General features: G+C 45.1%; 5 protein-coding genes, 4 long non-coding RNA genes and 3 pseudogenes across 11 annotated transcripts; 9 read left to right on the top strand and 3 right to left on the bottom strand.

The window, feature by feature from the left end:
• Window positions 1–5,248, bottom strand: part of LOC113842154 (ATPase family AAA domain-containing protein 2-like) — a 10,367-nt pseudogene extending 5,119 nt beyond the window's left edge.
• Window positions 5,249–13,816: 8,568 nt separating this feature from the next.
• LOC140001009 (cysteine protease ATG4A-like) lies at window positions 13,817–17,581 on the top strand. The gene is made up of 5 exons (XM_072032161.1): window positions 13,817–13,968; window positions 14,762–14,863; window positions 15,419–15,491; window positions 16,829–16,934; window positions 17,447–17,581. The coding sequence occupies exons 1-4, from the start codon at window positions 13,908–13,910 to the stop codon at window positions 16,914–16,916; spliced, it is 324 nt and encodes a 107-aa protein (XP_071888262.1). The 5' UTR covers window positions 13,817–13,907; the 3' UTR covers window positions 16,917–16,934; window positions 17,447–17,581.
• Window positions 17,582–18,707: 1,126 nt separating this feature from the next.
• Window positions 18,708–22,082, top strand: LOC140001010 (cysteine protease ATG4A-like). The gene is made up of 4 exons (XM_072032162.1): window positions 18,708–18,849; window positions 19,919–19,975; window positions 21,073–21,184; window positions 21,455–22,082. Exons 1-4 carry the CDS (start codon window positions 18,814–18,816, stop codon window positions 21,517–21,519), a joined length of 270 nt encoding a protein of 89 aa, XP_071888263.1. The 5' UTR covers window positions 18,708–18,813; the 3' UTR covers window positions 21,520–22,082.
• A 6,487-nt stretch (window positions 22,083–28,569) lies between these two features.
• Window positions 28,570–30,323, bottom strand: LOC140001017 (uncharacterized). Its single transcript, XR_011806193.1, has 3 exons — window positions 30,094–30,323; window positions 29,367–29,642; window positions 28,570–29,094 (listed from the first exon to the last, which is right to left on the bottom strand). It is a non-coding gene; the product is annotated as an uncharacterized lncRNA (long non-coding RNA).
• Window positions 30,324–34,177: 3,854 nt separating this feature from the next.
• On the top strand, window positions 34,178–42,831 carry LOC140000987 (cysteine protease ATG4A-like; annotated as a pseudogene).
• Window positions 42,832–44,937: 2,106 nt separating this feature from the next.
• LOC140001018 (uncharacterized) lies at window positions 44,938–47,721 on the bottom strand. The gene is made up of 4 exons (XR_011806194.1): window positions 47,374–47,721; window positions 46,647–46,922; window positions 46,254–46,374; window positions 44,938–45,246 (listed from the first exon to the last, which is right to left on the bottom strand). It is a non-coding gene; the product is annotated as an uncharacterized lncRNA (long non-coding RNA).
• Window positions 47,722–51,900: 4,179 nt separating this feature from the next.
• Window positions 51,901–55,651, top strand: LOC140001012 (uncharacterized). Its single transcript, XR_011806177.1, has 5 exons — window positions 51,901–52,042; window positions 52,836–52,937; window positions 53,493–53,565; window positions 54,899–55,004; window positions 55,517–55,651. It is a non-coding gene; the product is annotated as an uncharacterized lncRNA (long non-coding RNA).
• A 1,130-nt stretch (window positions 55,652–56,781) lies between these two features.
• LOC140001013 (uncharacterized) lies at window positions 56,782–59,290 on the top strand. Its single transcript, XR_011806178.1, has 3 exons — window positions 56,782–56,923; window positions 57,973–58,029; window positions 59,179–59,290. It is a non-coding gene; the product is annotated as an uncharacterized lncRNA (long non-coding RNA).
• Window positions 59,291–68,734: 9,444 nt separating this feature from the next.
• LOC140000986 (cysteine protease ATG4A-like) lies at window positions 68,735–77,444 on the top strand (annotated as a pseudogene).
• A 2,676-nt stretch (window positions 77,445–80,120) lies between these two features.
• Window positions 80,121–89,250, top strand: LOC140000991 (RNA-binding region-containing protein 3-like). 2 transcript variants are annotated; one of them, XM_072032110.1, is made up of 9 exons: window positions 80,121–80,280; window positions 81,198–81,323; window positions 82,116–82,252; window positions 83,111–83,272; window positions 83,449–83,543; window positions 83,624–83,682; window positions 84,194–84,326; window positions 85,390–85,462; window positions 89,025–89,250. In XM_072032110.1, the coding sequence occupies exons 2-8, from the start codon at window positions 81,199–81,201 to the stop codon at window positions 85,447–85,449; spliced, it is 771 nt and encodes a 256-aa protein (XP_071888211.1). In that variant the 5' UTR covers window positions 80,121–80,280; window position 81,198; the 3' UTR covers window positions 85,450–85,462; window positions 89,025–89,250. The 2 variants fall into 2 exon arrangements, with proteins under 2 accessions (XP_071888211.1, XP_071888212.1); XM_072032111.1 differs by having other exon boundaries at window positions 88,128–89,250.
• Window positions 89,251–90,799: 1,549 nt separating this feature from the next.
• LOC101798644 (pancreatic alpha-amylase) lies at window positions 90,800–98,830 on the top strand. Of its 2 annotated transcripts, none has more exons than XM_072032109.1 (11): window positions 90,800–91,139; window positions 92,588–92,724; window positions 93,556–93,702; window positions 94,000–94,197; window positions 95,579–95,809; window positions 96,704–96,837; window positions 96,925–97,047; window positions 97,162–97,261; window positions 97,421–97,542; window positions 97,651–97,776; window positions 98,513–98,830. In XM_072032109.1, the coding sequence occupies exons 3-11, from the start codon at window positions 93,676–93,678 to the stop codon at window positions 98,700–98,702; spliced, it is 1,251 nt and encodes a 416-aa protein (XP_071888210.1). In that variant the 5' UTR covers window positions 90,800–91,139; window positions 92,588–92,724; window positions 93,556–93,675; the 3' UTR covers window positions 98,703–98,830. The 2 variants fall into 2 exon arrangements, with proteins under 2 accessions (XP_071888210.1, XP_027318374.2); XM_027462573.3 differs by having other exon boundaries at window positions 92,509–92,724.
• A 23,472-nt stretch (window positions 98,831–122,302) lies between these two features.
• Window positions 122,303–125,073, top strand: LOC119714857 (uncharacterized). Its single transcript, XM_038171942.2, has 5 exons — window positions 122,303–123,308; window positions 123,637–123,774; window positions 124,085–124,227; window positions 124,512–124,634; window positions 124,942–125,073. Exons 1-5 carry the CDS (start codon window positions 123,159–123,161, stop codon window positions 125,057–125,059), a joined length of 672 nt encoding a protein of 223 aa, XP_038027870.2. The 5' UTR covers window positions 122,303–123,158; the 3' UTR covers window positions 125,060–125,073.
• The last annotated feature ends 15,358 nt before the right edge of the window (window positions 125,074–140,431 follow it).

The following is a 140,431-nucleotide window of genomic DNA, read 5'->3' as shown; positions in this document are numbered from 1 at the left end:
TTCCCCACTACAATCAGGCTGTACCTTTGCTGGCTTAAATCAAAGATGCTAGAGACTTCGCCTTGCTCTAGAGGACAGAAAATCTTCTGGACAGCACAGCAATAGAAACTGAGAAAAATCACTGATCCAGCTGTGACAACATGATCTAACTTTCCAACAGTGGGCTTGCATGACTTCCATACTAAAATACCACAAGATTAACACAACTTGGTGGCTTAACAAATAAAGACACCATTCAGATTTTTCTCAAGGTGTTTTAACAAGCCATTTCTCAGTTTTCTTTCTGCTACATAATTCACCATTGGTTTAAGAATCCTGGAAAACAGAAGGGCAAAAGGTGGCAACACAAACCCATAAAGTTGGGGTATTTTTAGCTAAAAGGACAGACAGGACATTTATGTGGTCTTGAGTCTTTCAAAGAATGCCATGGATTAAGTCAACGTGTTCTGGTAGTCTACGGATCACTTTGGCTTAGGAAGAGAAGCCTGGGCTTTTCAATTTGGTCATTCAGAGCAACTTCATTACCACTTTAGTCCCTTCACCCTTTCTCCTTGTGAATACCAAGCACCCCTTCAACACACAAACTTGATGTTACCCCTTCGTCTACCACCCCTCGCACTTTTAACAGCTGGAACTGTTTACAAAGACTCAGCAGTCCTGAGAATCTAAACATAACACGGATCTATCTTTCTTTACCTGCTGAAACAGAGGCGTTTTTTTTCTCTGGTCCGTCAGGCATTCCCTCTTTTAATTCATCTCCAGAAACCAAGGATGCATCGTCATCACTGTCGAACGTATCATCTTGTAAAATAGGATTTAAATGGTCTGAAAGACAAAAGAGGTTTGTTAACTTTCCTGAATAGCCTTTGTCTCGTTCTCTTACATGAATACAGCTTCTAAATCAGTGCCAAAACCCTTTCTTCATTTGAGAGCACACACTGAAAGCTATTTCCTAGAGTTCATCCCACCACAGATCTAAGGAGATGGCACAAGGCCCTACAAAGCTGTACTAAGTCCCACTGATGTGTACGTATAAGGTACGCTACTCTTGGTGATTTTTTTCTCCCCCTTAGAATAAAGGAGATTACAAACAATTTCCGCAGTTGCTAAATAGCTAAAAACAAACAAACAAACAAACAAACAAAAAAAAAAAACAAGACCATTTCTTTCTGGAGGAGGTTCCCACAATGAAAGCACGGGGATTAAGGATGTGATGGCCACAGAATTCCATTCATCTAGTAAATATCAGTGCTAATTGATCTCACGTGCACATGTATAGTACGATCTACAAACATTTAAATTAGGAGACTGGTTAAAAACGATGATAGCTAAAACAATATTTAGCTTAGACCAGTTATACTTGTATCCTGGTCCCGACATTCTTCAGAAAGGAATTAGAAACATTGACCTAGAAATGCTTCCCCTCCAAATATCTGAGTTTTGATTTTTTAAAGAAAAATAGGTGCCTTATACTTCAAACCTCAAGTCAACCTCTACAAATGCTAATTATCTTAGCTGCCGTCAGAAGCAGGATGCTTCAGTAGAGAACGCATCGTCCTTTACTGTGTATTGAATCATTCAGGGCTTCCATTTGGCATTTCAGTTTCGAATCCAGAATAAAACCTATGCGTTATCTTCCAGACATGCCCAAAAGAAAGACATGCACATGCAAATAATAAAATTCTACCATCATTATGTCTGAAAGGTTTAAGTTGATTGCACAAACCACAAGTTTTTGCTTTAGCAGAATTATAAAGAAGTGGATGCTGTGGTTATACCTTGCTGTCGGTCCTCCTTTAGTGCGAGCTGTGCATGCAGGAAGATCTTCTGCACAACTTGTAAAATATTCGCTACTGATCTTTTAAAAAGTGGCTTGAAAATGGGTGATAGTGCTTGTCCGGGTGAAGCCACGATCCTGTTTGATGCCGGAACAACCTTCTTCAGAGCCATGAAAAAGTCCTTTGCTTTTATTCCCTACTTGCATAAATCTGAGGATAGCATCGACGTAGAGAGCACAGTGCAGCTTCAGTACATAAAGATTTGATATCTGCACCACAGTATCCTAACAAACAAAAATCAAACGTTACATCAGTCAAGGCCCAGGTTTACAACATGCAACATTTAAACAATTTGTAATGCCAAAACCAAACAGGTTAACAGGGAATTCAAAGTGCTACCGCTCTGCAGGGAAGTTTCATGTTGCGCACTGTCTGATATCCTGCGCTTATGCAGCTGAAGCAGACTCCTCATCAAAAACTATACTCTTGAGGAAGATGCCCCAGAACCATTTAACGTTTTCAGACAACAAAAAGAACGACAACAAAGAGTAAATAGATGAAAGCATCTAACTCTGATTGCTATGAAGGCGTGCCAGCTGCCTCGTTGACTAGTTGTGCAGCAAGGCACAAGAGCTTGGGTACTGCCTGGTACAAGCTAAGGTTCTTTACAACTTGCTCACAAGCAAGAATCCATTTTGGTTTCAGTCTTACCAATGCATTTCTCAGCTAGTTCATCAAGCAACATGTCCGGTGGCTTACGGGTCCAGTCATGAGTATGAATCTTGAAAATTTCTTTTCTAGCCTGGAAGCAAAATCATTGCGTTTTAGCTTGTCCCAAGTTTTCCTTAAAAATACCAACAAGAAACAAACAAACCAAAAAGCAAACAAACAAACAAACAAACAAACAAACAGTCCTCCTTGAAAACCCCTCATCTATTAATACGCTTTTCTTACTTGCTCAACTTTCAAGTATTTTACAGTTATTTAATATACACTCTGCATTTTCAACCAGGAAATTGAATATTTCTTATTTGTTATACTGAACTTTTTCTAGGAACCTACAATGAAAGAAAAGGCATTTATAGCTTCAATAACAAGTTTCCAAAATACGAGACCTAATGACCCAGAGGAAAATACTGTAATGAAAAATTTATCCAGAAACATTTCTTTGTTGTCCAAAAAACTTCTCTAAAACTTAGCAAGCTTTCATTGTGACAGTCTCATTACTTCATCACATTTGCTTTTCAGTCAGTAAATGCACAGAAAGCACTTCTGGCACAATGCTTCAAATTGCTACAATTACTATAAAGAAGAAAATAATTATGACTCAAACGACTACCACTGATCCGGGGCACAATCAAATGCAAACACGTCCCCTATTCATTCATAAGTGAAGGATTGAGACCAAAAACACAACTTCATGATGAAAACGCCCAAGTGGACTAAATAATTAAGCAAACAGGTACAACTTTGCAGTGTCTCCACATATCACTCTTTTGTTCAAGTTGTCAATTATTTTTTTTTCCTATAAAGTTGGACTTTGCCATGGTAGAACTAACGTTGAATTTAAGTTCTCACCTCTTTATTTGGCAAGTTGAAGAGGAACTCTCTGCCAAAGCGTCCTGGTCTTCGTAAAGCAGGATCTATAGAATCCAGTCTGTTGGTAGCTCCGATTACCACGATCTCCCCTCTGTTATCTGTGCCATCCATAAGCGTCAGAAGAGTTGAAACAATGGAACTAATAGAAAAATATAGTTTTTATTTACTGGTTCAGTAAATGTTATTACATTCCACGTGACTTTCTTGATGCCGGAACAACCTTCTTCCTAGTAGTCATTCAAAAGTAAGAAAAAAATAGTCTACCAAGTCGGGGTTTTTTTTGGTTTGATAATAAATCTGCAGACTGGTAAGTCATCAAGCACTTCAAGACTGTTTGATATAATCTCTACAGGAGGAACAGCCAGTGTTGGAAATGAAAAAAAGCAGCCCGTTTCTTCAGAGTCTTAAGCCTATGCTACTAGGAAAAAAAAAAAAAAAACAAACAAAACAAAACAAGAGGAGAGGAGAACAACAGCGGGAAATTTACCTATTCTCCAGGTGTTCAATTGCAAAGCCTCCTCTGGAGGATCAACAGCTGTGAATTCAGCGTGCTTAGGAGAAATCAGATCTACGTCTGAACCACAACTATTTCAGCAGTATCACTACCATGTTACTCTGAAGAAGCAGTCAGCACCCTTTCTATGTTAGGAAATAGCTGAACAGAGTCTGTTATTCACATGAAGTAGTCAGGCAGGTTTCTTTAGGAAGGCTGGGTTTCACTAGAACATTACTAGCCTGTAAGCCTCATGGCATCACCTTCCATCTTGACTGCTAAACCTCCTTGTCCCCTACTATCTTCTTTGCCAAGGTACAGCTGTCCACATTTACTTTTCCTACTTGGCTGGACTGAATTTAAGAAGGGATCTTGCATCTAAGAAAGGGAACAAAAGTTGCTGCCCAGCAGCCTCTGGCTCAGGGAGGAGTGGGAAAGCTCTGTGCAGCCCCCAAGGGCCGTGCAGCAGGAGGCAGGAGGTGCTCCAGGCTCACAGCAGCAGTTCCCTTGCGGCCTGTGCAGGGAGAGGCCCCTGGTGGAGCAGGCTGTCCCCCTGCAGCCCATGGGTCCCCCGTGGAGCAGATCTCCACGCTGCAGCCCCCCTGTGGCTGGAGGAGCCCCCGGTGGAGCAGGTGGCTGTGGCCTGGAGGAGACCGCGGCCTGTGGAGAGCCCCCGCAGGAGCAGGCCCCGGGCTGGACTGGAACAGGCTGTGCTGAGCCTGCTTTGCCCGTGACGCTCCTTGTGGAGTGATCTCCCTGTCCTTCTGGCAGCCCTTGAGCCCTTTCCAGCCTCTTTTCTCCCCTTGGCGTTGGAGGAGGGGCAGGGAGAGAGTGCTTGTGCTGGAGTTCAGCTGCCCAGCTGAGGAAAACCACCATGGTTTGCTCTCTCTTGCCGCTGCTGCAACACGCTGGTAGCAGCCAGCAGCGTCTGTTCTTTGAGCCTCAGCAAGCCCACAGCATCTTCCTTGAAGGGATCCCTTTCCTTCACGCCTGCCAGGCGCCGCCTCCAGAGGCTGAGGGCTTGTGCCCCGTTTGCAAGCGCTTTCTCAGTGCCCCCTTCCCCAGAGAAGGATCCCAGCTGCTTGGCTTCCCTGCCCTCTGCTGCCAGGCTCCCGCAGCTGCTATCCCAGCAGCGCAGCAGCCAGCTGACAATGTGCCCGCCTGGAGGACAGCTGCAATCTTGTCCCATGGCTCGCAGCTCGCCCAGGGATGGGGATCACCTGCTTGCTGCTGCTTTTCTCTCTGCTCTCCTTTCCAACAGCCTCCTGTTCCCTGGGATGGCCCTACCTTGGGGTAGGCTGCCTTGCCTTCCTCTTGCTCCTTCCCCTTCTTGGGAGGACTTTCTGCCCTTCCGAAACGAGATGACTTCTGCATGCATTCCTTCCCCTTGTGTGTATTGGCGCCTGAGACAGCACCGGGGTAGTCCCCGGAGCCAGCTCTTAGGGCCTGTGCCAGGCTTGGAGGGGCTGCAGGGAACATGCCAGGGGCTCGAGGGGCTGCAGGGCGAGTGACAAGGCTTTGAGGGGCCTCAGGTCCCAGCGCAGTGGTTGAAGTCGATGCAGGGAACATCAGAGTTGTTGGAGGGGCTGCAGGTAAAATGCCAGGGGTTGAGGGGGCTGCAGGGTGCTGAGTCACAGCTTTGCATCAGGTCAAGACGCATTTTCCTAGAACCATCCATTTCCTCCTGAAGGGGCTGAATAGCATGGAACGGTCTTCAAAATGCACAGAGCAGACAACAGCAAACGTAGGGATGCTGCTACCAAGTAGGTAACTATTTTGTTGCTGTTGTTAACATTGTTTCACAACAACAGATGCAAACATGATAAGATTAAATAATAATCATTATAATTTTATAGTAATAAAACAATGCCATACTGTACAACACAGTCAATAAAGTGGATTGAATGCAATAAAAATAAAACCCATTTATCCCATCCCAATGAGTTCCTATCCCCATCATTACTTCCCATCCCACTGATCATTTCCTATCCCAACAACGTCCCAGTTCTGATCCCAAGGCTGAATTCCCAACTCCCACCCACCCATCCAGCCAGCCATGCACCCATTTTCTGCATTTTCAGGTCACAAGACTCTGATGAAGGCCACCTCAGCCTTTTCCCCGAAAAAAAAGCTGCTCTTTATTGTGAAAAACTTCACTTTTGCACAACACTGCAGACCCAGCCAAGATGGTCCTGCAAGACAAGGTGAAACAAACATACAAAACCCATATGGATGTAAATTGGTTCATCTAAACAAATTCCTACCACGAAATCCTGATCCTCAATCTCAGCACCGATGAAAAAAGAGGATACAGTTCCCTCCTCCAAGGTCCCTCTCTGCCCCTGCTCCCCGTGGGCTCCTCTCCATGGCTGCAGCTGCGGCCCGGGGCCTGCTCCTGCGGGGGCTCTCCACAGGCCGCAGCCTCCTCCAGGCCACAGCCACCTGCTCCACCGGGGGCTCCTCCACCCACAGGGGGGCAGCAGCGTGGAGATCTGCTCCATGGGGGACCCATGGGTGCAGGGGGACAGCCTGCTCCACCAGGGGCCTCTCCCTGCACAGCCCGCAGGGGAACTGCTGCTGTGAGCCTGGAGCACCTCCTGCCTCCTGCTGCACTCACCTTGGGGGCTGCAGGGCTGCTTCTCACTCCTTGCTCTTCCAGCTTCTGTTGTGCAGCAGTATTTCCCCCTGCTTACATCTGCTCTCCCAGAGGTGCAAACAACATCGCTTATTGGCTCAGCTCTGGCAAGCGCCGGGGCCCTTTTGGAGCTATCTGGAGCTGGCTGTTGTCTGGATTGTTCTCACAGACGCCATCCCTGCAGGCCCCTGCTACCAAACCCTTGCCACGTAAATCCGATCGAAGTGTATGCAGCAATTACAAAGCCGCTGTGCTTTGGGCTGTCACGATCCTTCTGCAAGTGCAGGGGAGGTGCAGGGTTGCTTTGCATTTCCAAAAGGAGGAAGAAAGCCTCCAACCCCACTGGACCTCAGCCACTTGCAGGATCCAAGCAACGCTCCCCACTTTCAGTTATCTCCCTCCCATGCACACAGTGGGAGCAAGGTTGAACAAGCACATTTTTGAAAATGTTTATCTTAATGAAGAATAAAAGAAGTCTACAACACCCAATCCCTCTGTGCACCCAAGGCAAAAATCGTGGACTATTCTGCCTCAACACTATTTTCAGACCCAATTTGTCAAGTCATCTAGCAGAGGATTTCTCTCTTGTTCACTCACTAGCTTAGTAGAGCACCAGTTTACATAGGTGCTGGAGCAGATTCCTCAACCATCTGAAGGGACTTGACCCCAGAAAAGTTCAAAACTGCAGATGACTCATGATTTTGTGGTGAAGCATCTATTAAATGAGAGCTGTTCCGCTTAGGGCACAGTGAGACAGTGTGAGAAGAACCCTGTATCTCACTGATTGAGGCTTTATAACTCTACAGAATTGTCAGTCAACAATAAATGGAAAGTGCAGGAGATATGTTCTTTCTTCCTCCTTTCCCTGCCATACATTAGCAGAGAGATTGTGGTGGGATATAGGTTCAGAGCCTCACAGAAGAAGGATTTGAACCCAGGCTCTCCACAGTCTGCACCACTGCCTTCCTGACGGCTTTTGACTATTTTAATTAATTTTATTATTTTATTTTATTTTATTTTATTTTATTTTATTTTATTTTATTTTATTTTATTTTATTTTATTTTATTTTATTTTATTTTATTTTATTTTATTTTATTTACTTTATTAGTATTATTCTTCTTATTTTTCTGGATGGTGTCTAAGTCTTGGGGGGGAAGAACCAACTGTGGGAGGAGGGAATGCTACTACTGTCTGTGACAGTGGTGATTTCTGGACAGTGTTAGCAACAGAGCTTCTGCAGAGAAGAGAAAATGACAGGCAGTGTCTCTTGGTATTCCATGTACTGAGTACTGAGTGCAGTTTTGGGCTCCACAGTGTAAGAAAAAGTATAAGAACAAACCAGTGCACTGTGATAAAGAGACTTTAATAGGGTACAAAAGGAATAAAAACAAACAAAATAAGAAATGAGAATATTGATAATTTATAATGTATCATAGAATCATAGAATCATAGAAGCATAGAATATCCTGAGTTGGAAGGGACCCTTAAGGATCATCAAGTCCAACTCTTGACACCGCACAGGTCTACCCAAAAGTTCAGACCATGTGACTAAGTGCACAGTCCAATCTCTTCTTAAATTCAGACAGGCTCGGTGCAGTGACCACTTCCCTGGGGAGCCCGTTCCAGTGTGCAACCACCCTCTCTGTGAAGAACCCCCTCCTTATGTCAAGCCTAAATTTCCCCTGCCTCAGCTTAACCCCGTTGCCGTGGGTCCTGTCGCTGGTGTTAATGGAGAAAAGGTCTCCTGCCTCTCGACACCCCCTTACGAGTATAAAATATGTAAATATTGTTTAATTAATAATATTAAATACTTATCATTTTATAATAATGAAACAATGCCATACTGTACAACACAGTCAATAAAGTGGATTTAATTAAATAAATTAAATTTTAATTAAAACCCAGGAAATTAAATAAAATTTTAAAATGTAAATTTAATACAAATAAAACCCATTTTTCCCATCCCAATGAGTTCCTATCCCCATCATCACTTCCCATCCCACTGATCATTTCCTATCCCAATAACCTCCCAGTTCTGATCCCAAGGCTGAATTCCCAACTCCCACCCACCCATCCATCCAGCCATGCACCCAATTTTCTGCCGTCCGTGCTGGCCATGCCCACATCCATGCCCGGTCTGGGCATGGGCAGTGGGAGCGGGCTGCATGAAATAACTGAACATGAAATCATGAAATAACATGAAATAATAAATAAGGTAACTTAATTGTTGCTGTTGTTAACATTGCTTCATGACAACAGATGCAAACATGGATCTTGAGTTGAGGGCAAAGGTGACCTTGGATCTGAAGCACACAGGCGTTCGCTAATGTCCCCCCATCTGGAGTGAATCCACAACGACTTGGAAGGAAAACTAAAGTCCAAACCAATGCACTGGGATAAAGAGAGTTTAATAGGGTAGAAAAGGAATAAAAACAAACAAAATTAGAAATGAGAATATTGATAATTTATAATGTATAAAATATGTAAATATTGTTTAATTAATAATATTAAATACTTATCATTTTCTAATAATGAAACAATGCCATACTGTACAACACAGTCAATAAAGTGGATTTAATGAAATAAATAATACAACCAGTACATTAAATAAAATTTGAAAATTTAAATTTAATAAAAATAAAACTCAGAAATTTAAATAAAATTTAAAAATGTAAATTTAATACAAATAAAACCCATTTTTCCCGTGCCAATGAGTTCCTATCCCCATCATCACTTCCCATCCCACTGATCATTTCCTATCCCAATAACCTCCCAGTTCTGATCCCAAGGCTGAATTCCCAACTCCCACCCACCCATCCATCCAGCCATGCACCCATTTTCTGAATTTTCTGCAGAAAATTTTCTGCAGGCAGAGGCCTTGCTGAGTGAGCACCTAAGGAGAGGAATGTAATCCAGAAGGCAGCAAAGAAGAGCAATGCCCCGAAAGAAGAGCTAAGTCTTGTCTCTCAGCCCTTTGGTGTCCCAAGCAGCAGTTGCCATGGGCAAGCTTTCCCAGCCCAGCTGCTGCCAGCATCCCCCCAGCTTGCCATTGCCACCTTCCTGGGTGAGGCGCGCGCGCATTTGCCATTGGCATTTGCCGTTGCCCATCCCTGAGAGTGGCAAGCAGTGCGTAGGTCCAGCACGAGAGAGGGGAGAGGGCAAGCGAGAGGGGCAAGGGCTGAGGAGCGTGGCTGAAGCTGGAGCAGGTGCCTGCAGAGGTCTCTGTGTCTGCCTGCGTGCTGAGCGGGCCTGGGTGCTGCGGGGGCCGTCGAGGAGAAGCCCGAGGTCGGTCACGGGTAGCCGTAAGAGTAGGCTCTGGCGTGGTCCTTCTGCCGCTGCTCGAAGAATTGCCCGGGGCCGATCCTCATGTGGTGGGCCGCCCGCTGCCGCTCCTCCTGGGCCAGCTTCTTGAGGCGCTCCCGCTCGGGACGCTGCTGCGGCGTGATGGGCACCGACGACTCCTGCTCCTCCAGCGGTGTGGGCGCTGCGTCGCCGCCCGCCCAGGGCCCCACGCAGGGCACGTAGTCCCCGCGGGGCTGCGCCGGACGCTGCAGCGTGCGCGGCTGCGTGGGCAGAGCCGTGGGCAGTCCCCTCCAGAGCGGGGGGCTCTGGAGGGGACTGCGAGGGGGACTGGGCAGGGCTCTCCTGAGGGCTGGGAGAAGTTGAGGCCTCTTGAGGGGAGCCAAGGGAGGCTGGGGCAGGGTTCTCTTGAGGGCAGGGATGAATTCCTGCTGGGGGGGCCTTTTGGGGAGAGGCTTGGGCATGGGTCTCCTGCGGGCAGGGTCGGGGGGGCTCTGGAGGGGACTCAGGCGAGGCTTGGGCAGGGCTCTCCTGAGGGCAGTGAGGAAGTCAGGGTCGGGGGGGCTCTGGACGGGAGCCTGGGGAGGCTGGGGCAGGGGTCTCTTGTGGGCAGGGAGGCAGTCAGGGTTGGGGCGCCTCTTGAGGGGAGCCAAGGGAGGCTGGGGCAGGGTTCTCCTGCGGGCAGGGATGAATTCCTGCTGGGGGGGCCTTTTGGGCAGGGCTCTCCTGAGCTGGGGCCGGGCTGCAGGCTTGAGGGGGGAGCTGAGTGGCGGCACAGCAGCTGCAGGGGGCTGCAGTGCCCGCCCAGCCTGCACCTTGTCGGGGTGCAGCCCAGGGCTTGAGGGGACCTCACCCAGCGCTCTGGTGGCTGCCAGTCCCTGTGTGCTGGGCTCCTCGATGTCCTCGCAGAGGTCGGGCAGCTGCGAGAGGAAGCGCTTGAGGACAGGACTGCTGGGGACAGCGGCGAAGGCGTCCTGGGGCTCCACGGCATCCAGGCAGCTGAGCAGCTCCTCCAAGCCGGAGCTGTCCAGGTCGGCCGGGAGCTGGTCCTGCAGGTGCTGCAGCTGCTGGCTGTCCCCTGCCAGCTGGGGAAAGGCCTCGGCGAAGGCATCGGGGCCCAGCTCCAGCAGCTCCAGGGGCTCCTCAGGCACCTCTGCAAGTGTCGCCGCTGAGGAAAAAGCAAGCCAATGCAATCCCCCAAGCATCCCCCGCTGCCAGCTTTGCCATGGCTCCTGGGTGTGGGGCGCCCAGCGGCCGGCTGTGCCAGCCCCAAACTCACCGTCGGGCGTCGCCGTCTGGGTGCTGGTGGTCGCTGGAGCCTGGGCAGGCTCGGGGGGAGTGGGGCCGGGCAGCGGGGGCCCCTGGTCCTCGCTGAGCCCCACGGCATGCAAGCAGGGCTCCGGCAGCTGCCCCCGGCTGCTGCTGAGGGTGCGGGGCGCGGGGAGCGCCTGCCCCCGCAGCGGAGGCCCCGGCATGAGGAGTGGTGGGGGGCCGGGGTAGGCAGGGGCCTGCAGCAGGCAGGTGCCTGCGGGGTGCAGGAGCTCCCCATGGAGCACGGCCCTGGGCCTCAAGCAGAGGGGAGCACCATCCTGGGGCACCAGCGTCCCCGTCCACATCAGCAGGGGCTGGGAGACACTGGGGGCACCCACAGGAGCGCTGTGGGGGAGCTGCCCCACAGCAGGGAGCTGCCCCACGGCGGCGGCGGGGAGCTGCCCAAGCTGCAGGTGGTGCCCCTGGGCTGGGAGGTGCCCCCCAGGTGGCAGCTGCACCCTGGCGGGGAGCTGCAGCAGCTGCCCCTGGACCCCCGGCACCACGTGCCAGACGGTGGCCTGGGGCAGTGCGGAGGGGAGGGTGGGTACCTGGGGGGGCTGCAAGGGCAGCGCCATCGCTCCGGGGAGGGAGGGAAGCAGCCAGGCAGCCACCGTTGGCGGCACGGCTGGGACGACGAAGGGGGAGTTTTGCGTCTGCGCAACCCGCAGAAGCCGTCTGGGGAAACCCTCTGTGGGAAAAAGGGCGCTGGGCTGAGCTCTGGGGCGCTGGGCTCGCCAGCAGGGCCGCAGCCCCGGGAGGAGCGGGAGCCGGCTGCTGGACCTGCCATGGTGGCTGGAGAGTGGGGCGGTTGCTTGGGGAACGCGGGCAACGGGGGTTCTGTCCCAACGGCTGACCAGCCCCTCGCCGACATCTTGGGGAGGACTGCAGGCTTTGGAGCCAAGCAGGCTGCCCAGCGCAAGACTTGGCCATCCCCAGCAGGCTTTCCCTCCCACGCAGCACTTGCCATGCCCAGGACGCTTCCACACCACCACTTGCCCGGCCCAAGGCTTGCCCAGCCCAGGACCAGCTTCTCGGCCTCAGCGGCAGTGCCCATCCTTGCCATTTCACCGCATGGCACATTCCCAGCAACCCAGATGAAATCTGCCCCATCAACACGAAGCGTTTCTTCAGCCAAAGAGACCTCGTCCCAAAGAATTCCCCTCTCTTGGAGGACTTCTCCAAGCACTTCCTTCCCCAGGGAATGGTACCCACCCCATTCAAGACTTCCCATCCCAAGGCTTTTGCTTCCCAGGGATTTCCTTCCTAGGGAACATTGCCCATTTCCTAGCCCAATGGCTTCCCACCCCAAGGAAGTCTTCCCATGCTGTAGCCCCGAAATGCCCCCAGAGGGCACCTGGCAGCTACTGGGAAGGAAATGAGCTCTGTCATGGTGAGCTAGCCGCTCAAGGCCCTGCTCTTTGGCCCAGGTGTCTGTGAGGCGGTGTTGGCAAGGAGTCCTGTTGTGAACATAAGAACATAACGTAACAGAAGAACATAAAATCACATCAGAGAGAAAAAAATATAGAATAACAGAACGCGACATAAGAACATCAAACAAAGACAACTCTCATGATGTGGTCTGATAGGATGGAGGAGAAAGCAGAAACCCAGCAATGCTGTCTTTCCTACTCCTCAAAACCAATTCCGTTGACAACTGGGAATGCTTCCAGCTGGAAAAAAATGCCAGAATGAAGTGGAGGACTCCTTGCCATCACTGTGTTTCTGGAGCACACCTCTACCTTTCTGTCCAACAGGGGGTTCTTCTTGGGAGATAATTGCCCAACATGAAAAAACACAACCAAAGCCAGAGGACCCATCTCCGCAACAAGACGATAAATAGAAAAGACATCTCTAGATGCAGACCCCAGAGCTCCAATTCACTATGTCCCACTAGTGGAAGTTATATTCTAGGCTTTGTTTTTAAGGCCACTGGCTGCCTCCTCCCTTATGCTGCCCATTCTCCCTGTTGTCCTGTCTTCTTTCTCCTGCATTGCTTCCTTTCCTTGGTGGACCTTGCTGAGCTCTTTGATGTTTTGTTGTATATATATGTATGAAGACATAAAACTGTTAGAGAGTGTCGAAAGAAGGGCAACAAACAAGAGGGTCTCTTTTAAGAGGGGGATTGAGGTTTGTGGCAAGGTTTTGGTAGCAATTTAGGGGCTGCACTGTGCTGGACACAGCAACAGACGCACCATAAGCCAAAGTCAGACAATAAGCCAAGGTGTGTTCACGTGTGGTTTACTGTGGTTTACGTGTGGTTTACGTATAGAAGAAAGTTTTTGCCTAGTGGTGAGTATACTGCAGATTTGCTGCATTGTTCTAAATTAAATAGCAAGATAAGTGATGGCCTCATAGGCTGGGAAAATATTTCTAGAGTATTAGCGCATTTTGAGCATCATTTTAACTGTTTATGCAAACATGAAGATTATTAAAATCAGTGTTTATTTATGTCTGTATGTAAACAGGTGATCATGTTGTATAGCATGCAGTAAATGGTTTGTGAATGCTGCTTGAAGAATGAAAAGAGTAAGTCAGCTCCACAAGGAATAAATGAATTTTGTTTATTTGTGCAATGCAGAGATTAGAATTAGACCAACAGCATGGAACCAAAGTCTTGCTGTGTGCCTTTTATCTGTAGGACAGTTCATGGAGGCTTCAGCAGCCCTATCTGTTTTCTAGCAGTCTGAAATGTCCTCTGTGGTGCTGCACCCAGTTGAAAGCCTGCACTGATTGTGATGAACTTTCCTAACAGGAGGCACGGGTCCTTCGTCGGACGCTGGCTGGGGATGTATGCTGCGATGCGGGCAGATGATGCTGGCCCAAGCACTGATCTGCAGACACTTAGGGAGAGGTGAGTGCTGGTCCTGAGGGAACTTCGGTATTGTCTGCAGACGCTTCTTCGTAAGTACTCCATTAAAAGCACAAACCCTGAATTTATTAGTGAGACTTTCTTTGATGCCCTGGTAACAGTTCCTAATGAATCAATTCATATTCAGCTGGGTGAAATCATCCCAGCCTGAAGCAGAGAAATAGGCATAGAAGGAGAACAAATGGGGAATCCTGTCGCCATTATTTTATAAACCTTTTAGTGTAACACCCAAGTTGAGGCCAAGGGAAAACCTGCCACCGTGGGACAGTGCTCTTACCCTTCTCTTCACTACTCACTTGTCAGCAGCACGAGGTCCAAACCCCCCTGGTGCAAGCTCTTAAGTGTGCATGTCACATCCCAGGATGCTGCCAGTGGAGTGTTTGGACTTTCTGTATGGATCTTATGTTGTTATTTAATGGGTGCTTAGAAATCCAACAAGGTCTAAACACAGCCTGTACTTTTAAATAATCTTGGAAGCTCAGAGATACTGGAATGGCTATCAACACGCAGCATGATCCGTCAGAATATGTTTGCAGTTGATGTTTTTGTTTTGTTTTATTTTCCCTGTTTTTACAATCTAGCCTATGATGATAAAGGGCAGCTTGATGATAAATAACAAGCTTGGAATTCTAGGAGCTCTACACAAAATGTAAATATTCGAGATGAATTGAAATGTCTTTTAACATCTCATTATAAAGCTTTCTGCTGTCTAGACATTTGATCAGTGTAATGAAAACGTCACCATTTTTTATTCTATATCAATTTTTCCTTTCAGACTGGCAATGGGAAAAACACAAAAAACAACCAGAAGAATATCACGGAATCCTACGATGCTTTCTCGACAGGAAGGCTTGCTGTTATTCAATCCACCAGATGGGTAAGAACAAACATAAACTTTCAGGTTTTTTCCACTGAAATTTCTACTGTGTTGAATCACTAATTTGCAGTATGTTAATTCATAATTTTAAAAAGTGGATGTGAAGACAATGTGTATGCTTATATAAAAATAAAAAGGTATGCAGATGGGCGCAAAGACTAGTAGTACAGAAACATTCCCTGAGACCTAAATAAAGCCATGTACTAGAATGTAGCTCTTGATAAACTCTGTAAGCCTTGGGTACCAGAGTCAGTAATGTTAGAATAGACAGTCTTGTAGCTTATTGCTGTAATTTGTAATAAAGGGCACTAACATTTGCTAACTTGTAATTCTCGTTATAGTTTAGAAGCCTTTTGTTTATTAAAGAAACTGGCACTCCCTAAGTTTTGAAAAGAGCATAGATTGAGAAAATAATTGTTATTGCTAAATACAGATTGCAGTTACTCTAGAATGTTTGACAGTCACGGTATTTACTGTATATTGTTCCCACATTCTTTATGGTCTCATTTTTCTTTGATTTTGTGTACGTGTGTCTTTTTTTCACTGTGAAAACAGCACAGGTGGGTGTTGGAGAGGGGAAGTCAATTGGAGAATGGTTTGGACCAAATACAGTTGCTCAAGTACTAAAGTAAGTGAGATCATACCAGTCTCATTCAGAACGTACTCCCCTGGGGCAGCCAAGAGAAGGCCCAGGCAGAGTTTTGAAGGCTGCATCTCCCCCTGTCCCACAGTCAGGAATGTACTTGCCATCTATTTACAAGTGCAGCATGGAATGTCATGCCACAGCTCGGTGTGCAGGTACTGAGTTGGGAATGGGTGACCTCTAAATTTTAATAAAGGAAGAGCCTGAGGAGAAGAAACTGCAGGAAAGTCTCCTGCTATGCCGTCTGCATGCCCTCACCAGTCACACCACAGATGTATATTCCTTTCTGCACAGTGGCACAGCTCTGGCAGGTCGAGAGTGCCACCGTGTAGGTCGGAGTGGTGGTGTGAAACATCAGAGAGAAGCCATCTCGGCTGAGGAGGGAACTGAGCTGCAATTCCTCCCTTTCTGAGCAGCAGTTCTGCCAGCAAGGCTACTGGATAAAGATGGGCAGCTCCTCATAGTCTGGGAGCCACACTGAAAGGAACTGAGGCTGCTCAGTTCTCCAGGGGTACGTGGAGGTGTCTTACCTCAGGCAGGGGCTAGGCTACAGGTCCTGCGAGCTCAGCAGCAAGTCTTTGACACCCTGGAACAGGCACATGATCTGAAGAGGGAGGGGAGCTGAAGCATGCCCTGGACTCCAGATCTTTCATGGCCAAGTTTTTCATGGTGAAACGCTCACCCCCATTTCTTTCTGGCTTATTTGAAACAGCTAATTCTGCCAGTGCAGCTTAAGAGTGTAGCTCCCTTCCGCAAAGGTTTGGATTTTGCAGAAGTGGACATAAAACTGTGTGCTGCTGTCTCCCACTGAAGTTTTGGTGCCCCAAACCCTTAGCTGATTTAGCTTTTAATGCCCCATTTCTGCTGTGCACGCAGGCTCAGGCAGAAGTAATTCCACTGAATTCAGTGGAATTTCTTAAGCAAAAAGTAATCTGCAAAACTGGCATAGGAATTTTTTTCTTTTCCAGATGAGAAAAGACACAACTGGGCAAGAACCCATTGCAGAGACTGTCGAGTGCAATAAAAAGTAATAAACTTGATGTAGTTGGACTGTTACTGTCACTGCACTTAGCAGTAAGACAAAACAGTTTGCACATGGTGCAGCGCATATGTTTTTCCTGGTACCACTCAGTACCTATTTTTCTAAAGATATTAAACATTTAATGTTTAAAGTTTTCTTTTTCTTACATGGAGACTTTAAAAAATGCAGAAAGGATGTTTTTTCTTAAGAAAAAAAAATAAATAAATCAAATGGTTCTGAGTGTAAAGCTACCCTTTTGATCCAACTAGTTTATATTAATTAGTACCTTAATGTTTTCTAGGAAGCTTGCTTTATTTGATGAATGGAATTCATTAGCAGTTTATGTATCTATGGGCAATACGGTGGTCATTGAAGACATCAGGAAGTGACACCTCATCAGTTTTCTGGTAACAGTTTCTGATTTGACTCCATTTGCCAGCATGTATCTAAACATGAACAAATACTTGGGGGGCCATGGGTTTGTCTTGCAAGGGTAAGAAGAGGGAAGAAGGACATACAAACTCAGTTGTGTTTTTTTGATCCCTGATGCCAACTTCGTGCTCACATCACTGGATGTGAAGAGCTCCTTGAAGAATTTCTACTGTCATCATTGCTGCCATTTCATTTCTCTGGCGTTTTATAGGCAAAGCTTGACACTATTAATAACATTAATAGGACATGTCACTGCAGTCTTAAATTGTCATCCCCCAATCATTGATCTAACGTCTCACTTGGACGTGCCAGCACATACTGTCTGCTAGAATTACTTCTACTAAATAGCTGTAATTGCCATGCCCGGCTCGTTTTGTCTTGGGTGCCCTATAAAGATCCCTGGCAAACTAGCTTAATTCACTACTGAGAGGAAGATCTGCTTTGTGTTCCTCTGTGCGTTGACTAATTTCTAGTTTTATTCCCGCAGAAAAAATGTGCTGGTGCCCTCCTCAGAGCAGCAGCGCGTCCCACAGCAGTGCACATTTGCACAGAAGTGCTCTTGGCCGAAGCAAGAAGGCAGGAGGACTCTGCACAGGCTGGAAAGCCCTCTTGCTTATTATACCTCTACGACTAGGGATAAATCACATAAATCCCGTATATATTGATGCATTTAAAGTAAGGTTTTCTTTCAGTTCATTGCTCGTTACTGTCAAATAAGTTTGGGTATGTGTGATGTCAGTAAAGAAATGAATTACAATTTCCTTTATTCCTTTTGAACTCCTAGGAATGCTTTAAGATGCCACAGTCTTTGGGAGCATTAGGAGGGAAACCAAATAATGCCTATTATTTCATAGGATTTTTAGGTAAGGAAAAAAGAAACTTATTCCAAATGTGCAGATGATCAAAAGAGAACATTTTTTGAAGGGGAAATAGTAAGGGGTCTAAGCGTGAACCTCTAGAAGTAAAGAAAGATGAGAATAGAATAAAATAAATGAAGAAGCATATCTAAAAGAGTTTAGAAACAGTATGAGATGATCCTTAATAGGAGCAGAAAGTTAACAGCAAAGCTAGGTGTAAAAATAAGTGATGACATCAACAAGAGCAGCATACTAAGAATAGCTGATAGCATTTGACAAGTGTATTGGTCAAATGTCACTTTTATTTTCTTGTATTTCAAAACTGTTTCTGATAGCAGTATCTTTTTCACCTTTTGCATACCTTCTGTTATTAAGTATTGCTCTAATTAATTTAAAATGCATTCCTTCAGATTTCACCCCACTTTGGGCCAAAATTTTGCAACCCTATTTTGTCCTTTTGTAAAACCTAACCTGTTTTAGTTAGGCTTTTTTGTTCCAATTTCTGAATGAATGCCTAATGGGATTACAGATTGCATCTGTGAACATCCTGTACCTTTTAATCTGCCAAATGTTAGTGTTTACAACACTTGAGATTTAAAAAAAAAAAAAAAAAAGTACTGGATCTCACATGGAAAAATAAAAGTATGTGACAAAGATAGAACATAACCAACCAAAAAATTACAGTAATAGGTCACAATAGGAAGTTATACTAAATACCCTGTGGGAAACGTTGTGTCTAAACCTTCCGATTCTCTTAAAGAATCCCTAGCTGGAAAGTCTAGATTATACTGACTGCGATGGCAATCTAATTTCTATTTTACAGTTCTGGACCAAGTGCTTATTAATGTCACTTGCTTATTTTTAACATACGGCTTTTACCCATCCAGGCAATGAGCTGATCTATCTGGACCCTCACACCACTCAAAGCTTTGTAGATTCAGAAGAAAATGGCACGGTTGACGATGAGAGTTTCCACTGCCAGGAAGCCCCACATAGAATGAAGATCATGAATTTGGACCCTTCAGTAGCTTTAGTAAGTGTCAGGAAATCTGGAATGCATGTACTTTATCTCAAAGTAATGTCTCTCTACATTGGTAAGGGCAGCAATGCATCTCCTTGAACAGAACCAAGATCACAAAGCTGTCTTCTGTGATCAACACATAGTAGTTTGTACATAACTACATGGAGAATCTTAGGGCAAGTGGGGAGCTGTCTGTACTGTAGGGAGCTCGCTTTGTTTTCTTTACTGAGCAGCTTTTACTTCTTTCAAGAGGCATTATAATGGTCAGAGCAAGGAACTGAAACAGGTTTACGTGTTTTATTCTATCACTACTTTAGGTTTGGTCACAAACATAAAGTTACTTAAAGACAAGTTACTTAAACTTACTTTATATCATAAGTTGAAAATGTTTAAGTGGAATTATTGTATTTCACCCCAAATTACAAATACAAATGTATTATTTGTAATTCACCCAAAATGTCATGGGGGTAGTGTGGTATTTGAAAAAGTTGGATCTGATCCCATGCCAGTATCCTGTGATTGGGTGATTGGCAGTTGTCACCAGTGGGATGTGTTTCTAAAGCTTTAAACAATCTGTAAAGATACCGGTATCTGTCATTCATTCACATACCTGTTTTTTAATACTGCTGCTTTTTAGAAAGTTTTTTTGTTTTGTTTTGTTTTGTTTTAATACTTAACTACGTAACTGTGCAAAATGTGGCATGATGCAACGAGACAGACAAAATCATAAGGAAGAGCAAATATTTTCAGTATAGATACCAGAATGGAAATGTTCCTTAGGTGGTCCATCATCTACAAGTTTTCAGCTTCTGCTGATACCTGGACTGTAGGAACTGGGTGGCGCTCCATGGAGGAGCACACAGGAGCTGCTGCTACTTTTTGCTTGACTATTTCGTTAGGGGTTTGCAGGGCCTTGTTCTCCCCGTGGGTTCTCTCCCTAGAGCTGCCACATATTTGGAGTCTTATATCTACTGATCGTACAGGGCATTACTGTATCAGAGGTCAAACCGCCTTACCTGCTGGTACCACATACCTACCATCTGCAAAGGTAAAACTCTGTGTGTTTGTTTTTTCCCCTAAGGGCTTCTTTTGCAAAGAAGAATGTGATTTTGATAACCGGTGTAGTCTTGTACAAAAGGTAAGAGTGGGAACTTAGCATCTTGATTTGTTCTTTATAAAGTCTGGTTTTTATTGTCTGTTTTTTGTAAAATTTTCCTTTGCATTTTCCTTTGTATCAATACTACTGAATTGCTAATTGGAAATTGTTCAGCACTTTACCAGCCACAAACCCTGCCAGTTGGAAAATGGGTGTAAACATCCACACTTGAAGGTGTTACTGGGTGACACTTGCTTTTAACTTCTAATTCTCACTAAATGACTAAGGTTTAACTGCCATATTGTAGTGATGTATCAATGATTTGCTTCCTGATCCTTTTTTATTGTTTGACATAATAGATTGCGTGTTCTAATTATGACTGTTAGTCCCTGCTATCTTAAAGATCTGATTCTGTAAGTGCTGCAGGTCTCTAGCTCCTGCTGATCTAGGGAGAACAGAAGGTGCTGGCTGCCACAGGAAACAGACTTGAGGATGTTTCTGCATGCAGCTGTTAAGCTAAGCACCAGACGTCTGAATGTAAAGTACCATCAACCTCTAAGGGCATTTATTTAAAAAAAAAAAATCATCTAAGGAAAACAGTTTGTAAATAACTGAAATACAAGACAGAAGGTAACTTCTCTTTGAAGAGGAATAGCGTTTGGCTTCAGGAACACCTTTTTTCCTGACCAAAACCTGTCCTTCAAAATCTGATGCGTTTTTTTTTTTTTTTCCCCTTTGGAGGAGCTGATAGATCTGTCTTTTGTGCTATTGATCAACAGAAAACTTGAGGAGAGTTCTATGCAAGCAACTTTCTTTTAAAAAGCAGAAAATATTGTACATTCCTAGTGTGCTTGCTACCTGTAAACAAAATTACAGGTTTGCAGATATCAAAGCTGATATCAAAAGATGATAAGACTGATAATTTGTAGTACAGTTCAAGAGATCTGTCTTCCAGATGTGTTTTAACTAGGGATGTATTACAGAGACCATGGTGCTTGGATTTCACAGTATGTCTGTATAAAGACTTTTTTTTCCTGATGGACATGCGTAATTAAAAAACACTTTCAATTAAGCAGACACGTTTTGTGTTTGAAGCGTCTCCCGAGCCAGCTTTTAAAATGAAAGCATTCTGTCCTCAGGAGATTCTAAAGCAGCAGAGTCTACGGATGTTTGAGCTGGTCCAGAAGCACCCGCCACACTGGCCTCCTTTCATACCTCCAACAAAACCAGAAGTGACAACCACAGGAGCAGGTAAGGCACCGATTAAAAGCCTAATTGTGCAATGTTATGTTCCTCGTTAGCAAATAAAAGAATAATCACAGGTAGAATAACTATCCTTTGTGAGTGTCAAGCAATATATAGCAGGCATGTATCCAAACAAGCCATACAATTGCTAGCACAGATTTTTTTTTTCACTCTTACAAAGTACTTTTCTGGAATGCGTCTTTCAAAGTTTTTTTTTTAAGTGAACAAAATCAGGCATGTCTTTAGAAGCATTTTTTTCTTTATCTTTTTTTACAGAACTCATTGAATCTACTGACAAGCTATTTGAATTGGAAGAAGAATTTGAAATCCTGAGTGTGTGAAGGAAACTGTGGTGACTCTTCTGAGTGTTGAATATGTTGGTAATATTATTGCATTGACTTAAACAGCCATGTTAGCCCCGAAGTGCCTGAAATTATGGATAACAGAGCACAGAAATCTAGTAGCATCCAAAACTCCAAGGGCAGTTTAACACACAAGCTTCCCCGGATGGAAAGGCAGTAAGAGATCTTGTGATAAGATGCTTAAAGGGAATCTCTTTTTAACGTACCTTACCTGGAGACAAACGGGCCTTTGAGATTAAGGCAAAAATACATGTATCACTGGGCACCATGTTTGGAGAAAGGGATAACCCAAATGGATATTTCTTGCTCTCATATAATAATGCAATAGTTTAGTTCTTCAAGCAAAACAGTCTTCAGTTCAGGAGGATGTTTACTTCTGTTCCCTCCTGTGGGCTGCGTCATAGGAAAAATACATTGTCTTGTTTAAAAGATCGACTGGATCAGGAGAAAATTGTTTCCTTGTTAAATATTTTAACATGTATTTGAGCAACCAGACTTTATTACAAAAATGTTTCTGTAAAAGGAGCTATGTCTAATGTATACATTTTGCAATAGCCTTCCTGTTTCTGGGAGACCTCAAGAGGAACAGGAGCCTCAAATAGTTGATACAGATCACAACCACTGTTATAGTTATGGTATATTTCACCTTGACCTTAAAATTCAAATGATTAAAACTTAGGTTATTTCTTTCCGAGTTAAAACGAGTCAAAGGTGGTTTAACTGTACCTTATTTATTTTAGAATAGATTTACACAAGTTTCTCTGTTACAGCACTTTATCTGTGCATCTAATAAATTTCTTAAGCTTTTCTTAGGTTGTATGCTGCTATGTTTGGTTAATTTGTGTGAACTAAATATAAACCAGGTTATCTTAAAACTTAATATAGAAGCGTACACAGATTACTGAATTGTTGCTTTTTGACTTCTTGCTTTTTGAAATCTGTTTTGGTAGAAGTGCCTTAACCCTACAGGTTTATCAGAACAGCCTGGGCAGTTTTATTTCTAAGGCAGAGAATCTCTCTCTAGCAGCCATAAGAAAAACAGTTCAGAATAAAGAAAGGCAAACATTTTTAATCCATGCTGAAGTTCCTTTTCACTACCAGACAGTCCCCCTTGTGGTCATGTTGTCATGCTAGTGTAATGAACATGAACTGCAGACGTTCATCTTCACCAATAAATGACAACATAGAGAAATACTGAATATCTCTCACTCTTATTTATAGATTTTCTTTTCTTTTTCAGTAGTTCAGCCCTAGTCAACTCGGAGGTGGGCAGCAGCAGCTTCTATGGAGCACCTATGCTGGAAAAAAAAAAAAAAAAAGTTGAGCCTTGAGGGAAAAGGAAGGTGGGAGAGCCAGATGGGGCAAGAGGAAGGGAGGTGGTTTGACCAGGACACCTTGAGGGTCTGGGAAGAGAAGAAATGGATGGGTGCTTAAGAAATGAGCAGCATCACAGCCTACATACGGAAGAATTGTGACGAGCAGTTTAGAAATGTGAGCGATTGGTGGTCTTGTGTTGATCGGCAGCTGTGCTCCATGGTTATAGCTGTAATTTCAGCAGGTTACTGTGTAAGCCGCATGTTGCCACTTCCTTGATCAAGGCACTGCTGTTCAGTTGCAGGGAAGAGGGGCAAGACTCAGGGAAGAAATGGAACGGAGAAAACTGTACACTGTGGATATGCACACGTAGCCATAAAATCAGTGCTGGACAGAAAGAGAGAAAGAGAGACAGACAGACAGACAGACAGAACGAAAGGAGGGAAGGAAGGAAGGAAGGAAGGAAGGAAGGAAGGAAGGAAGGAAGGAAGGAAGGAAGGAAGGAAGGAAGGGAGGGAGGGAGGGAGGGAGGGAGGGAGGGAGGGAGGGAGGGAGGAAGGTAAAGGGAGAAAGAAGGAATACCCCACACTCATAAAAGTGAGAAAGATCCAGGTGTAAAAGAACGTAAAAGAAAGACAACTGTCATGTTGTGGTCTGATAGTTTCTGGGAGAAAGCAGAAACCCAGCAATTCTGTCTTTCCTACTCCTCCAAACCAATTCCGTTGACAACTCTGAATGCTTCCAGCTAGAATAAAAAGGAAGCATGAAGTGGAGGGCTCCTTGCCATCACTGTATTTCTGGAGCAGATTTCTGGATAGTCCCCGCAGCCAGCTGTAGGGCCTGTGCCAGGCTTGGAGTGGCTGCAGGGAACATGCCAGGGGCTCGAGGTGCTGCAGGGAACATGCCAGGGGCTGGAGGGGCTGCAGGGCGAGTGACAAGGCTTTGAGGGGCCTCAGGTCCCAGCGCAGTGGTTGAAGTCTATGCAGGGAACATCAGAGTTGTTGGAGGGGCTGCAGGTAAAATGCCAGGGGTTGCGGGGGCTGCAGGGTGCTGAGTCACAGCTTTGCATCAGGTCAAGACGCATTTTCCTAGAACCATCCATTTCCTCCTGAAGGGGCTGAATAGCATGGAACAGTCTTCAAAATGCACAGAGCAGACCCCAGCAAAGGTAGGGATGCTGCTAGCAAGTAGGGAACTTTTTTGTTGATGTTGTTAACATTGTTTCACGACAATAGATGCAAACATGTATCTTGAGTTGAGGGCAAAGGTGACCTTGGATCTGAAGCACACAGGCGTTCACTAATGTCCCCCCATCCGGAGTGAATCCACAACGACTCGGAAGGAAAACTAAAGTCCAAAGCAGTGCACTGGGATAAAGAGAGTTTAATAGGGTAGAAAAGGAATAAAAACAATATAATAAATATTAATATTTATAATTTATAATATAATAACGTATAAAAATTGTTTAATTAATAAGAGTAAATAATAATCATCATAATTTTATAGTAAGAAAACAACGCCATACTGTACAACACAGTCAATAAAGTGGATTTAATGCAATAAAAATAAAACCCATTTATCCCATCCCAATGAGTTCCTATCCCCATCATCACTTCCCATCCCACTGATCATTTCCTATCCCAACAACGTCCCAGTTCTGATCCCAAGGCTGAATTCCCAACTCCCACCCACCCATCCAGCCAGCCATGCACCCATTTTCTGCATTTTCAGGTCACAAGACTCTGATGAAGGCCACCTCAGCCTTTTCCCCGAAAAAAAAGCTGCTCTTTATTGTGAAAAACTTCACTTTTGCACAACACTGCAGACCCAGCCAAGATGGTCCTGCAAGACAAGGTGAAACAAACATACAAAACCCATATGGAGGTAAATTGGTTCATCTAAACAAATTCCTACCACGAAATCCTGATCCTCAATCTCAGCACCGATGAAAAAAGAGGATACAGTTCCCTCCTCCAAGGTCCCTCTCTGCCCCTGCTCCCCGTGGGCTCCTCTCCATGGCTGCAGCTGCGGCCCGGGGCCTGCTCCTGCGGGGGCTCTTTTTTGCACCTAAGTGCTGTTAACCATCCCAGGCATTTGTTGTTCACATGGTGAATAAGTGCTGTTTTGGATTTACAGAGATAATCTGTAGATTTGGTTCCAAAGGGGTTCAAATTCAGGCAAGGCAGTGAGAGCTTTGTGGGCTGCAGGAGAACCAAAATGCAGGAACTGTCAGGGCTCATCCTCACCCGTGACCAACTCTCATTTGGTCTTCTTTGGAGAGAAAGGCAAGCCAGCCAGATGGCTTCCACTACTTCTATGGGAGTGACATTGGGATTGATCTTTAAAATGAAATGAAGCAGAAGGCTGTGGGTTCTCCAACCTTCAAGATATGCAGCACTTGGCTGGGAAGGTTTCTTCCGTTCCTATGGATTTGAAGAATTAGGGCTGAAAGAAGCAGCAGGACCCTAGGGCCATATTCTGTCATCTCTATGGAAACTCCTGACGGGAATTACCTCCCTACTGGTGTCAAACTGCAGGCAGGCAAACGGGTGTGGTCTCCTCTCTGTGCAACTCCCCAATCCATGGTGTCTCTTTGCATGTGTGAAATTGCATGTGTATAGGGGGTGTGGTGGCAGAAGAGTGAAAGCCTCTTCTGATGGCTCCTAAAGCTGTGAGTCTGACCCTTCTGTGACTGTGCTGAAAGCGATCCTGGGGATAGAAGGGAGAGTGATCCAGCTGCACATCATGAGACGGGGAAGAGACAGAGGCTCTGGCGTGCACTGCTGACTGGTTTGCCTCGGTGGGGTTGGAGTGAGGAAGCTGTACCCTCCTCTGTTAGCACAAAGGAGAGGAGTTATTCCACGCTATTTTTCCTCCTCTGTGTATGAATGGACAGACTGCACAGTTGGTTAAGGCCGTAGCTACTGAAGACAAGAACTCGATTGTCTGCTGCTCTTCAGGCAGAAGGCAGAAGGAATCAAGAGACAGGACTGGCTCTGTCTGCATACTGCAGTAGACGCACTTTTTTGCATCTTCTGTGCGTGAAAAAGTATGTTTTAATTGATAAGAATCCCAAGGGCCTAGAAATACTGCAGTTTTAGGATAAATCTGGTATAAACTGAGTGTCCTGAGGATTTTGAGTACTCCATTTCCGTGGCCAGACCAACAGAAACTCCAGGGCAATAGGAAACACAACTTTCTCTCTCTTATCCTAAATTTCTCCACTTGTTATCTCCTGACCAGCAATTTACAGGAAAGTTACAGGAAAGTGAGGGAAAATATTTGAACTATTTATACACCAGTGCAGGTGGTGCCATGTTAACTTCACTCTTTTGCAAGATCTTGTTTGCTAACAGCAAGTTATGGCCCCTAGGGATGTTTTACCTTGAGGGAGGGAATGGGGGCACACCAAAACAAGTAGAACAAGCAAAATACTGTGGGGTGGAGCTGACAAAACAACAAACAAACAAACAAACAACAAAAAAACAACTACCACCACAGACCACCCACTAGTGCCGTGCTTTTCATACTGAAGTGAGGAAAGAGCAGAGCATCCTTGCAGGAACTTCATGCCTCAAAACCCTCCTTTGTCACTCTTCCTGCACTTGTGTAACAGTTGCTTGCAGGTCTGTTTCCTTTCTTATTTCAGGACTGGAAGATGGCTTCATGGACAAAACAGACTTGGCTTGGGGAAGAGTAATTGAATTTATTGCCAACTGATCACAAAGTAGGACAGTGAGAATTTAAAAACTTTAAAACCAACCAACCAACCAACCAACCAACCAACCAACCAACCAAACAGAAAACCACCTCGCCACACTACCTCCATCCCAGGCTAAACCTCAGTCTTGATTCTTCTATCTATTTCCCACGGAGCAGTGGGGGGTGGTTGGAGGATGTTGGGGACTGGAGGTTGCAGGCTCTGCTGCTCCTTCATCGTATTTGGCAATTTTATTGATGGTAGCGCTCCCCACCCCTCCCATCCCCTCTTTTCCCTTCCCTCCACTCCCCTGCCCTCCCCTATGCTCCCTGTTCTTTCTGACCAACAGTATGATAGATTCGGGTGGGTGGTCAGCACGTGGGGCTACGGAGAGGACATGTACACAAAGATTTGCCTCCAGATCCAAAATGTCATGTATTTGGCAATTTTATTTATGGTAGCACTCCCCTCCCCTCCCCTCCCCTCCCCTCCCCTCCCCTCCCCTCCCCTCCCCTCCCCTCCCCTCCCCTCCCCTCCCCTCCCCTCCCCTCCCCTCCCCTCTTTTGCCTCCTCTCCCCACTTTTGCCTCCCCTCCCCTCCCCCCCATCCCCTCCCCTCCTCTCCCGTCTCCTCCCCTCCCCTACACCCCCTCCCCTATTCTCCCTGTCCCTATACTCTGCTACACTCCCCTCCCCTATACTACCCTACACACTCCTACACTCCCCTCCCCTATCCTACCCTAAACTCCCGTTCGCTACACTACCCTACATTACCCTATGCCCCCTCCCCTACACTCTCCTACACTCCCCTCCCGTATCCTACCCTACACTCCCCTAAACTCCGATCCCCTACACTACCCTATACTCTCCTATGCTCCCCTCCCCTCTAACACGCTACACTACGCTATGCTACCCTACCCTACCCTACCCTACCCTACCCTACCCTACCCTACCCTACCCTACCCTACCCTACCCTACCCTACCCTACCCTATCCTATCCTATCCTATCCTATCCTACCCTCCCCCTGCCCTCCCCTCCCCTCCCTTCCTTTTATTCCCTCCCCTTCCCTCCCCTCTTGTCTTCTTCTCTCCTCTCTTCTTTCTTTCGGGTAACTTCAAATCGCTTCAGTCGTTCTCATAGCTCCTGTCCCTGGCTGATTCACGGGAACCCATCAGCAGCAACCAGAAGCGCTCCAGCTGCTGTGTCACTGGTCGAGCAACAGTCTCCAACTGGGAATCGCTGACTTCGTTGTGTGGCTCAGACAGGTGCCTTGCAGTTCCACCGTGGCCTGGACGTTTCCTCTTGCTGTGTCCCCACCTACAGCGCACTTCTGCTTAGAAGCAGCAGCAGGCTTTGCAAGGTGTCCCACTCCTTCCATTTTCAGTGGTTTAGCTTGGCTAGCCGGGTGGTGTCTGTCAATAGAAGACAACAACGAGATTTGGGTTAGAAACAGCTAACTGAGTAGTTCCTTTGCACAAGGGCAAGGAATATCTACCCCTTCCTACTGGAGGCTGCAGTGTCAGAGATAATGACGGGTCCTTCCGAGAGCTTTGAAATATCCCTTGGGGATGCTGAGTCCAGAGGACCAGAGCAAACCTGTCTAAAGTACACCGTGGAATCATTCGGAATGACTTCCTAGCAGAAGCATGTGTCTGATACGCCTTCAGCTGCTTGCAGTGTTCTTCTTCACCTCATACCTAAATTCAGATGAGAGATCTCAATGAAGATGGAAAGGTTGAGAAATAGAGAAATCACTGATGTGCTTTGAGAACTTCTAAGGACTGAGTACTGCATCAATCCCATGTTGTAACATTAAGGATTGGTTAGAAAAGCAAACGTTCAAAACAAGGAAAGGGGAAGAACAAGTAAGCTTTCTTAAAGTATCTATTCTATTTAAGGTATCTTTAAAGAAGTAAATAAGTACTGAAATATATATGCAGATAGAGAGAGAGAGAGAGAGAGAGAGAGAGATACAGAAACCTAAGAGTCTGCTGTGCAGGTTAGCTTCTTGCTCTCTTTTCTAAAAGTCACAGTGAATGCAGCATCTGTGTGCGTTACAAGCATTACCCTCAGTCCAGCACAGGTACACACGAGAGGTCAGCCTGCAGGTTGCGGAGGCAAAGCAACTGCTCTGGCTGGATGTGAAGAGCCAAGACAGAAGTTGCTGTCAGGGAAAAGATACACAGAGGGGATGAAAAAGACAGAGTGTGCTTCCGACCTTCACAACTTCTAAGCAAGCGGAGATGAGGTTGTGGAAGAAGCAAATAAGCTGTTGATCTAGAAGCAGCCTGAAGATTGTCCTTAAGCAGGGCCTTGCATTCTTCATTTTTACAGCATTGCTTGCCTTCAAGTGCACGACGATGATTTTATGAACTTTCTACCACTACAGAAATGCACCGGATTCTTTCACAAAACTTACGGGTGGTACTTGGCAATATTGGTCAGCATTCTCTATTTCCTTCTTCATCTCAATTCTCTTTTGGCCTGTGAAACTTTCCAGATCAGAGGAGAAGATCCACGGTAATACGGAGCTTTGGATACTGCAAAGGAAACGAAGAATCCTACTGACAACTCTTTTCAACCTCGCCTGCAAGCATCACAGAAAAGAACACCGAAAGAACACCGCTTTATCATGGGAAGCATAAATTGGAGCATAGGTGTCCTATAGCTGAAGCGAGGTGAAGCAGGTTCCACACAAGGTGAAGGAGCACACCCATAAGCATTTCCATAAAGCCGTGTTTTCAAACAAAGGGTTAAGATTTAGATTTTCTTACAAGTGAAGAATGAAGAAATAAAAGAAAAAGAAAATTACCAGGACATCCAGTTTTCCTCTAGCTTGCTTTGCTTCTTTCCGAATCTGAGTCTGGAGTGACAGTCAGGGAGCAGCGTTGTGCAGAAATGCCAAAGCCTCCCCAGCTGGTTGTACCTTCATCAGCAAGGGCTTTGATACTGCTGCCTCCTCAGCAACATCAGCCATTTCCGAGGAAAGCTGGTGTCCATCAGGTCAAATAGGAATGGGAAATCCCCCTTGCCACAACTTCACACTCACACCAGAGTTGGCAGGACAGGCCGATGGACAGAGAAGCGTCTGCAAGAGTGTTAGAAAACAGACTTTAGATTTCCGTCAACCCAGGAAGAATTACTTGCTCATCCCTTCAAAGTGAACTCTGAGTAGAAGGAGGGGATCCCAAGCTGCATTCCTGACATCTATGCTGCAAAGTCATCCAATGGGACATGTTACTGGACCAGCCTGTTACGAACAGAAACAGGACTTTGAGGTTATGCTGTTGGATTAGAATTAAGCTCAAAGAGTTAGTCCTTTGACGTGTTTTTGTTTGCAAGTGTTTTCACTGCTTCCCAGACAATGTCTCCAGCAAGCTAGCTGCTTGCTTCATTTGTTCTGTTCTGTTCTGTTCTGTTCTTTTTGATTCTGTTTTGTTTTGTTTTCTCAGCCAGGATTCTTAGAGAAATGAGATTAAAGTGATCATATTGTATGTCCACCCATCCCTCCCTCCCCTTCGCTTGTCCAGAGCTTTTACCTCGTCCAGCAGCTTGAATGAACTCGGTCCTAGGCGCAGTTGTGTCCAAGCCATTCTGTTCCTAGACGTGTTGTGAGAACAGACAGCTAAGTAGTGGGGAGAGGACGTGCTGCTGTCTGCAGTGTGACCTCAGCGCTTACCAAACAGTAGGGAATACACAGAGAAGGGCCTTAGGAGAACTTCAAGCCCCAGATATGTTTTATGTGGAAACCATATTTCCCAAGATAACACTGGACACAACTGCATAATCAAAAGGGATTCATTTCTTGGTTCATTCAACTCCTAGGTTTTAGTTTTAAAACATGTCTGTCTTGGCTTAAAGCACTCTTCCAATCTCTATTTCCAGTTCCTAGGATTTCCTGAAATAGGGAATCCCATTTTTTTCTTTGTACACTCTCCCAGCCTCTTTGTTTTCCTCTCCCCAAGAAACTTAGCACTGCTCTCTTCATACTTGACAACTAGATATGGAGCTGTATCAGCCAGAAGGAAGTTTCCTTCACACTTTCTGCGTCTTACGGTATCTGGGCTCTTACCTTTACACTTACTCACCCTTCCTACATTAGCACAAAGAAAGCTGTTTGGGAGATCTGATGTCTTGTTTTCCAGAAACTGCCCTGAATCACCTTTACGAGAGCTGTCCCACGCTGCGAGCACAAGTCTTGCAGTCTGGCCAGATATTTGCCTTCTAAGTCAATAACCAAATCTGTTACAAAGGTAAGAACATGTAATTAATGGAAAGGAAATCCTTTTATCCTTTTATTTTGATCCAAATTCACTTTTTTTTTTTTTTTTTTTTTTTTTCTAGACCAAGAATGAATCGTGGAGAACCACCAAAACTCAGGTGAGAAATGAAATGACAAATGTTAAGGTCAGGCAGCTTGCCCACTGCCATTGCTACCCTGAAAGCAGATGGAGTGCATCTTCATACGCCACAGCCTGAGACACTAGTCGACAGGCCAGCCCGTGTGAGGAAGTCCATTGCTGCCTGAATTTTAACATGACAGGGGGACTCTTAAGCCTCTTGTTTATGCTTTAGTACTTGCGGTCTATGGGAGGACCACAGCACACTCTTCTCTGTCTCCCCTTATTTGTTGATCGTCTGTAGGAAGAAGAGAACGTGCAGAGGCCCTCACCCGTACATTGGGTCTGTTCTCACTCTGTGCAGCTCCATCATTGAGCAAAGTACCAACCTTGAGGCTTCTGTAAGGACTTGACACAAACTACAGAATACTACAATGAAGCATTCACAACAAAACCACATTTTTTTCCGCAGCCAAGCATCAAAACACTTACAGAAGGGCATGGTCCCTCTCTGTGCACCTCAAGGGGAGATCCACAAATCCTCACGTGGTTTCATCGCATCCAGCACCCTTCTCTGTGCCTCCCAGCTAAACGTGCACAGAGGCAGCTGTTGCCAAAGTGCTGTGGTGACACAATTCAGTTCTGTTTCTGAAGTCATCACCGCAGGCGCCTCCCAGTGACGGCACAACACTCTCTGTTGCTAATGCGTCTGTCTCAGAAACAGCTAGGGAAGTACCACTATGCCCAAACTGACTTGAATTAGAGTAGTTCCCAAATTGTTCTCTGCTCCCCTACATCTGTGGAAGGTGTGTGATCAATCTTTTCCTTGAGAAAGGACTACAGAGCAAAAGAGCTTGATTCTGAGACGTTGCCCGTCCTTGTAGAGCAGTTCACCTTTGATTTCCATGTCAGAAAAAAGAAGGTGAAATCAACAATTCCCTTCCTCTGAGCTGGGAATAGGAAAGAAGCCCAATTCTCCAGGAAGCCTTCAAAAGGAAACTCTGCATTTCTTTGTTAAACACCTTGTTTAATTTCTTGAAAGAAATCTTTCCCAGGACTTTGCAACTGCGGTGGTTCAAAGCGGGTGGGCAGCCGAGTTCCACCACGGCCGCTCTCTCACTCCCCCTCCTCAAAGGGAAAGGGGGAGAAAATACGATGCAAAGGGCTCCAGGGCTGAGATAAGGACAGGGCGATGGCTCAACAAGTATCGTGACGGGCAAAGCAGACTCAGCAGAGTGACCCTCAGGGTCCCTCCCTGCCCCTGCTCCCCGTGGGGTCCCTCCCATGGGATGCCGTCCTTCCCCAGCTGATCCCACACGGGCTGCCCACAGGCAGCAGCTCCTCAAGCACTGCTCCCACACGGCTCCGTCCCACGGGCTCCATCCATCCATCCATCCATCCCCCAGGAGCAAACTGCTCCAGCACGGGTCCCCCACGGCTGGGCGGCAGCTCCCCCCAGCCCCCCTGCTCCTGCGGGGGCTCCTCTCCATGGCTGCAGCTGCGGCCCGGGGCCTGCTCCTGCGGGGGCTCTCCACAGGCCGCAGCCTCCTCCAGGCCACAGCCACCTGCTCCACCGGGGGCTCCTCCACCCACAGGGGGGCAGCAGCGTGGAGATCTGCTCCATGTGGGACCCATGGGTGCAGGGGGACAGCCTGCTCCACCAGGGGCCTCTCCCTGCACAGCCCGCAGGGGAACTGCTGCTGTGAGCCTGGAGCACCTCCTGCCTCCTGCTGCACTCACCTTGGGGGCTGCAGGGCTGCTTCTCACTCCTTGCTCTTCCAGCTTCTGTTGTGCAGCAGTATTTCCCCCTGCTTACATCTGCTCTCCCAGAGGTGCAAACAACATCGCTTATTGGCTCAGCTCTGGCAAGCGCCGGGGCCCTTTTGGAGCTATCTGGAGCTGGCTGTTGTCTGGATTGTTCTCACAGACGCCATCCCTGCAGGCCCCTGCTACCAAACCCTTGCCACGTAAATCCGATCGAAGTGTATGCAGCAATTACAAAGCCGCTGTGCTTTGGGCTGTCATGATCCTTCTGCAAGTGCAGGGGAGGTGCAGGGTTGCTTTGCATTTCCAAAAGGAGGAAGAAAGCCTCCAACCCCACTGGACCTCAGCCACTTGCAGGATCCAAGCAACGCTCCCCACCTTCAGTTATCTCCCTCCCATGCACACAGTGGGAGCAAGGTTGAACAAGCACATTTTTGAAAATGTTTATCTTAATGAAGAATAAAAGAAGTCTACAACACCCAATCCCTCTGTGCACCCAAGGCAAAAATCGTGGACTATTCTGCCTCAACACTATTTTCAGACCCAATTTGTCAAGTCATCTAGCAGAGGATTTCTCTCTTGTTCACTCACTAGCTTAGTAGAGCACCAGTTTACATAGGTGCTGGAGCAGATTCCTCAACCATCTGAAGGGACTTGATCCCAGAAAAGTTCAAAACTGCAGATGACTCATGATTTTGTGGTGAAGCATCTATTAAATGAGAGCTGTTCCGCTTAGGGCACAGTGAGACAGTGTGAGAAGAACCCTGTATCTCACTGATTGAGGCTTTATAACTCTACAGAATTGTCAGTCAACAATAAATGGAAAGTGCAGGAGATATGTTCTTTCTTCCTCCTTTCCCTGCCATACATTAGCAGAGAGATTGTGGTGGGATATAGGTTCAGAGCCTCACAGAAGAAGGATTTGAACCCAGGCTCTCCACAGTCTGCACCACTGCCTTCCTGATGGCTTTTGACTATTTTATTTTATTTTATTTTATTTTATTTTATTTTATTTTATTTTATTTTATTTTATTTTATTTTATTTTATTTTATTTTATTTTATTTTATTTTATTTTATTTTATTTTATTTTATTTTATTAGTATTATTATTCTTCTTTTTCTGGGTGGTGTCTAAGTCTTGGGGGGAAGAACAAACTGTGGGAGGAGGGAATGCTACTACTGTCTGTGACAGTGGTGATTTCTGGACAGTGTTAGCAACAGAGCTTCTGCAGAGAAGAGAAAATGCCAGGCAGTCTCTGTTGGTATTCCATGTACTGAGTACTGAGTGCAGTTTTGGGCTCCACAGTATAAGAAAAAGACATAAACCTGTTAGAGAGTGTCGAAAGAAGGGCAACAAACAAGAGGGTCTCTTTTAACAGGGGGATTGAGGTTTGTGGCAAGGTTTTGGTAGCAATTTAGGGGCTGCACTGTGCTGGACACAGCAACAGACGCACCATAAGCCAAAGTCAGACAATAAGCCAAGGTGTGTTTACGTGTGGTTTACTGTGGTTTAACGTGGTTTACGTATAGAAGAAAGTTTTCGCCTAGTGGTGAGTATACTGCAGATTTGCTGCATTGTTCTAAATTAAATAGCAAGATAAGTGATGGCATCGTAGGCTGGGAAAATATTTCTAGAGTATCAGCGCATTTTGAGCATCATTTTAACTGTTTATGCAAACATGAAGATTATTAAAATCAGTGTTTATTTATGTCTGTATGTAAACAGGTGATCATGTTGTATAGCATGCAGTAAATGGTTTGTGAATGCTGCTTGAAGAATGAAAAGAGTAAGTCAGCTCCACAAGGAATAAATGAATTTTGTTTATTTGTGCAATGCAGAGATTAGAATTAGACCAACAGCATGGAACCAAAGTCTTGCTGTGTGCCTTTTATCTGTAGGACAGTTCATGGAGGCTTCAGCAGCCCTATCTGTTTTCTAGCACTCTGAAATGTCCTCTGTGGTGCTGCACCCAGTTGAAAGCCTGCACTGATTGTGATGAACTTTCCTAACAGGAGGCACGGGTCCTTCGTCGGACGCTGGCTGGGGATGTATGCTGCGATGCGGGCAGATGATGCTGGCCCAAGCACTGATCTGCAGACACTTAGGGAGAGGTGAGTGCTGGTCCTGAGGGAACTTCGGTATTGTCTGCAGACGCTTCTTCGTAAGTACTCCATTAAAAGCACAAACCCTGAATTTATTAGTGAGACTTTCTTTGATGCCCTGGTAACAGTTCCTAATGAATCAATTCATATTCAGCTGGGTGAAATCATCCCAGCCTGAAGCAGAGAAATAGGCATAGAAGGAGAACAAATGGGGAATCCTGTCGCCATTATTTTATAAACCTTTTAGTGTAACACCCAAGTTGAGGCCAAGGGAAAACCTGCCACCGTGGGACAGTGCTCTTACCCTTCTCTTCACTACTCACTTGTCAGCAGCACGAGGTCCAAACCCCCCTGGTGCAAGCTCTTAAGCATGCATGTCACATCCCAGGATGCTGCCAGTGGAGTGTTTGGACTTTCTGTATGGATCTTATGTTGTTATTTAATGGGTGCTTAGAAATCCAACAAGGTCTAAACACAGCCTGTACTTTTAAATAATCTTGGAAGCTCAGAGATACTGGAATGGCTATCAACACGCAGCATGATCCGTCAGAATATGTTTGCAGTTGATGTTTTTGTTTTGTTTTATTTTCCCTGTTTTTACAATCTAGCCTATGATGATAAAGGGCAGCTTGATGATAAATAACAAGCTTGGAATTCTAGGAGCTCTACACAAAATGTAAATATTCGAGATGAATTGAAATGTCTTTTAACATCTCATTATAAAGCTTTCTGCTGTCTAGACATTTGATCAGTGTAATGAAAACGTCACCATTTTTTATTCTATATCAATTTTTCCTTTCAGATTGGCAATGGGAAAAACACAAAAAACAACCAGAAGAATATCACAGAATCCTACGATGCTTTCTCGACAGGAAGGCTTGCTGTTATTCAATCCAGCAGATGGGTAAGAACAAACATAAACTTTCAGGTTTTTTCCACTGAAATTTCTACTGTGTTGAATCACTAATTTGCAGTATGTTAATTCATAATTTTAAAAAGTGGATGTGAAGACAAGGTGTATGCTTATACAAAAATAAAAAGGTATGCAGATGGGCGCAAAGACTAGTAGTACAGAAACATTCCCTGAGACCTAAATAAAGCCATGTACTAGAATGTAGCTCTTGATAAACTCTGTAAGCCTTGGGTACCAGAGTCAGTAATGTTAGAATAGACAGTCTTGTAGCTTATTGCTGTAATTTGTAATAAAGGGCACTAACATTTGTTAACTTGTAATTCTCATTGTAGTTTAGAAGCCTTTTGTTTATTAAAGAAACTGGCACTCCCTAAGTTTTGAAAAGAGCATAGATTGAGAAAATAATTGTTATTGCTAAATACAGATTGCAGTTACTCTAGAATGTTTGACAGTCACAGTATTTACTGTATATTGTTCCCACATTCTTTATGGTCTCATTTTTCTTTGATTTTGTGTACGTGTGTCTTTTTTTCACTATGAAAACAGCACAGGTGGGTGTTGGAGAGGGGAAGTCAATTGGAGAATGGTTTGGACCAAATACAGTTGCTCAAGTACTAAAGTAAGTGAGATCATACCAGTCTCATTCAGAACGTACTCCCCTGGGGCAGCCAAGAGAAGGCCCAGGCAGAGTTTTGAAGGCTGCATCTCCCCCTGTCCCACAGTCAGGAATGTACTTGCCATCTATTTACAAGTGCAGCATGGAATGTCATGCCACAGCTCGGTGTGCAGGTACTGAGTTGGGAATGGGTGACCTCTAAATTTTAATAAAGGAAGAGCCTGAGGAGAAGAAACTGCAGGAAAGTCTCCTGCTACGCCGTCTGCATGCCCTCACCAGTCACACCACAGATGTATATTCCTTTCTGCACAGTGGCACAGCTCTGGCAGGTCGAGAGTGCCACCGTGTAGGTCGGAGTGGTGGTGTGAAACATCAGAGAGAAGCCATCTCGGCTGAGGAGGGAACTGAGCTGCAATTCCTCCCTTTCTGAGCAGCAGTTCTGCCAGCAAGGCTACTGGATAAAGATGGGCAGCTCCTCATAGTCTGGGAGCCACACTGAAAGGAACTGAGGCTGCTCAGTTCTCCAGGGGTACGTGGAGGTGTCTTACCTCAGGCAGGGGCTAGGCTACAGGTCCTGCGAGCTCAGCAGCAAGTCTTTGACACCCTGGAACAGGCACATGATCTGAAGAGGGAGGGGAGCTGAAGCATGCCCTGGACTCCAGATCTTTCATGGCCAAGTTTTTCATGGTGAAACGCTCACCCCCATTTCTTTCTGGCTTATTTGAAACAGCTAATTCTGCCAGTGCAGCTTAAGAGTGTAGCTCCCTTCCGCAAAGGTTTGGATTTTGCAGAAGTGGACATAAAACTGTGTGCTGCTGTCTCCCACTGAAGTTTTGGTGCCCCAAACCCTTAGCTGATTTAGCTTTTAACGCCCCATTTCTGCTGTGCACGCAGGCTCAGGCAGAAGTAATTCCACTGAATTCAGTGGAATTTCTTAAGCAAAAAGTAATCTGCAAAACCGGCATAGGAATTTTTTTCTTTTCCAGATGAGAAAAGACACAATTGGGCAAGAACCCAGTGCAGAGACTGTCGAGTGCAATAAAAAGTAATAAACTTGATGTAGTTGAACTGTTACTGTCACTGCACTTAGCAGTAAGACAAAACAGTTTGCACATGGTGCAGCGCATATGTTTTTCCTGGTACCACTCAGAAGATATTAAACATTTAATGTTTAAAGTTTTCTTTTTCTTACATGGAGACTTTAAAAAATGCAGAAAGGATGTTTTTTCTTAAGAAAAAAAAAAATAAATAAATGGTTCTGAGTGTAAAGCTACCCTTTTGATCCAACTAGTTTATATTAATTAGTACCTTAATGTTTTCTAGGAAGCTTGCTTTATTTGATGAATGGAATTCATTAGCAGTTTATGTATCTATGGGCAATACGGTGGTCATTGACGACATCAGGAAGTGACACCTCATCAGTTTTCTGGTAACAGTTTCTGATTTGACTCCATTTGCCAGCATGTATCTAAACATGAACAAATACTTGGGGGGCCATGGGTTTGTCTTGCAAGGGTAAGAAGAGGGAAGAAGGACATACAAACTCAGTTGTGTTTTTTTGATCCCTGATGCCAACTTCGTGCTCACATCACTGGATGTGAAGAGCTCCTTGAAGAATTTCTACTGTCATCATTGCTGCCATTTCATTTCTCTGGCGTTTTATAGGCAAAGCTTGACACTATTAATAACATTAATAGGACATGTCACTGCAGTCTTAAATTGTCATCCCCCAATCATTGATCTAACGTCTCACTTGGACGTGCCAGCACATACTGTCTGCTAGAATTACTTCTACTAAATAGCTGTAATTGCCATGCCCGGCTCGTTTTGTCTTGGGTGCCCTATAAAGATCCCTGGCAAACTAGCTTAATTCACTACTGAGAGGAAGATCTGCTTTGTGTTCCTCTGTGCGTTGACTGATTTCTAGTTTTATTCCCGCAGAAAAAATGTGCTGGTCCCCTCCTCAGAGCAGCAGCGCGTCCCACAGCAGTGCACATTTGCACAGAAGTGCTCTTGGCCGAAGCAAGAAGGCAGGAGGACTCTGCACAGGCTGGAAAGCCCTCTTGCTTATTATACCTCTACGACTAGGGATAAATCACATAAATCCCGTATATATTGATGCATTTAAAGTAAGGTTTTCTTTCAATTCATTGCTCGTTACTGTCAAATAAGTTTGGGTATGTGTGATGTCAGTAAAGAAATGAATGACAATTTCCTTTATTCCTTTTGAACTCCTAGGAATGCTTTAAGATGCCACAGTCTTTGGGAGCATTAGGAGGGAAACCAAATAATGCCTTTTATTTCATAGGATTTTTAGGTAAGGAAAAAAGAAACTTATTCCAAATGTGCAGATGATCAAAAGAGAACATTTTTTGAAGGGGAAATAGTAAGGGGTCTAAGCGTGAACCTCTAGAAGTAAAGAAAGATGAGAATAGAATAAAATAAATGAAGAAGCATATCTAAAAGAGTTTAGAAACAGTATGAGATGATCCTTAACAGGAGCAGAAAGTTAACAGCAAAGCTAGGTGTAAAAATAAGTGATGACATCAACAAGAGCAACATACTGAGAATAGCTGATAGCATTTGACAAGTGTATTGGTCAAATGTCACTTTTATTTTCTTGTATTTCAAAACTGTTTCTGATAGCAGTATCTTTTTCACCTTTTGCATACCTTCTGTTATTAAGTATTGCTCTAATTAATTTAAAATGCATTCCTTCAGATTTCACCCCACTTTGGGCCAAAATTTTGCAACCCTATTTTGTCCTTTTGTAAAACCTAACCTGTTTTAGTTAGGCTTTTTTGTTCCAATTTCTGAATGAATGCCTAATGGGATTACAGATTGCATCTGTGAACATCCTGTACCTTTTAATCTGTCAAATGTTAGTGTTTACAACACTTGAGATTTAAAAAAAAAAAAAAAAAGTACTGGATCTCACATGGAAAAATAAAAGTATGTGACAAAGATAGAACATAACCAACCAAAAAATTACAGTAATAGGTGACAATAGGAAGTTATACTAAATACCCTGTGGGAAACGCTGTGTCTAAACCTTCCGATTCTCTTAAAGAATCCCTAGCTGGAAAGTCTAGATTATACTGACTGCGATGGCAATCTAATTTCTATTTTACAGTTCTGGACCAAGTGCTTATTAATGTCACTTGCTTATTTTTAACATACGGCTTTTACCCATCCAGGCAATGAGCTGATCTATCTGGACCCTCACACCACTCAAAGCTTTGTAGATTCAGAAGAAAATGGCACGGTTGACGATGAGAGTTTCCACTGCCAGGAAGCCCCACATAGAATGAAGATCATGAATTTGGACCCTTCAGTAGCTTTAGTAAGTGTCAGGAAATCTTGAATGCATGTACTTTATCTCAAAGTAATGTCTCTCTACATTGGTAAGGGCAGCAATGCATCTCCTTGAACAGAACCAAGATCACAAAGCTGTCTTCTGTGATCAACACATAGTAGTTTGTACATAACTACATGGAGAATCTTAGGGCAAGTGGGGAGCTGTCTGTACTGTAGGAGCTCGCTTTGTTTTCTTTACTGAGCAGCTTTTACTTCTTTCAAGAGGCATTATAATGGTCAGAGCAAGGAACTGAAACAGGTTTACGTGTTTTATTCTATCACTACTTTATGTTTGGTCACCTCTAGACAAGTTACTTAAACTTACTTTATATCATAAGTTGAAAATGTTTAAGTGGAATTATTGTATTTCACCCCAAATTACAAATACAAATGTATTATTTGTAATTCACCCAAAATGTCATGGGGGTACTGTGGTATTTGAAAAAATTGGATCTGATCCCATGCCAGTATCCTGTGATTGGGTGATTGGCAGTTGTCACCAGTGGGATGTGTTTCTAAAGCTTTAAACAATCTGTAAAGATACCGGTATCTGTCATTCATTCATATACCTGTTTTTTAATAGTGCTGCTTTTTAGAAAGTTTTTTTGTTTTGTTTTAATACTTAACTACGTAACTGTGCAAAATGTGGCATGATGCAACGAGACAGACAAAATCATAATGAAGAGCAAATATTTTCAGTATAGATACCAGAATGGAAATGTTCCTTAGGTGGTCCATCATCTACAAGTTTTCAGCTTCTGCTGATACCTGGACTGTAGGAACTGGGTGGCGCTCCATGGAGGAGCACACAGGAGCTGCTGCTATTTTTTGCTTGACTATTTCGTTAGGGGTTTGCAGGGCCTTGTTCTCCCCGTGGGTTCTCTCCCTAGAGCTGCCACATATTTGGAGTCTTATATCTACTGATCGTACAGGGCATTACTGTATCAGAGGTCAAACCGCCTTACCTGCTGGTACCACATACCTACCATCTGCAAAGGTAAAACTCTGTGTGTTTGTTTTTTCCCCTAAGGGCTTCTTTTGCAAAGAAGAATGTGATTTTGATAACCGGTGTAGTCTTGTACAAAAGGTAAGAGTGGGAACTTAGCATCTCGATTTGTTCTTTATAAAGTCTGGTTTTTATTGTCTGTTTTTTGTAAAATTTTCCTTTGCATTTTCCTTTGTATACAAATTGTATGAGCCATGGAGAAGAATGCATTAAAGCATCAGGGTAAGGCAATACTACTGAATTGCTAATTGGAAATTGTTCAGCACTTTACCAGCCACAAACCCTGCCAGTTGGAAAATGGGTGTAAACATCCACACTTGAAGGTGTTACTGGGTGACACTTGCTTTTAACTTCTAATTCTCACTAAATGACTAAGGTTTAACTGCCATATTGTAGTGATGTATCAATGATTTGCTTCCTGATCCTTTTTTATTGTTTGACATAATAGATTGCGTGTTCTAATTATGACTGTTAGTCCCTGCTATCTTAAAGATCTGATTCTGTAAGCGCTGCAGGCCTCTAGCTCCTGGTGATCTAGGGAGAACAGAAGGTGCTGGCTGCCACAGGAAACAGACTTGAGGATGTTTCTGCATGCAGCTGTTAGGCTAAGCACCAGACGTCTGAATGTAAAGTACCATCAACCTCTAAGGGCATTTATTTAAAAAAAAAAAATCATCTAAGGAAAACAGTTTGTAAATAACTGAAATACAGGACAGAAGGTAACTTCTCTTTGAAGAGGAATAGCGTTTGGCTTCAGGAACACCTTTTTTCCTGACCAAAACCTGTCCTTCAAAATCTGATGCGTTTTTTTTTTTTTTTCCCCTTTGGAGGAGCTGATAGATCTGTCTTTTGTGCTATTGATCAACAGAAAACTTGAGGAGAGTTCTATGCAAGCAACTTTCTTTTAAAAAGCAGAAAATATTGTACATTCCTAGTGTGCTTGCTACCTGTAAACAAAATTACAGGTTTGCAGATATCAAAGCTGATATCAAAAGATGATAAGACTGATAATTTGTAGTACAGTTCAAGAGATCTGTCTTCCAGATGTGTTTTAACTAGGGATGTATTACAGAGACCATGGTGCTTGGATTTCACAGTATGTCTGTATAAAGACCTTTTTTTCCTGATGGACATGCGTAATTAAAAAACACTTTCAATTAAGCAGACACGTTTTGTGTTTGAAGCGTCTCCCGAGCCAGCTTTTAAAATGAAAGCATTCTGTCCTCAGGAGATTCTAAAGCAGCAGAGTCTACGGATGTTTGAGCTGGTCCAGAAGCACCCGCCACACTGGCCTCCTTTCATACCTCCAACAAAACCAGAAGTGACAACCACAGGAGCAGGTAAGGCACCGATTAAAAGCCTAATTGTGCAATGTTATGTTCCTCGTTAGCAAATAAAAGAATAATCACAGGTAGAATAACTATCCTTTGTGAGTGTCAAGCAATATATAGCAGGCATGTATCCAAACAAGCCATACAATTGCTAGCACAGATTTTTTTTTTCACTCTTACAAAGTACTTTTCTGGAATGCGTCTTTCAAAGTTTTTTTTTTTAAGTGAACAAAATCAGGCATGTCTTTAGAAGCATTTTTTTCTTTATCTTTTTTTACAGAACTCATTGAATCTACTGACAAGCTATTTGAATTGGAAGAAGAATTTGAAATCCTGAGTGTGTGAAGGAAACTGTGGTGACTCTTCTGAGTGTTGAATATATTGGTAATATTATTGCATTGACTTAAACAGCCATGTTAGCCCCGAAGTGCCTGAAATTATGGATAACAGAGCACAGAAATCTAGTAGCATCCAAAACTCCAAGGGCAGTTTAACACACAAGCTTCCCCGGGTGGAAAGGCAGTAAGAGATCTTGTGATAAGATGCTTAAAGGGAATCTCTTTTTAACGTACCTTAGCTGGAGACAAACGGGCCTTTGAGATTAAGGCAAAAATACATGTATCACTGGGCACCATGTTTGGAGAAAGGGATAACCCAAATGGATATTTCTTGCTCTCATATAATAATGCAATAGTTTAGTTCTTCAAGCAAAACAGTCTTCAGTTCAGGAGGATGTTTACTTCTGTTCCCTCCTGTGGGCTGCGTCATAGGAAAAATACATTGTCTTGTTTAAAAGATTGACTGGATCAGGAGAAAATTGTTTCCTTGTTAAATATTTTAACATGTATTTGAGCAACCAGACTTTATTACAAAAATGTTTCTGTAAAAGGAACTATGTCTAATGGACACATTTTGCAATAGCCTTCCTGTTTCTGGGAGACCTCAAGAGGAACAGGAGCCTCAAATAGTTGATACAGATCACAACCACTGTTATAGTTATGGTATATTTCACCTTGACCTTAAAATTCAAATGATTAAAACTTAGGTTATTTCTTTCCGAGTTAAAACGAGTCAAAGGTGGTTTAACTGTACCTTATTTATTTTAGAATAGATTTACACAAGTTTCTCTGTTACAGCACTTTATCTGTGCATCTAATAAATTTCTTAAGCTTTTCTTAGGTTGTATGCTGCTATGTTTGGTTAATTTGTGTGAACTAAATATAAACCAGGTGATCTTAAAACTTAATATAGAAGCGTACACAGATTACTGAATTGTTGCTTTTTGACTTCTTGCCTTTTGAAATCTGTTTTGGTAGAAGTGCCTTAACCCTACAGGTTTATCAGAACAGCCTGGGCAGTTTTATTTCTAAGGCAGAGAATCTCTCTCTAGCAGCCATAAGAAAAACAGTTCAGAATAAAGAAAGGCAAAGATTTTTAATCCATGCTGAAGTTCCTTTTCACTATCAGACAGTCCCCCTTGTGGTCATGTTGTCATGCTAGTGTAATGAACATGAATTGCAGACTTTCATCTTCACCAATAAATGACAACATAGAGAAATACTGAATATTGTCTCCTCTCACTTGCACCTCTTGATCAGGGCCACTGTTTTTTCAAACAAAAGAGTTAACGAGATCCTATTGCATCTTGTTTAATGTTTATTAACTACAGTTTGGAAACCACAAACGTAGAAAAAAAATATCATTTCCTTATTTTATTAAAACATATATAAAACATATAAAAAACATATATAATATATATATAACACATATTGTGTTGTAAAGCACACAATTCCCTACCAATGACAACAAAAACATCATCTAATTGAGCATGCAGTTTTCATTAACCTGTTTGTTTTTTTTTTTGTTTGTTTGTTTTTTTACAAATACCCAACAACACATACACATGTGTTTTGTTGTGTTTTTTTCCATCATTTCTCACTGAAGCAATACCCATCCCGTATCAGATCTGTGTCATTACTCTAATTTTTGTTCCTAATGTACTTGAAAAACTTCTTAACTCTATTGATTGCAACAGTGGACTTTTTTCCCTCCGATCTTAACTCCATTTATCAATTACTTATTCTCTTAAAATCCTGCTTTTAAGAGATGGTTAGGTATTCACCATCTCTCACACTTATTTATAGATTTTCTTTTCTTTTTCAGTAGTTCAGCAAAAGTCAGCTCGGAGGTGTCATGTATTTGGCAATTTTATTTATGGTAGCACTCCCCTCCCCTCCCCTCCCCTCCCCTCCCCTCCCCTCCCCTCCCCTCCCCTCCCCTCCCCTCCCCTCCCCTCCCCTCCCCTCCCCTACCCTCTTTTGATCCTCTCCCCAATTTTGCCTCCCCTCCACTCCCCCCCATCCCCTCCCCTCCCCTCCCGTCTCCTCCCCTCCCCTACACCCCCTCCCCTATGCTCCCTGTCCCTATACTCTGCTACACTCCCCTCCCCTATACTACCCTACACACTCCTACACTCCCCTCCCCTATCCTACCCTAAACTCCCGTTCGCTACACTACCCTACATTACCCTATGCCCCCCTCCCCTACACTCTCCTACACTCCCCTCCCGTATCCTACTCTACACTCCCCTAAACTCCGATCCCCTACACTACCCTATACTCTCCTATGCTCCCCTCCCCTCTAAAACGCTACACTACCCTACCCTACCCTACCCTACCCTACCCTACCCTACCCTACCCTACCCTACCCTACCCTACCCTACCCTACCCTACCCTACCCTACCCTACCCTACCCTACCCTACCCTACCCCACCCTATCCTATCCTATCCTATCCTATCCTATCCTATCCTATCCTATCCTATCCTATCCTATCCTATCCTATCCTATCCTATCCTATCCTACCCTCGCCCTGCCCTCCCCTCCCCTCCCCTCCCTTCCTTTTATTCCCTCCCCTTCCCTCCCCTCTTGTCTTCTTCTCTCCTCTCTTCTTTCTTTCGGGTAACTTCAAATCGCTTCAGTCGTTCTCATAGCTCCTGTCCCTGGCTGATTCACGGGAACCCATCAGCAGCAACCAGAAGCGCTCCAGCTGCTGTGTCACTGGTCGAGCAACAGTCTCCAACTGGGAATCGCTGACTTCGTTGTGTGGCTCAGACAGGTGCCTTGCAGTTCCACCGTGGCCTGGACGTTTCCTCTTGCTGTGTCCCCACCTACAGCGCACTTCTGCTTAGAAGCAGCAGCAGGCTTTGCAAGGTGTCCCACTCCTTCCATTTTCAGTGGTTTAGCTTGGCTAGCCGGGTGGTGTCTGTCAATAGAAGACAACAACGAGATTTGGGTTAGAAACAGCTAACTGAGTAGTTCCTTTGCACAAGGGCAAGGAATATCTACCCCTTCCTACTGGAGGCTGCAGTGTCAGAGATAATGACGGGTCCTTCCGAGAGCTTTGAAATATCCCTTGGGGATGCTGAGTCCAGAGGACCAGAGCAAACCTGTCTAAAGTACACCGTGGAATCACTCGGAATGACTTCCTAGCAGAAGCATGTGTCTGATACGGCTTCAGCTGCTTGCAGTGTTCTTCTTCACCTCGTACCTAAATTCAGATGAGAGATCTCAATGAAGATGGAAAGGTTGAGAAATAGAGAAATCACTGATGTGCTTTGAGAACTTCTAAGGACTGAGTACTGCATCAATCCAATGTTGTAACATTAAGGATTGGTTAGAAAAGCAAACGTTAAAAACAAGGAAAGGGGAAGAACAAGTAAGCTTTCTTAAAGTATCTATTCTATTTAAGGTATCTTTAAAGAAGTAAATAAGTACTGAAATATATATGCAGATAGAGAGAGAGAGAGAGAGAGAGAGAGAGATACAGAAACCTAAGAGTCTGCTGTGCAGGTTAGCTTCTTGCTCTCTTTTCTAAAAGTCACAGTGAATGCAGCATCTGTGTGCGTTACAAGCATTACCCTCAGTCCAGCACAGGTACACACGAGAGGTCAGCCTGCAGGTTGCGGAGGCAAAGCAACTGCTCTGGCTGGATGTGAAGAGCCAAGACAGAAGTTGCTGTCAGGGAAAAGATACACAGAGGGGATGAAAAAGACGGAGTGTGCTTCCGACCTTCACAACTTCTAAGCAAGCGGAGATGAGGTTGTGGAAGAAGCAAATAAGCTGTTGATCTAGAAGCAGCCTGAAGATTGTCCTTAAGCAGGGCCTTGCATTCTTCATTTTTACAGCATTGCTTGCCTTCAAGTGCACGACGATGATTTTATGAACTTTCTACCACTACAGAAATGCACCGGATTCTTTCACAAAACTTACGGGTGGTACTTGGCAATATTGGTCAGCATTCTCTATTTCCTTCTTCATCTCAATTCTCTTTTGGCCTGTGAAGCTTTCCAGATCAGAGGAGAAGATCCACGGTAATACGGAGCTTTGGATACTGCAAAGGAAACGAAGAATCCTACTGACAACTCTTTTCAACCTCGCCTGCAAGCATCACAGAAAAGAACACCGAAAGAACACCGCTTTATCATGGGAAGCATAAATTGGAGCATAGGTGTCCTATAGCTGAAGCGAGGTGAAGCAGGTTCCACACAAGGTGAAGGAGCACACCCATAAGCATTTCCATAAAGCCGTGTTTTCAAACAAAGGGTTAAGATTTAGATTTTCTTACAAGTGAAGAATGAAGAAATAAAAGAAAAAGAAAATTACCAGGACATCCAGTTTTCCTCTAGCTTGCTTTGCTTCTTTCCGAATCTGAGTCTGGAGTGACAGTCAGGGAGCAGCGTTGTGCAGAAATGCCAAAGCCTCCCCAGCTGGTTGTACCTTCATCAGCAAGGGCTTTGATACTGCTGCCTCCTCAGCAACATCAGCCATTTCCGAGGAAAGCTGGTGTCCATCAGGTCAAATAGGAATGGGAAATCCCTCTTGCCACAACTTCACACTCACACCAGAGTTGGCAGGACAGGCCGATGGACAGAGAAGCGTCTGCAAGAGTGTTAGAAAACAGACTTTAGATTTCCGTCAACCCAGGAAGAATTACTTGCTCATCCCTTCAAAGTGAACTCTGAGTAGAAGGAGGGGATCCCAAGCTGCATTCCTGACATCTATGCTGCAAAGTCATCCAATGGGACATGTTACTGGACCAGCCTGTTACGAACAGAAACAGGACTTTGAGGTTATGCTGTTGGATTAGAATTAAGCTCAAAGAGTTAGTCCTTTGACGTGTTTTTGTTTGCAAGTGTTTTCACTGCTTCCCAGACAATGTCTCCAGCAAGCTAGCTGCTTGCTTCATTTGTTCTGTTCTGTTCTGTTCTGTTCTTTTTGATTCTGTTTTGTTTTGTTTTCTCAGCCAGGATTCTTAGAGAAATGAGATTAAAGTGATCATATTGTATGTCCACCCATCCCTCCCTCCCCTTCGCTTGTCCAGAGCTTTTACCTCGTCCAGCAGCTTGAATGAACTCGGTCCTAGGCGCAGTTGTGTCCAAGCCATTCTGTTCCTAGACGTGTTGTGAGAACAGACAGCTAAGTAGTGGGGAGGGGACGTGCTGCTGTCTGCAGTGTGACCTCAGCGCTTACCAAACAGTAGGGAATACACAGAGAAGGGCCTTAGGAGAACTTCAAGCCCCAGATACGTTTTATGTGGAAACCATATTTCCCAAGATAACACTGGACACAACTGCATAATCAAAAGGGATTCATTTCTTGGTTCATTCAACTCCTAGGTTTTAGTTTTAAAACATGTCTGTCTTGGCTTAAAGCACTCTTCCAATCTCTATTTCCAGTTCCTAGGATTTCCTGAAATAGCTCATCCCATTTTTTTTCTTTGTACACTCTCCCAGCCTCTTTGTTTTCCTCTCCCCAAGAAACTTAGCACTGCTCTCTTCATACTTGACAACTAGATATGGAGCTGTATCAGCCAGAAGGAAGTTTCCTTCACACTTTCTGCTTCTTACGGTATCTGGGCTCTTACCTTTACACTTACTCACCCTTCCTACATTAGCACAAAGAAAGCTGTTTGGGAGATCTGATGTCTTGTTTTCCAGAAACTGCCCTGAATCACCTTTACGAGAGCTGTCCCACGCTGCGAGCACAAGTCTTGCAGTCTGGCCAGATATTTGCCTTCTAAGTCAATAACCAAATCTGTTACAAAGGTAAGAACATGTAATTAATGGAAAGGAAATCCTTTTATCCTTTTATTTTGATCCAAATTCACTTTTTTTTTTTTTTTTTCTAGACCAAGAATGAATCGTGGAGAACCACCAAAACTCAGGTGAGAAATGAAATGACAAATGTTAAGGTCAGGAAGCTTGCCCACTGCCATTGCTACCCTGAAAGCAGATGGAGTGCATCTTCATACGCCACAGCCTGAGACACTAGTCGACAGGCCAGCCCGTGTGAGGAAGTCCATTGCTGCCTGAATTTTAACATGACAGGGGGACTCTTAAGCCTCTTGTTTATGCTTTAGTACTTGCGGTCTATGGGAGGACCACAGCACACTCTTCTCTGTCTCCCCTTATTTGTTGATCGTCTGTAGGAAGAAGAGAACGTGCAGAGGCCCTCACCCGTACATTGGGTCTGTTCTCACTCTGTGCAGCTCCATCATTGAGCAAAGTACCAACCTTGAGGCTTCTGTAAGGACTTGACACAAACTACAGAATACTACAATGAAGCATTCACAACAAAACCACATTTTTTTCCTCAGCCAAGCATCAAAACACTTACAGAAGGGCATGGTCCCTCTCTGTGCACCTCAAGGGGAGATCCACAAATCCTCACGTGGTTTCATCGCATCCAGCACCCTTCTCTGTGCCTCCCAGCTAAACGTGCACAGAGGCAGCTGTTGCCAAAGTGCTGTGGTGACACAATTCAGTTCTGTTTCTGAAGTCATCACCGCAGGCGCCTCCCAGTGACGGCACAACACTCTCTGTTGCTAATGCGTCTGTCTCAGAAACAGCTAGGGAAGTACCACTATGCCCAAACTGACTTGAATTAGAGTAGTTCCCAAATTATTCCCTGCTCCCCTACATCTGTGGAAGGTGTGTGATCAATCTTTTCCTTGAGAAAGGACTACAGAGCAAAAGAGCTTGATTCTGAGACGTTGCCCGTCCTTGTAGAGCAGTTCACCTTTGATTTCCATGTCAGAAAAAAGAAGGTGAAATCAACAATTCCCTTCCTCTGAGCTGGGAATAGGAAAGAAGCCCAATTCTCCAGGAAGCTTTCAAAAGGAAACTCTGCATTTCTTTGTTAAACACCTCGTTTAATTTCTTGAAAGAAATCTTTCCCAGGACTTTGCAACTGCGGTGGTTCGAAGCGGGTGGGCAGCCGAGTTCCACCACGGCCGCTCTCTCACTCCCCCTCCTCAAAGGGAAAGGGGGAGAAAATACGATGCAAAGGGCTCCAGGGCTGAGATAAGGACAGGGCGATGGCTCAACAAGTATCGTGACGGGCAAAGCAGACTCAGCAGAGTGACCCTCAGGGTCCCTCCCTGCCCCTGCTCCCCGTGGGGTCCCTCCCATGGGATGCCGTCCTTCCCCAGCTGATCCCACACGGGCTGCCCACAGGCAGCAGCTCCTCAAGCACTGCTCCCACACGGCTCCGTCCCACGGGCTCCATCCATCCATCCATCCCCCAGGAGCAAACTGCTCCAGCACGGGTCCCCCACGGCTGGGCGGCAGCTCCCCCCAGCCCCCCTGCTCCTGTGGGGGCTCCTCTCCATGGCTGCAGCTGCGGCCCGGGGCCTGCTCCTGCGGGGGCTCTCCACAGGCCGCAGCCTCCTCCAGGCCACAGCCACCTGCTCCACCGGGGGCTCCTCCACCCACAGGGGGGCAGCAGCGTGGAGATCTGCTCCATGGGGGACCCATGGGTGCAGGGGGACAGCCTGCTCCACCAGGGGCCTCTCCCTGCACAGCCCGCAGGGGAACTGCTGCTGTGAGCCTGGAGCACCTCCTGCCTCCTGCTGCACTCACCTTGGGGGCTGCAGGGCTGCTTCTCACTCCTTGCTCTTCCAGCTTCTGTTGTGCAGCAGTATTTCCCCCTGCTTACATCTGCTCTCCCAGAGGTGCAAACAACATCGCTTATTGGCTCAGCTCTGGCAAGCGCCGGGGCCCTTTTGGAGCTATCTGGAGCTGGCTGTTGTCTGGATTGTTCTCACAGACGCCATCCCTGCAGGCCCCTGCTACCAAACCCTTGCCACGTAAATCCGATCGAAGTGTATGCAGCAATTACAAAGCCGCTGTGCTTTGGGCTGTCACGATCCTTCTGCAAGTGCAGGGGAGGTGCAGGGTTGCTTTGCATTTCCAAAAGGAGGAAGAAAGCCTCCAACCCCACTGGACCTCAGCCACTTGCAGGATCCAAGCAACGCTCCCCACTTTCAGTTATCTCCCTCCCATGCACACAGTGGGAGCAAGGTTGAACAAGCACATTTTTGAAAATGTTTATCTTAATGAAGAATAAAAGAAGTCTACAACACCCAATCCCTCTGTGCACCCAAGGCAAAAATCGTGGACTATTCTGCCTCAACACTATTTTCAGACCCAATTTGTCAAGTCATCTAGCAGAGGATTTCTCTCTTGTTCACTCACTAGCTTAGTAGAGCACCAGTTTACATAGGTGCTGGAGCAGATTCCTCAACCATCTGAAGGGACTTGATCCCAGAAAAGTTCAAAACTGCAGATGACTCATGATTTTGTGGTGAAGCATCTATTAAATGAGAGCTGTTCTGCTTAGGGCACAGTGAGACAGTGTGAGAAGAACCCTGTATCTCACTGATTGAGGCTTTATAACTCTACAGAATTGTCAGTCAACAATAAATGGAAAGTGCAGGAGATATGTTCTTTCTTCCTCCTTTCCCTGCCATACATTAGCAGAGAGATTGTGGTGGGATATAGGTTCAGAGCCTCACAGAAGAAGGATTTGAACCCAGGCTCTCCACAGTCTGCACCACTGCCTTCCTGATGGCTTTTGACTATTTTATTTTATTTTATTTTATTTTATTTTATTTTATTTTATTTTATTTTATTTTATTTTATTTTATTTTATTTTATTTTATTTTTTTATTTTATTTTATTTTATTTTATTTTATTTTATTTTATTTGTATTATTATTCTTCTTTTTCTGGGTGGTGTCTAAGTCTTGGGGGGAAGAACAAACTGTGGGAGGAGGGAATGCTACTACTGTCTGTGACAGTGGTGATTTCTGGACAGTGTTAGCAACAGAGCTTCTGCAGAGAAGAGAAAATGCCAGGCGGTCTCTGTTGGTATTCCATGTACTGAGTACTGAGTGCAGTTTTGGGCTCCACAGTATAAGAAAAAGACATAAACCTGTTAGAGAGTGTCGAAAGAAGGGCAACAAACAAGAGGGTCTCTTTTAACAGGGGGATTGAGGTTTGTGGCAAAGTTTTGGTAGCAATTTAGGGGCTGCACTGTGCTGGACACAGCAACAGACGCACCATAAGCCAAAGTCAGACAATAAGCCAAGGTGTGTTCACGTGTGGTTTACTGTGGTTTAACGTGGTTTACGTATAGAAGAAAGTTTTCGCCTATTGGTGAGTATACTGCAGATTTGCTGCATTGTTCTAAATTAAATAGCAAGATAAGTGATGGCATCGTAGGCTGGGAAAATATTTCTAGAGTATCAGCGCATTTTGAGCATCATTTTAACTGTTTATGCAAACATGAAGATTATTAAAATCAGTGTTTATTTATGTCTGTATGTAAACAGGTGATCATGTTGTATAGCATGCAGTAAATGGTTTGTGAATGCTGCTTGAAGAATGAAAAGAGTAAGTCAGCTCCACAAGGAATAAATGAATTTTGTTTATTTGTGCAATGCAGAGATTAGAATTAGACCAACAGCATGGAACCGAAGTCTTGCTGTGTGCCTTTTATCTGTAGGACAGTTCATGGAGGCTTCAGCAGCCCTATCTGTTTTCTAGCACTCTGAAATGTCCTCTGTGGTGCTGCACCCAGTTGAAAGCCTGCACTGATTGTGATGAACTTTCCTAACAGGAGGCACGGGTCCTTCGTCGGACGCTGGCTGGGGATGTATGCTGCGATGCGGGCAGATGATGCTGGCCCAAGCACTGATCTGCAGACACTTAGGGAGAGGTGAGTGCTGGTCCTGAGGGAACTTCGGTATTGTCTGCAGACGCTTCTTCGTAAGTACTCCATTAAAAGCACAAACCCTGAATTTATTAGTGAGACTTTCTTTGATGCCCTGGTAACAGTTCCTAATGAATCAATTCATATTCAGCTGGGTGAAATCATCCCAGCCTGAAGCAGAGAAATAGGCATAGAAGGAGAACAAATGGGGAATCCTGTCGCCATTATTTTATAAACCTTTTAGTGTAACACCCAAGTTGAGGCCAAGGGAAAACCTGCCACCGTGGGACAGTGCTCTTACCCTTCTCTTCACTCCTCACTTGTCAGCAGCACGAGGTCCAAACCCCCCTGGTGCAAGCTCTTAAGCATGCATGTCACATCCCAGGATGCTGCCAGTGGAGTGTTTGGACTTTCTGTATGGATCTTATGTTGTTATTTAATGGGTGCTTAGAAATCCAACAAGGTCTAAACACAGCCTGTACTTTTAAATAATCTTGGAAGCTCAGAGATACTGGAATGGCTATCAACACGCAGCATGATCCGTCAGAATATGTTTGCAGTTGATGTTTTTGTTTTGTTTTATTTTCCCTGTTTTTACAATCTAGCCTATGATGATAAAGGGCAGCTTGATGATAAATAACAAGCTTGGAATTCTAGGAGCTCTACACAAAATGTAAATATTCGAGATGAATTGAAATGTCTTTTAACATCTCATTATAAAGCTTTCTGCTGTCTAGACATTTGATCAGTGTAATGAAAACGTCACCATTTTTTATTCTATATCAATTTTTCCCTTCAGATTGGCAATGGGAAAAACACAAAAAACAACCAGAAGAATATCACAGAATCCTACGATGCTTTCTCGACAGGAAGGCTTGCTGTTATTCAATCCACCAGATGGGTAAGAACAAACATAAACTTTCAGGTTTTTTCCACTGAAATTTCTACTGTGTTGAATCACTAATTTGCAGTATGTTAATTCATAATTTTAAAAAGTGGATGTGAAGACAAGGTGTATGCTTATACAAAAATAAAAAGGTATGCAGATGGGCGCAAAGACTAGTAGTACAGAAACATTCCCTGAGACCTAAATAAAGCCATGTACTAGAATGTAGCTCTTGATAAACTCTGTAAGCCTTGGGTACCAGAGTCAGTAATGTTAGAATAGACAGTCTTGTAGCTTATTGCTGTAATTTGTAATAAAGGGCACTAACATTTGTTAACTTGTAATTCTCATTGTAGTTTAGAAGCCTTTTGTTTATTAAAGAAACTGGCACTCCCTAAGTTTTGAAAAGAGCATAGATTGAGAAAATAATTGTTATTGCTAAATACAGATTGCAGTTACTCTAGAATGTTTGACAGTCACAGTATTTACTGTATATTGTTCCCACATTCTTTATGGTCTCATTTTTCTTTGATTTTGTGTACGTGTGTCTTTTTTTCACTATGAAAACAGCACAGGTGGGTGTTGGAGAGGGGAAGTCAATTGGAGAATGGTTTGGACCAAATACAGTTGCTCAAGTACTAAAGTAAGTGAGATCATACCAGTCTCATTCAGAACGTACTCCCCTGGGGCAGCCAAGAGAAGGCCCAGGCAGAGTTTTGAAGGCTGCATCTCCCCCTGTCCCACAGTCAGGAATGTACTTGCCATCTATTTACAAGTGCAGCATGGAATGTCATGCCACAGCTCGGTGTGCAGGTACTGAGTTGGGAATGGGTGACCTCTAAATTTTAATAAAGGAAGAGCCTGAGGAGAAGAAACTGCAGGAAAGTCTCCTGCTATGCCGTCTGCATGCCCTCACCAGTCACACCACAGATGTATATTCCTTTCTGCACAGTGGCACAGCTCTGGCAGGTCGAGAGTGCCACCGTGTAGGTCGGAGTGGTGGTGTGAAACATCAGAGAGAAGCCATCTCGGCTGAGGAGGGAACTGAGCTGCAATTCCTCCCTTTCTGAGCAGCAGTTCTGCCAGCAAGGCTACTGGATAAAGATGGGCAGCTCCTCATAGTCTGGGAGCCACACTGAAAGGAACTGAGGCTGCTCAGTTCTCCAGGGGTACGTGGAGGTGTCTTACCTCAGGCAGGGGCTAGGCTACAGGTCCTGCGAGCTCAGCAGCAAGTCTTTGACACCCTGGAACAGGCACATGATCTGAAGAGGGAGGGGAGCTGAAGCATGCCCTGGACTCCAGATCTTTCATGGCCAAGTTTTTCATGGTGAAACGCTCACCCCCATTTCTTTCTGGCTTATTTGAAACAGCTAATTCTGCCAGTGCAGCTTAAGAGTGTAGCTCCCTTCCGCAAAGGTTTGGATTTTGCAGAAGTGGACATAAAACTGTGTGCTGCTGTCTCCCACTGAAGTTTTGGTGCCCCAAACCCTTAGCTGATTTAGCTTTTAACGCCCCATTTCTGCTGTGCACGCAGGCTCAGGCAGAAGTAATTCCACTGAATTCAGTGGAATTTCTTAAGCAAAAAGTAATCTGCAAAACTGGCATAGGAATTTTTTTCTTTTCCAGATGAGAAAAGACACAATTGGGCAAGAACCCATTGCAGAGACTGTCGAGTGCAATAAAAAGTAATAAACTTGATGTAGTTGAACTGTTACTGTCACTGCACTTAGCAGTAAGACAAAACAGTTTGCACATGGTGCAGCGCATATGTTTTTCCTGGTACCACTCAGTACCTATTTTTCTAAAGATATTAAACATTTAATGTTTAAAGTTTTCTTTTTCTTACATGGAGACTTTAAAAAATGCAGAAAGGATGTTTTTTCTTAAGAAAAAAAGAATAAATAAATGGTTCTGAGTGTAAAGCTACCCTTTTGATCCAACTAGTTTATATTAATTAGTACCTTAATGTTTTCTAGGAAGCTTGCTTTATTTGATGAATGGAATTCATTAGCAGTTTATGTATCTATGGGCAATACGGTGGTCATTGACGACATCAGGAAGTGACACCTCATCAGTTTTCTGGTAACAGTTTCTGATTTGACTCCATTTGCCAGCATGTATCTAAACATGAACAAATACTTGGGGGGCCATGGGTTTGTCTTGCAAGGGTAAGAAGAGGGAAGAAGGACATACAAACTCAGTTGTGGTTTTTTGATCCCTGATGCCAACTTCGTGCTCACATCACTGGATGTGAAGAGCTCCTTGAAGAATTTCTACTGTCATCATTGCTGCCATTTCATTTCTCTGGCGTTTTATAGGCAAAGCTTGACACTATTAATAACATTAATAGGACATGTCACTGCAGTCTTAAATTGTCATCCCCCAATCATTGATCTAACGTCTCACTTGGACGTGCCAGCACATACTGTCTGCTAGAATTACTTCTACTAAATAGCTGTAATTGCCATGCCCGGCTCGTTTTGTCTTGGGTGCCCTATAAAGATCCCTGGCAAACTAGCTTAATTCACTACTGAGAGGAAGATCTGCTTGGTGTTCCTCTGTGCGTTGACTGATTTCTAGTTTTATTCCCGCAGAAAAAATGTGCTGGTCCCCTCCTCAGAGCAGCAGCGCGTCCCACAGCAGTGCACATTTGCACAGAAGTGCTCTTGGCCGAAGCAAGAAGGCAGGAGGACTCTGCACAGGCTGGAAAGCCCTCTTGCTTATTATACCTCTACGACTAGGGATAAATCACATAAATCCCGTATATATTGATGCATTTAAAGTAAGGTTTTCTTTCAATTCATTGCTTGTTACTGTCAAATAAGTTTGGGTATCTGTGATGTCAGTAAAGAAATGAATGACAATTTCCTTTATTCCTTTTGAACTCCTAGGAATGCTTTAAGATGCCACAGTCTTTGGGAGCATTAGGAGGGAAACCAAATAATGCCTATTATTTCATAGGATTTTTAGGTAAGGAAAAAAGAAACTTATTCCAAATGTGCAGATGATCAAAAGAGAACATTTTTTGAAGGGGAAATAGTAAGGGGTCTAAGCGTGAACCTCTAGAAGTAAAGAAAGATGAGAATAGAATAAAATAAATGAAGAAGCATATCTAAAAGAGTTTAGAAACAGTATGAGATGATCCTTAACAGGAGCAGAAAGTTAACAGCAAAGCTAGGTGTAAAAATAAGTGATGACATCAACAAGAGCAACATACTGAGAATAGCTGATAGCATTTGACAAGTGTATTGGTCAAATGTCACTTTTATTTTCTTGTATTTCAAAACTGTTTCTGATAGCAGTATCTTTTTCACCTTTTGCATACCTTCTGTTATTAAGTATTGCTCTAATTAATTTAAAATGCATTCCTTCAGATTTCACCCCACTTTGGGCCAAAATTTTGCAACCCTATTTTGTCCTTTTGTAAAACCTAACCTGTTTTAGTTAGGCTTTTTTGTTCCAATTTCTGAATGAATGCCTAATGGGATTACAGATTGCATCTGTGAACATCCTGTACCTTTTAATCTGTCAAATGTTAGTGTTTACAACACTTGAGATTTAAAAAAAAAAAAAAAAAAAAAAGTACTGGATCTCACATGGAAAAATAAAAGTATGTGACAAAGATAGAACATAACCAACCAAAAAATTACAGTAATAGGTGACAATAGGAAGTTATACTAAATACCCTGTGGGAAACGCTGTGTCTAAACCTTCCGATTCTCTTAAAGAATCCCTAGCTGGAAAGTCTAGATTATACTGACTGCGATGGCAATCTAATTTCTATTTTACAGTTCTGGACCAAGTGCTTATTAATGTCACTTGCTTATTTTTAACATACGGCTTTTACCCATCCAGGCAATGAGCTGATCTATCTGGACCCTCACACCACTCAAAGCTTTGTAGATTCAGAAGAAAATGGCACGGTTGACGATGAGAGTTTCCACTGCCAGGAAGCCCCACATAGAATGAAGATCATGAATTTGGACCCTTCAGTAGCTTTAGTAAGTGTCAGGAAATCTTGAATGCATGTACTTTATCTCAAAGTAATGTCTCTCTACATTGGTAAGGGCAGCAATGCATCTCCTTGAACAGAACCAAGATCACAAAGCTGTCTTCTGTGATCAACACATAGTAGTTTGTACATAACTACATGGAGAATCTTAGGGCAAGTGGGGAGCTGTCTGTACTGTAGGAGCTCGCTTTGTTTTCTTTACTGAGCAGCTTTTACTTCTTTCAAGAGGCATTATAATGGTCAGAGCAAGGAACTGAAACAGGTTTATGTGTTTTATTCTATCACTACTTTATGTTTGGTCACCTCTAGACAAGTTACTTAAACTTACTTTCTATCATAAGTTGAAAATGTTTAAGTGGAATTATTGTATTTCACCCCAAATTACAAATACAAATGTATTATTTGTAATTCACCCAAAATGTCATGGGGGTACTGTGGTATTTGAAAAAATTGGATCTGATCCCATGCCAGTATCCTGTGATTGGGTGATTGGCAGTTGTCACCAGTGGGATGTGTTTCTAAAGCTTTAAACAATCTGTAAAGATACCGGTATCTGTCATTCATTCACATACCTGTTTTTTAATACTGCTGCTTTTTAGAAAGTTTTTTTGTTTTGTTTTGTTTTAATACTTAACTACGTAACTGTGCAAAATGTGGCATGATGCAACGAGACAGACAAAATCATAATGAAGAGCAAATATTTTCAGTATAGATACCAGAATGGAAATGTTCCTTAGGTGGTCCATCATCTACAAGTTTTCAGCTTCTGCTGATACCTGGACTGTAGGAACTGGGTGGCGCTCCATGGAGGAGCACACAGGAGCTGCTGCTATTTTTTGCTTGACTATTTCGTTAGGGGTTTGCAGGGCCTTGTTCTCCCCGTGGGTTCTCTCCCTAGAGCTGCCACATGTTTGGAGTCTTATATCTACTGATCATACAGGGCATTACTGTATCAGAGGTCAAACCGCCTTACCTGCTGGTACCACATACCTACCATCTGCAAAGGTAAAACTCTGTGTGTTTGTTTTTTCCCCTAAGGGCTTCTTTTGCAAAGAAGAATGTGATTTTGATAACCGGTGTAGTCTTGTACAAAAGGTAAGAGTGGGAACTTAGCATCTCGATTTGTTCTTTATAAAGTCTGGTTTTTATTGTCTGTTTTTTGTAAAATTTTCCTTTGCATTTTCCTTTGTATACAAATTGTATGAGCCATGGAGAAGAATGCATTAAAGCATCAGGGTAAGGCAATACTACTGAATTGCTAATTGGAAATTGTTCAGCACTTTACCAGCCACAAACCCTGCCAGTTGGAAAATGGGTGTAAACATCCACACTTGAAGGTGTTACTGGGTGACACTTGCTTTTAACTTCTAATTCTCACTAAATGACTAAGGTTTAACTGCCATATTGTAGTGATGTATCAATGATTTGCTTCCTGATCCTTTTTTATTGTTTGACATAGTAGATTGCGTGTTCTAATTATGACTGTTAGTCCCTGCTATCTTAAAGATCTGATTCTGTAAGTGCTGCAGGCCTCTAGCTCCTGCTGATCTAGGGAGAACAGAAGGTGCTGGCTGCCACAGGAAACAGACTTGAGGATGTTTCTGCATGCAGCTGTTAAGCTAAGCACCAGACGTCTGAATGTAAAGTACCATCAACCTCTAAGGGCATTTATTTAAAAAAAAAAAAATCATCTAAGGAAAACAGTTTGTAAATAACTGAAATACAGGACAGAAGGTAACTTCTCTTTGAAGAGGAATAGCGTTTGGCTTCAGGAACACCTTTTTTCCTGACCAAAACCTGTCCTTCAAAATCTGATGCGTTTTTTTTTTTTTTTTCCCCTTTGGAGGAGCTGATAGATCTGTCTTTTGTGCTATTGATCAACAGAAAACTTGAGGAGAGTTCTATGCAAGCAACTTTCTTTTAAAAAGCAGAAAATATTGTACATTCCTAGTGTGCTTGCTACGTGTAAACAAAATTACAGGTTTGCAGATATCAAAGCTGATATCAAAAGATGATAAGACTGATAATTTGTAGTACAGTTCAAGAGATCTGTCTTCCAGATGTGTTTTAACTAGGGATGTATTACAGAGACCATGGTGCTTGGATTTCACAGTATGTCTGTATAAAGACTTTTTTTTCCTGATGGACATGCGTAATTAAAAAACACTTTCAATTAAGCAGACACGTTTTGTGTTTGAAGCGTCCCCCGAGCCAGCTTTTAAAATGAAAGCATTCTGTCCTCAGGAGATTCTAAAGCAGCAGAGTCTACGGATGTTTGAGCTGGTCCAGAAGCACCCGCCACACTGGCCTCCTTTCATACCTCCAACAAAACCAGAAGTGACAACCACAGGAGCAGGTAAGGCACCGATTAAAAGCCTAATTGTGCAATGTTATGTTCCTCGTTAGCAAATAAAAGAATAATCACAGGTAGAATAACTATCCTTTGTGAGTGTCAAGCAATATATAGCAGGCATGTATCCAAACAAGCCATACAATTGCTAGCACAGATTTTTTTTTTTCACTCTTACAAAGTACTTTTCTGGAATGCGTCTTTCAAAGTTTTTTTTTTTTTAAGTGAACAAAATCAGGCATGTCTTTAGAAGCATTTTTTTCTTTATCTTTTTTTACAGAACTCATTGAATCTACTGACAAGCTATTTGAATTGGAAGAAGAATTTGAAATCCTGAGTGTGTGAAGGAAACTGTGGTGACTCTTCTGAGTGTTGAATATATTGGTAATATTATTGCATTGACTTAAACAGCCATGTTAGCCCCGAAGTGCCTGAAATTATGGATAACAGAGCACAGAAATCTAGTAGCATCCAAAACTCCAAGGGCAGTCTAACACACAAGCTTCCCCGGGTGGAAAGGCAGTAAGAGATCTTTTGATAAGATGCTTAAAGGGAATCTCTTTTTAACGTACTTTACCTGGAGACAAACGGGCCTTTGAGATTAAGGCAAAAATACATGTATCACTGGGCACCATGTTTGGAGAAAGGGATGACCCAAATGGATATTTCTTGCTCTCATATAATAATGCAATAGTTTAGTTCTTCAAGCAAAACAGTCTTCAGTTCAGGAGGATGTTTACTTCTGTTCCCTCCTGTGGGCTGCGTCATAGGAAAAATACATTGTCTTGTTTAAAAGATTGACTGGATCAGGAGAAAATTGTTTCCTTGTTAAATATTTTAACATGTATTTGAGCAACCAGACTTTATTACAAAAATGTTTCTGTAAAAGGAACTATGTCTAATGGACACATTTTGCAATAGCCTTCCTGTTTCTGGGAGACCTCAAGAGGAACAGGAGCCTCAAATAGTTGATACAGATCACAACCACTGTTATAGTTATGGTATATTTCGCCTTGACCTTAAAATTCAAATGATTAAAACTTAGGTTATTTCTTTCCGAGTTAAAACGAGTCAAAGGTGGTTTAACTGTACCTTATTTATTTTAGAATAGATTTACACAAGTTTCTCTGTTACAGCACTTTATCTGTGCATCTAATAAATTTCTTAAGCTTTTCTTAGGTTGTATGCTGCTATGTTTGGTTAATTTGTGTGAACTAAATATAAACCAGGTGATCTTAAAACTTAATATAGAAGCGTACACAGATTACTGAATTGTTGCTTTTTGACTTCTTGCCTTTTGAAATCTGTTTTGGTAGAAGTGCCTTAACCCTACAGGTTTATCAGAACAGCCTGGGCAGTTTTATTTCTAAGGCAGAGAATCTCTCTCTAGCAGCCATAAGAAAAACAGTTCAGAATAAAGAAAGGCAAAGATTTTTAATCCATGCTGAAGTTCCTTTTCACTACCAGACAGTCCCCCTTGTGGTCATGTTGTCATGCTAGTGTAATGAACGTGAACTGCAGACTTTCATCTTCACCAATAAATGACAACATAGAGAAATACTGAATATTGTCTCCTCTCACTTGTACCTCTCGATCAGGGCCACTGTTTTTTCAAACAAAAGAGTTAACGAGATCCTATTGCATCTTGTTTAATGTTTATTAACTACAGTTTGGAAACCACAAACGTAGAAAAAAAATATCATTTCCTTATTTTATTAAAACATATATAAAACATATATAAAACATATATAATATATATATATAACACATATTGTGTTGTAAAGCCCACAATTCCATACCAATGACAACAAAAACATCATCTAATTGAGCATTCAGTTTTCATTAACCTGTTTTTTTTTTGTTTGTTTGCTTTTTTACAAATACCCAACAACACATACGCATGTGTTGTGTTGTGTTTTTTTCCATCATTTCTCACTGAAGCAATACCCATCCCGTATCAGATCTGTGTCATTACTCTAATTTTTGTTCCTAATGTACTTGAAAAACTTCTTAACTCTATTGATTGCAACAGTGGACTTTTTTCCCTCCGATCTTAACTCCATTTATCAATTACTTATTCTCTTAAAATCCTGCTTTTAAGAGATGGTTAGGTATTCACCATCTCTCACTCTTATTTATAGATTTTCTATTCTTTTTCAGTAGTTCAGCCCTAGTCAACTCGGAGGTGTCATGTATTTGGCAATTTTATTTATGGTAGCACTCCCCTCCCCTCCCCTCCCCTCCCCTCCCCTCCCCTCCCCTCCCCTCCCCTCCCCTCCCCTCCCCTCCCCTCCCCTCCCCTCCCCTCCCCTCCCCTCCCCTCCCCTACCCTCTTTTGATTATCTCCCCAATTTTGCCTCCCCTTTCCTCCCCCCCATCCCCTCCCCTCCCCTCCCGTCTCCTCCCCTCCCCTACACCCCCTCCCCTATTCTCCCTGTCCCTATACTCTGCTACACTCCCCTCCCCTATACTACCCTACACACTCCTACACTCCCCTCCCCTATCCTACCCTAAACTCCCGTTCGCTACACTACCCTACATTACCCTATGCCCCCCTCCCCTACACTCTCCTACACTCCCCTCCCGTATCCTACCCTACACTCCCCTAAACTCCGATCCCCTACACTACCCTATACTCTCCTATGCTCCCCTCCCCTCTAACACGCTACACTACCCTACCCTACCCTACCCTACCCTACCCTACCCTACCCTACCCTACCCTACCCTACCCTACCCTACCCTACCCTACCCTACCCTACCCTACCCTACCCTACCCTACCCTACCCTACCCCACCCTATCCTATCCTATCCTATCCTATCCTATCCTATCCTATCCTATCCTATCCTATCCTATCCTATCCTATCCTATCCTATCCTATCCTATCCTATCCTATCCTATCCTACCCTCCCCCTGCCCTCCCCTCCCCTCCCCTCCCTTCCTTTTATTCCCTCCCCTTCCCTCCCCTCTTGTCTTCTTCTCTCCTCTCTTCTTTCTTTCGGGTAACTTCAAATCGCTTCAGTCGTTCTCATAGCTCCTGTCCCTGGCTGATTCACGGGAACCCATCAGCAGCAACCAGAAGCGCTCCAGCTGCTGTGTCACTGGTCGAGCAACAGTCTCCAACTGGGAATCGCTGACTTCGTTGTGTGGCTCAGACAGGTGCCTTGCAGTTCCACCGTGGCCTGGACGTTTCCTCTTGCTGTGTCCCCACCTACAGCGCACTTCTGCTTAGAAGCAGCAGCAGGCTTTGCAAGATGTCCCACTCCTTCCATTTTCAGTGGTTTAGCTTGGCTAGCCGGGTGGTGTCTGTCAATAGAAGACAACAACGAGATTTGGGTTAGAAACAGCTAACTGAGTAGTTCCTTTGCACAAGGGCAAGGAATATCTACCCCTTCCTACTGGAGGCTGCAGTGTCAGAGATAATGACGGGTCCTTCCGAGAGCTTTGAAATATCCCTTGGGGATGCTGAGTCCAGAGGACCAGAGCAAACCTGTCTAAAGTACACCGTGGAATCACTCGGAATGACTTCCTAGCAGAAGCATGTGTCTGATACGGCTTCAGCTGCTTGCAGTGTTCTTCTTCACCTCCTACCTAAATTCAGATGAGAGATCTCAATGAAGATGGAAAGGTTGAGAAATAGAGAAATCACTGATGTGCTTTGAGAACTTCTAAGGACTGAGTACTGCATCAATCCCATGTTGTAACATTAAGGATTGGTTAGAAAAGCAAACGTTAAAAACAAGGAAAGGGGAAGAACAAGTAAGCTTTCTTAAAGTATCTATTCTATTTAAGGTATCTTTAAAGAAGTAAATAAGTACTGAAATATATATGCAGATAGAGAGAGAGAGAGAGAGAGAGAGACAGAAACCTAAGAGTCTGCTGTGCAGGTTAGCTTCTTGCTCTCTTTTCTAAAAGTCACAGTGAATGCAGCATCTGTGTGCGTTACAAGCATTACCCTCAGTCCAGCACAGGTACACACGAGAGGTCAGCCTGCAGGTTGCGGAGGCAAAGCAACTGCTCTGGCTGGATGTGAAGAGCCAAGACAGAAGTTGCTGTCAGGGAAAAGATACACAGAGGGGATGAAAAAGACGGAGTGTGCTTCCGACCTTCACAACTTCTAAGCAAGCGGAGATGAGGTTGTGGAAGAAGCAAATAAGCTGTTGATCTAGAAGCAGCCTGAAGATTGTCCTTAAGCAGGGCCTTGCATTCTTCATTTTTACAGCATTGCTTGCCTTCAAGTGCACGACGATGATTTTATGAACTTTCTACCACTACAGAAATGCACCGGATTCTTTCACAAAACTTACAGGTGGTACTTGGCAATATTGGTCAGCATTCTCTATTTCCTTCTTCATCTCAATTCTCTTTTGGCCTGTGAAGCTTTCCAGATCAGAGGAGAAGATCCACGGTAATACGGAGCTTTGGATACTGCAAAGGAAACGAAGAATCCTACTGACAACTCTTTTCAACCTCGCCTGCAAGCATCACAGAAAAGAACACCGAAAGAACACCGCTTTATCATGGGAAGCATAAATTGGAGCATAGGTGTCCTATAGCTGAAGCGAGGTGAAGCAGGTTCCACACAAGGTGAAGGAGCACACCCATAAGCATTTCCATAAAGCCGTGTTTTCAAACAAAGGGTTAAGATTTAGATTTTCTTACAAGTGAAGAATGAAGAAATAAAAGAAAAAGAAAATTACCAGGACATCCAGTTTTCCTCTAGCTTGCTTTGCTTCTTTCCGAATCTGAGTCTGGAGTGACAGTCAGGGAGCAGCGTTGTGCAGAAATGCCAAAGCCTCCCCAGCTGGTTGTACCTTCATCAGCAAGGGCTTTGATACTGCTGCCTCCTCAGCAACGTCAGCCATTTCCGAGGAAAGCTGGTGTCCATCAGGTCAAATAGGAATGGGAAATCCCTCTTGCCACAACTTCACACTCACACCAGAGTTGGCAGGACAGGCCGATGGACAGAGAAGCGTCTGCAAGAGTGTTAGAAAACAGACTTTAGATTTCCGTCAACCCAGGAAGAATTACTTGCTCATCCCTTCAAAGTGAACTCTGAGTAGAAGGAGGGGATCCCAAGCTGCATTCCTGACATCTATGCTGCAAAGTCATCCAATGGGACATGTTACTGGACCAGCCTGTTACGAACAGAAACAGGACTTTGAGGTTATGCTGTTGGATTAGAATTAAGCTCAAAGAGTTAGTCCTTTGACGTGTTTTTGTTTGCAAGTGTTTTCACTGCTTCCCAGACAATGTCTCCAGCAAGCTAGCTGCTTGCTTCATTTGTTCTGTTCTGTTCTGTTCTGTTCTTTTTGATTCTGTTTTGTTTTGTTTTCTCAGCCAGGATTCTTAGAGAAATGAGATTAAAGTGATCATATTGTATGTCCACCCATCCCTCCCTCCCCTTCGCTTGTCCAGAGCTTTTACCTCATCCAGCAGCTTGAATGAACTCGGTCCTAGGCGCAGTTGTGTCCAAGCCATTCTGTTCCTAGACGTGTTGTGAGAACAGACAGCTAAGTAGTGGGGAGGGGACGTGCTGCTGTCTGCAGTGTGACCTCAGCGCTTACCAAACAGTAGGGAATACACAGAGAAGGGCCTTAGGAGAACTTCAAGCCCCAGATACGTTTTATGTGGAAACCATATTTCCCAAGATAACACTGGACACAACTGCATAATCAAAAGGGATTCATTTCTTGGTTCATTCAACTCTTAGGTTTTAGTTTTAAAACATGTCTGTCTTGGCTTAAAGCACTCTTCCAATCTCTATTTCCAGTTCCTAGGATTTCCTGAAATAGCTCATCCCATTTTTTTCTTTGTACACTCTCCCAGCCTCTTTGTTTTCCTCTCCCCAAGAAACTTAGCACTGCTCTCTTCATACTTGACAACTAGATATGGAGCTGTATCAGCCAGAAGGAAGTTTCCTTCACACTTTCTGCTGCTTACGGTATCTGGGCTCTTACCTTTACACTTACTCACCCTTCCTACATTAGCACAAAGAAAGCTGTTTGGGAGATCTGATGTCTTGTTTTCCAGAAACTGCCCTGAATCACCTTTACGAGAGCTGTCCCACGCTGCGAGCACAAGTCTTGCAGTCTGGCCAGATATTTGCCTTCTAAGTCAATAACCAAATCTGTTACAAAGGTAAGAACATGTAATTAATGGAAAGGAAATCCTTTTATCCTTTTATTTTGATCCAAATTCACTTTTTTTTTTTTTTTTTTTTTTTTTTCTAGACCAAGAATGAATCGTGGAGAACCACCAAAACTCAGGTGAGAAATGAAATGACAAATGTTAAGGTCAGGCAGCTTGCCCACTGCCATTGCTACCCTGAAAGCAGATGGAGTGCATCTTCATACGCCACAGCCTGAGACACTAGTCGACAGGCCAGCCCGTGTGAGGAAGTCCATTGCTGCCTGAATTTTAACATGACAGGGGGACTCTTAAGCCTCTTGTTTATGCTTTAGTACTTGCGGTCTATGGGAGGACCACAGCACACTCTTCTCTGTCTCCCCTTATTTGTTGATCGTCTGTAGGAAGAAGAGAACGTGCAGAGGCCCTCACCCGTACATTGGGTCTGTTCTCACTCTGTGCAGCTCCATCATTGAGCAAAGTACCAACCTTGAGGCTTCTGTAAGAACTTGACACAAACTACAGAATACTACAATGAAGCATTCACAACAAAACCACATTTTTTTCCTCAGCCAAGCATCAAAACACTTACAGAAGGGCATGGTCCCTCTCTGTGCACCTCAAGGGGAGATCCACAAATCCTCACGTGGTTTCATCGCATCCAGCACCCTTCTCTGTGCCTCCCAGCTAAACGTGCACAGAGGCAGCTGTTGCCAAAGTGCTGTGGTGACACAATTCAGTTCTGTTTCTGAAGTCATCACCGCAGGCGCCTCCCAGTGACGGCACAACACTCTCTGTTGCTAATGCGTCTGTCTCAGAAACAGCTAGGGAAGTACCACTATGCCCAAACTGACTTGAATTAGAGTAGTTCAAACATTATTCCCTGCTCCCCTACATCTGTGGAAGGTGTGTGATCAATCTTTTCCTTGAGAAAGGACTACAGAGCAAAAGAGCTTGATTCTGAGACGTTGCCCGTCCTTGTAGAGCAGTTCACCTTTGATTTCCATGTCAGAAAAAAGAAGGTGAAATCAACAATTCCCTTCCTCTGAGCTGGGAATAGGAAAGAAGCCCAATTCTCCAGGAAGCCTTCAAAAGGAAACTCTGCATTTCTTTGTTAAACACCTTGTTTAATTTCTTGAAAGAAATCTTTCCCAGGACTTTGCAACTGCGGTGGTTCAAAGCGGGTGGGCAGCCGAGTTCCACTACGGCCGCTCTCTCACTCCCCCTCCTCAAAGGGAAAGGGGGAGAAAATACGATGCAAAGGGCTCCAGGGCTGAGATAAGGACAGGGCGATGGCTCAACAAGTATCGTGACAGGCAAAGCAGACTCAGCAGAGTGACCCTCAGGGTCCCTCCCTGCCCCTGCTCCCCGTGGGGTCCCTCCCATGGGATGCCGTCCTTCCCCAGCTGATCCCACACGGGCTGCCCACAGGCAGCAGCTCCTCAAGCACTGCTCCCACACGGCTCCGTCCCACGGGCTCCATCCATCCATCCATCCATCCCCCAGGAGCAAACTGCTCCAGCACGGGTCCCCCACGGCTGGGCGGCAGCTCCCCCCAGCCCCCCTGCTCCTGCGGGGGCTCCTCTCCATGGCTGCAGCTGCGGCCCGGGGCCTGCTCCTGCGGGGGCTCTCCACAGGCCGCAGCCTCCTCCAGGCCACAGCCACCTGCTCCACCGGGGGCTCCTCCACCCACAGGGGGGCAGCAGCGTGGAGATCTGCTCCATGGGGGACCCATGGGTGCAGGGGGACAGCCTGCTCCACCAGGGGCCTCTCCCTGCACAGCCCGCAGGGGAACTGCTGCTGTGAGCCTGGAGCACCTCCTGCCTCCTGCTGCACTCACCTTGGGGGCTGCAGGGCTGCTTCTCACTCCTTGCTCTTCCAGCTTCTGTTGTGCAGCAGTATTTCCCCCTGCTTACATCTGCTCTCCCAGAGGTGCAAACAACATCGCTTATTGGCTCAGCTCTGGCAAGCGCCGGGGCCCTTTTGGAGCTATCTGGAGCTGGCTGTTGTCTGGACTGTTCTCACAGACGCCATCCCTGCAGGCCCCTGCTACCAAACCCTTGCCACGTAAATCCGATCGAAGTGTATGCAGCAATTACAAAGCCGCTGTGCTTTGGGCTGTCACGATCCTTCTGCAAGTGCAGGGGAGGTGCAGGGTTGCTTTGCATTTCCAAAAGGAGGAAGAAAGCCTCCAACCCCACTGGACCTCAGCCACTTGCAGGATCCAAGCAACGCTCCCCACTTTCAGTTATCTCCCTCCCATGCACACAGTGGGAGCAAGGTTGAACAAGCACATTTTTGAAAATGTTTATCTTAATGAAGAATAAAAGAAGTCTACAACACCCAATCCCTCTGTGCACCCAAGGCAAAAATCGTGGACTATTCTGCCTCAACACTATTTTCAGACCCAATTTGTCAAGTCATCTAGCAGAGGATTTCTCTCTTGTTCACTCACTAGCTTAGTAGAGCACCAGTTTACATAGGTGCTGGAGCAGATTCCTCAACCATCTGAAGGGACTTGATCCCAGAAAAGTTCAAAACTGCAGATGACTCATGATTTTGTGGTGAAGCATCTATTAAATGAGAGCTGTTCCGCTTAGGGCACAGTGAGACAGTGTGAGAAGAACCCTGTATCTCACTGATTGAGGCTTTATAACTCTACAGAATTGTCAGTCAACAATAAATGGAAAGTGCAGGAGATATGTTCTTTCTTCCTCCTTTCCCTGCCATACATTAGCAGAGAGATTGTGGTGGGATATAGGTTCAGAGCCTCACAGAAGAAGGATTTGAACCCAGGCTCTCCACAGTCTGCACCACTGCCTTCCTGATGGCTTTTGACTATTTTATTTTATTTTATTTTATTTTATTTTATTTTATTTTATTTTATTTTATTTTATTTTATTTTATTTTATTTTATTTTATTTTATTTTATTAGTATTATTATTCTTCTTTTTCTGGGTGGTGTCTAAGTCTTGGGGGGCAGAACAAACTGTGGGAGGAGGGAATGCTACTACTGTCTGTGACAGTGGTGATTTCTGGACAGTGTTAGCAACAGAGCTTCTGCAGAGAAGAGAAAATGCCAGGCAGTCTCTGTTGGTATTCCATGTACTGAGTACTGAGTGCAGTTTTGGGCTCCACAGTATAAGAAAAAGACATAAACCTGTTAGAGAGTGTCGAAAGAAGGGCAACAAACAAGAGGGTCTCTTTTAACAGGGGGATTGAGGTTTGTGGCAAGGTTTTGGTAGCAATTTAGGGGCTGCACTGTGCTGGACACAGCAACAGACGCACCATAAGCCAAAGTCAGACAATAAGCCAAGGTGTGTTTACGTGTGGTTTACTGTGGTTTAACGTGGTTTACGTATAGAAGAAAGTTTTCGCCTAGTGGTGAGTATACTGCAGATTTGTTGCATTGTTCTAAATTAAATAGCAAGATAAGTGATGGCATCGTAGGCTGGGAAAATATTTCTAGAGTATCAGCGCATTTTGAGCATCATTTTAACTGTTTATGCAAACATGAAGATTATTAAAATCAGTGTTTATTTATGTCTGTATGTAAACAGGTGATCATGTTGTATAGCATGCAGTAAATGGTTTGTGAATGCTGCTTGAAGAATGAAAAGAGTAAGTCAGCTCCACAAGGAATAAATGAATTTTGTTTATTTGTGCAATGCAGAGATTAGAATTAGACCAACAGCATGGAACCAAAGTCTTGCTGTGTGCCTTTTATCTGTAGGACAGTTCATGGAGGCTTCATCAGCCCTATCTGTTTTCTAGCAGTCTGAAATGTCCTCTGTGGTGCTGCACCCAGTTGAAAGCCTGCACTGATTGTGATGAACTTTCCTAACAGGAGGCACGGGTCCTTCGTCGGACGCTGGCTGGGGATGTATGCTGCGATGCGGGCAGATGATGCTGGCCCAAGCACTGATCTGCAGACACTTAGGGAGAGGTGAGTGCTGGTCCTGAGGGAACTTCGGTATTGTCTGCAGACGCTTCTTCGTAAGTACTCCATTAAAAGCACAAACCCTGAATTTATTAGTGAGACTTTCTTTGATGCCCTGGTAACAGTTCCTAATGAATCAATTCATATTCAGCTGGGTGAAATCATCCCAGCCTGAAGCAGAGAAATAGGCATAGAAGGAGAAGAAATGGGGAATCCTGTCGCCATTATTTTATAAACCTTTTAGTGTAACACCCAAGTTGAGGCCAAGGGAAAACCTGCCACCGTGGGACAGTGCTCTTACCCTTCTCTTCACTACTCACTTGTCAGCAGCACGAGGTCCAAACCCCCCTGGTGCAAGCTCTTAAGCATGCATGTCACATCCCAGGATGCTGCCAGTGGAGTGTTTGGACTTTCTGTATGGATCTTATGTTGTTATTTAATGGGTGCTTAGAAATCCAACAAGGTCTAAACACAGCCTGTACTTTTAAATAATCTTGGAAGCTCAGAGATACTGGAATGGCTATCAACACGCAGCGTGATCCGTCAGAATATGTTTGCAGTTGATGTTTTTGTTTTGTTTTATTTTCCCTGTTTTTACAATCTAGCCTATGATGATAAAGGGCAGCTTGATGATAAATAACAAGCTTGGAATTCTAGGAGCTCTACACAAAATGTAAATATTCGAGATGAATTGAAATGTCTTTTAACATCTCATTATAAAGCTTTCTGCTGTCTAGACATTTGATCAGTGTAATGAAAACGTCACCATTTTTTATTCTATATCAATTTTTCCTTTCAGATTGGCAATGGGAAAAACACAAAAAACAACCAGAAGAATATCACAGAATCCTACGATGCTTTCTCGACAGGAAGGCTTGCTGTTATTCAATCCACCAGATGGGTAAGAACAAACATAAACTTTCAGGTTTTTTCCACTGAAATTTCTACTGTGTTGAATCACTAATTTGCAGTATGTTAATTCATAATTTTAAAAAGTGGATGTGAAGACAAGGTGTATGCTTATACAAAAATAAAAAGGTATGCAGATGGGCGCAAAGACTAGTAGTACAGAAACATTCCCTGAGACCTAAATAAAGCCATGTACTAGAATGTAGCTCTTGATAAACTCTGTAAGCCTTGGGTACCAGAGTCAGTAATGTTAGAATAGACAGTCTTGTAGCTTATTGCTGTAATTTGTAATAAAGGGCACTAACATTTGTTAACTTGTAATTCTCATTGTAGTTTAGAAGCCTTTTGTTTATTAAAGAAACTGGCACTCCCTAAGTTTTGAAAAGAGCATAGATTGAGAAAATAATTGTTATTGCTAAATACAGATTGCAGTTACTCTAGAATGTTTGACAGTCACGGTATTTACTGTATATTGTTCCCACATTCTTTATGGTCTCATTTTTCTTTGATTTTGTGTACGTGTGTCTTTTTTTCACTATGAAAACAGCACAGGTGGGTGTTGGAGAGGGGAAGTCAATTGGAGAATGGTTTGGACCAAATACAGTTGCTCAAGTACTAAAGTAAGTGAGATCATACCAGTCTCATTCAGAACGTACTCCCCTGGGGCAGCCAAGAGAAGGCCCAGGCAGAGTTTTGAAGGCTGCATCTCCCCCTGTCCCACAGTCAGGAATGTACTTGCCATCTATTTACAAGTGCAGCATGGAATGTCATGCCACAGCTCGGTGTGCAGGTACTGAGTTGGGAATGGGTGACCTCTAAATTTTAATAAAGGAAGAGCCTGAGGAGAAGAAACTGCAGGAAAGTCTCCTGCTATGCCGTCTGCATGCCCTCACCAGTCACACCACAGATGTATATTCCTTTCTGCACAGTGGCACAGCTCTGGCAGGTCGAGAGTGCCACCGTGTAGGTAGGAGTGGTGGTGTGAAACATCAGAGAGAAGCCATCTCGGCTGAGGAGGGAACTGAGCTGCAATTCCTCCCTTTCTGAGCAGCAGTTCTGCCAGCAAGGCTACTGGATAAAGATGGGCAGCTCCTCATAGTCTGGGAGCCACACTGAAAGGAACTGAGGCTGCTCAGTTCTCCAGGGGTACGTGGAGGTGTCTTACCTCAGGCAGGGGCTAGGCTACAGGTCCTGCGAGCTCAGCAGCAAGTCTTTGACACCCTGGAACAGGCACATGATCTGAAGAGGGAGGGGAGCTGAAGCATGCCCTGGACTCCAGATCTTTCATGGCCAAGTTTTTCATGGTGAAACGCTCACCCCCATTTCTTTCTGGCTTATTTGAAACAGCTAATTCTGCCAGTGCAGCTTAAGAGTGTAGCTCCCTTCCCCAAAGGTTTGGATTTTGCAGAAGTGGACATAAAACTGTGTGCTGCTGTCTCCCACTGAAGTTTTGGTGCCCCAAACCCTTAGCTGATTTAGCTTTTAACGCCCCATTTCTGCTGTGCACGCAGGCTCAGGCAGAAGTAATTCCACTGAATTCAGTGGAATTTCTTAAGCAAAAAGTAATCTGCAAAACTGGCATAGGAATTTTTTTCTTTTCCAGATGAGAAAAGACACAATTGGGCAAGAACCCAGTGCAGAGACTGTCGAGTGCAATAAAAAGTAATAAACTTGATGTAGTTGAACTGTTACTGTCACTGCACTTAGCAGTAAGACAAAACAGTTTGCACATGGTGCAGCGCATATGTTTTTCCTGGTACCACTCAGTACCTATTTTTCTAAAGATATTAAACATTTAATGTTTAAAGTTTTCTTTTTCTTACATGGAGACTTTAAAAAATGCAGAAAGGATGTTTTTTCTTAAGAAAAAAATAAATAAATAAATGGTTCTGAGTGTAAAGCTACCCTTTTGATCCAACTAGTTTATATTAATTAGTACCTTAATGTTTTCTAGGAAGCTTGCTTTATTTGATGAATGGAATTCATTAGCAGTTTATGTATCTATGGACAATACGGTGGTCATTGAAGACATCAGGAAGTGACACCTCATCAGTTTTCTGGTAACAGTTTCTGATTTGACTCCATTTGCCAGCATGTATCGAAACATGAACAAATACTTGGGGGGCCATGGGTTTGTCTTGCAAGGGTAAGAAGAGGGAAGAAGGACATACAAACTCAGTTGTGTTTTTTTGATCCCTGATGCCAACTTCGTGCTCACATCACTGGATGTGAAGAGCTCCTTGAAGAATTTCTACTGTCATCATTGCTGCCATTTCATTTCTCTGGCGTTTTATAGGCAAAGCTTGACACTATTAATAACATTAATAGGACATGTCACTGCAGTCTTAAATTGTCATCCCCCAATCATTGATCTAACGTCTCACTTGGACGTGCCAGCACATACTGTCTGCTAGAATTACTTCTACTAAATAGCTGTAATTGCCATGCCCGGCTCGTTTTGTCTTGGGTGCCCTATAAAGATCCCTGGCAAACTAGCTTAATTCACTACTGAGAGGAAGATCTGCTTTGTGTTCCTCTGTGCGTTGACTGATTTCTAGTTTTATTCCCGCAGAAAAAACGTGCTGGTCCCCTCCTCAGAGCAGCAGCGCGTCCCACAGCAGTGCACATTTGCACAGAAGTGCTCTTGGCCGAAGCAAGAAGGCAGGAGGACTCTGCACAGGCTGGAAAGCCCTCTTGCTTATTATACCTCTACGACTAGGGATAAATCACATAAATCCCGTATATATTGATGCATTTAAAGTAAGGTTTTCTTTCAATTCATTGCTCGTTACTGTCAAATAAGTTTGGGTATCTGTGATGTCAGTAAAGAAATGAATTACAATTTCCTTTATTCCTTTTGAACTCCTAGGAATGCTTTAAGATGCCACAGTCTTTGGGAGCATTAGGAGGGAAACCAAATAATGCCTTTTATTTCATAGGATTTTTAGGTAAGGAAAAAAGAAACTTATTCCAAATGTGCAGATGATCAAAAGAGAACATTTTTTGAAGGGGAAATAGTAAGGGGTCTAAGCGTGAACCTCTAGAAGTAAAGAAAGATGAGAATAGAATAAAATAAATGAAGAAGCATATCTAAAAGAGTTTAGAAACAGTATGAGATGATCCTTAACAGGAGCAGAAAGTTAACAGCAAAGCTAGGTGTAAAAATAAGTGATGACATCAACAAGAGCAACATACTGAGAATAGCTGATAGCATTTGACAAGTGTATTGGTCAAATGTCACTTTTATTTTCTTGTATTTCAAAACTGTTTCTGATAGCAGTATCTTTTTCACCTTTTGCATACCTTCTGTTATTAAGTATTGCTCTAATTAATTTAAAATGCATTCCTTCAGATTTCACCCCACTTTGGGCCAAAATTTTGCAACCCTATTTTGTCCTTTTGTAAAACCTAACCTGTTTTAGTTAGGCTTTTTTGTTCCAATTTCTGAATGAATGCCTAATGGGATTACAGATTGCATCTGTGAACATCCTGTACCTTTTAATCTGTCAAATGTTAGTGTTTACAACACTTGAGATTTAAAAAAAAAAAAAAAAAAAAGTACTGGATCTCACATGGAAAAATAAAAGTATGTGACAAAGATAGAACATAACCAACCAAAAAATTACAGTAATAGGTGACAATAGGAAGTTATACTAAATACCCTGTGGGAAACGCTGTGTCTAAACCTTCCGATTCTCTTAAAGAATCCCTAGCTGGAAAGTCTAGATTATACTGACTGCGATGGCAATCTAATTTCTATTTTACAGTTCTGGACCAAGTGCTTATTAATGTCACTTGCTTATTTTTAACATACGGCTTTTACCCATCCAGGCAATGAGCTGATCTATCTGGACCCTCACACCACTCAAAGCTTTGTAGATTCAGAAGAAAATGGCACGGTTGACGATGAGAGTTTCCACTGCCAGGAAGCCCCACATAGAATGAAGATCATGAATTTGGACCCTTCAGTAGCTTTAGTAAGTGTCAGGAAATCTTGAATGCATGTACTTTATCTCAAAGTAATGTCTCTCTACATTGGTAAGGGCAGCAATGCATCTCCTTGAACAGAACCAAGATCACAAAGCTGTCTTCTGTGATCAACACATAGTAGTTTGTACATAACTACATGGAGACTCTTAGGGCAAGTGGGGAGCTGTCTGTACTGTAGGAGCTCGCTTTGTTTTCTTTACTGAGCAGCTTTTACTTCTTTCAAGAGGCATTATAATGGTCAGAGCAAGGAACTGAAACAGGTTTATGTGTTTTATTCTATCACTACTTTATGTTTGGTCACCTCTAGACAAGTTACTTAAACTTACTTTCTATCATAAGTTGAAAATGTTTAAGTGGAATTATTGTATTTCACCCCAAATTACAAATACAAATGTATTATTTGTAATTCACCCAAAATGTCATGGGGGTACTGTGGTATTTGAAAAAATTGGATCTGATCCCATGCCAGTATCCTGTGATTGGGTGATTGGCAGTTGTCACCAGTGGGATGTGTTTCTAAAGCTTTAAACAATCTGTAAAGATACCGGTATCTGTCATTCATTCACATACCTGTTTTTTAATACTGCTGCTTTTTAGAAAGTTTTTTTGTTTTGTTTTGTTTTAATACTTAACTACGTAACTGTGCAAAATGTGGCATGATGCAACGAGACAGACAAAATCATAATGAAGAGCAAATATTTTCAGTATAGATACCAGAATGGAAATGTTCCTTAGGTGGTCCATCATCTACAAGTTTTCAGCTTCTGCTGATACCTGGACTGTAGGAACTGGGTGGCGCTCCATGGAGGAGCACACAGGAGCTGCTGCTATTTTTTGCTTGACTATTTCGTTAGGGGTTTGCAGGGCCTTGTTCTCCCCGTGGGTTCTCTCCCTAGAGCTGCCACATATTTGGAGTCTTATATCTACTGATCGTACAGGGCATTACTGTATCAGAGGTCAAACCGCCTTACCTGCTGGTACCACATACCTACCATCTGCAAAGGTAAAACTCTGTGTGTTTGTTTTTTCCCCTAAGGGCTTCTTTTGCAAAGAAGAATGTGATTTTGATAACCGGTGTAGTCTTGTACAAAAGGTAAGAGTGGGAACTTAGCATCTCGATTTGTTCTTTATAAAGTCTGGTTTTTATTGTCTGTTTTTTGTAAAATTTTCCTTTGCATTTTCCTTTGTATACAAATTGTATGAGCCATGGAGAAGAATGCATTAAAGCATCAGGGTAAGGCAATACTACTGAATTGCTAATTGGAAATTGTTCAGCACTTTACCAGCCACAAACCCTGCCAGTTGGAAAATGGGTGTAAACATCCACACTTGAAGGTGTTACTGGGTGACACTTGCTTTTAACTTCTAATTCTCACTAAATGACTAAGGTTTAACTGCCATATTGTAGTGATGTATCAATGATTTGCTTCCTGATCCTTTTTTATTGTTTGACATAATAGATTGCGTGTTCTAATTATGACTGTTAGTCCCTGCTATCTTAAAGATCTGATTCTTTAAGTGCTGCAGGCCTCTAGCTCCTGCTGATCTAGGGAGAACAGAAGGTGCTGGCTGCCACAGGAAACAGACTTGAGGATGTTTCTGCATGCAGCTGTTAAGCTAAGCACCAGACGTCTGAATGTAAAGTACCATCAACCTCTAAGGGCATTTATTTAAAAAAAAAAAATCATCTAAGGAAAACAGTTTGTAAATAACTGAAATACAGGACAGAAGGTAACTTCTCTTTGAAGAGGAATAGCGTTTGGCTTCAGGAACACCTTTTTTCCTGACCAAAACCTGTCCTTCAAAATCTGATGCGTTTTTTTTTTTTTTTCCCCTTTGGAGGAGCTGATAGATCTGTCTTTTGTGCTATTGATCAACAGAAAACTTGAGGAGAGTTCTATGCAAGCAACTTTCTTTTAAAAAGCAGAAAATATTGTACATTCCTAGTGTGCTTGCTACCTGTAAACAAAATTACAGGTTTGCAGATATCAAAGCTGATATCAAAAGATGATAAGACTGATAATTTGTAGTACAGTTCAAGAGATCTGTCTTCCAGATGTGTTTTAACTAGGGATGTATTACAGAGACCATGGTGCTTGGATTTCACAGTAGGTCTGTATAAAGACCTTTTTTTCCTGATGGACATGCGTAATTAAAAAACACTTTCAATTAAGCAGACACGTTTTGTGTTTGAAGCGTCTCCCGAGCCAGCTTTTAAAATGAAAGCATTCTGTCCTCAGGAGATTCTAAAGCAGCAGAGTCTACGGATGTTTGAGCTGGTCCAGAAGCACCCGCCACACTGGCCTCCTTTCATACCTCCAACAAAACCAGAAGTGACAACCACAGGAGCAGGTAAGGCACCGATTAAAAGCCTAATTGTGCAATGTTATGTTCCTCGTTAGCAAATAAAAGAATAATCACAGGTAGAATAACTATCCTTTGTGAGTGTCAAGCAATATATAGCAGGCATGTATCCAAACAAGCCATACAATTGCTAGCACAGATTATTTTTTTTCACTCTTACAAAGTACTTTTCTGGAATGCGTCTTTCAAAGTTTTTTTTTTTTTTAAGTGAACAAAATCAGGCATGTCTTTAGAAGCATTTTTTTCTTTATCTTTTTTTACAGAACTCATTGAATCTACTGACAAGCTATTTGAATTGGAAGAAGAATTTGAAATCCTGAGTGTGTGAAGGAAACTGTGGTGACTCTTCTGAGTGTTGAATATATTGGTAATATTATTGCATTGACTTAAACAGCCATGTTAGCCCCGAAGTGCCTGAAATTATGGATAACAGAGCACAGAAATCTAGTAGCATCCAAAACTCCAAGGGCAGTTTAACACACAAGCTTCCCCGGGTGGAAAGGCAGTAAGAGATCTTGTGATAAGATGCTTAAAGGGAATCTCTTTTTAACGTACCTTAGCTGGAGACAAACGGGCCTTTGAGATTAAGGCAAAAATACATGTATCACTGGGCACCATGTTTGGAGAAAGGGATAACCCAAATGGATATTTCTTGCTCTCATATAATAATGCAATAGTTTAGTTCTTCAAGCAAAACAGTCTTCAGTTCAGGAGGATGTTTACTTCTGTTCCCTCCTGTGGGCTGCGTCATAGGAAAAATACATTGTCTTGTTTAAAAGATTGACTGGATCAGGAGAAAATTGTTTCCTTGTTAAATATTTTAACATGTATTTGAGCAACCAGACTTTATTACAAAAATGTTTCTGTAAAAGGAACTATGTCTAATGGACACATTTTGCAATAGCCTTCCTGTTTCTGGGAGACCTCAAGAGGAACAGGAGCCTCAAATAGTTGATACAGATCACAACCACTGTTATAGTTATGGTATATTTCACCTTGACCTTAAAATTCAAATGATTAAAACTTAGGTTATTTCTTTCCGAGTTAAAACGAGTCAAAGGTGGTTTAACTGTACCTTATTTATTTTAGAATAGATTTACACAAGTTTCTCTGTTACAGCACTTTATCTGTGCATCTAATAAATTTCTTAAGCTTTTCTTAGGTTGTATGCTGCTATGTTTGGTTAATTTGTGTGAACTAAATATAAACCAGGTGATCTTAAAACTTAATATAGAAGCGTACACAGATTACTGAATTGTTGCTTTTTGACTTCTTGCCTTTTGAAATCTGTTTTGGTAGAAGTGCCTTAACCCTACAGGTTTATCAGAACAGCCTGGGCAGTTTTATTTCTAAGGCAGAGAATCTCTCTCTAGCAGCCATAAGAAAAACAGTTCAGAATAAAGAAAGGCAAAGATTTTTAATCCATGCTGAAGTTCCTTTTCACTATCAGACAGTCCCCCTTGTGGTCATGTTGTCATGCTAGTGTAATGAACATGAATTGCAGACTTTCATCTTCACCAATAAATGACAACATAGAGAAATACTGAATATTGTCTCCTCTCACTTGCACCTCTCGATCAGGGCCACTGTTTTTTCAAACAAAAGAGTTAACGAGATCCTATTGCATCTTGTTTAATGTTTATTAACTACAGTTTGGAAACCACAAACGTAGAAAAAAAATATCATTTCCTTATTTTATTAAAACATATATAAAACATATAAAAAACATATATAATATATATATATAACACATATTGTGTTGTAAAGCACACAATTCCCTACCAATGACAACAAAAACATCATCTAATTGAGCATGCAGTTTTCATTAACCTGTTTTTTTTTTCTTTTTTTTTTTACAAATACCCAACAACACATACACATGTGTTGTGTTGTGTTTTTTTCCATCATTTCTCACTGAAGCAATACCCATCCCGTATCAGATCTGTGTCATTACTCTAATTTTTGTTCCTAATGTACTTGAAAAACTTCTTAACTCTATTGATTGCAACAGTGGACTTTTTTCCCTCCGATCTTAACTCCATTTATCAATTACTTATTCTCTTAAAATCCTGCTTTTAAGAGATGGTTGGGTATTCACCATCTCTCACTTTTATTTATAGATTTTCTTTTCTTTTTCAGTAGTTCAGCCCTAGTCAACTCGGAGGTGGGCAGCAGCAGCTTCTATGGAGCACCTATGCTGGAAAAAAAAAAAAAAAAAAGTTGAGCCTTGAGGGAAAAGGAAGGTGGGAGAGCCAGATGGGGCAAGAGGAAGGGAGGTGGTTTGACCAGGACACCTTGAGGGTCTGGGAAGAGAAGAAATGGATGGGTGCTTAAGAAATGAGCAGCATCACAGCCTACATACGGAAGAATTGTGACGAGCAGTTTAGAAATGTAAGCGATTGGTGGTCTTGTGTTGATCGGCAGCTGTGCTCCATGGTTATAGCTGTAATTTCAGCAGGTTACTGTGTAAGCCGCATGTTGCCACTTCCTTGATCAAGGCAAATGCTGTTCAGTTGCAGGGAAGAGGGGCAAGACTCAGGGAAGAAACGGAACGGAGAAAAACTGTACACTGTGGATATGCACACGTAGCCATAAAATCAGTGCTGGACAGAAAGAGAGAAAGAGAGACAGACAGACAGAACGAAAGGAGGGAAGGAAGGAAGGAAGGAAGGAAGGAAGGAAGGAAGGAAGGAAGGAAGGAAGGAAGGAAGGAAGGAAGGAAGGAAGGAAGGAATGGAGGGAGGGAGGAAGGTAAAGGGAGAAAGAAGGAATACCCCACACTCATAAAAGTGAGAAAGATCCAGGTGTAAAAGAACGTAAAAGAAAGACAACTGTCATGTTGTGGTCTGATAGTTTCTGGGAGAAAGCAGAAACCCAGCAATTCTGTCTTTCCTACTCCTCCAAAGCAATTCCGTTGACAACTCTGAATGCTTCCAGCTAGAAAAAAAAGGAAGAATGAAGTGGAGGGCTCCTTGCCATCACTGTATTTCTGGAGTAGATTTCTGGATAGTCCCCGCAGCCAGCTGTAGGGCCTGTGCCAGGCTGAAAACAGATTCCTTTCATGAAATTCTCACTGCTTAGAAACGCTGTAACTTTCGTAGTTCGTGGAAAGAAAGTTCAGTGCAGAACCAGAGGTAGTTTGGAGGTTAAGGCTCCTTGTGTATGTTTTTACCATACTTCTCTCAAAAAAGTCCTTATAAACAAGTGCAAAATAAACACCCGTGGATGTCATTTCAACTTTTACGTTTAACTCTTCACATTAAAATTATAGAAATATTCACTGTTGCGTTTCAGAGAGCAGCAAACTTTTTTTTTTTTTTTAGCGTGGAAGTTTTCATTTCTAAAGTAGTTTATCGAAATACTGTCAAGGTCCCTGCAAATGTACTTTAAAAAGTTGTTTCTAGTCATCTTGTAATTTACTGCTTGATCCTTTTTATTATGTGCAAGGAAAACAAGATAGGCAAAATTTTTATTTAAAAAAGTGACTAAAGATTTTTTTCTTTCTCCCCATATTTAGTATGAAGAGTATTTACCAGTGCCTGTGCCACCTCCCCCAATCCCACCTCTGCCTCCTGAAGAGCCTCCTTTGCCTGAAGAGGAAGAAGAGCAAGTATCTAGCGAGGATGAATCAGAATATGAAAGTGATAACGAGGAGGAAAAAGAGAGGTGTGCATTTTAGTCATTTGCAGGCTTTTGTGTGTTTTTTTAAGTGGTGTTTTTACTTGTATAGATTTCAGTTCTGCCGGTGGTGAAATCCTTGAACATTCTCAAGGAAGCTCAAGAGCAACTTGAAAACAGGAGGACAATGCTGTTCTGAACCACAGTAAGACAAAACATGGTCATGTGGTGTACAAATTATCATGTTTCTGTGTACGAATAATGAAAACAAAACTCATCATGAAGAGAGAATGCAAGTATAAGGAAGTAATAATTGATTTGTTTTCTGGTTTCTTCAGTTCTACACATTTTTAGTGAGTTAACTACTCAGCCTCAATTGTTTGTGCACTCTGACTTCCAAACTGTTCTTTGTATATCAGTGTGTATAAGTAATAATAATGTGCGTGCTGAGGATTTTCTGACAGCTTTAGAGCTGAATTGGTGTAAATCAGAACTGTTTTTTAAGCTTTGTAATAATAGTAAATGAAGAAACAGTCTTCTTTTCCTGCCATTTAAACTGACAAGAAAAGTAAATGAGGAAATAACTAGCTATATGCAGAAAATACATGCATTTGGAAAAAAACAAAAGGTTCTGTTAGGTGAAAATGGCATTATAACAAAGGTTCAGCTTGGAGCTTTTTAGTATTTTTACTGCTTTGATGTCCAACTTAAATGCATACTTTGGGAAGAAAGGGATGTCACTGAACTCATGATTTTGTTTTTTCCCTTACATGATGCTCCTTTACTCCAGGTATATCAGATTACTGTAACTATAACAATAGTTTTAGTGTGGTTTAGATCTTAAAGCAGCTTGACAAATAACTTGTATTCTGAAAAGTTGCATTTCCAGGGTTTTAAGGAAGGGAGAAGGGTTATATTTGCGCATTTGCATTCTCAAACCGTGCTTTTTTTTTTTTTTATCACAGAATGACCAAATTGATGGAATTAGCAACCCTTCAGCCTAAAAGACCAATAAACACAAAGAGGCGTGGTGTTAGAAAAAAACAAAGAATTAAAGATTTACTCAGTGTTCCAGTGTGTGCTCCCCACAGGTTTGTATTATTTCTATGGTGCTTCCTCTTTTTAAGAAAACTATTCTTTTTTACTAAATGTCTTTTTTCTGCATTCTGTTTGCTTTAGTGTTGTGTTGATAAAAGTATTCTTTTCTCACTGATACGTAATTAGTCCAAATTGTCACATAGTTTGAACTAAATTCTGCTCAACAGCTTCAGTGTGTAATGTTTGCCTAGTTGAAGCTCTTTATCTTGCTATCAAACTAACAAGAATTCCTTTTTCATTAAAAAAAAAAAAAGTCATATCACAGTGCTGACAGAAGTGATCTGGATTTATTGCCTGGGGTAACTGTCTTAAAAAATAAAAACTGCTTTGGCCTACATCATTTTGATTTTTGAAATTGCAGTATTCTGGAACAGTAGATATTAGTGAAGTACTTCTATCCAGTGATGATCTACTGAGAATGCATTTTTTTTCAACAGCCTTCCTCTTCCTCCAAGTGCTGTGGTATATTTTTATACTATGTGAGAGCAGGAGACGTGATGATTATTTTTCTTATTGAGGTTCCCTACAGCTTTTTGGGAAGTGTCTGCATATATTGTAATATGGGATGTTCTTTTTTTGTTGTTGTTTTCAGTGTCAGTCAAACCTAATGTATTTGCAGTGTTTTAATCAAATTAAATTGTATTAAATGAAATTTATGAAATGAAATTTATGGAACTTGTTTATTTGTTTATAAAAAAAATAGGATGAACTCTATCTGGAATAAATCTTTAATTGATTATGCATTTGTCAGTCACTGAATCTTTAATGTTTTTTGTTTTAAACAGTAATATGCACCCTACACTGTCACCTTCAGATGTCTTTGAGCAGCCACAGCATGTAGGTCATAAAAAAATTGAGTTCCATATTACTACTGACATCCCATCTGTTCTTCAGATAAAGTCGGATAGAGAAGAAAAAAATGGTAGGAGTATATACTTCAAATTTATTTAATATTAACTTGAAAAAAAAAAAGCTGTTTTCCAGAGAAAGCTATTAGAATTCCATTGCCTAAATTTTTTCTTCTTTTGTGTTGGAGGAGTTTTCATAAATTGTATCTGTCAAGGTTTGTTTAAAAAACAAACCTTTGTTTAAGAACACCAACTTGAATCTTGTCTGCATTTGTTGTTTTTTCCTATTTTAAAGCACAGAGCTGTGTGCTTTGGTATAGTAGAGGATCTAGAGGATTTTGAAGGTCTTTTGAAGTTCACCATGTTTAATGGTGAACTGCTCTTTTATAAAATTTAGGTTACTTTTAACAAATACTGTACAAACGCATACACACTATAGTGTAATTGAATATATCAAGCTAATTTTAGATTTTCCCTTTCCAGCTCTTAGACTAGTATTCATGTGTTTGCCAGCTTCTTCTCTGTGACAGAGTGATAATCTGCTATACCATGCTAACTGTGAAGTGTGATGATTTCTAGAAGGGTTGTGGGTCAGTCTGTTTTTCAGTATTTTACAATAATATACTTTTTTTTTTTTTTTAATGAAAATTAAGTAAACTGTTCATACAGGCTTGAACAGTGGGCCCACTTTTAATGTAACCGGCACGTGCTGCAGCTTTTCTTGGTAATGCAGTTGATTTCATTGAGCTATATAGATCAAATGTATTTGTCAAGCCAGGAAATAGGACGCATTTCCTTAACGATGTGTTCATATTTAGTTACAGAGTCAACTATGTTCAAATGTTACTAAAAGGAATATACTTTTTTTGTTTGCTGTTGTTCCTCTTGTGAATAATTATATGAGCTACTTGTTTAATGTGTTCAAATTACAGACCTTTGTGCTGCTACAGAAGAAATCAATAACACAGGATTTGGAAGGATTTTCCCAGCTCCTAGCTCAAATGATAAAATGAAAACTGAGGAAGAAGATGAGGAAATACCATCAGAATTTATTTCTAGAAGGGAACTAGAAAAAAACAGGCTTTCTAGAGAAGGTACAATAACGAGAATAAATTATTTAATAGATCTTTGCTTTGTTGTAATGAAAAGTTTTAAGTATTTCTTCTTTTAGTTTATTGCATACAATTTTATAATTTGTCTTGTACTGAGCAAAAATATACAATAATTACATGACCTAAAATATTTAGACTGTTTTTCTGTCTTCTTCAAGAAATGGAAAAGTTTTCTGTCTTCAAAAACTATGAGCCAGGTGATCCAAATTGCAGAATATATGTGAAGAATTTAGCTAAACAAGTTCAAGAAAAGGTAGGTAAACAACAAAATTTGAATATTTATTAAAAAGTCTTTTTAGCAGCTTTCTTCTTATGCCTGTCCTTTAATTGCAGGATCTTAAATTCATTTTTGGAAGATATGTGGACTTCCAGTCAGAACTGGAACGAAATATGTAAGTGACTTTGATACTTGGTTAAAAGTAAACTTTTACCAGTTTATAATACTGGTGAAAATTATGATTTGAAAACTAGTCATTTTTACTTTTTTCCCCACTCTTTTCTTTCTGCTTCTGTGTTTTTATGGGGGAAAAATGCTTCTCATCAGAAGTACAGAAATAAAAAATATTTTTTGCACAGTTTCTGAAGACCTCATTATTTTGCCTTTATATTTTGCTTACTAAATTTACTGTTTATTGGCTGAGCAATGCAGAATGAATACAGTGCAGATAATAGTGTGTATCTGTTCAGTTTGCATACCTTGTATTTATTGCAGTTGTACACCAACGTCCAATCCTGCAACCTAATGCCACTAAATAGCTTCTCCCAGTCTCCAATGACTTAATGCCTGCACGTAGGCACTGCTTCTATTTTTGACATTCCTACTTTACGCATGAGCATTGTATCTGTACTGTGAAATATCAGTGTGTTTAAACAATATGTCCTAATTCTCAATTTTGCCTCTAGGTTTGATATACGTTTGATGAAAGAAGGTCGTATGAAGGGACAGGCTTTCATTGGACTTCCTAATGAAAAAGCAGCTGCTAAAGCTTTAAAAGAAGCAAACGGATATGTCTTATTCGAAAAACCCATGGTGGTTGTATCTTTTTTGTCAAATTACATTATATTCTCTGGAATTTCTGTCAGTCTCTAGTTTTGTCTCTATAGAGGGTTCTGCTTTGTTAGAATTTGATGGCAAGAGAAGATACCTTAAGAAAACCAGACAGCATACCCTAGCGTGTTATTGGTAATTTTATTATAACTTATATGTAGACACCCCTTCTGAAATAGGAAAGTAAGTGTGCTTTACGTAAGACTTAAATTGACTTTTCTGCTCTTTGATCCTGCAAACACAATCAAAAAGATAATTTAGCTTGTATAACCGTTGCATTTAAATTAGATAGGTTTTTCGACTTGGTTAAGCATACATTTGCAGAATTGGGAGGTCAAGTGAGTTGTTTTGTGGTTTTTTTTGTTTGTTTTGTTTTTTTTAGCATAATGTACAAACTCCTTTTGTCAAGGATTTACATTCACAAATATGTGTTCTATTTCAATTACAATGTAAAACCAAGAATATTTAGAAATGTCCCTGTCAGAGTCAGTCCTCTTTGTTTAGATTTCTTTTCCAGCTGGAACTGTTAGTTACTTTGCAGGCAACTATTAGTTACCTTTTTTGATTGGATTGTCTTTTTTTTTTTTTTTTGTCCTAAGGTATTAAATATTTACCTGTCCCTTTTTTTCACTTAAATGTTTTGTAGTTTATTTCCTTTCTTTGTAGTCTTGTTCCCTCCAGCCTATTCTCCTTTTTTTTTTTTTTTTTTATAATCTTTTTTCCTCCCAGGTATCTTTAGAGATCTTGAGTGTGTCCTCTGCTTTCATTTGTCAGTTTGCACCTTCACCTAAACAATTCCTAATCTGTCCTCCTTACTTAGCTATCCAGGAGTTCACAATACTATCTTAATGAATGCTGCAGTTCAGCAAGGTCCTGATCTTTTGCTAGTACACACTATTGTTACCATATTTAATGCCATAGTAGAACTCAGTCACAGAAAAACAAAAGGATGTTTTTTAAACTACCCTTTGCTGAAATTATGCTCCCATTTTGCTCCTTGGTTGAGTCTTCTGTTTATCATTGGCACTTGTGGTCCTTAACAGAATCTCAGCAATTTGCTCGTTCAGCTAGACCAAAGCAGGATTCCAATGAAGGCAAAAGAAAAAAATAGAACGCTGCAGAAGGTATGGATTCTCTGCCTAAAAAAAAAAAAAAAAGTTGTGGTGGTGTTGTGTTTTATTTATTTATTTAATGTCTGCTTTGGGAATAGTAATGGTGAAATAGAAATACTCCATACAAATTTTCTTTTCTTAAATGTGTTCTACTAGAAAAACAGGCTGCAAGATGCGTAGTTGTTGTTGTGAGATAAAAATGTTGCTTTATCAAACTCTGTTTGGAATCCCTGAGACTTGCCAGTTCCATAATCTTGAGATCCTAGGGTGGTTGTCAGTTTTTCTGATCCTTAATCTGGGGGCTCGTGACCTGGGGAGAAAAAGTTTGTGGAATCTGACCAATTAGCTTATAGTAATATTCTGAGGTTTTGGCTTTGAAAAGGGTTGCTCCTTTGCCCCCTCCCAGACACACACACACGTTGTAAAGGACCTTCGGTAACTTTGGAAAATGAAATCTTAGTAATTTTGTGACATCTTTCAAGCTTGTCTCATTTGGGAAAGGACAGTTACTTACAGGGTGCACAGGTGCTGATTTATGGCATTTCTGTCTAAATAGATGAGAAACTTCTAGTAGAAAGCAATCACTTTATTTCCTACCATACAACTTCATTTCTGCTTACTCTTAAGTATTTACTTTATAGTGAGTAACTCTGGCAAAATCAGCTGTAATTTTAACTGTGAGCATTTTCATGGCCTCAAAGATTTTAGTGAACGGTCATATTAGCATTTGAAGTAACTGTTGGAAGACAGAAGCACTCTGTGCTCAGCCTGCACTCTTTGATAGCACCAATAGCTCAAATTTAAAGGGCGTTTATCTGAATTACATATAGTTGGGCATCACTCTGATTATCCATCCTTATATCTTAATGCAATTGAACTTGAAGCTCAGGTTGAGTGTTTCTGAAACATTTTGCTTACTCAAGCATACTTTTTAATCTGGATGTTTTGATGATTATTACTTTGGAACAAAACTGAAGTTTGAAAGCAAAGATGTAAACAACTGATTTTTATTCTTTAAAAATTGGTTTGATTCCCTGGTACTATTATGAGGGTACTATTTCTATTCATAACAGCCACTTCAGTTGTAGGTTTCTTGTTCTGTCAGTTGTCTAAAATGTTTCATCAGATTCCCATAGAGCTTGTTTACCTCATTTCTGCTGTTTGGTCTTACTAGTTCCTATTCTGAGTTACTTGTTCGTGGTTTGCAAATTCTGTATCTTTTATTAAATTAAAGATGACTTTTTTTTTTACAGGCATTCTTTTGTATTCGTTGTTGAAAGTAGACAAATGAGCTGTGACTAAATTATTCTGTATTATATTTTTTCTAGTGTGGGATAAGAATAATATTAACGTTTCTTTAAATGCAAAAAAAAAAAAAGTATTTTAGCTAGTGGAAAGCCTTACAAGTGGAGTCTGAATGGTTTTATTTAAGGCATTCCATACCTTTCCAGGCAGTTTACTCTGTTAAATTTGATTCTGACTTCACTAAATGTGCTAAATAATACTTGAATTGCTTACAGAAAATAGGTGCACACTTAACTATTAATCATGTTGATGATCAACTCAGTAGCTATTTCTAGAATGAGCAAACATTTATGCAAGACTTATTTGTACATCTGAAAGTCTAGATCCGTTATCTTGCTGTCACTGATTTAATATTTCGTGGATAGGACTTCTTCCTTGCCTTGCCCATTTATACGTAAAGATCAGAGTGCACCACAGACTAATGCAGATCCCTTGGAATCCTGAAGGTTTAAGCACAGATTATTTCATTCACTTCCAAGCTAATGATGAGGCTGAACCCTATTTATACACAACTGTGTTCTCCCGTCCCTGCTTTGATGGATGCTGCTGATTTGTGATGCAAAATTCCATGATAAAATTTGACTGTGTAAGCAAGAAGGACGTAAGAATCTTACTTAAAAAATACACATGTATAAATAAATTTATGCAAACATCTGGAAGACGTCAAATTTGGTCTGTCTTGCATCTCAGTATGTTTTTTCTTTTTTTGTAAGAAGGCTAAATTGATGTAAGTTTAAACTTTGATTATTTTTGAACAGGAAGAAATGGTGATTAACTCATGAAATTTATTGCAAATACCTTATTATTTTGCAAATACTTTGTTATTTTCTCTATAAAGTTTTATTTACTTGCAGAGAAAATATATATGGTTTGCAATAATACTGTGACTCGTTAACTGAAATGTCTTTTTCTAACGGACTGACAAAACCTTCCTTCAGTTGGTATTTGGGGTGACTATGTTTTCTGTAGCTAAAATACAATTTATTGGGATAAGGGTTATGTAGAAGAAACCGATGTTGAGAGGTCACCAGCTTCTTTGTAGAGAATAAGTGACCTGAAAGCCTGCATTGAATGGAAACATGATTGGGTTTTGGACCTGATGGAAAAAGTGAGTCTGTAAAACTGAAAGACTTGAAGGAGAATTAATGAGACAGAACAATCTGGTATTGTCCTAGTGGTTACCAAAAGATGTGCTTACTTTTGCATATGGAGTTTGTGTTGGTGGACTCATCAGCCCTCATTAAATCTTGTAAGGGGTCAAAAACGTATTTTATTAAACAAGGCATTTTTGTTTATGATAGGTAGCATAAACTTGTGTGTGCAATACTGAGAATCAAGTAAAATTAAACAACATTCTGCTGTTCTTCTTTAGAAACATTCCTGCGTAAATACTGCAATAATACTGTCATGCAGAGTGTATCCTTTCTTGTTGTATCCTTTTTTGTGCAATGTTTCCCATAGCACTCAATTACCTCTTAAGTTTTACACCTAGAGTAGGTGTGGGGAGGAGTTTATACATTTTAGAATTTGAACTAATCTGGCAATTTTAAAAGCAAAGGGCACTTTTTTAGGGGGGGAAAAAATCAGGGTCGTCTCTGTTGGGTGAATAGATGCAATGAAGCTTCATAATCCTAAAAGGTAGCCTCCACCTTTTTCTTCAAAGGTTATATAACTTGATTTGTGATACAATTCCTTAGCTTGTATGGGCTCAAAGTGTTACACTGATGTGTGTGTAGCTGTGCTGAGCTCACATCGAGGATGTCTTGCTTTTCTTTAAATAAATATTGTATGTCACAAAGCCATTCTTACTGTTATTAAAGGGTAGGCAAGTGTCTTAGACCATTTGATTTCTGTTGTCCTGGTATATGAGAAACTGTATTGATTTTAGTCTGTACTTTCCTTTTTCTTTTTTGAGTAGAGAACAAAACCTAATAGTATCTCATAATGAAGTAATAGAGTTTGGCATTGAACTATTAATCACTGCTACTATTTTGTTTTTATTTTTTCTATGCACTGAGGTAGTGTATAGAACTTCTATATGAGTTATATAGCACACTGACTTATTTTTGTCTTGTGGATTTTGTATTATGTTATTGTTTAATTTACTGTAATATAAAATTAATACAGCCTGTATCTTGTTAGGTCAGATTTTTTTTTCAGATAGCAATTTTAGAATATTAAGCATCTTTCAATTTAGTTGTCAAAAGAAAGCATATTACTACTATTATTTGGCTGATCATACTTCTAACATGCCTTTGTGATGTTCCAGGTCCTTTTTGTGTCCAACTCTTTCAAGTATTACCAAGCTTGGCGAAGAAGCAGTGTAATCATCAGGACTCTGAACTGTGCGTAGTGCATTTCTAAAGTATTTAATGCAGAGTATAAATTTTCTCATCTTAAAGATTCAAAATGTGTTGAAACTGTCATGAGACTTATCCAATAAATGTATGTACGTTGCTTTTGAAATCTCTAATAAATTATTTCCTTTCTCTTAATTTTGCGTTTGTTTGTGGGGTTTGGGAATGGGAAGAAGGAGGACAATTTTTTTTGAAGAGGTAAAGAATCCAATTGTAATTGTACAACATGTTCTAGATGATTAACAATATGTGTTCATAGGCATGAGGGTGAATGTTCTCTTTGTTAAATCTGATGTTCAGTTGGTGCTGGTGCAGGGTATAAAAGGTAAGTAAATCTCTAAAATATCTTATTTTAGCATAAACCTTACCATGGAAACCAAACTGGACTGGTGCACTGGCATGAATTCATTCTGTGTAACTAGCTATTTTGATTTTTTTTCCTTAATTCATTGTTTATTCACATTTTGAAAGATGCCACTAGTGCGACTAAAGTAGTTGAAACAAGTTTAACAGTTCAAACACTGGTTCATCAGGGCACCTACGCTGGTTTAACATGTTTAAAAAAATCAATGCGAAGGGCACAAAGTAAGATCTGTTTCGTACTGAGGCTAGCGCAGTTTTCCAAAATCACATGGGAAACATTGCAATGACACTTGTCGAGAAGGTCCAATAGATTTAAAGATTAAATTATTCTATAAAATATGAATTCACAAGTGATGGTGTGATAACATGCTAGTGTAAAGATGTTTTGCCTTATCCCAGTTGAAGACAGTCTAAATTGGCTGCTGGACCGAAAAATGCATTATGATAGCTGCTTTTCTGTATGATCTCAATTAACAGATACTCAAAAATGCCTTTACTTGAATTTTGATCAGTTTATTGCTGCATTCTTGTGTGGTCACTATACGTGTTTGTTAGTTTCTTACCTGTTTTTGGAGTAGTAGGCCAGGAACAATAAAACTACTTTATATGTGAGTGTCACAGGACAACAGCGTTCTTTGCATGTTGGATGGTAGAATGTCAACAGCCTGTTTCACAGATTTTATAACTCCACCTACTGATTATTAGTGTAATTAAACCTGAGTGGCATGCAAGCAATCTACGCAAGAGGAAGGGGGAAATGCCACTTGCTGTGTAGGCAAGGCACAATATTGGTACCAATTAATCTTATCTGTGGATGAACCACAGGTGGGAAAACTGGTGACCTCTTACATTCTTTGTCATGATGTCAGATGTGTTCTTTGCCAGGTGCTACCCCTGGCCAGCCAGCAAGAGCTGCCCCCAGTTGGCACTGGGGCACGCTGTAGGATTGCGGCTCCCTGCCCCTGGCACGATTGGCAGGATGATGTGAGGTGTGTCAGTCACAGCAGTGCCCCAGACCGAAGCGAGGCACGTTTCAGATGCTTCATAAATCTGACAGTCTTGATGTCCTCCTGAGGAGGCTGCTGTTCGGGCTGTCACGGGGCTGAGCTCAGCTCCCTTGGTGTTAAGCGGCTTGTACGAGCCTGCTCTGCCAGCACCGGGGAGCGTCAGCCACGTCTGAGACCGTTAAGATGCGAGAAGAAAAGGGGCTTTAAATAAAATAAAACAAGTTTTCTGTGGCCTTCCCTTCACAACCAAAGCTGAGCAGGGTTCCCGCTGCCATTACGCCACTAAGTGCTACCACGGGGGCGAGGCCTCGCGGGGGCGGGGCGGCCCCAGGCCTCCGTGCGCGTCCCTTCACGGGGCGGCCGGCGGGGCCCGGGCTGCTTGGCGGCGCCGAGCCGCGGGGAGCCCTGAGGAGCTCCGATGAACCGAGCCCCAAACGCTCCGTTTTTTCCCCTCCCGAAGCAAGCCCCGTGCCACACAGGAGTGAACAAGCTGTGCCGGCGGAACACGCTGCGAGAGGCTGCGCGGAGCAGAGCTTCTGGCCGGAGGCAGGAGGCGGACAGCCTGGCAGCCCCTGCTTGGTCTGGATGGGATATGCTGAAAATGCTGAGCTCTGCTTAGGCTGTGGACATTAGTGCGCATACCGACCTGTAATTCTTGTAAGTGTAGCACTGCAGTAACTTCTGCAATGTTTTCATACTCTGGTTTTAAGCCGTGTAAGAATTGTGGCTGCTTTTGGACTGTAATTCTGTAAGAAATTTTAGATACTGGTAATTTACGATTTTGGATCATGTCATATTAGTTTTTTTATTAGATAGATGACACCAGGTATGAAAGACAGTGATTAATTTAGTAATGCACGCTCTCATCTTCCACTTTTTTTTTTTTTCCTTTTAAGAAAAAGAAAATACTATTATTAGCACTTGTGGTATTTTGGAAGTGCCAGCGGAGTTTTGTACCACTGACTTTTAACCCGGCAGAAGACAAGTTGGCAGGCCACGGTAGAGTTGTTCAGGAGCAACAATCCCCTCCCATTTCCTCTGACTTGCAGCAGGTGCATCTCTGCCTGGCTCTCTCATCCTCCCAGTGGGAATACAGACCTCTTTTTTTTTTTTTTTTTTTTTTTTTTTCTCCCCGCCCCATTTCAGAAGCATTTTGAGGCTAGACCCTTCAGTCTGCTGGGGCTTCCAACACCTCCATTCCTGTGTTGCTGCTTGTACTGACACCAGAACAGCCCTAAGCCTTATTCCAAAGAAACCAGATGCTATATTCAGTCTCCTCTTTGAGCGCTAGGCCCTGGGCTATTTGTGTCAAAATACATTCCTACTGCTTTGTGTAATTTAGTTGTTGCTTTCTCAATTGTATTATTTACTTTAAGGAAACAAGGACATGGATCTGCTTCCCTACCAGTAAAATTCTACAGCTATCACTGATTATAACATAAGCACGCAACAGGAAAACGTTACGTTAAACATTCAGTGGTTCTCAGGTTTGGAGTTGTTATGGTCGCTTCTGTATTTGAGGAGTCTTCAAGATTTGTGTTTGAATGGTGGACATCACGTCTATCATAACCTCCAAAATACCCTAATTTTCTTGGAAAGTCACGATAAGGAACATACGACTTTTCAAAGTCCTTTTTTAAATAGGCACAAGTCATAGTACTGGAGTATGAAAAAAAAAAGATGCCATGCAAGGATAAATAGCAACAGAGTATTATACATTAAAATGAAGAATGAAATGCCAGTTTCAGTCTATATAAACCACTCAATCCTTTGGTGTTTGTGAGTAGTTTCATTTTTATACTAATAAAAATACTACTTTGTGCATTAGAGACAGCCTATATTAAGCAACATCTTATTTTTATTTTAGAAAAATTAAGTTACCATTTGTACGTGAAGTTCATGTGGCTTAGATAAAACTAATTCTTAAACGGAATGAAAATCAGGTGAAGTTAAATAAATACGATGCCAAGGATTAACATTTAAAAGTAAATGCCTGTTCTGTAACGTGTACTTTACCCTCTTGCAGGAGAATAGATAAGCAGTAAGAAGAGCACAACTGGTCACAGAGCACACCATGGGTATCTGTTTTCTTCTGTTAATTGTAGGGGTTTGCTGGGCACAGTACAACCCCAACACTCAGGCTGGGAGGACTTCTATTGTTCATCTCTTTGAATGGCGCTGGGCCGATATTGCTCTTGAGTGTGAACGCTATTTAGCTCCTAATGGATTTGGAGGAGTTCAGGTATGTCTGTTCCTATCAGTAGGTAGTAAAATTGCTTCATTGATGGTAATTTCTTTTTCAAATGAAAATATTCAATTTACCAAAGGACAGGTACTGAAACAGAAAAAAAAAGAATGAAAGAAATTGGTAGTGCAAGTAGTAAATGCTGGCAAATATATTCCTCAGCCATCATTGTGTTAGAGTGAATTTATTTCATCACTCCACAGCACATGTTTTGCTCTATGTGCTATTATGTTTAAATGAATTAGAATTGTTTATCTCTGGCTAAACCTCTAAATCTTTTTTTTTTTTTTTTATACTACTGTGAATAACCTAAACTTACCTGCTTGATATTTAAATCAAAAGAAGTGCTTAAGAACTAGATAAACATAAAATTAAACTATGACTAAGAAAAATGAGCTCCCAGGAAAAGTACCAAAGTGCTGAAGATTTCAAATAAAATGCTACTAATTCTGTTCACCCAAGCTGGCAAGCTTCTCTCTGCCTGTCAGAGTGTCCGAGTATGCCATTAAAAGGCCCAGCTTCACATCATTTCAGACTATTTGATCTGTGAGGCATGCAGTCCAAAAGATGATTAGGAAACTATGTCCATGGACATAATTTTTCTAATACGTTTCTAACTGTTGAACATCTGGGCCTAAGTCTTTTAATTGCAGCTCGCTACAGTTTAAGAAGAGGATACTGGGGATCTGTGTGGGTTAAGTATTGTGAGTTGCTTCCATTAAAGGGACCTTGTTTTATATTTTTATGTTCTTTCTCTAACAATACTGAGCAAACATAATTAAACCGTTATTGGTATCCTGTTACCAAGAGACACCATCTTATTCACAGATCTCACCTCCAAATGAAAACGTTATTGTTGCTGACCCCTGGCATCCATGGTGGGAAAGATACCAGCCAGTCAGCTACAAGCTCTGCACACGATCTGGAAATGAAACTGAATTTAGAGACATGGTGACCAGGTGCAACAGTGTTGGAGTAAGTGCTTAGAAAACCTTGTGGTTTTTGTAGCGCTAGGATATAGACATCAGCTAATGTAGAAGGGAAGACAAGGTAGCTGTGGAGTAAAGATGTTTTTCTTCTATGAGTTGAGCTGTGTGTTGTACCACAACTCCTGTATATTAATAAAAGAAGTATCTTAAATAAAATGTTGAGGGAAGCAAGCAAGCAGAAATAGGAGGATATGGCAGGAGGTAAGAGAAAGATAACATTATTCAGATAGTAGCACTATGGAAAGTAACTTTCTTAAACTGAAACATGAGCATCATTCTGTAGGTGCATATTTATGTGGATGCGGTAATCAACCATATGTGCGGAGGTACTGCTGGTGCTGGCAACCATTCTACTTGTGGAAGCTATTTCAATGCAAAGACTGAAGACTTTCCAGCTGTGCCATATTCTGCTTGGGACTTTAATGATGGTAAATGTAAATCTGAAAGTGGAGACATTGAGAACTATCATGATGCATCTCAGGTAAAACCTAAAACTATAAATGCATTTTTATGTCCATCTGTTTCAGGGCTGTTATTTCTTTGCTCCCTTTTACTGTCAGACATACAGAAAATAAAACTCATGGAAAACTATCCTAATTGATAATAGAGGTTAGTGTTACTACCACGAACTCCACTTCTTTATCTAGAGCAAAGGGATAGCTCTACTTGAGCTAATGGCTCACCTTAAGATTTAAGTAATGTGCTTAGTTATTTTATAAGGACAGTTTTAAAGATTGTTAACTCTATTTAGGGATTCTTATTTGTGTTTTCTGTGCTTTAAAAAATATGAATTATTATTTACCCATTGCTATAATTTGGAAGCTTTCTTTGGTCTCAATTTCAGAAGAGAGAGATTAGGATTTACTAAAGAAAAACAGGCTAAAATATTGAAAACCAACTTTCTTGTTAGAGATTTCCCTTGCTAAGAAAGACCTCCTTTTGTGCAGATAAGGGGAGTCTGTCTGTTCCTGTGTATCTAATTATATGGTCAGGACTTTAAAACTACCACAGAACTGAAATTATTTTTTAAAGATAAATATGTGTTTTGCTTGAGCAATGTCATGCCTTTCAACTGTATTTAATCTTTCCTGAACCTAAGTTTAGGGGAGAGGAGTTTTAGGGAAATGGCAAAAGGGGGGAGATATAAATGTCTCTGGGATCTTGAGCAGCTGTAAAGGGTCATCTCTATTGTAGGTTCTTTAGTACAGGTTGCCACATAGGCTGATGTACCTTGCTGTTTCCACACAGATGCGTCAATAGCTGTGGAAACCCAACATAAGATTTATTAAACATATATTGAGTATACTGAAACACTTTTTTTAAAATACTCTTTTTGTGGAAATCTATGACCATCATTCTGTATTTACAAGAAACTAAGGCAAAAAAAGAGACAGAAGAGAAGAGTTTAATGTTTAGTAAGACTATAGAATTCAATATGTTTTAAAGATTTTGAAATATCATTTCCAGAAATCTTACCTGCGTCACAAAATAAGTAAGTGGGCTTGAAATAATAATGAATCCGCGTGTTAATACACTGGACTAAAAATAACATGATATTTTTGCCTTATACTTGCATTAAAAAGCTGATTATAGATTTAATTATGGCTCTCTGGTACATTCCTTCGTCACTTGCAGCTGTGTATGCTGGGCAAATGTAGGCTTTGTAATGCTCCTTCTACGTAGAGGACTGTCCATGATGTCAGTCTAGATGACTGTCCAAGGTGTAGGATATGCATGGTGAATGATGAACAGGGAAGGTTTCCTTTTGTCATTGTAACACAGAGAAATTCAAAGAAACATATGTAGAACATTAGATTTAGGTTGCAGGGTGAAAAATGTTTCATTTCGGAATTTTCATACAGGTCCGAAACTGCCGCTTGGTTAATCTTCTTGATCTGGCCCTGGAGAAGGACTATGTGCGCTCCAAAGTTGCAGAGTATCTGAACTACCTCATTGATATTGGTGTAGCAGGGTTCCGGATTGATGCTGCCAAGCATATGTGGCCAGAGGATGTGAAGGCAATTTTAGACAAGCTGAAAGACCTAAATACTAAGTGGTTTTCTGCAGGAGCCAAACCTTTCATTTATCAGGAGGTAGTCTCTATTTTCTTAATTGTAGTTTACATACGTCTTTTTTGCAGACAGAGTGTAGACTCAGTCCTGTACCTAAAGCAGTGCTTTGCTTGAGCTGGGCCTGAGCAACTTTCAGTCTTGATCTATAGAAAGTGATGTCAAGATTTAACAACCGTAATTTGAAATATCTAATTTGCCTGCAGAAGGTCATTTACGTGAAAAGTGCCTCAATTGTTTTGCACCTTTTAGAGCTAGTTAACCTGGAGATCTTACTGAGATGTAATTTACTGCATTGAATTAAATGTAAAAATTCTGTCAATCTCAAAAAGGTAAGATTTCAGTCTCAGAATTTTAAATTGTAAGTACATAAATTGCAACAGAGTATTATAAATGGTGATTACGTCTGAAATGGCAACTGATTGCATAATGGTCTGAAACTGTTTTCCCATGGCACAGCCAGTGTTCATTTCACATTCCCAATTTGTGTATGATGTTTGAGAAAGAAATCCAAGTAAGAAAAACAAAAAACAGATTCCAGTCAGTAAAAGCTAAAGTTGCCAGATACATTATATTAAAAATGTGTTGCCAAAAGATCTAAGGCAAATAGGTAATTGTCCTTTACGTATATCATGAAAAAAAGTAATGAGGTTACCCATGTGCTGGAGGCAGAGGTACTGGTGCTTACATTTTAGATAAAGCTCATGCAGCCCAAGCTATAATGCAGTAGTTATCAGACACAGTAAATAGATTGAGGATGGACATGCAAAAAAAAAATTGAGTGAGTTTGAGATAAAATTAACAAAATACCAATCAATGCAATATTGAAAAGAAATCAGATAGTAATATTAGCAAAAGTAGTGACTTTTCATTACCACTTTCTGTTCTAGTTGTAAGGAATGTTCTTTCACATATTAGGTAATTGACTTGGGCGGCGAGCCAATCACAGGCAGTGAATACTTTGGAAATGGCCGAGTGACCGAATTCAAATACGGCGCAAAACTGGGGACAGTGATCCGCAAGTGGAATGGAGAAAAGATGGCCTACTTAAAGTAAGGGCACCCATTGTGCAGCTTGCCTAGGATACGCTGGATGCGCAGCTTGGCGGGGTAGATTCAAGTCCTTGTGTTTTTGGCCAGGAACTGGGGAGAAGGCTGGGGCTTTGCGCCTTCTGACAGAGCCCTGGTCTTTGTGGATAATCATGACAACCAGCGGGGGCACGGGGCTGGTGGAGCTTCCATTCTCACCTTCTGGGACGCCAGGTAAGGAATGCGGGGTTGTCTGGCTGATGCCTCTTCCTCTTGCTGATTTGTTTGTCTCTTTGTTCCCCGGCACGCTTTCTCTTGCCACATCTCATTATGCTTTTGGCCCATCAGGCTTTATAAAATGGCTGTTGGTTTCATGTTGGCTCATCCGTATGGATTCACACGTGTGATGTCAAGTTATCGTTGGACAAGAAATTTTGTAAATGGGAAGGTAAGTTTGTAACGCTCAAGATTCACGTTTGCTAAACTTCTCAAGTGATTTCTCTGTCCAATCTTGGATCGGGTGGGTGGAAATTAGGTGCGCCATCCATCCCGCTTTTTGCTCTGCGTTTTCCAGTAAGAACTTTCAAATGTCTCTTTTCAATAAAAGGACGTCAACGACTGGATTGGACCACCTAGCAACTCGGATGGATCAACAAAGTCTGTTACAATCAATGCAGACACGACCTGTGGCAACGACTGGGTTTGTGAGCATCGCTGGCGCCAAATAAGGTAGGAGACTGTGGAGCAAAACGCAGTAAAAGCAGTGACTTTTGCATGATGAGCCTCTTGGCTGTGGAGTCTTGCAACTCCAGTGACAGCCATTCCTGGCATTTTCAGGAACATGGTTATCTTCCGTAACGTGGCAGACGGCCAGCCTTTCTCAAACTGGTGGGACAATGGCAGCAATCAAGTAGCTTTTGGCCGTGGCAATAAAGGCTTCATCGTCTTTAATAATGACGACTGGTAAGTTGGTGGGAGAGACTGTATCCCCGAGGAGAAGCATAGCTCCCCAGCCGGAACGCTGAAAGGGCTCAGGTGTTGGGAGGGGGGATGTCCTTGAGCTAGAGCGCTGACAGGTGAATGGAGAACATGGAAAGCAAGGCTGAGGTGTCTGAGTGGAGCGTCTGAAGATGTACAGATTGTTCGTTAGCATCTTGAGCATCCCATTCCTGTGGTCTGCCTCACATACAGTGTCATCTCCAGTACACCCACATATGAGTTCACATGAGAAGAGGCTGAGGCTGTGGACAGAGCAGTGCCCAAGGATGGAAGCAGTAGGAGCTGAAGTTTTGGTAGTTCTGAGCGGAGCAGGCACTCTCTCACTTCCCTCATCCAAACTTGCCTGTCCAATCCAGGCCAGTCCAAGCCCGTTCAACCCTAATGGATTGAACGCTCATCACAATTAGGATTACCTTTAGCAGCACGCGTCCTGTTGTGAAGCTCTTTTATGCTTTGATTTTGTCCTGTCCTTTTCTTCCAATGAGAACAACTCCTGCAGCCTGAGCGAGATTCACACAGTGGCCTCCCCAGTTCTGGAAAAGGAGTGCAGGGAGAGAAGCAGGGTCAGGCTCAGTAACTCCCTTGCATCGCATTGCCTTTCCAAGTCATGCAATAGCATCAGCTTCAGAATTCCTTTACCCAGTTGCTAATATCCCTTTTGAAAACAACAGAGAAGCGGCATTCACTGATTTTCACACAGGTACATGAACGTCAATTTGCAAACTGGTCTGCCTGCTGGTACCTACTGTGATGTTATTTCTGGACAAAAGGAGGGCAACACGTGTACTGGAAAGCAGGTGTATGTTTCTGGGGATGGAACGGCTAACTTCCAGATCAGTAACACTGATGAAGATCCATTTGTTGCAATTCATGTTGATGCCAAGTTATAACTTCAATCAGAATTTGTTTCTCTCCTGTCGGTCTGTACGTATGCTCTTTCCCCCATTTGTGATTCCCTGGTGTTCAAGATCCTGTGACTCTCCGTTCCCAGTGAACAATAAATGGCAATCAAACTGAAGAGTGATGTCTTTCCTCCTAATGAACTGGGTCGTAGTAGCATTATCACGTCATAACTGGGGGCCATACCATTGGCAGCTCTTAAGGCTATCAAGAGAGCACTGTATTTCCCAGATCACAGAAACACAGAAGAAAATAAAAAATAAGACAAAAGAAGCCAGCACCTGAGCAAGTTAAAATGTTCTCTTTCCAAGGCTGATAGGTGCACGCATAGCCATAAGCTGGAGCAGGCACATTGGGGCAGGCAGCTGCAAGCAGTGCCTCTGCTTGCCAGCAGTATGTCCTTTCTCTGGGGCAAAGCCAATGTGGAGCCCAGGTCAGCAGATGAAACTTGGCTGAGCCAATCAGTTATTCCAGCCTTTGACATTAATCAAGCCAGTGTGTGGCCTGGTTCACACTCCGTTTATGTCCTTTAGCAAAGAAAAGATCCGTTCTCCCACTATTGTCCTCAGTGGCTTCCTGCAATTTAACAGTCATGCTGGCTGTTTCACAGGCTGTTCCACCTCTTTATTTATTTGCTTTTGCTTTTGTTTTTATGTTATTTTTGATGTTGGTTTGCTCTTTAGTGTTTTTTTTCATGCTCATGTTAACGTGCAGTCTGTCACTCACAAAGTGTGTGATTCTCTGCTTGCTATTAGATTAAACTTCCCTAACTCCAAATGTAAACATCTAGCCATTAAGATTGCATGCTCTAACCACCATACCTTTTGTGGAAAATGATTGAAATGACACACATCCACCTGAGGTTTCTGTAAGTATTAGGCAATAAAGGCATTTAGAATACAGAGAGGGATATATCCCTGCTTGTAATCATTCCTCAATCCAAATGTTCCATGATGTTTGAGTGCAGCATTTATTTTATGTGATGTAGCAATTGAAGAGTCAGTCTTTGCTGTCTGTTTCATTCTAGAATGTCAAAGAAAAGAAATCTTGTCACTGTCTTCTTAAGTGAATTCAAAATTTGGTCGCCAAACTGTTCACTGCTTTTGAAAGATCAGGCCTGCACCCAGTCCCTGGAAAGGTGTTGGAACAACTTGTTCTGGATGCTATCTCCAAGCAATTCAAAGACAAGAATGTTATTTGGAGTAGTCAGCATGGATTCACGAAGGGGAAGCCGTGCTCGACCAACCTCGTTGCCTTCTATAATGGCATCACCAGCTGGGTAGATAGGGGGAGAGCAGTGGATGTGATCTACCTTGACTTTAGCAAGGCTTTCCATACTGTCTCCCATGACATCCTGCTAGCAAAGCTAAGAAAGTGTGGGATAGAGGAGTGGACAGTAAGGTGGGTTGAGAACTGGCTGACTGGCTGAGCTTAGAGGGTGGTGATCGGTGGCGCAGAGTCCGGCTGGAGACCCGTGAGTAGCGGTGTTCCCCAGGGGTCGGTGCTGGGTCCGGTCTTGCTCAACATCTTCATCGATGACCTTGATGAGGGAATAGTGTCTGCCCTCAGCAAGTACGCCAATGACACAAAGCTGGGAGGAGTGGCTGACGCGCCAGAAGGCTGTGCTGTCATTCAGCAAGACCTGGACAGGTTGGAGAGATGGGCAGGAAGAAACCAAGTGAGGTTTAATAAGAGCAAGTGCAGGGTCCTGCACCTGGGAAGGAACAACCGCACGTATCAATACAGGCTGGGGGGCGACCTGCTGGAGAGGAGCTCTGAGGAGAAGGACATCCTGGTGGACGACAGGTTGACCATGAGCCAGCAGTGTGCTCTGGTGGCCAAGAGGGCCAATGGGATCCTGGTGTGCATGAAAAGGAGCGTGGCCAGCAGGTAATGGGAGGTGATCCTCCCCCTCTACTCTGCCCTGGTCAAGCCTCACCTGGAGTACTGTGTCCAGTTCTGGGCTCCCCAGTACAAAAAAAAAGACAGGGATCTCCTGGAAAGAGTCCAGCGGAGGCCACAAAGATGATACAGGGCCTGGAGCATCTTCTCTATGAGGAAAGGCTGAGACACCTGGGTCTGTTCAGCCTGGAGAAGAGAAGACTGAGGGGATCTCATCAATGTGTATAAATACCTGAGGTGGGGGAGACAGAAGGATTTGGCCAACCTTTTTCAATGGTTTGTGGGCATAGGACAAGGAGCAATGGTCACAAGACAGAGCACAGGCAGTTCTGCACCAACATCGGAATGAACTTCTTCATGGTGAGGGTGACGGAGCGCTGGAACAGGCTGCCCAGGGAGGTTGTGGGGTCTCCTTCTCTGGAGATATTCAAGGCCCATCTGGACGCCTACCTGGGAAGCCTGCTCTAAGGAACCTGCTTTGGCAGCGTGGTTGGACCCGATGATCTTTTGAGGTCCCTTCCAACCCCTACGATTCAGTGATTCAGTGATTCTGTGACCCAGCGTTTGTGTTTGTTCCTTTTGTTTCAAGCTCTTTTTGGTACATATTTGCTTCCTAAAACAATACAAAGAAGGTGAAAAAAGCAAGTGTCTTCCTGAACAACAACAGGTCTTTGAGATGAGTCAGGAAACCTAGAGGTACTGTCAAGTTTATTGTTGATCTTCAGGTTTATTGTTGATCTTCAAAAACAGTTAGCACTGTTTTCTTCATTGTTATTTCTTCTGCTTTATATGCAGTGGCACCGTTAAGTCTTCATGCAAACTAATGCTCGTGCCGGCTGTTCCAAAGGTAAAAGAGAAATGTAGGTCTTTCTCAGGCATACTCAGCTTAGACCTTGTGAACCAGTTGAAAGGCAGAAATCCTATTTGCATGTGTCAATATACAGTATTAATTCCAGTGGTACGTGCAGTGCTGAGGCCGAGTCTTTAATTTCTACATCACGTAAAATAAATGCTGCAGTCCAACAGGATGGAAGATTTGGATTCAGACATGATCACAAGCCAAGACATATCCATCTGACAGATGATGCCAAGCTGGGGAGATGTGTCTATCTGCCAGAGGGTAGGAAGGCCCTGCAGCGGGACCTGTACAGCTTGGATTGATGGGCAGAGGCCAAGGGGATAACGTTCAAGACGGCTAAGTGCTGGCTCCTGCCCTCTGGCCACAACAACTCCATGCAGCGCCACAGGCTTGGGGCCGAGTGGCTGGAAAGCAATTATTATTATAAGAGGATATGGGGGTGTTGGTCAACGCTCACCTGAGCACGAGCCAGCAGTGTGCCCAGGTGGCCCAGAAGGCCGATGGCGTCCTGTCTTGTATCAGGAATAGTGTAGCCAGCAGGACCGGGGAGATGATCGCTCCCTGTACTCTGCTTTGGCAAGGCCGCACCTTGACTACTGTGTTCAGTTTTGGGACCCTTAGTACAAGAAGGACACCAAGGCCCTGGAGCTGGTCCAGAGAAGGGCTACAAAGTTGGCGAAGTGTCTGGAACACAAGTCTTATGAGGAGTGGCTGAGAGAACTGGGGTTGTTTAGTCTAGAGAAGAGGAGGTTCAGTGCAGGCCTTACTGCTCCCTACAGCGACCCTAGAGGAAGGTGTGGGGAGCTGGGGGCCGGCCTCCTCTCGCACATTACTAGCGACAAGAGGGGATGGCCTCAAGTTGCACCAGGGGTGGTTCAAGTTGGAAATTAGGAGATATTTCTTCTCAGAAAGAGCAGTTAGGCACTGGAATGGGTTTCCAGGGAAGTGGTGGAGTCACCGTCCCCGGGGGTGTTCAAGGAAGGATTGGGCTTGGTGCATAGGGACATGGTTTAGTGGGTGACCCTAGTGGTAGGGGGATGCTTGAACAAGATGATCTGGGAGGCCTTTTCCAACCTTAATGATCCTGTGATTCCACGATCTCTGCATTCTGCATGCCTTTGTTGCCTGTTATTTATGGACACCTCAGGTGGATGTAGGTCATTTCAATCATTTTCCACAAAAGGTACGGTGGTTAGAGCTTGCAATCTTTATGGCTGGGCTTTTACATTTGGGGTTAGGTAATGTCTGTCCAATACTTTGCAGAGAACCATCCAGTTTCTGAGTGATAGACCTGAATGTCAACATGGGCCAGAACCAAAACTAAACAACAGTCAAGCAACCAACCAACCAAAACCAAAATCAACCAACCAAAACAAACAAACAAAAAACTTTACAACAACCTAGTTCAGCATGGAGACGAGCATACGCTCTGCTCCACTCTCTGTCAGGATATCCATTGCAAACCTGTCTTTTGCCCCTGGGATCAGGCCAGGCAGCACTCCTGCCCTGTTGAAAGAAGCTGGCTCCCCATTCCAGTTGCTGCTTGACTGCCCGGAGCCTGTTGCTTGCAGTGAGGGATAGCACAGGACAGCCCAGATGGCAGTGAAAGATTTTGGTCAAGCCACATCTTCACAGACAGCAAATGACTTAGCGTTATTTGCTTGGAAGAAAACAGTTGTCTTACTCATGAGATATGTTATGAACAAATTATCGATGGTCTCCATTTCCAGAGAACGCTTCCTTGCAAATGGATAACCTTTAATTAAGAGTGTTCACTTGTAACACTCGTTTTGATCAGAATAACCTTTGGATAGCTTGCAGTTTCTGCACTCTAAATTAGAGGTATCTGAGATAGTTTTCTTCTGATATTCTTTTGTTTTTATTCTTGTTTTTATGTGGTAGTTGTTATAAGCTCCCTCTTAATTAATTTTCAGAGAGCATTGCATTAATAATAGAAAGGAATTTATTGAGTAAGCAACAGCAAGCAAAACAGCGCTGGGCGGCCGGGGAGTCTCGGCTCCGCCAACGGCGCGCACCTTACCCCCCCCCAGGGTCCCTTTTTATATCTTGGTGATTTCAGGATTACGCAGCACATCTTGGTGTATTCTGCGACTGCGCGCACTGTTGCTAGGGGGTCGTCTCTGTCCCTCTGGTGGTCGTGAAGATGAAGGCCGTAGTCTTCCTCGGCGTTGTGGTTCAACTTCTTTCTTTATTTGGTCATGTTGGCCCAGCGTGAGACAGGAAGGCAGGGTGTTGATACACTAGTTTAACAACTTATCAGAAAATGGTTACATGAACTTTGCAGCTGTGTTTTCTGACAAAAGAGGCTACTGAGATGCAGAAGGAGGGAAGGGGAGAGGATTCTCTTTTTTGTTACATTAAGCAATGGAATTTTCATAGTGTCTAGCTAAGCATTATACAGCTCCTTACTTCAGCAGGAAACCTTTGCAACTCCTGCTCCTCAAACAAAACTCTTTGTTTTATAATACAAAAGACAATGAACAAACATCTATGGTGTATGTATTACAATCCCTCCTTTTTCTTTTAGTTACTCATTTTGTTCATTGAATCTCTGCAATGCTTGGCTACTAAGAACTAATGTTTCCTCGATTTCTTCGTTAGTACTTACTGGCTCATATTTGGCACGTATAAGCATTAGATGTGCCGCTTCTAAACGACCTTTTACAATTGCAATCAGTTTATTAAAAATACATGGCCCGAAAGTTAGCGCTGCTATTAATAACAATAAAGGTCCTGCTATAGTTGACAGTAAGGTAGTAAGCCAAGGTGAATAATTAAACCAAGATTCATACCAGTTCTGCCGGTCTTCATATTCCCGTTTTCTCTTCTCCAATCCTTCCCTGAGCTTGGCCATGGTATCCCTTACCACTCCAGTATGGTCAGCATACATGCAACATTCTTCTTTCAGGGTTACACACAACCCGCCCTGTTGTAGAAATACCAAATCTAATCCTCTACGATTTTGTAGCACTACCTCCGAGAGTGACCTGACAGATTTTTCCAGGGCTGAGATAGATTGTTCAATCCGGGTCAGGTCCTCATCCACAGCAATGCGTAAAGAGGTGAACTCTTGATTTTGCTTGACCAATGAAGCAACTCCAGTACTGACCCCTGCCCCTCCCAAGATTATTAAAGTGGCCAGAGTTAAAGCTGTGATTGTTTCCCTTTTTTCCAAATGATAATTTGCTGCCGTGTGCTGAGCATACATATAATCCTCAGAATGGTATAAAATCCTTGGTATAATTATTACCTGTACACAGAAATCATGAGACGCATTAAAGACTTTTAGCAATAGACAAGGAGTCACACCTACTGATGAGCAAACCCACCTGGCGTTGCTAGCCGGGATTAACCATTCAGCTGATTGTTTTCCATTCTCCGTGATATTACATAGGTGGCGCTTCCCCCCAGGAACCGTGCCCACACATCTACCACTCCCAGTGACTTGTGTTAATGTTACCCCTATCTCTTTACCCCAGTTGCATTGTAGAGGGTTGCTCTCGTTTGTGCGGGTGAGCTCCCCAAGGTCCCCTATAGCATCATAATACGGGGGCCTTATACTAAAACATAACCAGCAATGCTCTGTCATATTTGGGTTTGTTTTGTTTAATAGTTGGTAGCTGGCATTCATGACCTCCCATATGTTACTCTCAGCTATGTTATCATTTTCAGCTACGTCTGAGCTCAAAAGGCTGCTGAAGGTTGGCACTGTAGCATTTTCTGCAGGCTGGATTCTCTGAACATTTCTTGATAATACCTCATTTGGTCCTACCGCCTGAGGCTTATCAGCAACCTCCTTCTTTATTAGTATGAGCCCTCCCCTGTCAAGCCCATTTTCGTAATATCTTACACCCCATGTTTTCCCAAGTAGCCAGGCCTGGTCATTTGGATTAGTTACATTAAGATACAAAAAGTTACAATTCCTAGGCCTTTTACATCCATAGGGTCCATATTCCACTTGCAAAAATTTGTCTCGACCAGCCCCGGGAATCCAATCTGAAGCAATGGTCTCACATCCCCAATAAGCACAGAAGTAAGCATTTGGAAAATTGCAGTAGCTCCTTCCTGGGTTAGAACTTGGGCAAAAATAGTAACTTGATACATTCCAGCACGAACCATCAGTAGTTATTATTTCACATAGAGTAGTTTGGAAACTTGGTGCGCCGGCTATAGTGACAGTTCTGAGGATGGTTTGATCTTCCCACCTTATTAAACTCCACTTGTAAGGCTGATGGGGGTGAGCAGATCCATGGTTTATCAGGCTGGTAATAATGACCCCCATGTATTGTAGGAGGTGATTAAAACCCATCTCTCAAGGTGCTTTGACCAGGCCTTGCCCGGCCTCTTTAGTGCTTCCCCACCATTTTACTCCTCTGCCTCGCTCGTCAGTTCGGTTGCAGCGAACTACGAGGTATCGATTCTTCTCGGCAGCAGCAGTATTCTTCAGGGGAATCTGAGGAATTGTCCGCACCTGTTTCAAAGAGATGATAAATACGGTTTCCACCCACTCCCGCAATACACAGCCAGCACACAATACTTATCGAGTCCGTTTCAGTGTCAGTTTCAGGTCCTCAGGTCCTGGTGCTATTTCCCACTTATCCTCGTAGACTGGTCCTTTCACGCGGCTGGCATGAGTCCACCCCTTCTCCGCTGTCCGGACAGCCGTTTCTGTGGTAAGCAAAACAACATAGGGACCTTCCCATCGTGGTGTTAAAGACGTCTCTTTCCAAGTCTTAATTAAAACCTTGTCCCCGGGATGTATCTTGTGGATTGCTATGTCTAACGGAGGGCGTTGTGCTACCAAACCTTTCGCTCGGAGCTCCCTCTGTCGATTCGTGAGTTGTATTAAATAAGGTCTTAACTGGGCATCCTGTAACTGAGGGTGATCAAGTGGCAATTCCAAGTCATAGGGCATACCATATAACATTTCAAAAGGAGAAATTCCTACATCTGTCCTGGGCTGTGTCCGTATGTTTAACAGCGCAAGAGGTAAACATTTTACCCAAGAGGCTTTTGTTTCCAGCATTAGTTTAGTTAGTTGTTTTTTAATTTCACCATTCATTCGCTCTACCTTTCCAGAACTTTGGGGATGCCACGGAGTGTGGTATTCCCAATTTGTTCCTAGAGCTTTCATGGTCTCTCGAGACACTTTGGAGACAAAATGAGGGCCTCGGTCAGAGTCAATTGTTTCTACAATTCCATATCTAGGGATAATATTCTCAAGTAGTATTTTTACCACGGTTTGAGCTGTGGCCCTTGCCGTCGGAAAGGCTTCAACAAAATGTGTAAGATGATCTACAATCACTAACAGATATTTGTACCTCCCTGTTTTTGGAAGGTCTGTAAAGTCCAATTGAATTTTAGCAAAAGGTCGGTGAGCCAATTCCCGACCTCCCGATACTTTTTTTTCCTCAAATGTTGGGCGTTTACCTTTCTGCAAGTTAAACAATCATTTACAATTCGTTTGGCTATATTATAAATTCCAATACACATATACTTTATTGCAAATTGATCCACCAATGCTTGAGTTCCCCAGTGGGTGTTTTCGTGAAATCTTTGTAATACCCTCAGAGCTGCGGATTTTGAAAGCATTTCCCGTCCATCAGGCAGCAACCATTTGCCTTTATCTGTTTCTTTTATCCCCATTTGAATCATTTTGCTCTTTTCTTGTAATGTGAAGCTAAACAGAGTATAAATTGGCCTATGATGGTAACAATGTGTATGTTTCTTCCCGTCCCCCCATTCATAATCATCGCATGGAAATTTCATTAAATCATTCCCGCAGTCTGAGCAGTCTTCCCTTGTTTTTGTAATTCGCATGGTCATTAGTGCCGCTCTTTTAGCCTCCTGGTCTGCCAAATTATTCCCTCTGATCTGAGGGGTGAGGCCCCGCCCGTGTCCTTTAATGTGTACTACAGCAATTTCTTTAGCTTCTCTGATAGCCTGTAAGACTTGGGTAATCAGTTCTTGGTGTATTAATCCCTTTCCCTGTGAATTAATGAGCCCTCGCTCTTCCCATATTTTACCAAATGTATGTACTACCCCGTATGCGTATTTTGAATCTGTATATATTGTACCGCTTTTGCCCTTTAACAGTCTTAAGGCCCGCAGTACAGCATATAATTCGCAAGCCTGGGCAGACCAACTTGGACTTAAAGGTCCGGATTCAATTATTTCAAAAGTTTTCCCATTCACTAGTGCGTACCCCGATTTCCGCTTCCCTTCCACTATTCGTGAAGAACCATCCACATATATCTGTTCCCCTATAAGTAACTCTTCTTCCTCCAAATCAGGTCTCAGTTTTGTTTGCTCTTCTATATTTTGGAGGCAATCATGTTCTAAGGGCTCACTTGGTTCCCCATAAAGAAACTGAGCAGGATTTTGCAGGGAAGTTGTTGTTAATGTTAGTTTTGGGGAGGAAATTAAAATTCCTTCATATTTTAGTAACCTAGCATCTGTGATCCATTTTTCTGCTTTTTGCTGTAGTACTCCCCGGATATTGTGTGGGGATATCACCTTGATTTCTCCTCCGAAGGTAATTTTCTGTGCTTCTTCTACTAATAAGGCAGCCGCTACTACTACCTGTAAACAACTTGGCCAGCCCCGACTAACTGGGTCCAGCAATTTGGATAGGTAAGCCACAGGTTTTTTACTCCCTACCCATTCTTGGGCTAATACTCCATATGCAGTGCCCTCATTGCTGTTAACAAATAAGAAAAACGGTCTCCTCAGATCCGGAAGACTCAGCACTGGAGGGCGTGCTAATTCTTCTTTTAATTTTTCTAATTGTTTTTCATCCTCTTTGGTCCATTTTAGCAACCCATCCTTAGTCAATTTTTTATAAAGAAATTTAACTTTGCCGCTGTAATCTTCAATCCATTGTCTACAATAGCCAGTTAACCCTAATAATTGTCGTACCTGCCTCTTAGTTTGTGGGGTCGTTAAAGCCAATATCCCACTGATTCTGTCTGGGTCTAATTTCTTAGTTCCCTCACTTAGTCGGTGGCCCAAGTATTTTACCTCTCGTTCTACAAACTGCAGCTTCGATTTCGAGACTTTCAGCCCCTGCAAGCTAAGAAAATTCAACAGCTGTATGCTGGCCTGCCTAACAATGTCTTCGTCTTTCCCTGCTAATAACAAATCATCTACATATTGTACTAATGTTATTCCTGGTGGCTTGTCGTAGTTTTGTAAAATTTGCTCCAGGGCTTGTCCAAATAAATTAGGTGATTCAGTGAATCCTTGAGGAAGCACAGTCCACCGTAATTGCTGCTTTCGGTGGGTATCTGGGTCTTCCCATTCAAAGGCAAAATAATCCCTACTACCTTCCTCCAGAGGACATGCCCAAAATGCATCCTTTAAATCCACTACGCTATACCACTGATCATCTGGGTGCAATTGACCTAATAGGGTATGGGGATTTGCCATGATAGGAAATCTGGTCACGGTTCTCTTATTAATTTCTCTTAGATCATGTACCAACCTATAATTGTCATCTTTCTTTTTTACTGGTAATATTGGAGTATTAAACGGAGACATACAGGGTTCTAGCAACCCTTGTTGTAGTAGCCTTTGAATTTCAGGTTTTAACCCTTGCCTGTCTTCCTCAGACAGGGGGTATTGTTTAATTCTCGTTGGTACACCTGGGTTAGTTATAGTTACCTTAAAGGGTTTAATATTTAATTTTCCTACACTTTCTGGAGTGTACCAGACTTCAGGATTTATGCTTTGCTCGTCCTCCGCTCTCAGAGGACACAACCTAATTTTTAGCTCTTTATCTACTACCTCTAAACTTATGCCTAATTCTACTATTAAGTCTCTCCCTAACAAGTTATATTCTGCCTCAGGCACTAAGAGTAAGGATCCCACCCCTAATTTAGAGTCCGATTCAATTAACACCTCTTTGATAACAGGGACCCCAAAGGGTTCCCCTTTTGCTCCAATTACTTGAACCTTTTCTGTTGAGATTTTACATCCTAAAGGCAAATTTTGGACTGTAGATCTTTCAGCCCCTGTATCTATGAGGAACTCAATTTCCTCACGCTGGGGACCTACTTTTAACTTTATCAAGGGCTCAGTTTTCTTTCGGGTCCCCAGCAGATAGAGCCCCTGACACCCCTAGTCTTCCTTAAACATCTTCTCATCCTCCATTCTCAGTCGACACTGCTTCTTCTTATGACCTTTCTTATTGCAGTAAAAACAAGTCACATTCCTCAATCCTCCTGTCACTTTCCCTTCTCCCTCTAGTTTTTGGCGAACCACCTTTAAATCTTTTCTGTATTCGCCTCTTCTCTGCCCCTCCCGCATCACGGCCATCATTATTCGTGCTTGCTTCTTCTCCTTTTCATCCTCCCTCCTTACATACACTTTCTGTGCCTCCCGTAGCAATTCGTCTAGACCTCGGTCTTGCCAATCTTCTATTTTCTCTAATTTTTTCCTAATGTCTATCCAAGACTTCGCTACAAACTGAGTTTTTAGCAAAGCCTCTCCCACAGGGGTTCCTGGATCTAATCCCGAGTATAGTTGCAAACTTTTTCGTAATCTCTCCAACCATTCTGTCGGAGTTTCATCTTTCTTTTGTTGCTCATTAAAGGCCTTATTAATGTTTTGCCCTCTTGGGACTGATTCCCTAATTCCCTGAATGATAATGGTTCTAAGGTCCTGCATGTGGCCACGATGTATGGGGTCTTGATTATCCCAATTGGGTTTCTGTAATGGCCATTTAACATCTGCTGCAGGACCTTGCTGGTGTTGCTGATCCCAAATTCGCATTCCAGCTTTTCTAATCATTCCTCTTTCTTCCGATGTAAATAATATCCCTAAAATAGATTGCATTTCTTCCCAGGTGTAGATATTGGGCCCTAAGAACTGATCTACTCGTTCTGCCACCCCTAAGGGGTCCTCCAATAGGTTTCCCATTTCTTTCTTAAAATCTCGGACATCTCCAGAGTTCATAGGGATGGCCACATATCCCATACCGGGTTGTGGTCCTCCCATTGCTATTTCCCTTAGTGGATACAACCCTTCTTTGTTTCTAAGCTGCTGTCTTCTGGCCTGACTCCTAGTTATTGGTCCCTGAACACTAGAGTCAGAGTCGCTGTCAGCATCTCCCTGGGGCTGCGGATTAAGAGGCCCGGGAGTCGGAGGGGCTGCAGGTGGGGTTGGTGAAACATAGGGAGGCGGTGAGGCTGGGATCTCTAATTCTTGGTTTTTCTTATGCCTCCCGTCCCCTCCTTTTTCTTTTAGAGGGTATAATTTGGTCTGAGTTTCTGAACTGATCCACAAATGTGCATACTCACTCTCTTCTAAACTAAAGGGTTCCTTTGAGTTCACATAAATATTTAGGGCCTGGCAAACCCAATCGTCAAAGGACCCAAATACAGGCCAGTAAAGGTGGTCTTGAATCTGTTTACCACCCCAAATTTCAATGCAATAATGTATCATTTTTACTTTACTTTTTCCCCGCCTAAAAGGGGAATCATCCCAATTTTTGATCATTAATCCTAAAGGACTGTCTGGAGGAATAGGGGGTAACCTAACATCTGTCGTTACCCCGCCCATGGGACCAGAAGGCTTACTCTTCTTCTGTCCCATCTTCTGGAGCGCCTTCACACACACACACACAAATCGCTTCCCCCTTTTCGTGGCCCAGTCCCTCGCGGGATGTGGGAACCGCACTACCGAGGGGTCCGCACTCGCTTCGTCCGCAATTGGACGTCTCACAACGCTACGCTCCAGGATACCCAACCCCAACCGAACGGATCACCGGCCTATACTTACTCACTCCTGAGTCTTCGTTCGGTCTTCGTGCACAAAGATTACTAGGGGTTGCTGGCTTTATTTGCTTGCTGCCGAATTTAGGGTTCGTTGGTGAAGGATTTGAATGAAAGTAGTCCTAGCGAAGGCCGCTGAAATCAGCGGGGCGCCCCCTCCGAAGGTCTTTCAATCAGATTGCCTTCATCCGAGTCACGGCACCAAATTTGTTATAAGCTCCCTCTTAATTAATTTTCAGAGAGCATTGCTTTAATAATAGAAAGGAATTTATTGAGTAAGCAACAGCAAGCAAAACAGCGCTGGGCGGCCGGGGAGTCTCAGCTCTGCCAACGGCGCGCACCTTACCACCCCCCCAGGGTCCCTTTTTATATCTTGGTGATTTCAGGATTACGCAGCACATCTTGGTGTACTCTGCGACTGCGCGCACTGTTGCTAGGGGGTCGTCTCTGTCCCTCTGGTGGTCGTGAAGATGAAGGCCGTAGTCTTCCTCGGCGTTGTGGTTCAACTTCTTTCTTTATTTGGTCATGTTGGCCCAGCGTGAGACAGGAAGGCAGGGTGTTGATACACTAGTTTAACAACTTATCAGAACATGGTTACATGAACTTTGCAGCTGTGTTTTCTGAACAAAAGAGGCTACTGAGATGCAGAAGGAGGGAAGGGGAGAGGATTCTCTTTTTTGTTACATTAAGCAATGGAATTTTCATAGTGTCTAGCTAAGCATTATACAGCTCCTTACTTCAGCAGGAAACCTTTGCAACTCCCGCTCCTCAAACAAAACTCTTTGTTTTATAATACAAAAGACAATGAACAAACATCTATGGTGTATGTATTACACTGTGGGTTTGTGGCAGACATGGTAGAGAGATGAGCCCCATTCCAGCTGCCCCAGGAAAAAATCCAGCATGAGATACCTTGAGTGTTGCTGCTGCATCCCTTCCTTAAGCAGGGGGTTAAAGGAGTTACTTCCATGACCATGTCTGTGTGTCCCACTATCAACTGGGATGAGAAGAGGTGATTGTTACAGATAATTGTTTTTTCATTATGAGAAATGATCCTTCTGTCAAGAAGTGTGTGTGCCAGGTGAGGGAGGGAACCCCAGGGATCCCTTCAGGAAGTTTCCCAGCAGGTTCCTCTGCAGCCCCAGAGCCATGTGCAGGGAGCCTGGTGGGGGGCAGAGCAAGGGAGGCCTTGGGCTGGGCCTCTGCTGCTGAGCTGGGCCGGGCTCCTGGGCCCAAGGGGAGCTCCTGGCAAGCGGGCAGCGCTGCACAGAGACAGCTCTGCCCAGGAGCAGCTCCTCTGCACAGCGCAGCAGGGCTGGGGGCACTGCCTGCAGAGACACAGTGCTTAAAGGCAGGCAGAAGTGGCAGCATGCCCAGAGCTCCCTGCGGGAGAAGACTTCCCAGCCCTGCACCCGGTAAGTCTCTGGCTGGAGGGCAATGCAGCCGCAGTTCGTGGAGGCAGGAGAAGCCGGGGGTGCAGGCAGGGGTGTCCAGGGCTGTGGTGCAGAGCAGGGTCCCTGCTGTGGCCCAGGGGCTGTGTGCCGGGGCAGGGCCTCTGCCGCCTGCCAGGCTCAGCACTCAGCCTGCCCGGGGAGCTGCCCAGGGCGCTGCGGGGAGAAGCTGCGGGTGGAAGGAGTCCCCCCGGCAGGGCAGGGTCCTGCTGCTGGTGGGAGGCTGCTGCCTGGGGCAGCCTGCTCACAGCTCCACAGCACAACCAGGGTGCACGCAAGGGAACTTTGCAAGAACTGGAATAAGTCTGTGAATTACTGCTTCACTCTTAGCTTTCCAGACTCTTTGCTTTCAGTTTTCTGTTCTTTGGCTCGGTGAGAATAGAATTAAAGCTGTTATTTTAGGGTACAGACTTTTTCATCTAAGCCTTCACAACAAGAATTACAAGAATCGCACCATGTCCCTTGGCTGTCCCTCAGCCCATAGAAAGCTCCACCACCTCACATGCCATGTGCAGTGTCAGCAGGGTCTGTGTAACCTGCGCTCTAGGTTGTGTCCCCAGTGAGCTGCTCCTGGGCAGAGCCCTGCTGCCAGGAGGTGTCTGCAGGGCAGAGCTGAGCACCCAGCAGGTGGGATGGGGGCTGTGAGCTGCAGGCAGGAGGCGTGGGGACAGAGACCCAGCTGCAGGCAGGGACAGCTGCAATCAGCACAGCCATGGTCAGAGGGTGGGAGGGAGCTGCTCCCAGCAGCAAGATGGGAGGGGGGATTTGGTCACCTCCCTGCCATCCCTGCAGTGCAGACACCTTCCCCTTAGCAATCCCCTGGTCTCCTTTCTCATCGAGCGTAGATCTCCAGCCGTAATATCATTGAAATTTTATAAGCTGCTTTGTACTCACTGCAGTTTTGGGGACGAGAATTCAGGTGCAGCTCAAATACTGATGATGTTCCTGTCGCTCAGGTATGTCCATGAAAAAAGCATCAATGTTTCTTCCAAACTTTTGGGCCTCTGGGAAGTGATTGTGTGGCTGGAAATGAGCTGGCTCTCTGTTCAGGACATCACATCTAACGACGTTTGACTCTACGTGGGGCTTCTGCTGGGCTGCAGGCTGCCATGCAGAAGGGCACAACTCTGCCCTAGCAGCTCTGTGTTATCTAACAGCCCCATGGAGAAGACACGTCAGTCCTGAGGCCATACAAATGCTGCTGAATGGTTGTATATGGGCAGCTGCTGTGATCCCTGTGTGTCCCTGGGGAAAAGCAGAGTGCTGAGATCCTCAGATATGATGAGATGGGTGAGGGGTTTGGAGATGCGCACTTTGAACCTGGATTCCTCTGCTCTCAGTAGCATTAAGGGTCTATTCAGAGGAACACCTAAGTGTGACCAACCTCCCGAGGTGCCTGCATGGGGCAGCTGAGACCAGGACTAATTGATACAACTTCTGTCTGCACACTGCCCTGAGGGACAGTCCCTTTGCCTTGCAGGACCCCCAAGATTTTACTTGGTGGGCAGTACACCAAGGATTTCTACCTTTAAGGACTTCTCAGGTGTGTAGGACAAGTACAAAAAAAATACACGAAACATACACAGTACACCAAGCCCTATTCTGCAGTTGAGTGAATTTCTGCAACAATGATGAAAAGTTCCTTTATATATCATGTCTACAGAAATGTTGTTTTTTCTTCCTTTTAGATGAGCCTCAAGGTCAAGAGACATCAAATGTCCAACAGCAGCTCCATCACCGAGTTCCTCCTCCTGCTGGCATTCACAGACACGCGGGAGCTGCAGCTCCTGCACTTCGCGCTCTTCCTGGGCATCTACCTGGCTGCCCTCCTGGGCAACGGCCTCATCCTCACCACCATAGCCTGCGACCACCGCCTCCACACCCCCATGTACTTCTTCCTCCTCAACCTCGCCCTCCTCGACCTGGGCTGCATCTCCACCACTCTGCCCAAAGCCATGGCCAATTCCCTCTGGGACTCCAGGGCCATCTCCTATGCAGGATGTGTTGCACAGGCCTTTTTCTTTGTCTTCTTGATATCAGCAGAGCTCTCTATTCTCATCGTTATGTCCTAAGACCGCTACGTTGCCATCTGCAAGCCCCTGCACTATGGGACCCTCCTGGGCAGCAGAGCTTGTGCCCAGATGGCAGCAGCTGCCTGGGGCAGTGGGGTTCTCCGTGCTCTGCTGCACACTGCCAATACATTTTCCCTGCCCCTCTGCCAAGGCAATGCTGTGGAATTCCCCAGATTATCAAACTCTCCTGCTCAGAATCAGAGTACCATAGGGAAGATGGTGTCTGTTCAGTATTTGGTTGTTTTGTTTTCATTGTGCTCTCCTGTCTGCAGATTTTCAGGGCTGTGCTGAGGATTCCCTTTGAGCATGTATGGCTTAAAGCCTTTTGACATGTGCCTTCCTCACATGACTGTGAGGCAGGCATTCCATGGTACTTTGTCAGCACTGGATTTTTTTCCTACGTGAAGCCTCCCTCCACCTACTTCCCATCCCTGGGCCTGGTGGTGGCAGTTCTGTACTCAGTGATGCCTCCAGCACTGAACCCTCTCATCTACAGCATGAGGAACCAGGAGCTCAAAGATACAGTATGGAAACTGCTGATTGGGTGTTTATTAGTGGCCACAGACTGTCTGCCTTCTTCTGCAGATGGCTCCAAGTATTATTCATGACAGGCCATCTTGCCTTTCCATATGGCGTTTGTTTCTTCAATTTTCCTTTCTGCCCTTGTGATATTGTTGCCTACACAAAAATGCCCTTTTTCATTCCTTCCTGCCTGAGTATCACCCTTTCTGTGTGACCCAGGATTTCTGTAGTCAAGGAGCCAGGATCTCTGTGTATTTTAACCAAATAAATGTTGGTCTGAGACCCATTCTGAGTTGATCAGGAGTGAATGGGAACTGGAGCTGTGGTGGCAGTGCCCAGAGCCCTGCAGCAGCCTGCGATGGGCACTGCCGTGGGACCAGCCCAGCCTAGGCTACTGGGCTGGGCTGGGGAGAGGGCAGGGAGGTGGGAGAGCTGGGGGGCAGCTGAGCTGGGCTGGAAGCTTCCCAGTAGAGAGAAACATCCGTGTCGAGCTGGGATATGCGACCGTGCAGAGGGAGGACAGGCACTGCTGGCTTTGGATCGCGTGGCAGAGATCAAAGACAGGCTGGTGCAGGAGGGAGGCAGTTGGGCTGTGCCCTGCTGGCACGGACAGACCAGGAGGGTGGTCCAGGGCCTTTGTACCTGAAGCCTCTCTTGTCAGCCATGTCACAGCCCCTTTTCCGCTCTCAGCTCCTTGTTCCCTCACAAAATACCCCCTCACAGCCCCCTCTCCCCTCACGAAGTGTACTTTAACCCCTCATCTCCTCACAAAATGCCCCTCACAGCCCCTTTTTCCCCTCACGGCCCCTTTTTCCCCTCACAAAATGTCCCCTCACACACCATTGCCTCAGGATTTGTCCCCTCACAGCCCCTTTTCCCCTCACAAAGTGTCCTTTAACCCCTCATCTCCTCACAAAACGTCCCCTCACAGCCTGTTCCCTCACAAAATGCCCCTCACAGCCCCTTTTTTCCCCTCACAGCCCCTTTTTCCCCTAAAGGCCCCTTTTCCCCTCACAAAACGTCCCCTCACAGCCCCTCTCCCCTCACCGAACACCCCCTCAGCCCTTTTTCCCCTCACAACCCCGCATCCCCTCACCGCCAGACGCCCCCCAGAGCCTCGCACCCCTTCTCCAAACCCCCCTGAGCCCCCCCAGACCCCCATTTTCCCCAAAATCCCAAAAAATCCCCTCAGACCCCCCTCAAATTCCCCCCACCCCCCCCGCACCGGCCGCAGCCTCCGCCGCCATCGCTCCCGCCGGACCGTTTGAAGACGCGGGGCGGGAGCCAATGGGAGGCCGGCGAGCGCGCATGCGCAGTGCGGGCAGCCCGGTGGGGCAGGACGAAATGGCGTCGGTTGCCTGGCAACGGCGGGAGGGGACAACATGGCGGCGGTTACCTGGCAACGGGGGGCGGGGCGAAGGGAAAGGCGCCCAGTTTGTACTGGGAATGGGCCCAGTTTGTACCGGGATGGGGTTGGGGGGCCCAGTTCGAACTGGGATGGGCTCAATTCATACTGGGAAAGGGCTGAGGGTCTCAGTTTGTACTGGGAATGGGCCCAGTTTGTACTGGGATGAGGCTGGGGAGCCCAGTTCATACTGGGAAAGGGCTGCGGGTCCCAGTCTGAGCTGGGGACAATCCCAGTTTGAGCTGGGTTGGAGCTGGGAGCCCTGGTTTGTACTGGGGAAGTTCCCAGTTTGCAGTGGAATGGGCCCAGTTCATACTGGGAAGGCTATGGGGGTCCCAGTTTGTACTGGGGTGGGCCCAATTCATACTGGGAAGGGGTTAAGGGTCCCAGTTCATAATGGGAAGGGGCTGGGGGTCCCAGTTTGAGCTGGGAAGTGTAATACACAATAAATGTTTGTTCATTGTCTTTTGTATTATAAAAACAAGGAGCTCCGTTTGAGGAGCGGGAGTTGCGAAAGCTCCCTGCTGAAGTAAGGAGCTGGATAATGCTTGGCTAGACACTATGAAAATTCTTTTGCTTAATGTAACAAAAAAGAGAACCCCCTCCCCTTCTCTCCTTCTGCATCTCAGTTGCCTCTTTTGTTCAAAGACCCTGCTGCAAAGCTCATGTAACCATCTCCTGATCAGTTGCTAACCTAGCGTATCAACATCCTGCCTTCCTGTCTCACGCTGGGCCAACATGACCAAATAAAAAAGAAGTTGAACCACAACGCCGAGGAAGACTACGGCCTTCATCTTCACGACCACCAGAGGGACAGAGACGACCCCCTAGCAACAGTGCGCGCAGTTGCAGAATATACCAGGACGTGCTGCGTAATCCCGGAATTACCAAGATATAAAAAGGGACCCTGGCGGGGGTGAGGTGCGCGCCGTTGGCGGAGCCGAGACTCCCCGGCCGCCCAGCGCTGTTTTGCTTGCTGTTGCTTACTCAATACATTCCTTTCTATTATTAATGCAATGCTCTCTGAAAATTAATTAAGGGGGCAACATATAACAGGAAGGAGGTGGCTCGTGCTAGCTGCAGTAGTTCAGCGGCTCGACCTTGACGTCATCTGCAAGGAGAAGCAACATCCTCAGTGCCACAGCAAGCCCAAGTTGCTTGCAGCATTCCAAACAAGGTCCTAGAGGAAGGGTCGCTAAGAGAAACAGCTCCGGGGCCACGGGGTCTTCTGGGGGAACTCAAGCTCCACCCTGACCGTTGGAGACAATCCTCTGCCTCTCCCAGGCCTTTCCAAAGAACAGGGAGAACAAATCCTTCCGGACATGGGGCAGGAAGAGGGGGGCTGCTGCCTTCTCACCAGGGAGGATCTCAGGGGGACAGTACATGTCCTCCAGCCACCCCTCATCAATGTCCAGCTGGAAGAACGGTTTGCGAATCAAGAGCCGCTTTTGCTTGACGTGGAATTGCTCTTGGAGAACAGCAAAGGTCCCGAGTCCCGCAACCTGAATAGCCTGCACACAGAGAAGACAGAAAGGCTGAGGAGGGAGTTCTTGAGAGACGGGAAAAGGGATGACTGTCAGGGCAGGGGGACACTGCTCTGTGCCCTGCCCGCTCCTGAGGGACAATGGGGCAAGGTGGGGCACTTTGGAAAGCTTTGGAGAAGAGCTGCATCCTCCATTTCTTTCATCACCCCCCTCCCAGGATTTGCCAACATCCCTTGGCTAGGGAAGAGCCCAGAGGTTTCCAGCACACAGCTTAGGCCTGGGACTGATTATCCTAGGCACGGATCCAGGATATTCCCCCATCTCTCTGCTCGCCCTCTCCACTCATGCCGCAGGGCCTTGCTTGCTTGTGCCCGTGCTACCAGTGTTCCACGTTGACACGAAGCAGATGAACTTTTGTCACAAGGAGGGATGAGGAACAAAGCCTTTGTCCTGTCAGCCCCATCTCACAGTCACACCCAGGCCAAGGCTGCCAGGCTGTCCCCGTGCCTGTGGCAGTGTGCCGCTCTGTCAAGCCACGAGGAGCATGGCAGGAGCATCCAGCCCTATTGCTTCTGCCATGAAATGGCCGCCTTTCTGCCCCTGCCGGGCTTCTCGTGCATTGGACACCACAAAGGAAAGGGAAGACGAGGTGCTGAGGCACAGGGAGCGAGCAACGCAACAGCGGGGCCGGGCAGGGGGGCCCCGGGCACACCGGCCACGTCCCCCCCTCAGCCCCGGCCCGCCCAGCACCCCTAAGATGGCGGCACCCGCCCCGCCTGCTCAGGGGGGGGTCGCAGGGTTGCCATGGCAGCGAGCCCCAGCCAGCCGGCAGAGGGTGGGGCTCCCTTTGCCTGGCGGCTCCGGCAGCCAATCGGAGCCCAGCCTGGGGAGAGGCGAGCCCTGAGGGAGGAGCGGGAGGGAGGAGGGGAAGCGCTTGGGCCTGGCTGTGACTGGGAGATCGGGCTGACGGGACCAAGGCTTTGTTCCTCAGCCCTTCTTGGGAAAAGAGTTCGTCTGCTTCGTGCCAACGTGCAACACTGCTAGGGCCTCACGATGAAACGTGGCCTTCTGTCTTACATACCCGTGGGTAAGCACAAGGCCAAGAGAAACAGAGTGCTTATCTTGCAAAAGAACGGTGTTGAGAAGGGGGGAAGGTTTTCTTGAGATAACTGCTGACTATTGCACGAGACACAACTTTCTGACATTCGGCCCAGAGCCTACTAAATCAGGAGAGGGGGGAAGCTGAAGAACGACCGAAGGACAAAGCCTGGGAGGAAGACTACGAGCCTTCAGTACGGGTGACCCCCAGAGGGACCACTGGCAGTAATCCTCCTGGTGTTGCACGGGGCATGGCATCCCTCTTCCGTCACGTTCACGCATGGGGTTTGTTGTCAAGCTCCCCGCAACACCAGAAAAGGTAGCCTAAATTCCCCTCCACATGCAGGCAGTTCTCTCTGAGGGGAATCGCGGCAGCACGGGCACAAGAAGCACAACCGCAGTGCCCCTCCTCGCCAGGTGAAGACACTCGTAGCCGAAAGTCAGCATGAGCTAACCAGGACCCAGTCTCTTCAGGATTTAGCCCCGACTGGATGCTGAGCGTGGAGACCCGACCGCGCACGTTCCAAAGGAGGAGGTGGGAAGCCAAGGGCTGCGGAGGAAATGCACTCACCTTGGGAACATCTGGATCGCACGAGCGGTGGTCTCTCCACTCAAGGCAGTCGGGTGTGCCGGCCACATTCTCTGCAAAGAGACACAGACCTGCTGGAGGGTTTCTGAGGCACTTTTCTCAGGGCTCTCATTGACAGGAAGCAAACCTGTCTCCCAAGCCAAAAGAAAGCCTTCTCTCCAAAACCCTCCTCCAAAGCCTCTTCCATCCACCTTTGTTCTGCTCTGGAGGAGCATGGCAGAATATTGAGGCTGTACAGTAACGCTGCCAGCCTTTTGCAGCGGCCAGCATCCAGACGCTCAGAAGAGCTAATGGAGAAAGCAGCTAATGGGGCAGGCGTGGGGAAAGGCATCTGACTGGCCTGCCGTGTCCAGGCTGGCCAACAGCGGTCGGATTGATCACCCTTCCACAGGATTCCCAAAGAAATTGAAGTAGCCTTCAAAACATCACCAGCTTACACTGTGGAGCATTGCAACGAGGTCTGCAGCGCTCTCCAGATGTTTAACACAGTCTGGATAAAACTTCATGCACAGGAAACCATCTTCACAGGTCAAAACACCGATGTCCCTGAAGGCAAAGGGGATGTGCTCCTTGTTCTTCAGGAGGCAACAGTACAAGAGGACGGTCTCTTGCACACACTCCTGCACCACGTACAGTGGGAAGGAGGTGGCTTGCGCTAGCTGCAGGTAGTTCAGCTGCTCGACCTCGACGTCATCTGCAAGGAGAAGCAACATCCTCAGTGCCACAGCAAGCCCAAGTTGCTTGCAGCATTCCAAACAAGGTCCTAGAGGAAGGATCGCTAAGAGAAACAGCTCCGGGGCCACGGGGTCTTCTGGGGGAACTCAAGCTCTACCCTGACCATTGGAGACAATCCTCTGCCTCTCCCAGGCCTTTCCAAAGAGCAGGGAGAACAAATCCTTCCGGACATGGGGCAGGAAGAGGGGGGCTGCTGCCTTCTCACCAGGGAGGATCTCAGGGGGACAGTACATGTCCTCCAGCCACCCCTCATCAATGTCCAGCTGGAAGAACGGTTTGCGAATCAAGAGCCGCTTTTGCTTGACGTGGAATTGCTCTTGGACAATAGCAAAGGTCCCGAGCATCTCCTCAGGTCATCAAAACTCCACCTGAGGCACACAAACTTGGGTCCTGCTGGGCTCGGGACAGTGTGGCAGCCAGGACTCCTGGCTCCTGATGCTAGGGCTGTCCTCAGCCCCAGGGCTCCTCTGGGCTCAGCCTCCTCGTGATGGGGACAATCCAGGGCCAGGTTTCCCTGGGATCTGGTGCCTCTTTGGGATCTGGCTCTGGGAGGAAAGACGTCTGGTGTCCCAGAAACTGGTGTGGCCTGCAGCTCCACAGGCCTCTCAGGAATGTCCCAGGAATGCCCGCATGGTGTTTTTCTGGGGGGCTCGCGTATGCCTGCATGTGTTCTCGCCTGGGTGAGGTGCTTGCCAAGAGGTGGTGAGCTGGCTGGCCTGGAGCCTGACCTGGCTTTTCCTTGCTTCCCAGAGACTGAGGCTATCTGGGATGCTGTATCCGAGCAAATTCTGGAAGCGCTGAAGCGGGATAAGGTGGGCTGGTGTCCTGGGCCCTGCAGAGCAATCCCTACCCGAGCACTGAGACTGCCCAGGGTGCCCGGAGCAGCTTGCTGGCCAGCTGGGAGAGAAACCAAGGCCAGATCTGCTCTGCTTCTCAGGGGTTTGGCACACCCTAGGGCTTCACTCTTCCCTGCGGCCTGAGTGGAGAGGGCGAGCAGAGAGATGGGGGAATATCCTGGGTCCGTGCCTAGGATAATCAGTCCCAGGCCTAAGCTGTGTGCTGGAAACCTCTGGGCTCTTCCCTAGCCAAGGGATGTTGGCAAATCCTGGGAGGGGGGTGATGAAAGAAACGGAGGATGCGGCTCTTCTCCAAAGCTTTCCAAAGTGCCCCACCTTGCCCCATTGTCCCTCAGGAGCAGGCAGGGCACAGAGCAGTGTCCCCCTGCTCTGAGAGTCATCCCTTTTCCCGTCTCTCAAGAACTCCCTCCTCAACCTTTCTGTCTTCTCTGTGTGCAGGCTGTTCAGGTTGCGGGACTCGGGACCTTTGCTGTTCTCCAAGAGCAATTCCACGTCAAGCAAAAGCGGCTCTTGATTCACAAACCGTTCTTCCAGCTGGACATTGATGAGGGGTGGCTGGAGGACATGTACTGTCCCCCTGAGATCCTCCCTGGTGAGAAGGCAGCAGCCCCCCTCTTCCTGCCCCATGTCCAGAAGGATTTGTTCTCCCTGCTCTTTGGAAAGGCCTGGGAGAGGCAGAGGATTGTTTCCAACGGTCAGGGTGGAGCTTGAGTTCCCCCAGAAGACCCCGTGGCCCCGGAGCTGTTTCTCTTAGCGACCCTTCCTCTAGGACCTTGTTTGGAATGCTGCAAGCAACTTGGGCTTGCTGTGGCACTGAGGATGTTGCTTCTCCTTGCAGATGACGTCAAGGTCGAGCAGCTGAACTACCTGCAGCTAGCGCGAGCCACCTCCTTCCCACTGTACGTGGTGCAGGAGTGTGTGCAAGAGACCATCGTCTTCCACACAGGAGAGATGTCCCCTTTGGACCCACCAGGCGCAGGGACTCAGAAAGGCTCCTGACACCCGTCCCGGAGGAGGCCGCTCTCTCCACGCATGGCAAGCGTGCAGCACGTTTGCCTGAGACTGGCACGCCAGCTTCATTTTCCACCAGGGCCCTGATCCTTGGGGGAGCTGGATGCAGAGCCTTGTTGCAGAAGCTCTTGTCCCTTCAGGAGCCCCCCCACATTGCAAGAGTCCATCTTTTTGTCTGTGGGAGCAAACGTCCCCTGCGGTTTCTTCCAGCTGCCCCGCAGCTTCTTCCAGCCTAAGGAGCTGTGATACCAGATGGAAACGTTTCTTTCCAAACGGTATCCCAGACTTTGTGGCAGGCACAAGAGAGTGCCGAGGGAGGGAGGTGGCATGCCTGCCCTCCTTGCCTGATGGCGTTCTCCGATGTTGCTGGCTCCCCAGCGATAATCTGCTTTCCACCCATAAACCCGGCTGGGCCGTATTGGTGTCTCTAGGATCCTGTCCTTGCACAAGACACTGATCCTCTCCTTCTGCCACCACAGAGGGCCTGGATACGGGCATCGCGAGCCTTCCTGAAGGCAGCTGGTGCCACTGCTTCGCGGTTGGCTCTCTCCGTGTCTGCTGAAGCGAACACGGCCAGTCCAACACCCATTCGCTGCGGAACTGCCGTCTGCTGCAGAGGCTGACGCAGCTTGCGAGCGCGGACTGGAGACCGAATTCCCCTGGGCTCATGCAGCCTCCCGGTGTCTGTTTGCAGTGTGCTCCCCCCGTGTCCAGGCAGCTCCCCCAGGACAAAGAAGACAGGCAGGAAGCAGCTCCTCAAGCCAAGTCCACCAGCACTGCGCTCCCTACTCCCGAAGCCTCTCGGAGATTGGTGCAGGTACCTGCTCTGCCTTGCTGCAATGACCACGCGGTTTGGGACTGTACTAAAGCCTCTTTGTGTGGAGCGATCCCAAGCCGGACCCTTGGGATGCGTTCATTTTCACACTTGTTACCTCCTTCTTCTCTTCCTCGGGAGATGGAAGGTGGTGTCCCGCACACCTTCCCTGCCTCTTGCTGCCTCCCGTGTTGCCATGAGCCGCTTCATTTGGACCAGGGGCAATGGAAAAGGAATGAGGGCTTTCTGGGTCTTTGATGGCAGAGGTCTTTGGTCCAACAGCTGAGACCAATCCTGTCTGCCGTTGTGTTTTTTGTTTGTTTTCCTCCAGGAGGTCTGGAACCTGTCCTCGCAGTGGGACCAAACAAAGAGCTCATGGCCCTTGTACCAAAAGCGAATAAAGCAAGCCCGGGCAGAAATGGCTGCTTGGGAAGCCTGGTCTCAGGGGGAGGACCAAGAGACACCTCAGGTACTGGCAGTGACCAACACCGCTGAGAAGAGCAGCGATCCTCCCCGCCAGGGCTCCGAGGGGGGCAGGTCCCAGGGTGGTGGGAGCAGGACGGGCACCAGGGCGCAGGGCAGGGCTTTGCCTGCTCCTCCCTGTGAGGGAGAGGCTGTCAGCAGAAAGCGAGGGATCAAAGCAGCAGCCAGACGTGGGCCGGCAGTGCCGAGTCGCCTGCTTCCCAGGTCCTGCTGCAGGGTCCTTTCAAGGGGTCCTCTGGGAAACAGCACCCGTGTGTCCAGTCCTGTCTGATGAGAGCGTCTTCTCCTTGCATCAGGTCACCAGGCAACATGATTGGATTCCCCATCCCCCAGCCCAGCCCAGGAGCAAGGAGGTCGTGAGGAGGTGGAGGAAGGTTCAGATCCCTGCCGCAGAAGAGGAGTGGAGAGCGGCAGCCAAGCTGGAGAGCCTCCAGCCTGAGTAAGTGTGTGCCGGCTGCGTTCACGTGCTGGGGCACTCGAGTAGCTGCTGAGCGATGTCAGGAGATGTCCAGCAGCCCGGTCCCTGAGTCCTGGGCTTGCCTATGACACCCTTGGCTTTCTCCTAAAGCGGGCATGACCTTGGTTACCGCCAAGGCCTAAAACTCATCACAGGGCGAAAGGGTGGGTGCACGTGGCACCGCGTGGGTGCAGGGTCTGGATGAGGGGAGAGGCAGAAGGGGTGTCTGGCAGAGGCTGAGGGATCCCTTTCTCCTGGTGTTGCAGCCACCTTTCCCCACGAGCACTGCAAGTTTTGAAAAGGTCGGAGCCGCATCGCAGTCAACAAAGGGTGTTCAGAAGTGCTGCGGAGGAAAAGCGGCTGCAGCAAGAGCAGCAGCGGCTCCCCTGGTAAGTATCTCCAGAAAGGGATGGTGCTTCCCGCTGCTGCAAGGCCCGTCCTTCCCGTGGGGGCAGCACTGGGACAGAGAGGGCATTCCGGGGCCCTCCGCTCCCCCTGCCTCAGCCCCAGGCTGATGAGCTTGGGCACTAGGCATCTGTCGCAGCTGACGGCAACCTTGAAGCTTCATGGGAAGCAGACCCCTACGTGCACTGGGAAGCAGACCCCTACGTGCACGGCCCGAGCTAAGCCTGCAGTACTTCTCTGCGTTCAGCCTGTACACAACCTGATCATCCTCTTTTCTTTCTGACTCCCTAGCGCTAGATGCTGGTACCGCAACGGAGGGGAAGGTGCTGGGAATGCTGAAGGCAGCAGCGGAGCTCTGAGCAAAGGGGCTGGGAAGCTCTCCCGCTTTCCACCCCTGAATGGAAAATAAAGAGCACAGCCAGACTGCTTGTGTCGCTTCATCCGCCGTAGCAAAGCACTGCCCTGATTCACACCACCATCTCCATTAGGCACACAGGCACATCCCAAGGATGCCCAGGCTTCTCCGTGCAGCACACAGGCATCTCCCTGGAGCAGCCAACAATCTCCCCAGACCACCAGTCTTGCTAGCAGGACCTCGGCACAAGTCCTCTGATCAAGCCGTCTTTTCCAAGGAGCGTTCTGGCAACTCCCTGGAGAAGCCAAACATGTTCCTGGGGAAAGTAAAAGTCTCCCCTGGGAATACAAGCATCTTCCTGAAGCACCCTCCATGGCACCCAAGTATCTCCCCAGGGAATATAGGCACCTCTTGAAATCAGAAATACTTCCTGCAGGACACGTGAGCATTGAGCTGGAGGAGACAAGCATCTCCCCAGGACACCTAAGCACTACCTTTTCCCTCTCAGGCATCTTCCAAGAGCATTCCAGCACCTCACAGGAGATCCCAACTCTAGGTGGGTTCACCTGAACAATTTCCGCTGTGAACCCATCTCCTGCTGATGCTCGAAGACATCGCCCAAAGGCATACAAGCATTTCTTGGAGGAACCCAGGAACCTCTATAGAGAACCCAAGCACCTCCTTGGAAGAATGAAACACCTCCCTGGGGAACAGTAGAATAACCTCATGGGTGCCCAAGCACCTGCATAGGTCACCCCAGAAGATCTTTCAAGAACCAAGGAATTCCCTCCATTGATGAAGCACCTCTATGAAGAAATCCTATGCTGCCCCGGGTCAGAGAAACCTCCCTGGGTAAATCACGCAACGTCCTGGAGGAGCAAAGGATCTTCTTGGGTGTACAAGCATTTTCCCATGGTAGGCAAGCACCTCCCTGGGGACAACCAGCACCTGCCTCTGGGTCACTCATCCCCTTCCCTGTGGAACACGAGCATCTTGTCGGGACAACCAAGAACCTCCCTAAAGCACTGAACAACACACTTAGTGCAGTCCAGCAACTCCCTGGAGCACACAACCTGCTCTCTGCTGGATCCAGGCAACTCCGGAGGTTCCAAGTGACCCCAGCGGAATCAAGCACCTTCCTAGAGAGCCCAAGGATATTCGCAGGGCACACAAGCACCTCCCTGGGGCACATAAGCATATCCCTGGGGCAGAAGAAAAGCCTCCCTGGAGCACACAAACCTCTGCCCTCCTAACAAAAGTTTCTGCCCCTGCCATACAACTCCTGCAGCACAGAAGCACCTCCCTGGAACACACAAGCACCTCACTGGAGCACCCAAGAATCTCCCCACTGCACTCCTACATCTGAGTGGAGAACCCGAGCATCTCCTCGGGTCATCAAAACACCACCTGGGGCACACAAACTTGCTGTCACCCCTTGGATTTTTCAGAAGTGATAAACTTTTCCTCTCTCTCCAGAAATGACTCTCAGTCTTTCCCATGACAGTCATTTCTGGAGCTTGAAGAGCTCGAGTTCCCCCAGAAGACCCCGTGGCCCCGGAGCTGTTTCTCTTAGCGACCCTTCCTCTAGGACCTTGTTCGGAATGCTGCAAGCAACTTGGGCTTGCTGTGGCACTGAGGATGTTGCTTCTCCTTGCAGATGACGTCAAGGTCGAGCCGCTGAACTACCTGCAGCTAGCGCGAGCCACCTCCTTCCTGTTATATGTTGCCCCCTTAATTAATTTTCAGAGAGCATTGCATTAATAATAGAAAGGAATGTATTGAGTAAGCAACAGCAAGCAAAACAGCGCTGGGCGGCCGGGGAGTCTCGGCTCCGCCAACGGCGCGCACCTCACCCCCGCCGGGGTCCCTTTTTATATCTTGGTAATTCCGGGATTACGCAGCACGTCCTGGTATATTCTGCGACTGCGTGCACTGTTGCTAGGGGGTCGTCTCTGTCCCTCTGGTGGTCGTGAAGATGAAGGCCGTAGTCTTCCTCGGCGTTGTGGTTCAACTTCTTTTTTTATTTGGTCATGTTGGCCCAGCGTGAGACAGGAAGGCAGGATGTTGATACGCTAGGTTAGCAACTTATCAGGAGATGGTTACATGAGCTTTGCAGCAGGGTCTTTAAACAAAAGAGGCCACAATTCTTGTCTGAGATTCCATCTCAGCTGATGAGGAAGTAATGGGACCAGCAAACCTTTCTGGCTGCAGCAACTCAAGCATGGCTGCCCTGGCCCTGTGGCAGGAGGAGCTGCCTGAAGACCCCCAGGGATGGCACAGAGGGGCTGCAGGCCTTCCAGGGTCTATGAGTGAGTGGGCCTGTGCAGTGCTGGATGCAGGGCTGGGCCCTGAAACCTCATCTCTTTCCCTGTGCTGCAAAGCAGCTGGACTATGACATGCATTTTGCAGGAGGAGTGTTAAAACGTCATCTGCAAGGAGAAGCAACATCCTCAGTGCCACAGCAAGCCCAAGTTGCTTGCAGCATTCTGAACAAGGTCCTAGAGGAAGGGTCGCTAAGAGAAACAGCTCCGGGGCCACGGGGTCTTCTGGGGGAACTCAAGCTCCACCCTGACCGTTGGAGACAATCCTCTGCCTCTCCCAGGCCTTTCCAAAGAACAGGGAGAACAAATCCTTCCGGACATGGGGCAGGAAGAGCGGGGCTGCTGCCTTCTCACCAGGGAGGATCTCAGGGGGACAGTACATGTCCTCCAGCCACGCCTCATCAATGTCCAGCTGGAAGAACGGTTTGCGAATCAAGAGCCGCTTTTGCTTGACGTGGAATTGCTCTTGGAGAACAGCAAAGGTCCCGAGTCCCGCAACCTGAATAGCCTGCACACAGAGAAGACAGAAAGGCTGAGGAGGGAGCTCTTGAGAGACGGGAAAAGGGATGACTCTCAGAGCAGACTGACAGAGCTAGCAGGGTGCCTGGGTGGCCCAGGGCCTTTGTACCTGGAGCCTCTCTGGTCAGCCACGTCCAGCACTGCCCACTCCCCCCAGGTGTAGGGGGGCATTTGGCTGCTTGACTATCTCCATCCTTGTGCCGGGCTCAGGGCCTGTGCTAAAGTCTGTCTGCCAATACTCTCCAGGGCTACAGGCCTCCCAGGGTCTATGAGAGAGTGGGCCTGTGCAGTGCTGGGTGTAGGGCTGGGCCCCAAAACCTCATCTCTTTCCCTGTGCTGCAAAGCAGCTGGACTATGACACGCATTTTGCAGGAGGAGTGTCAAGACACGGGTTTTCCTGTTTGCAAGTCCCAGATCCTGGTGAACATCACCTAGGTCGGCCCATCTGGCAGCTGTGCACAGAAGCTGTCTCCAAGAACCCATAGAAACCTCGGGAATGTTTGCACCCTGCAGTGTCCCTTTTCTGTGACAGTCTGAGTGATTTAAGGCCCCCAGGGTGACATGGGGTCATTGAATTCATCTTAATCCAGTGGCTTCCACAAGACTGTCTGCTTCTTCAGCCTGACTGCAGGCATCTACCTCTGACCACACTGCCACCCTGACTGGATCTGCTCTGACCCTCATCCACAAGGGCTCCCCCACTCTGCTGCCCATCCCATAGACGAGCTCCATGCATCCAGACAGATCCTTCACATGGAGGGCAACCCCCTGTTGATCATCCCTGCCTGTCTCTTCTGAAGAATCCGCCCCCATCCAGCACAGCACCCCAAGCTAGGGGACCTGTCCCCCCACACCTCAGCAGCTCTTCCATCAATGTCCCAGCCCTGTGACAGCAGGCGGGGATCCAGCTCCTCCTGCCTGTGCCCCAGGCTGAGGGCATTGGGGCACATCTGGGCTGCAGCACCTCAGCTGTGGCACAAGGGCCAAACTCAGGCTTGTCCCAGACCTTGTGCCAAGAGCCTGGGCATGAAGAGGCTTTCCTTCAGAGCAGAGATTTGCTGCCGTGGATGGCAGATGGGCACAAAAGGATGACTTAAGGGATCCCAAGAAGGGCAAGGCCTGGTGTTCCTGAGGCCAGAAGGAAACAGGCCTGGGCTGTGCCGCTCTGACAGCAGAGGGCCTTTGTGGTGTTGGTGCAGCCCTGAGGGCCAGTGCTGGAGCTGGGGCTGATCTTCAGGCAGGAGAAGGGGCTGCTGATTTCCCTTGATTTCCCCCATCTCCATTAATGATCCTGGAGCTGAGAAAAGGAGCTCACCTGCAGCTGCCCGTGTTATTCACACCTAAACTGAGTGCAGAGGAATCCCAGCTCCCGTGGGTTTGTGGCAGGCATGGGAGGGATCTTTGTCCCATTCCAGCCCCAGGACAAAAAAACAGCATGAGATGTCTTAACTGACTCTGCTGAATCCCTTCCTTAAGCAGGGGGCTAAAGGAGTTACTTTTATGACCATGCCTGGGTGTCCCTTCATCAACTGGGATGAGAAGAGAAGACTGCTACAGATAATTGTTTTTGTGCTAAGAGAAATGAGCCTGCTGTCAGGAAGTGTGTCTGCCCAGGGGAGGGAGGGAAGCGCAGGGATCCCTTCAGGCTGTTTCCCAGCAGGTTCCCCTGCAGCCCCAGGGCCATGTGCAGGGAGCCTGGTGGGGGGCAGAGCAAGGGAGGCCTTGGGCTGGGCCTCTGCTGCTGAGCTGGGCCGGGCTCCTGGGCCCAAGGGGAGCTCCTGGCAAGCGGGCAGCGCTGCAGAGAGACAGCTCTGCCCAGGAGCAGCTCCTCTGCACAGCGCAGCAGGGCTGGGGGCACTGCCTGCAGAGACACAGTGCTTAAAGGCAGGCAGAAGTGGCAGGATGCCCAGAGCTCACTGGGGAAGAAGACTTCCCAGCCCTGCACCCGGTAAGTCTCTGGCTGGAGGGCAATGCAGCCGCAGTTCGTGGAGGCAGGAGAAGCCGGGGGTGCAGGCAGGGGTGTCCAGGGCTGTGGTGCAGGGCAGGGTCCCTGCTGTGCCCCAGGGGCTGTGTGGCGGGGCAGGGCCTCTGCCGCCTGCCAGGCTCAGCACTCAGCCTGCCCGGGGAGCTGCCCAGGGCGCTGCAGGGAGAAGCTGTGGGTGGAAGGAGCCCCCCTGGCAGGGCAGGGTCCTGCTGCTGCTGGGAGGCTGCTGCCTGGGGCAGCCTGCTCACAGATACACCAGGGTGTATCCAAGTGGACTTTGCAACAGCCAGGGTAAGGTAGGGGATTTCAGCTTCAGTCATGGCTTTCCTGAGCCTCCTGAAGTTTCAGTCTTCTCTACTTGCCTCAGTTGTAATAGAAATATTTGCTGTTAATTTCAAATGCCTGAGACTCCTTGATGGCTGAGAGGTTACAAGGATCTTTTCATTCCCCTTAGCCCCTAGAAAGCTCCACCACCACATGTGCAGTGTCAGCAGGGTCTGTGTGACCTGGGCTCTAGGACGTGCCCCCAGCGAGCTGCCCCTGGGCAGAGCCCTGCTGCCAGGAGGTGTCTGCAGGGCAGAGCTGAGCACCCAGCGATGGGATGGGGGCTGTGAGCTGCAGGCAGGAGGCGTGGGGACAGAGACCCAGCTGCAGGCAGGGACAGCTGCAGGCAGCAGAGCCACGGGCAGGGAATGGCAGGACAGTGCGAACATAGTCTGGTACCTCCTTTTCCGACCTCAAGCCCACAGGAATTAGGATGTCTCATAACCTCATGAGTGGAAGCTCCGGCAGAGCTGGCTCTCCTGAGATCCTTTCAGTCCCTCCCTGGCCTTGCCTCCCCTGGCAGAAGCCCTGGGCTGTTTCTCTTTGTTCCTTCATCTGCTGTTGCTGTTCTTGTTTTATGGCTTGCTGCAGGTCTGGCTTTCAGCTGCAGCTCTAGCACTGACTTCCACCACACAGATGTGTCCATAGGAGGAATGTGCCCAAAGTTCCCCTTAAAACCTGTGGGGCTCAGGGCAACGCAGTTTACGGGGCAGGAAAAATCTGAATCGTCTTACAGGCAGTTCCTGAGGCCACAGTAATTGGGCCGGTGGACTGAGCCCTCAAGGACTCTGGCTGAGACAAGGGTAGATGGACAGACTGGCCAACCTCACTGCATGAAGGAGAGTGCCTATGTCTCAAGGGACTCAGAAGATCTCAGTTGGAATACCTGAAAAGTGCCGGGGTTTTCTTCCCTTAAGAAATGCTCCTGAGTATGACACAGCTAGCTGCAAGAAAGTAAACCACAAATTTTGGCAGTCAAGAGCATTCACAGTGGTAATGCTGTGAAGTCCACATACATCAGAGATAGATTAAGCAGAGATCACTCCTATTTCTTATTTACCTAGACCTGAAGGGAAAGCCTGACTCCTTCAGAGCCCACAGCAGAGCCCCCTGCTCCCAGTGGCACCCTTTACCATGATCACCAACCGGAGCTCAAGCAAGGGAGCAGAAAAAATGTCTCAGAAAGAGGAAAATCACTGTGGGGGACTTCAGAGAGAAGTGGAGCAGGTTTTTATCAAAGATGTCCTTCCTAATTATCATTGTCTTTTATTTTCCTGGGATTGTTCCCCTTTGTCCAGGAGGATCAGATGTCCAACAGCAGCTCCATCACCGAGTTCCTCCTCCTGCCATTCGCAGACACGAGGGAGCTGCAGATCCTGCATTTCGTGCTCTTCCTGGGCATCTACCTGGCTGCCCTCCTGGGCAATGGCCTCATCATCACCGCCATAGCGTGCAACCACCACCTCCACACCCCCATGTACTTCTTCCTCCTCAACCTCGCTCTCCTCGACCTCGGATCCATCTCCACCACTCTCCCCAAAGCCATGGCCAATTCCCTCTGGGATACCAGGGCCATTTCCTACTCAGGATGTGCTGCACAGGTCTTTTTCTTTTTCTTTTCAATGTCAGCAGAATATTCTCTTCTCACTGTCATGTCCTATGACCGCTACGTTGCCATCTGCAAGCCCCTGGACTACGGGAGCCTCCTGGGCAGCAGAGCTTGTGCCCAGATGGCAGCAGCTGCCTGGGGCAGTGGGGTTCTCTGTGCTCTGCTGCACACTGCCAATACATTTTCCCTGCCCCTCTGCGGAGGAAATGCTGTGGACCAGTTCTTCTGTGAAGTCCCCCAGATCCTCAAGCTCTCCTGCTCACACTCCTACCTCAGGAATGCTTGGGTACTTATGATTGGTGTCCCTTTAGCATCCATGTGCTTTTCTTTAATGATTTTTTCCTATGTGCAGGTCTTCAGGGCCGTTCAGAGGATCCCCTCTGAGCAGGGCCAGCACAAAGCCATCTCCACATGCCTCCCTCACCTGTTTGTGGTCTCCCTGTTTGTCATCGCTGGACTTTTTGCCTACATGAAGCCCTCCTCAATCTCCTTCCCAGCCCAGGACCTGATGGTGTCATTTTTGTACTCAGTGATGCCTCCAGCAGTGAACCCCCTCATCTACAGCATGAGGAACCAGGAGCTCAAGTGTGCCATTAGGAAAATGATTTCAGGGATGTTTCTGAAAAGTGATACATTACCGCTTTTTCTCCACAAATGACTTCCTGGGTATTTGTTTCATGATCACTATTGTTACATTTATCTTTGTTGTCATTCCCATTCATTAGTTTATTAGAATTATTTATTTTTAATATGTATATCTACTGTACATTGAGGAATGAAACTGCTTTTTCAGTACTCTCTCTTAATATCTTCTTAATAAAACAGGATCTCCCCAGCAGACTGCCTGAAATCCTGCTTCTTCTTTCAAAGCTGATGCCAGATGCCAGTAACACAGCTGAGCAGTGTGATGGTTTCACACCAATGGGCAGCTGAACTCCAGCACATCACACTCATCACACTTTCACCCCCTCCTCAAAGGAGCAGCCGGAGAAAACAGAGTGGAAAGGGCTCCTTTTTTTTTTTTTTTTTTTTTTTTTTTTTGAAGATACAGGTAGAAGGCTTACCATTTGCAGTCTTGGGCAAAACAGATTCAGTGTAGGGAGATTAAGATCACTTAATGAGATTTAACTAACTGACTGGAGCAGTGAGGAACTAAAACCAAAAAGTTTCTCACTCTTTTCTCTCCCAGCTGCTGTTGTGTAGCAGCTTATTTTTTACCCTTTCTTAAATATGTTTTCACAGAAATGCAAACACCATTGCTTATTGGCTTGAATCTGGCTTGCGGCGGGCCCCTAGTCTAACATGGGGCTGCTTCTGGGTTCTTCTCACAGAAGCCACCCCTATGGCACCCTGCTACCAAAACCTTGCCAAGTTAACTCACTACAGGAGGGATACAAATTTAATCAGAAGGTTGGAGCACCTCTTGTATGAAGAGAGTTTGAGAGAGGTGGGGATGTTCAGCCTGGAGAAGAGAAGTCTCTGGGGTGACCTCATTGCAGCTTTTCTTTTTTTTTTTCTTTTTTTTTTCCTTTTTTTTTATAAAAAAAAAAAAGACCCTTAAAGGGACCTTAAAGAGGTCTTTTTAAAAGTACTTTTTTAAAAATACTTTTCAGTACTTAAAAGGGTGAAGAGGGACTCCTTATTTGGCTATATGATGATAGGAAAAGGGGGAATAGTCTTAAAATAAAAGAATATAGATTGTTATTATACTTTGTAGGAAATTAACCTGGCTGCCCTCCTGGGCAACGGCCTCATCCTCACAGCTGTAGCCTGCAACCACCGCCTCCACACCCCCATGATACCAGGGCCATTTCCTATGCAGGATGTGCTGCACAGGTCTTTTTCTTTTTCTTTTTAATGTCAGCAGAGTTTTTTCTTCTCACTGTCATGTCCTATGACCGCTACATTGCCATCTGCAAGCCCCTGGACTATGGGAGCCTCCTGGGCAGCAGAGCTTGTGCCCAGATGGCAGCAGCTGCCTGGGGCAGTGGGGTTCTCTGTGCTCTGCTGCACACTGCAAATACATTTTCCCTGCCCCTCTGTGGAGGAAATGCTGTGGACCAGTTCTTCTGTGAAGTCCCGCAGATCCTCAAGCTCTCTTGCTCTGACTCCTACCTCAGGGAAATGGGGCTTCTCACATTTAGTGTTTTTGTTTTGTTTGGGGGGTGTTTTGCATTCATTTTGTTGTCCTATGTGCAGATCCTCAGGATCTGTTGCTCATATTCCTACCTCAGGAATGTTTGGGTACTTATGATTGGTTTCTCTTTAGCATCCACATGTTTTATTTTCATTCTTTTCTCTTATGTGCATGGACAGCACAAAGCCTTTTCCACGTGCCTCCCTCACCTGTTCGTGTTCTCCCTGTTTTTCAGCACTGCCATTTTTACCTACCTAAGCCCCCCTACATCTCCTCCCCATCCCTGGATCTGGTGGTGACAGTCTTGTACTCGGTGGTTCCTCCAGCCATAAACCCCCTCATCTACAGCATGAGGAACAAGGAGCTCAAGGATGCACTGCAGAAACTCATGAGTGGGTGTACATCAGAAGTAATGTCCTGCCTGTCTTCTCCTGAATAGCACTGGTAATATAACTCATGCCATGCCAAACTTGTCTTTTGTTCTTGAGTGGGTTTTTTTGTTCGTTATTGGGGAGAGGGCCATCACGTAATCCATATAAATTGTCATTGTTTATCCCACTCCTGTGTTTAAACAAAATAAAGGAACCTGCACTGAAGAGTGTGTCTGAGATGCTTTTTCTGAGAATTTTGCTGGGGGTTCCAGGGTAATGCCCATGGGTAGAAGTGGAAAGCAATAGAGTCCCATCAGAACAGCACTGCCAGGAAGCACCGGTGTTTGGTCTGTCTGGGGCAGCTCTTGCTCCATCTCCACACTCTCCTTCTGAGCCTTTTCTGTTGGCATAAGCCTGATTGTTCCTGCAGCTTGGTCACAGTACTGCTGTGTGGCAACCCTGTGACCAATCCTATGGACAGGCAACGGGCATTTTTGTGACACAGATGGCCTCCACAACAACATTTCCATCCCATAATGTGATTCAGCTCAGGGTAGTGCCTGGGGGCTCAGGTCTTCCTTCACAGTTGCTGTCAAGAACATTGCAGTCCAGAAATGGATTCTAAAGGGGGACCTGGCTTTGCCTGTTTCTCCATGGGCTCAGGGTGAAGTGATCAGAGCCCCAGCTGGGTGTTTGAGGGCATGGGGACTCACTCAGGTGTTGCTTCTTGGTGTCCAGCACTCAGGCAGATGGTGAGGAGTCTCCAGTTAACCTGCCTGGGGCACTACAACATGTGCTGGGGCTGGTGGCAGGTGAGCAGTTTTTGGAAGGAATCAGGAGAGCCCAGGGGAGCTGCAGGGACAGTGTGTCCCAGGGGGTCAGCAGTGAATGGAGCCCACAGAGCATGAGCCTCTTCCCGGTGGAGTCCCCCTGTGATAAAGTGTTAAATCTGGATGTGAGCAGGAAAAGAAGAGCCCTGTGACCCAGGGGACATAGCAGGAATGGGGAAAGAAGTCTGGTGAGCGAATGTGGAATGTGAATAGTGGAATGCCATAGGGTGCAGCACCCAAACACTTCCTGTGGCACTGGAAAGAAGGCAGGCTACCTCTGAGCACCCTCGACAGCCACAGAAGAGCTGGTGTGGGAGGCAGTCAGTGGAAGAGCCTCATGAGCTGTCTCTGCCTCCTAGCCTGCCCAGCACAGCCCTGCAGAGTGCCCCTGTGTCCTGGACACCACAGCCCCCTCGCTCTACAGAGCAGCACCACCAGCTGGGGCTGTGGGGAGCATGGGGAGAGGGTGCAGGAATGGTTGGCCAGGCCAGCACAGGCGTGCTCGTTCCTGGGAAAGGCTCTCTGTTGAGGTGGGAAGTCCTGGGAGGAGAGTGGGGCCCCGTGTGTGTGCAGGGGATCCCTGGAAAGAGAAACCCCTGGGTACTTCTGCAGCTTGGAGCAGGCTGCTAGGGCTCGGCGGCAGCAGGAGCTGCCTGAGGAGCTCCAGGACCAGGGCTCTCAGCCCAGCTCAGAGAGGTGGTTTGTTCCTCCACACTGGGACACAGAATGGCTCAGTCAGAAGTCCAGATGTGCCTGGTACAGTTGAGGCTTCAGTGTGCAATTGTGTGCATGTGCTAAGGCAAACCTGGGTGAGCACAAATGTGCTCAGCCTGTGTCCATTCTTCATGCTGTGGGGTGTCTCTGATGAGTGCAGAGCAGGATGATGCACCAGAGGGCTGAGGTGCCTCCCAACCTCTGGCAGAGGCAGCAGGAGCTAGAAGGACACCACAACCACTGCAGTGCCCTGCCTTTGGGTGTGCAAAGGAAGGACTTGTGTACTTGAACACCGCTGTGTGTACAAGGAGTGCACGAGGACAACTCAGATGTGGACACCTCACAGAGCCCTGACACTTCCATGTGTGACACCAGGAACAACCCCCCACCCCATCCCCGTGAGATCCATCTCACCTGCCCTGCACAGGTTCATTGCAAATGCCCCTGTCTGCTCCATCACCCTTCCCTGCCTTCCTGGACTGTATCAGCAATTGTGCCAGAGAGACCATAGAGCTTTCTGGGGACTTGGAATGACATCAAACCTGTCTTTCAGAAGAGGAAAGAGGAGGGTGGGAGAACTAAGGCTGGTCTCACCTCAGTCCCTGGCAAGGTGATGGGGCAAGCTTTTCCACAACCACCTCCAGGAACTTCAAGGACAAAAGTGGGATTGCTGAACCCACAGAGGAGGGGGAAGAAAGACATATATTACTGAATGTAACGTATGTCTTTTCCTGTCCTGTGGAGCCACAGCAACAGCTAGAAAGCAACTCATGGACTAAATGGATTCGTTGACCATTTTATGGACATTCCAGGGACGTGGCCCACGGACTATGGGAATGACATCTGTGCATTAATTGCTGGGTGATGATTAATGAAGATGTTTAGGAACGTCTGGAATCTGTGATGAAATAAATGGTATGGAATAAGAGGTTGATACTGTCCTGGTTATTTTTTTGTGATCTTTATGGCTTTCAGCCCAGCTCAGAGAGGTGGTTTCATCCTGCACAGTTGGACACAGAATGGATCAGTCAGAAGTCCACATGTGCTGTGTACATATGAGGCTTCAGTGTGCACATTGTGTGCATGTGCTGAGGTGAACCTGAGTGAGCACAAATGCCCTCAGCCAGTGTCCATTCCTCATGCCGTGGAGGGTTGGGAGAACTAAGGCTGGTCAGCCTCACCTCAGTGCCTGGGAAGGTAATAGGGCAAACTTTTCCACAGCCACCTCCAGGCACTTGAAGGACAAAAACAGGATTGCTGAACCCATAGGGGAGGGGAAGGAAAGGGAAGCAAAGGGAAGCAAAGGGAAGAGAAGGTGCCTACCTGTCTTTAGCAAGGCCTTTGGCTTTGTCTCAGAGAATTCTTATAGCCAGAATGGTGCTATGTGGACTTCACAAATAGATGAGGCTGTGAGTGGGGCACTTTGCTGGACAATCAGGCCCAGATATCATCCATGACACATAGTGCTGTCAGCCAGTTCTTAGTACCATCCCTCAGTGATCAGCACTTGGGCCAGCACTGCTGAATGTTGTTATTAACACTATGAATGGATGGAGCACACTTTCAGATCTTTTCTGGATGGTGTCAAGCTCAGAGGAGCCCTTGAGCAATCTTATCTATTTAGTCTACCCGGAGCAGAAGAGTTGAAGAAGATAAAAATCAGAGGTCTCTTGGAACATTTATTTATTTGTTTATTGTGATTCAATGACCTTTCCTTCAGAGAGCTCTCTGAAGACATAACAGGCAGAGGAAGAAGAAATGAGAGAGATTCAGAGGCAGAGATATGTCTTGTGTTACTATGACCATGGTAGATCCTGCACAGAATTATTCTATATTTGAAGCAGTGGTAGAAAATTCAATTCATAAAGTAAGGATAGAAGATTTACTTGATAAGCTTACTTTTTTATCTCCTCAGGTCCTGGCTGACAATGACGGTGCCGGGTTAATAACCTGAGGTCTGTGGTGCCTCAGAAACTTAACAACCAGTAGGAAGCCTCTGGTCAGATTAGTCTCTGAAGCTGAGAGGCCAGCATGGCTGGGGACAAGGCCTGTGAGGTGACTGCTTCCTGAAGCAGCTGATATCTCAGCCCTTGCCTCCTGGCTGACATCTGTGCTTTCCCACTTACACCTGCCAGCATCCCTGATAAGCCAGCAGAACACACCTGCTTGGCACACTGGTTGTGAGATGCCCTCTGTCTGAGAGTCTGGCAGGCCCCATGCAGGAAGAGGCCTTGGGTGTGGGTTTTCACATCCCTTCTGCCTGAGCACATGGTGGGACAGCAATGGGCACACAACTTGGTCACATCTACATGAGAAGCTGGAAGGCCAGCAGCAGGCATGTGGCGTCAAAGATCCTGGTGGTGGGAAATAGCAGGAGAGGGTCAAAAGTGGGACAAAGTGCTGCTTGGAAGGTGAAGAGTGGGCTTGGGGAGGAGGAAATGTCACTGAAAGGGTAGTGCTGTGGGACCTGAATTCACCCAGAAGGAGTCTGTGGTCAGACCATGCCACTGTGTTGCAAACCCCAGCTGACTGGCGGCTAGCGAATGTTACGCCCATCTACAAGAAGGGCCGGAGGGCAGACCCGGGGAACTACAGGCCAGTCAGTTTGACCTCAGTACCAGGGAAGCTCATGGAGCAGATCCTCTTGGGAGTCATCATGCAGCACTTGAAGGGCAAGCAGGCGATCAGGCCCAGTCAGCATGGGTTTATGGAAGGCAGATCCTGCTTGACGAACCTGATCTCCTTCTATGACGAAGTGACATGCTGGGTGGACGAGGGAAAGGCTGTGGATGTGGTCTACCTTGACTTCAGCAAGGCTTTTGACACCGTCTCCCACAGCATTCTCCTCAAGAAACTGGCTGCTCTTGGCTTGGACTGGTGCACGCTTCGTTGGGTTCGAAACTGGCTGGATAGCCGGGCCCAAAGAGTTGTGGTAAATGGAGTCAAGTCCAGTTGGAGGCCAGTCACTAGTGGCGTCCCCCAGGGCTCCGTGCTACGGCCGGTCCTCTTTAACATCTTCATCAATGATCTGGACGAGGGCATTGAGTGCACCCTCAGTAAGTTTGCAGATGACACCAAGCTAGGTGCGTGTGTCGATCTGCTTGAGGGTAGGAAGGCTCTGCAGGAGGATCTGGATAGGCTGCACCGATGGGCTGAGGTCAACTGCATGAAGTTAAACAAGGCCAAGTGCCGGGTCCTGCACCTGGGGCGCAATAACCCCAAGCAGAGCTACAGGCTGGGAGATGAGTGGTTGGAGAGCTGCCAGGCAGAGAAGGACCTGGGAGTGACGGTGGACAGTCGGCTGAATATGAGCCAGCAGTGTGCTCAGGTGGCCAAGAAGGCCAACGGCATCCTGGCTTGTATCAGAAACAGTGTGACCAGCAGGGCTAGGGAGGTGATTGTCCCCCTGTACTCGGCTCTGGTGAGGCCGCACCTCGACTACTGTGTTCAGTTTTGGGCCCCTCGCTACAGGAAGGACATTGAGGTGCTTGAGAGGGTCCAGAGAAGGGCGACGAAGCTGGTGAGGGGCCTGGAGAACAGGTCCTACGAGGAGTGGCTGAGGGAGCTGGGCTTGTTCAGCCTGGAGAAGAGGAGGCTCAGGGGCGACCTTATCGCTCTCTACAGATACCTTAAAGGAGGCTGTAGTGAGGTGGGGGTTGGTCTGTTCTCCCACATGCCTGGTGACAGGACGAGGGGGAATGGGCTAAAGTTGCGCCAGGGGAGTTTTAGGTTAGATGTTAGGAAGAACTTCTTTACTGAAAGGGTTGTTAGGCACTGGAACAGGCTGCCCAGGGAGGTGGTGGAGTCACCATCCCTGGAAGTCTTCAAAAGACATTTAGATGTGGAGCTTAGGGATATGGTTTAGTGGGGACTGTTAGTGTTAGGTCAGAGGTTGGACTCGATGATCTTGAGGTCTCTTCCAACCTAGAAATTCTGTGATTCTGTGATTCTGTGAAAGGACAGCCAGGGAGGGTGGGCAGATATCAGTGAAAGTAAGGAAATGCCAGGGTGAGGCAAAGTGGAGAAGTGAAGTGCGTGCCTATAGCCTGCAGGGAGAATAGGGCAAGAATTGGACAGTGCAGGATAGCCTGTGGTGATGAAGACCACATCTTTGTCCCCCTGGCTATGGCAGTTGTCTCTGCTACTGAGGCTCATGAGAACACATGCTGTGCTCATGACAACGGGGCCTTGAAACACAGTGGGTAGGCCAGCAGGTGTCATAGCATTGTCCTTCACACAACATCACACACCTCACATCCCACTGCCCCAGGAAGAGCCCTGAGCCATGGGTGAGGGACAGAACCTCCCTGCCCAGGGGCTCGGGGCCAGGGCTTGGCCTTTCTGCTTCACCAAACAAACCAAGGCCTTTACTCAGCATCAGAGTCTCCTGCCCAGAGCCTTTGCCTACCTGCAATCATGGCCTCACATTGTCTGCTCTAACAAGTCCATGGGGAGGCTTTGTCAGTAATGACCCTCACTGGGGCCCTTTAATACTCCCAAACACTTCAAAGTTTCCTTCTGACTTTTACTTCTCCTGCAGTTACATCATTCTCCTCTCACTACCTGAGGTTTATGGACTCAGCACCAAATGCACCATGGGGATCATTACCATTCAGC

Source organism: Anas platyrhynchos, chromosome 36 (assembly GCF_047663525.1).
Source record: "Anas platyrhynchos isolate ZD024472 breed Pekin duck chromosome 36, IASCAAS_PekinDuck_T2T, whole genome shotgun sequence".
NCBI lineage: Eukaryota > Metazoa > Chordata > Aves > Anseriformes > Anatidae > Anas > Anas platyrhynchos.
The sequence above is the reverse complement of the archived record's forward strand: the minus strand, read 5'-3'. Positions and strand labels throughout refer to the sequence as shown.

Bases quoted from the DNA above. Each gene is read 5' to 3' on its own strand.
- LOC140001009 (XM_072032161.1), top strand. From the start codon at position 13,908: ATGCTGCGATGCGGGCAGATGATGCTGGCCCAAGCACTGATCTGCAGA. The intron at 14,864-15,418 runs GTAAGAACAAAC...CTGTGAAAACAG, and splicing joins TTATTCAATCCACCAGATGG to CACAGGTGGGTGTTGGAGAG. The intron at 15,492-16,828 runs GTAAGTGAGATC...AATGTTTTCTAG, and splicing joins ACAGTTGCTCAAGTACTAAA to GAAGCTTGCTTTATTTGATG.
- LOC140001010 (XM_072032162.1), top strand. From the start codon at position 18,814: ATGAAGATCATGAATTTGGACCCTTCAGTAGCTTTA. The intron at 19,976-21,072 runs GTAAGAGTGGGA...TTCTGTCCTCAG, and splicing joins GGTGTAGTCTTGTACAAAAG to GAGATTCTAAAGCAGCAGAG. The intron at 21,185-21,454 runs GTAAGGCACCGA...CTTTTTTTACAG, and splicing joins AGTGACAACCACAGGAGCAG to AACTCATTGAATCTACTGAC.
- LOC140000991 (XM_072032110.1), top strand. From the start codon at position 81,199: ATGACCAAATTGATGGAATTAGCAACCCTTCAGCCTAAAAGACCAATA. The intron at 83,683-84,193 runs GTAAGTGACTTT...TTTTGCCTCTAG, and splicing joins TCAGAACTGGAACGAAATAT to GTTTGATATACGTTTGATGA. The intron at 84,327-85,389 runs GTATCTTTTTTG...ACAGAATCTCAG, and splicing joins TCGAAAAACCCATGGTGGTT to CAATTTGCTCGTTCAGCTAG.
- LOC101798644 (XM_027462573.3), top strand. From the start codon at position 92,557: ATGGGTATCTGTTTTCTTCTGTTAATTGTAGGGGTTTGCTGGGCACAG. The intron at 93,703-93,999 runs GTAAGTGCTTAG...ATCATTCTGTAG, and splicing joins CCAGGTGCAACAGTGTTGGA to GTGCATATTTATGTGGATGC. The intron at 96,838-96,924 runs GTAAGGGCACCC...GTTTTTGGCCAG, and splicing joins GAAAAGATGGCCTACTTAAA to GAACTGGGGAGAAGGCTGGG.
- LOC119714857 (XM_038171942.2), top strand. From the start codon at position 123,159: ATGCAGCCTCCCGGTGTCTGTTTGCAGTGTGCTCCCCCCGTGTCCAGG. The intron at 123,309-123,636 runs GTACCTGCTCTG...GTTTTCCTCCAG, and splicing joins CCTCTCGGAGATTGGTGCAG to GAGGTCTGGAACCTGTCCTC. The intron at 124,228-124,511 runs GTAAGTGTGTGC...CTGGTGTTGCAG, and splicing joins CTGGAGAGCCTCCAGCCTGA to CCACCTTTCCCCACGAGCAC.